At 55.5% G+C, this 113,207-nt stretch overlaps 45 protein-coding genes across 45 annotated transcripts; 24 read left to right on the top strand and 21 right to left on the bottom strand.

The window, feature by feature from the left end:
• Positions 1 to 974: 974 nt before the first annotated feature.
• On the top strand, positions 975 to 2,015 carry B0H18DRAFT_1099921 (uncharacterized protein; the record flags this gene model as incomplete). The annotated part of the gene is made up of 1 exon (XM_048032490.1): positions 975 to 2,015. The coding sequence occupies one exon, from the start codon at positions 975 to 977 to the stop codon at positions 2,013 to 2,015; it is 1,041 nt and encodes a 346-aa protein (XP_047900854.1).
• Positions 2,016 to 9,007: 6,992 nt separating this feature from the next.
• Positions 9,008 to 10,913, bottom strand: B0H18DRAFT_1080835 (uncharacterized protein; the record flags this gene model as incomplete). The annotated part of the gene is made up of 6 exons (XM_048031289.1): positions 9,008 to 9,147; positions 9,180 to 9,351; positions 9,405 to 9,528; positions 9,588 to 9,808; positions 9,874 to 10,056; positions 10,110 to 10,913. 6 exons carry the CDS (start codon positions 10,911 to 10,913, stop codon positions 9,008 to 9,010), a joined length of 1,644 nt encoding a protein of 547 aa, XP_047900853.1.
• Positions 10,896 to 11,417, bottom strand: B0H18DRAFT_822588 (uncharacterized protein; the record flags this gene model as incomplete). Its single annotated transcript, XM_048039311.1, has 1 exon — positions 10,896 to 11,417. A coding segment is annotated over one exon (522 nt), but the record flags the coding sequence as incomplete, so codon positions are not given.
• Positions 11,418 to 12,391: 974 nt separating this feature from the next.
• B0H18DRAFT_1020 (uncharacterized protein) lies at positions 12,392 to 13,979 on the bottom strand. Its single transcript, XM_048029467.1, has 4 exons — positions 13,924 to 13,979; positions 13,777 to 13,868; positions 12,472 to 13,701; positions 12,392 to 12,417 (listed from the first exon to the last, which is right to left on the bottom strand). Exon 3 carries the CDS (start codon positions 13,644 to 13,646, stop codon positions 12,489 to 12,491), a length of 1,158 nt encoding a protein of 385 aa, XP_047900851.1. The 5' UTR covers positions 13,647 to 13,701; positions 13,777 to 13,868; positions 13,924 to 13,979; the 3' UTR covers positions 12,392 to 12,417; positions 12,472 to 12,488.
• A 605-nt stretch (positions 13,980 to 14,584) lies between these two features.
• On the bottom strand, positions 14,585 to 15,852 carry B0H18DRAFT_949503 (uncharacterized protein; the record flags this gene model as incomplete). The annotated part of the gene is made up of 2 exons (XM_048041904.1): positions 14,585 to 14,623; positions 14,686 to 15,852. The coding sequence occupies 2 exons, from the start codon at positions 15,850 to 15,852 to the stop codon at positions 14,585 to 14,587; spliced, it is 1,206 nt and encodes a 401-aa protein (XP_047900850.1).
• Positions 15,853 to 16,393: 541 nt separating this feature from the next.
• Positions 16,394 to 17,848, top strand: B0H18DRAFT_965162 (ribosome biogenesis regulatory protein-domain-containing protein). Its single transcript, XM_048043238.1, has 5 exons — positions 16,394 to 16,650; positions 16,713 to 16,808; positions 16,856 to 17,190; positions 17,252 to 17,508; positions 17,570 to 17,848. Exons 1-5 carry the CDS (start codon positions 16,610 to 16,612, stop codon positions 17,786 to 17,788), a joined length of 948 nt encoding a protein of 315 aa, XP_047900849.1. The 5' UTR covers positions 16,394 to 16,609; the 3' UTR covers positions 17,789 to 17,848.
• B0H18DRAFT_965159 (transcription initiation factor IIB) lies at positions 17,849 to 19,318 on the bottom strand. Its single transcript, XM_048043237.1, has 3 exons — positions 19,246 to 19,318; positions 18,891 to 19,176; positions 17,849 to 18,820 (listed from the first exon to the last, which is right to left on the bottom strand). Exons 2-3 carry the CDS (start codon positions 19,107 to 19,109, stop codon positions 17,975 to 17,977), a joined length of 1,065 nt encoding a protein of 354 aa, XP_047900848.1. The 5' UTR covers positions 19,110 to 19,176; positions 19,246 to 19,318; the 3' UTR covers positions 17,849 to 17,974.
• Positions 19,319 to 19,430: 112 nt separating this feature from the next.
• On the top strand, positions 19,431 to 21,608 carry B0H18DRAFT_934 (uncharacterized protein). The gene is made up of 5 exons (XM_048041768.1): positions 19,431 to 19,519; positions 19,572 to 19,622; positions 19,683 to 19,806; positions 20,093 to 21,126; positions 21,250 to 21,608. The coding sequence occupies exons 1-5, from the start codon at positions 19,509 to 19,511 to the stop codon at positions 21,401 to 21,403; spliced, it is 1,374 nt and encodes a 457-aa protein (XP_047900847.1). The 5' UTR covers positions 19,431 to 19,508; the 3' UTR covers positions 21,404 to 21,608.
• B0H18DRAFT_965148 (hepatocellular carcinoma-associated antigen 59-domain-containing protein) lies at positions 21,588 to 23,177 on the top strand. The gene is made up of 7 exons (XM_048043236.1): positions 21,588 to 21,770; positions 21,845 to 22,012; positions 22,068 to 22,160; positions 22,215 to 22,412; positions 22,466 to 22,581; positions 22,632 to 22,771; positions 22,821 to 23,177. The coding sequence occupies exons 1-7, from the start codon at positions 21,670 to 21,672 to the stop codon at positions 22,854 to 22,856; spliced, it is 852 nt and encodes a 283-aa protein (XP_047900846.1). The 5' UTR covers positions 21,588 to 21,669; the 3' UTR covers positions 22,857 to 23,177.
• A 328-nt stretch (positions 23,178 to 23,505) lies between these two features.
• Positions 23,506 to 25,742, top strand: B0H18DRAFT_1080830 (uncharacterized protein; the record flags this gene model as incomplete). Its single annotated transcript, XM_048031288.1, has 8 exons — positions 23,506 to 23,687; positions 23,714 to 23,954; positions 24,016 to 24,403; positions 24,424 to 24,467; positions 24,529 to 25,018; positions 25,075 to 25,302; positions 25,363 to 25,656; positions 25,714 to 25,742. 8 exons carry the CDS (start codon positions 23,506 to 23,508, stop codon positions 25,740 to 25,742), a joined length of 1,896 nt encoding a protein of 631 aa, XP_047900845.1.
• A 247-nt stretch (positions 25,743 to 25,989) lies between these two features.
• Positions 25,990 to 27,641, bottom strand: B0H18DRAFT_1090911 (PCI-domain-containing protein; the record flags this gene model as incomplete). Its single annotated transcript, XM_048032273.1, has 7 exons — positions 27,555 to 27,641; positions 27,306 to 27,498; positions 27,109 to 27,250; positions 26,839 to 27,057; positions 26,511 to 26,773; positions 26,305 to 26,454; positions 25,990 to 26,252 (listed from the first exon to the last, which is right to left on the bottom strand). The coding sequence occupies exons 1-7, from the start codon at positions 27,606 to 27,608 to the stop codon at positions 25,990 to 25,992; spliced, it is 1,284 nt and encodes a 427-aa protein (XP_047900844.1). The 5' UTR covers positions 27,609 to 27,641.
• Positions 27,642 to 27,757: 116 nt separating this feature from the next.
• Positions 27,758 to 30,854, top strand: B0H18DRAFT_853 (vesicular-fusion protein SEC18). Its single transcript, XM_048039620.1, has 9 exons — positions 27,758 to 28,071; positions 28,124 to 28,246; positions 28,325 to 28,780; positions 28,834 to 28,991; positions 29,044 to 29,216; positions 29,273 to 29,407; positions 29,460 to 29,926; positions 29,978 to 30,258; positions 30,312 to 30,854. The coding sequence occupies exons 1-9, from the start codon at positions 27,881 to 27,883 to the stop codon at positions 30,740 to 30,742; spliced, it is 2,415 nt and encodes an 804-aa protein (XP_047900843.1). The 5' UTR covers positions 27,758 to 27,880; the 3' UTR covers positions 30,743 to 30,854.
• A 300-nt stretch (positions 30,855 to 31,154) lies between these two features.
• B0H18DRAFT_866522 (uncharacterized protein) lies at positions 31,155 to 33,412 on the top strand (the record flags this gene model as incomplete). Its single annotated transcript, XM_048039787.1, has 3 exons — positions 31,155 to 31,301; positions 31,375 to 31,488; positions 31,541 to 33,412. 3 exons carry the CDS (start codon positions 31,155 to 31,157, stop codon positions 33,410 to 33,412), a joined length of 2,133 nt encoding a protein of 710 aa, XP_047900842.1.
• Positions 33,413 to 33,723: 311 nt separating this feature from the next.
• Positions 33,724 to 37,684, bottom strand: B0H18DRAFT_1080825 (uncharacterized protein; the record flags this gene model as incomplete). Its single annotated transcript, XM_048031287.1, has 10 exons — positions 33,724 to 34,111; positions 34,133 to 34,437; positions 34,459 to 34,670; positions 34,699 to 34,753; positions 34,780 to 35,757; positions 35,811 to 36,395; positions 36,444 to 36,498; positions 36,523 to 37,025; positions 37,328 to 37,490; positions 37,542 to 37,684. 10 exons carry the CDS (start codon positions 37,682 to 37,684, stop codon positions 33,724 to 33,726), a joined length of 3,387 nt encoding a protein of 1,128 aa, XP_047900841.1.
• Positions 37,685 to 37,824: 140 nt separating this feature from the next.
• Positions 37,825 to 39,225, top strand: B0H18DRAFT_781 (Orm1 type endoplasmic reticulum protein). The gene is made up of 5 exons (XM_048039246.1): positions 37,825 to 37,902; positions 37,949 to 38,087; positions 38,164 to 38,276; positions 38,330 to 38,644; positions 38,707 to 39,225. The coding sequence occupies exons 1-5, from the start codon at positions 37,900 to 37,902 to the stop codon at positions 38,878 to 38,880; spliced, it is 744 nt and encodes a 247-aa protein (XP_047900840.1). The 5' UTR covers positions 37,825 to 37,899; the 3' UTR covers positions 38,881 to 39,225.
• Positions 39,196 to 40,627, bottom strand: B0H18DRAFT_1080824 (uncharacterized protein; the record flags this gene model as incomplete). Its single annotated transcript, XM_048031286.1, has 7 exons — positions 39,196 to 39,288; positions 39,350 to 39,580; positions 39,653 to 39,716; positions 39,803 to 40,003; positions 40,056 to 40,119; positions 40,388 to 40,493; positions 40,526 to 40,627. The coding sequence occupies 7 exons, from the start codon at positions 40,625 to 40,627 to the stop codon at positions 39,196 to 39,198; spliced, it is 861 nt and encodes a 286-aa protein (XP_047900839.1).
• A 199-nt stretch (positions 40,628 to 40,826) lies between these two features.
• B0H18DRAFT_965121 (uncharacterized protein) lies at positions 40,827 to 42,181 on the bottom strand. Its single transcript, XM_048043235.1, has 5 exons — positions 41,911 to 42,181; positions 41,729 to 41,850; positions 41,383 to 41,676; positions 41,257 to 41,315; positions 40,827 to 41,197 (listed from the first exon to the last, which is right to left on the bottom strand). Exons 1-5 carry the CDS (start codon positions 42,033 to 42,035, stop codon positions 41,063 to 41,065), a joined length of 735 nt encoding a protein of 244 aa, XP_047900838.1. The 5' UTR covers positions 42,036 to 42,181; the 3' UTR covers positions 40,827 to 41,062.
• Positions 42,182 to 42,735: 554 nt separating this feature from the next.
• On the bottom strand, positions 42,736 to 43,809 carry B0H18DRAFT_1080822 (type 2A phosphatase activator TIP41; the record flags this gene model as incomplete). The annotated part of the gene is made up of 4 exons (XM_048031285.1): positions 42,736 to 42,891; positions 42,943 to 43,116; positions 43,168 to 43,432; positions 43,484 to 43,809. 4 exons carry the CDS (start codon positions 43,807 to 43,809, stop codon positions 42,736 to 42,738), a joined length of 921 nt encoding a protein of 306 aa, XP_047900837.1.
• A 158-nt stretch (positions 43,810 to 43,967) lies between these two features.
• On the top strand, positions 43,968 to 46,070 carry B0H18DRAFT_965113 (dynein light intermediate chain). The gene is made up of 6 exons (XM_048043234.1): positions 43,968 to 44,247; positions 44,538 to 44,600; positions 44,649 to 44,933; positions 44,986 to 45,344; positions 45,402 to 45,754; positions 45,784 to 46,070. Exons 1-6 carry the CDS (start codon positions 44,040 to 44,042, stop codon positions 45,941 to 45,943), a joined length of 1,428 nt encoding a protein of 475 aa, XP_047900836.1. The 5' UTR covers positions 43,968 to 44,039; the 3' UTR covers positions 45,944 to 46,070.
• Positions 46,071 to 46,731: 661 nt separating this feature from the next.
• B0H18DRAFT_1080820 (MFS general substrate transporter) lies at positions 46,732 to 48,295 on the top strand (the record flags this gene model as incomplete). The annotated part of the gene is made up of 7 exons (XM_048031284.1): positions 46,732 to 46,772; positions 46,835 to 47,024; positions 47,092 to 47,175; positions 47,229 to 47,363; positions 47,415 to 47,626; positions 47,743 to 47,828; positions 47,886 to 48,295. 7 exons carry the CDS (start codon positions 46,732 to 46,734, stop codon positions 48,293 to 48,295), a joined length of 1,158 nt encoding a protein of 385 aa, XP_047900835.1.
• A 135-nt stretch (positions 48,296 to 48,430) lies between these two features.
• Positions 48,431 to 50,092, bottom strand: B0H18DRAFT_1080819 (glycoside hydrolase; the record flags this gene model as incomplete). The annotated part of the gene is made up of 9 exons (XM_048031283.1): positions 48,431 to 48,778; positions 48,837 to 48,923; positions 48,975 to 49,053; positions 49,113 to 49,245; positions 49,297 to 49,388; positions 49,438 to 49,733; positions 49,760 to 49,814; positions 49,859 to 49,944; positions 50,045 to 50,092. 9 exons carry the CDS (start codon positions 50,090 to 50,092, stop codon positions 48,431 to 48,433), a joined length of 1,224 nt encoding a protein of 407 aa, XP_047900834.1.
• Positions 50,093 to 51,821: 1,729 nt separating this feature from the next.
• On the top strand, positions 51,822 to 55,086 carry B0H18DRAFT_965099 (uncharacterized protein). The gene is made up of 11 exons (XM_048043233.1): positions 51,822 to 51,932; positions 51,992 to 52,521; positions 52,644 to 52,866; positions 52,929 to 53,065; positions 53,086 to 53,359; positions 53,383 to 53,488; positions 53,521 to 53,664; positions 53,685 to 53,775; positions 53,805 to 53,930; positions 53,992 to 54,248; positions 54,277 to 55,086. Exons 2-11 carry the CDS (start codon positions 52,002 to 52,004, stop codon positions 54,643 to 54,645), a joined length of 2,247 nt encoding a protein of 748 aa, XP_047900833.1. The 5' UTR covers positions 51,822 to 51,932; positions 51,992 to 52,001; the 3' UTR covers positions 54,646 to 55,086.
• A 506-nt stretch (positions 55,087 to 55,592) lies between these two features.
• Positions 55,593 to 57,047, top strand: B0H18DRAFT_1112209 (WD40-repeat-containing domain protein; the record flags this gene model as incomplete). The annotated part of the gene is made up of 8 exons (XM_048032784.1): positions 55,593 to 55,688; positions 55,755 to 55,901; positions 55,962 to 56,100; positions 56,152 to 56,324; positions 56,378 to 56,544; positions 56,601 to 56,687; positions 56,747 to 56,825; positions 56,877 to 57,047. 8 exons carry the CDS (start codon positions 55,593 to 55,595, stop codon positions 57,045 to 57,047), a joined length of 1,059 nt encoding a protein of 352 aa, XP_047900832.1.
• A 268-nt stretch (positions 57,048 to 57,315) lies between these two features.
• On the bottom strand, positions 57,316 to 61,428 carry B0H18DRAFT_503 (uncharacterized protein). The gene is made up of 4 exons (XM_048038341.1): positions 61,193 to 61,428; positions 59,932 to 61,143; positions 58,624 to 59,876; positions 57,316 to 58,563 (listed from the first exon to the last, which is right to left on the bottom strand). Exons 1-4 carry the CDS (start codon positions 61,313 to 61,315, stop codon positions 57,585 to 57,587), a joined length of 3,567 nt encoding a protein of 1,188 aa, XP_047900831.1. The 5' UTR covers positions 61,316 to 61,428; the 3' UTR covers positions 57,316 to 57,584.
• A 1,398-nt stretch (positions 61,429 to 62,826) lies between these two features.
• On the top strand, positions 62,827 to 67,112 carry B0H18DRAFT_965089 (Lipin/Ned1/Smp2-domain-containing protein). Its single transcript, XM_048043232.1, has 10 exons — positions 62,827 to 63,109; positions 63,162 to 63,765; positions 63,816 to 63,947; positions 64,002 to 64,698; positions 64,756 to 65,098; positions 65,161 to 65,352; positions 65,405 to 65,547; positions 65,603 to 65,842; positions 65,898 to 66,125; positions 66,182 to 67,112. Exons 1-10 carry the CDS (start codon positions 62,876 to 62,878, stop codon positions 66,843 to 66,845), a joined length of 3,477 nt encoding a protein of 1,158 aa, XP_047900830.1. The 5' UTR covers positions 62,827 to 62,875; the 3' UTR covers positions 66,846 to 67,112.
• A 1,550-nt stretch (positions 67,113 to 68,662) lies between these two features.
• On the bottom strand, positions 68,663 to 69,566 carry B0H18DRAFT_1205322 (uncharacterized protein; the record flags this gene model as incomplete). Its single annotated transcript, XM_048036124.1, has 1 exon — positions 68,663 to 69,566. The coding sequence occupies exon 1, from the start codon at positions 69,428 to 69,430 to the stop codon at positions 68,663 to 68,665; it is 768 nt and encodes a 255-aa protein (XP_047900829.1). The 5' UTR covers positions 69,431 to 69,566.
• Positions 69,567 to 70,974: 1,408 nt separating this feature from the next.
• On the top strand, positions 70,975 to 73,404 carry B0H18DRAFT_1132400 (glycosyl hydrolase; the record flags this gene model as incomplete). Its single annotated transcript, XM_048035562.1, has 4 exons — positions 70,975 to 71,013; positions 71,126 to 71,247; positions 71,300 to 72,406; positions 72,487 to 73,404. The coding sequence occupies 4 exons, from the start codon at positions 70,975 to 70,977 to the stop codon at positions 73,160 to 73,162; spliced, it is 1,944 nt and encodes a 647-aa protein (XP_047900828.1). The 3' UTR covers positions 73,163 to 73,404.
• Positions 73,405 to 73,429: 25 nt separating this feature from the next.
• B0H18DRAFT_866735 (uncharacterized protein) lies at positions 73,430 to 76,104 on the bottom strand (the record flags this gene model as incomplete). The annotated part of the gene is made up of 6 exons (XM_048039805.1): positions 73,430 to 73,533; positions 73,586 to 74,666; positions 74,721 to 75,559; positions 75,611 to 75,647; positions 75,702 to 75,739; positions 75,789 to 76,104. The coding sequence occupies 6 exons, from the start codon at positions 76,102 to 76,104 to the stop codon at positions 73,430 to 73,432; spliced, it is 2,415 nt and encodes an 804-aa protein (XP_047900827.1).
• A 212-nt stretch (positions 76,105 to 76,316) lies between these two features.
• On the bottom strand, positions 76,317 to 77,149 carry B0H18DRAFT_965079 (uncharacterized protein). Its single transcript, XM_048043231.1, has 4 exons — positions 76,963 to 77,149; positions 76,814 to 76,902; positions 76,735 to 76,762; positions 76,317 to 76,676 (listed from the first exon to the last, which is right to left on the bottom strand). Exons 1-4 carry the CDS (start codon positions 77,112 to 77,114, stop codon positions 76,583 to 76,585), a joined length of 363 nt encoding a protein of 120 aa, XP_047900826.1. The 5' UTR covers positions 77,115 to 77,149; the 3' UTR covers positions 76,317 to 76,582.
• A 338-nt stretch (positions 77,150 to 77,487) lies between these two features.
• Positions 77,488 to 81,048, bottom strand: B0H18DRAFT_1080812 (MCM-domain-containing protein; the record flags this gene model as incomplete). Its single annotated transcript, XM_048031282.1, has 13 exons — positions 77,488 to 77,652; positions 77,766 to 77,828; positions 77,866 to 77,998; positions 78,058 to 78,236; positions 78,284 to 78,391; positions 78,417 to 78,443; positions 78,500 to 78,604; positions 78,649 to 79,033; positions 79,083 to 79,384; positions 79,434 to 79,853; positions 79,905 to 80,421; positions 80,742 to 80,824; positions 80,845 to 81,048. 13 exons carry the CDS (start codon positions 81,046 to 81,048, stop codon positions 77,488 to 77,490), a joined length of 2,691 nt encoding a protein of 896 aa, XP_047900825.1.
• Positions 81,049 to 81,189: 141 nt separating this feature from the next.
• B0H18DRAFT_328 (protein-tyrosine phosphatase-like protein) lies at positions 81,190 to 82,600 on the top strand. The gene is made up of 7 exons (XM_048037604.1): positions 81,190 to 81,442; positions 81,507 to 81,669; positions 81,731 to 81,764; positions 81,814 to 81,925; positions 81,981 to 82,024; positions 82,090 to 82,241; positions 82,301 to 82,600. Exons 1-7 carry the CDS (start codon positions 81,256 to 81,258, stop codon positions 82,461 to 82,463), a joined length of 855 nt encoding a protein of 284 aa, XP_047900824.1. The 5' UTR covers positions 81,190 to 81,255; the 3' UTR covers positions 82,464 to 82,600.
• Positions 82,601 to 82,737: 137 nt separating this feature from the next.
• B0H18DRAFT_1080810 (ARM repeat-containing protein) lies at positions 82,738 to 86,406 on the bottom strand (the record flags this gene model as incomplete). Its single annotated transcript, XM_048031281.1, has 17 exons — positions 82,738 to 83,152; positions 83,202 to 83,347; positions 83,427 to 83,496; positions 83,557 to 83,582; positions 83,606 to 83,676; positions 83,722 to 83,813; positions 83,881 to 84,092; positions 84,147 to 84,212; positions 84,261 to 84,634; positions 84,721 to 84,790; positions 84,829 to 84,953; positions 85,001 to 85,078; positions 85,126 to 85,427; positions 85,478 to 85,851; positions 85,901 to 86,222; positions 86,276 to 86,348; positions 86,403 to 86,406. 17 exons carry the CDS (start codon positions 86,404 to 86,406, stop codon positions 82,738 to 82,740), a joined length of 2,820 nt encoding a protein of 939 aa, XP_047900823.1.
• A 184-nt stretch (positions 86,407 to 86,590) lies between these two features.
• On the top strand, positions 86,591 to 87,869 carry B0H18DRAFT_965065 (UreF-domain-containing protein). The gene is made up of 4 exons (XM_048043230.1): positions 86,591 to 87,237; positions 87,291 to 87,623; positions 87,688 to 87,770; positions 87,849 to 87,869. Exons 1-2 carry the CDS (start codon positions 86,634 to 86,636, stop codon positions 87,578 to 87,580), a joined length of 894 nt encoding a protein of 297 aa, XP_047900822.1. The 5' UTR covers positions 86,591 to 86,633; the 3' UTR covers positions 87,581 to 87,623; positions 87,688 to 87,770; positions 87,849 to 87,869.
• Positions 87,480 to 88,860, bottom strand: B0H18DRAFT_307 (Mov34-domain-containing protein). Its single transcript, XM_048037488.1, has 6 exons — positions 88,777 to 88,860; positions 88,461 to 88,721; positions 88,265 to 88,411; positions 88,111 to 88,202; positions 87,816 to 88,060; positions 87,480 to 87,756 (listed from the first exon to the last, which is right to left on the bottom strand). Exons 1-6 carry the CDS (start codon positions 88,845 to 88,847, stop codon positions 87,670 to 87,672), a joined length of 903 nt encoding a protein of 300 aa, XP_047900821.1. The 5' UTR covers positions 88,848 to 88,860; the 3' UTR covers positions 87,480 to 87,669.
• A 70-nt stretch (positions 88,861 to 88,930) lies between these two features.
• On the top strand, positions 88,931 to 89,698 carry B0H18DRAFT_264 (TOM7 family-domain-containing protein). The gene is made up of 4 exons (XM_048037329.1): positions 88,931 to 88,980; positions 89,036 to 89,068; positions 89,125 to 89,393; positions 89,630 to 89,698. The coding sequence occupies exons 1-3, from the start codon at positions 88,960 to 88,962 to the stop codon at positions 89,263 to 89,265; spliced, it is 195 nt and encodes a 64-aa protein (XP_047900820.1). The 5' UTR covers positions 88,931 to 88,959; the 3' UTR covers positions 89,266 to 89,393; positions 89,630 to 89,698.
• Positions 89,699 to 89,700: 2 nt separating this feature from the next.
• On the bottom strand, positions 89,701 to 91,106 carry B0H18DRAFT_1132361 (uncharacterized protein; the record flags this gene model as incomplete). Its single annotated transcript, XM_048035560.1, has 4 exons — positions 89,701 to 89,913; positions 89,971 to 90,377; positions 90,433 to 90,878; positions 90,934 to 91,106. Coding segments are annotated over 4 exons (1,224 nt in total), but the record flags the coding sequence as incomplete, so codon positions are not given.
• B0H18DRAFT_244 (uncharacterized protein) lies at positions 91,077 to 91,547 on the top strand. The gene is made up of 2 exons (XM_048037258.1): positions 91,077 to 91,094; positions 91,163 to 91,547. The coding sequence occupies exon 2, from the start codon at positions 91,290 to 91,292 to the stop codon at positions 91,509 to 91,511; it is 222 nt and encodes a 73-aa protein (XP_047900818.1). The 5' UTR covers positions 91,077 to 91,094; positions 91,163 to 91,289; the 3' UTR covers positions 91,512 to 91,547.
• Positions 91,548 to 91,821: 274 nt separating this feature from the next.
• Positions 91,822 to 93,131, top strand: B0H18DRAFT_866434 (arabinogalactan endo-1,4-beta-galactosidase; the record flags this gene model as incomplete). Its single annotated transcript, XM_048039783.1, has 6 exons — positions 91,822 to 92,113; positions 92,163 to 92,238; positions 92,300 to 92,360; positions 92,423 to 92,903; positions 92,955 to 93,007; positions 93,063 to 93,131. The coding sequence occupies 6 exons, from the start codon at positions 91,822 to 91,824 to the stop codon at positions 93,129 to 93,131; spliced, it is 1,032 nt and encodes a 343-aa protein (XP_047900817.1).
• Positions 93,132 to 93,217: 86 nt separating this feature from the next.
• B0H18DRAFT_1112193 (nucleoside hydrolase) lies at positions 93,218 to 94,616 on the bottom strand (the record flags this gene model as incomplete). The annotated part of the gene is made up of 7 exons (XM_048032783.1): positions 93,218 to 93,289; positions 93,336 to 93,769; positions 93,832 to 93,852; positions 93,911 to 93,967; positions 94,022 to 94,421; positions 94,457 to 94,528; positions 94,581 to 94,616. The coding sequence occupies 7 exons, from the start codon at positions 94,614 to 94,616 to the stop codon at positions 93,218 to 93,220; spliced, it is 1,092 nt and encodes a 363-aa protein (XP_047900816.1).
• Positions 94,617 to 95,230: 614 nt separating this feature from the next.
• B0H18DRAFT_1112192 (uncharacterized protein) lies at positions 95,231 to 96,824 on the bottom strand (the record flags this gene model as incomplete). The annotated part of the gene is made up of 3 exons (XM_048032782.1): positions 95,231 to 95,655; positions 95,715 to 96,285; positions 96,345 to 96,824. The coding sequence occupies 3 exons, from the start codon at positions 96,822 to 96,824 to the stop codon at positions 95,231 to 95,233; spliced, it is 1,476 nt and encodes a 491-aa protein (XP_047900815.1).
• A 196-nt stretch (positions 96,825 to 97,020) lies between these two features.
• Positions 97,021 to 99,736, top strand: B0H18DRAFT_965024 (RNA polymerase I-specific transcription initiation factor RRN3-domain-containing protein). Its single transcript, XM_048043229.1, has 12 exons — positions 97,021 to 97,247; positions 97,298 to 97,362; positions 97,408 to 97,464; positions 97,539 to 97,701; positions 97,848 to 97,881; positions 97,905 to 97,965; positions 97,995 to 98,036; positions 98,196 to 98,269; positions 98,380 to 98,468; positions 98,498 to 98,891; positions 98,918 to 99,047; positions 99,099 to 99,736. Exons 1-12 carry the CDS (start codon positions 97,037 to 97,039, stop codon positions 99,603 to 99,605), a joined length of 1,827 nt encoding a protein of 608 aa, XP_047900814.1. The 5' UTR covers positions 97,021 to 97,036; the 3' UTR covers positions 99,606 to 99,736.
• A 427-nt stretch (positions 99,737 to 100,163) lies between these two features.
• Positions 100,164 to 106,443, top strand: B0H18DRAFT_1080803 (uncharacterized protein; the record flags this gene model as incomplete). Its single annotated transcript, XM_048031280.1, has 24 exons — positions 100,164 to 100,398; positions 100,452 to 100,678; positions 100,711 to 100,798; positions 100,851 to 100,920; positions 100,950 to 101,385; positions 101,441 to 101,708; positions 101,768 to 102,183; positions 102,234 to 102,650; positions 102,702 to 102,809; positions 102,842 to 102,951; positions 103,206 to 103,272; positions 103,353 to 103,436; positions 103,484 to 103,603; positions 103,662 to 103,739; positions 103,792 to 104,212; positions 104,233 to 104,775; positions 104,834 to 104,961; positions 105,016 to 105,081; positions 105,138 to 105,293; positions 105,347 to 105,430; positions 105,480 to 105,618; positions 105,678 to 105,786; positions 105,879 to 106,035; positions 106,087 to 106,443. 24 exons carry the CDS (start codon positions 100,164 to 100,166, stop codon positions 106,441 to 106,443), a joined length of 4,884 nt encoding a protein of 1,627 aa, XP_047900813.1.
• Positions 106,444 to 106,765: 322 nt separating this feature from the next.
• On the top strand, positions 106,766 to 107,993 carry B0H18DRAFT_35 (AFG1-like ATPase-domain-containing protein). Its single transcript, XM_048037691.1, has 4 exons — positions 106,766 to 107,096; positions 107,148 to 107,310; positions 107,360 to 107,666; positions 107,718 to 107,993. Exons 1-4 carry the CDS (start codon positions 106,865 to 106,867, stop codon positions 107,865 to 107,867), a joined length of 852 nt encoding a protein of 283 aa, XP_047900812.1. The 5' UTR covers positions 106,766 to 106,864; the 3' UTR covers positions 107,868 to 107,993.
• B0H18DRAFT_965011 (Isochorismatase-like protein) lies at positions 107,983 to 109,988 on the top strand (the record flags this gene model as incomplete). The annotated part of the gene is made up of 5 exons (XM_048043228.1): positions 107,983 to 108,355; positions 108,817 to 108,834; positions 108,862 to 108,883; positions 108,909 to 108,999; positions 109,059 to 109,988. 5 exons carry the CDS (start codon positions 107,983 to 107,985, stop codon positions 109,701 to 109,703), a joined length of 1,149 nt encoding a protein of 382 aa, XP_047900811.1. The 3' UTR covers positions 109,704 to 109,988.
• Positions 109,989 to 110,007: 19 nt separating this feature from the next.
• Positions 110,008 to 113,040, top strand: B0H18DRAFT_965005 (uncharacterized protein). The gene is made up of 7 exons (XM_048043227.1): positions 110,008 to 110,573; positions 110,623 to 110,660; positions 110,714 to 110,750; positions 110,800 to 111,642; positions 111,733 to 112,556; positions 112,619 to 112,778; positions 112,838 to 113,040. Exons 1-7 carry the CDS (start codon positions 110,069 to 110,071, stop codon positions 112,939 to 112,941), a joined length of 2,511 nt encoding a protein of 836 aa, XP_047900810.1. The 5' UTR covers positions 110,008 to 110,068; the 3' UTR covers positions 112,942 to 113,040.
• Positions 113,041 to 113,207: the final 167 nt, after the last annotated feature.

Below are 113,207 nucleotides of genomic sequence, written 5' to 3'. Positions count from 1 at the left end.
CTGTATTCGTGGCTGCGACAGGTGAGTGATAGCATACCCTTGTCTCGGAGTCATACTGTGCCACAGGCCTTCGTGTACAGTGACAAAACTGAAATATATATTGTGTCTCGAATCGTACGCGTGCATCACCCCATCACTACCAAGAATAGCGTGTACACTGAATACTGAGTACTGGATGCCTACACCGAGAGCCTCAGAAAGGTTATAGTACCACTTCACTGGGCCTGCAGGACGCACACTGCGGTATCGCTACCGAGGGTCATACCGTCCTATGATGATCTGCATACCTATTCGACATTCCCACATACTTACCTGTATCGAATGCCCATGCACCATAGTTGTGTCCTCCACACTTGTGCATTCGAGTCCGAGCGAGTCGCGGCGTTGTCGGGCGCTTACCACTTCCCGAGGTCGTCATGCCTTCTTGTGGACTTTGGAGGTCGATGTGAGCCTCCTGGGACATCTATCTTGCTGTTCCCGGTGCTTGTAGTGCAGCGGGAGCACTTCTATGACCGTAGCGTGGGGATTGAGTGAGTTGTTGAGGGTATGGAGCAGGCGGCAGACCAGCGATGCGCTGTGGCTGAGGCGCGTCGTGCAAAATGCCCGGCCCCGGACTATCGGGCAACCGTACACGCTACACATAGTCTCCGTCAGTAAGCGCGAGTGTCAATAATCGAACGTATATGATCCACTATCCTAGAAAGGGCTCACATTCACGAACATACATCAACTGGTGCGTCGTATCCCTGTGGCGCGCCTACTTCGTTGACATAGCATTATGCAGATACACAGTACCAAACCCGACGGCGCCTCTCCTGGAAGCGCGACCCCGTCGCGTCATGGTCCTTTATTGCGCGAAGTGCCCGAGATACGCTACGAAAAGGTGTAAAGGGTGCTCATTGTCGAGTGCCAACTACTGCAGCAAAGTTTGCCAGGGGCAAGATTGGCCAGAACACAAGTTCGAATGCGCCTCCATGTCTTCATTCCAGCTAGATACAGCGGACCATTTGGTGCGCGCCGCGCACCGCCGCTACATCCCTCATGATATCGACACCTGCATGGAATACGGCTTCGTATACGCTGCGAAAATAGGCGGCGTGCACGCACTCCTCGATTTCTGGGTTGAATTCATCGTCGAATTGGAGATTCCCGCAAAGGCACTTCGTTATTGGCGGCAAGCTCGAATCTTGTGCCAAGTAATCGAGTTGGGTTACGCAAAGTCCGGTCGTGCCAGCAGAAGTCAAGCCTTCAGGTGGTTCCAGGGGCACCGATGGATAATTGAACCGTCACTGGGGGTTCCCCAGGCTGTCGAAGAGGGTGAAAAGGCCACTATTGCGCGCTTCAGTCATTGGACTGGAGTTCCGGACGCTTCTCGCCCCGACATGGACGAAATCATGGAGACGTGGCCAGCGGCGAAGGCACTCTGCTTCAACCTGTGTGAACACATCTTCTGCCATATCGCAGTCATACCTCCAACAGATATCTGGGTCCATTTTGGGTTCTGCGTCTGCAGAAATAACGACGAGGAGAAGCAGCTCAAGGCCATCTACGAGCACCTCTTCCAACTGTACACATTCGAAGAATTCTGGCTCGCCTACGACGACGGCAAGCTTTGGTTCCTCGTCGATTCCTCACTGCCGGTTCATGGGTGGCACAGACGCACGGAGCTGCTGGGCATCTTGCAAGCCCCTCCGTTTTGCGGCTGCTCACAGATAGCCTGGCTCCTCAAGGGCATTGTCCTGGTTGACTCCGACACGTTTATCGTCCATGAGAAGCATCACCCGTTAACGGTGATGTATGGATTCTCCAACGCGCGGTCGATTGCTGACGTCAAGGAGCTCAAGAGGTTGTACAGACGACTGCTCTTAGATGCCAACGTCTGTCCGCTGCAACTACACGAAGTGGCTGCGGCAGACGAACTCTACGGTTTTGCCAATTCCACCCTCGGATTCGGGAGCGCCGAAAAGGTGCTGTTCAGGTGGCTGCTACATCAGGAAAGTGGCACTCGTGCCTAATCTGCCTCATTGAGGCATTTAGGCACTTAGGCGGGTTTAGACACAGTGCCTAATTTGAGTAGATTCATTTCTCATTGAGACAGCTATTAGGCCGTTAGGCAGTAAGACGACGAGGCAGCGAGGCAACTGTTAGACCGATGGGACTATGCACACGCAATCGCAATTCATACAAAACTCATTGCAAAGATATATTGAACCACCATAACTACTGTACTTATGTACATGTTTTCCGACAGCGTACTTCCCAAGCACCCTTCCATCGTCTCGAATAGGAGTGTAGCCTGATACAGAACCACCACACTACGAGTACATATTTTGCACAGGTAAAGGCAGGTTTGCAGGCGAGCGGGGGTGAGGCAGACAGGTGGCAGAATGGGCAAGAAGGAGCATGGGCGGGAGCGAGGGAAAGCACGAGCTGGTGGGCAAGATAGAACATTGGCAAGAGGGAGCATTGACGGGGCAAGCGAGTGAGCGAGAGCGCAGATGGGCGAGCCGGCAGACGGGCAAAAGCGGGTAAGCGAGAGCAGGCAGGCAGGCGAGGACTTGCGGCTAGCAGGCGAGCAGGCATACAAGTGAGCGGGCAAGTTGACAGACGAGCAGGGTGGCAAGGGGCTGAGTTTGCGGGTGGGCAAGACAACGCAGACAGGGGCCAAGGGGCAAGAGCGAGTAACAAGCGCACTCGTGAGGATGCGAGCGTGGGCGGACAAGAACAGGCAAGCGAGCGGACGAATGAGGACGGGCAAGCGAGCGGGCGAACAAGTAGGCGGGTGCGTGAGCTAGCAGGCAAGTGCGAGGAGGCAGCAACAGGTATTGAGCTAGCAAAAGCTGGGCGGCAGCAAGAAGGCGATGGCGGGCGGCCGGGCCAATGAGAGGGAGAGGGTGGGCAGGCGAACAAGCTAGCGAGAGGGGAGTTGGCAAGAGAGCGGACAGGAGAGCGGACGGGCAAGTAGGCGGACAAGCTAGTGAGAAAGAGCGCAAGAGTGAGCGAGCACCCGCCCGCTTCACGACGAAGCATCCAGTACTGGCCTACGTATCGTCCAGGCGGTTGCATGGGCTCTACACCAAGCCCGCGCGCAATCCTGAAATTGTCGACGCTGATGCGATGTACAGCTTCCTGTCTCGAAGCCTGCGTGATCCGTGCGCGCCGCCTCGTCACGGGCACTCGGTGTCCCCGCCTCATCTGCGTGCACCCTGACGACATCCCCGCTTACGTTCTCTTCACCTACCTGTGCGCACAACCATATGCGCATGCCCTCGCCGCTGACAAGCATGCCCGGCGCGCTCTTCTCCGAGCCCGAGCCCAACGCGCAGGAGATGGCCGAGCTGGAGTGGCCGACGTGTGTGCGTGCATATCGCACCCCGATGCCGGAGCTCAACATCGCATTCACGCTGCGGCTTCGACCCGACCCGGGCTCGGCTTGGGAGGGGAGGGCGCATCGCTTGTCAGGTTCTTGATGGCGAGATTTGGATGGCTTGCGTGATTGTTGTTGATGGTAGGAACACGGGGTAGAGGGCACCTCGCTCTCGGATATCTCCCGGCTGATAAGCTCTTGATACGGGTATCGTATCGCGTAGCTAACGAGATCAGTTAGCCCTGTCCCCGCATACCACGCATTTACCATTGCTACCACCGTCCCCTTTCCTCGTTAAGGTAATCATCCCCTCCACCTCTCCCTTGCCCAAGTCCGGTATCCCTCGAGCAGCGCACGTGCTACGTGGCTGAGGGCGCTTCCCTCAAGATCACGGATCTCTCCCGATCCCCGGGCGTCGCGCCCGACGTTCGGTAAGCCGACGCCACGCCCGCTGAGCTCGCCGCCACCGCGCACGGGCCCATCGCATCGCGCTCACCGTCGACGACCATGGCGGGCCCGTGCGGAGATCGGGTCCGCGTTGACTCTGACGCGCGGCTGGGTGGCGCGTGCCCGAGCCTCGCGGGCACTCCCACGGTCTTGATCGGGTGATTCCCACGCGCGCTCGCCACCGCGTCCGGCGCTGTGCTCGCTGTCGGCGACGACGAGCACGAATATCTCGCTCCCCTCTCCGTTTCTCGTCGCGATTTTTGGATCATACATTTAGTAGTGATACTTACACTGTATATATGCTTACCAAGTGTATACAATGTTTGTTACCTCGGAATAGTATGACTATCTCCCCAGTGATACCTACCCAGTACCCATCAATAGAACGGCCAGAAGTGAGATAATATGTCTGATAAGCTCTAGAGAACTGCTATGATTATCCACAAGCAATAAATAGTGTTTGATGAAGGATTACTGGCCCCAAAATGCGAAACTTGCCACAAGGGGGCATGCATAACATCACAACCACTCCATTGTAGCTCATGAAAGCTCTACCAGTATGTTGCAAGCACATTCATGTACGTTTTTGTGTATACTCACAGTATCAGGACTAGTATATGTGCCTCAATGTTATGAGAATGTTCACATGTACAAAAAGCATATTCATTCATTTGGAGCCTCTACATGCATCCAGGCATTATGAATACTTCTCAGAATGTACATTTGCATCATATCTGTATGTGCTTACACCTACAATACTTTCTGAGACGAGATGACAAGGGCATGCATTCAATTGGCTATAGGGGGCTACAGGAAGGAGAAGAACATATCACATCATCTCCTGTGGTTGGATTGTCTCCAAACATGGATGCAATATGTGTTGTATATCTAAATGCTATATGTGAAGTCTCTTGGGGATTGGACAAGCAGGAGGTCGTGTAGAGCGAGACGAACATCGTCTCGGGCAGTTCGGGGACATGCCCGAAGCGGTGCCCGAGTGAACATCGCTCGAGTGCATTGCACACTTAACGAGCATACGGGCGCTTTCACGCCACTACGACCACTTCTGCATACAGACCCCCTGGCTGTCACCTCATTGACTCCAAACAGCTTCGGACAAATACTAACATTATTGTACCATTAGTGGGTCCTATTTCCGTTTTATCCGATGCCAATAAGGACGAGGTGCACGATTCCGACTCACTCCTTTTCTCAGCCACTAGGTCAGCCACCAGTGGAACATCATCGCATCGCAAGGTATGCATATAATCCTGTTATGATTTAGTACCCTAGCATTGTTGGTTAGCACTAATAGATGCTAAAACATCGAAGATCTGTGTATAGACATGCATTAGCTGCTGTGCAACAGAGCCAGCCATATGTGTAGCATCCCACCTACATTTGACCTCTATCACCCCCAGTTGCTGCAGATACCGTACAACAAGTAGTGAGTAGGCATAGATGCATTCCATGAGTATATTAGTACTATTTGTCTGAGTACCAGTACATTGGTTGAGGTGTTATACATGGCCACTTATGGCGGAGTTTTCACTTACAGGGCAGGACAACTTGCTCATAGTATTGAAAGACTAGTTGTGTATCATGATAGCAGTAGTAATAAGTATAAAAGAGCACATTTTGCTCGCTTTTGACCGCTCTATCCGTGCATAATGCCGAGGCATGATTGGATGTAAAATCATACAATTCCGAGGTAACTACTGATTATATATACAGTAGAAGCCTATATACGGTGTTCAATTTGATACTATATGTATGTAGCACGAAATCACGACGAGAAACGGAGAGGGGAGCGAGATATTCGTGCTCGTCGTCGCCGACAGCGAGCACAGCGCCGGACGCGGTGGCGAGCGCGCGTGGGAATCACCCGATCAACGACCGTGGGAGTGCCCGCGAGGCTCGGGCACGCGCCACCCAGCCGCGCGTCAGAGTCAACGCGGACCCGATCTCCGCACGGGCTCGCCATGGTCGTCGACGGTGAGCGCGATGCGATGGGCCCGTGCGCGGTGGCGGCGAGCTCAGCGGGCGTGGCGTCGGCTTACCGAACGTCGGGCGCGACGCCCGGGGATCGGGAGAGATCCGTGATCTTGAGGGAAGCGCCCTCAGCCACGTAGCACGTGCGCTGCTCGAGGGATACCGGACTTGGGCAAGGGAGAGGTGGAGGGGATGATTACCTTAACGAGGAAAGGGGACGGTGGTAGCAATGGTAAATTGCGTGGTATGCGGGGACAGGGCTAACTGATCTCGTTAGCTACGCGATACGATACCCGTATCAAGAGCTTATCAGCCGGGAGATATCCGAGAGCGAGGTGGTAGAGGGAGGGGCTGAGGGTGTTGATGGCGCGAAGGGTGAGAGCATACAGATGCGAGAGACTTTCTGGCGAGGAAGTAAATGAGGAGTAAAAACTGAGGATATACAGATTCATCGTACTCACCTGGTGGCCGATGAGGCGTCCTCGCATAGAGGCAGCCACATGCAATGCTGAGCGAAGCACAGAACATGATGTTGACGGTGAGGCGCACGACGGCAAGACGTGAGACGAGAGTGCCAGCGAGGCAGCTCAAAGCGCTCAATTTCGGAGTTTGGAATGTGTTTAGGGCAGACGTCAGCAGTCTTGGGCAAAGTCCCCGTTGTCTTCCTTCCTGTTGAATGACTTGCTACGGCACGGCCGACAACACACTCAAGAACGCAACTACTTGACACCACAGGGCTCCGAGAAGCGCTTGAACGGTATCCCCAAGGACCAAGCATGACTCGAGGAAAACGAGCGCGGACGAAGGAGATACAAGGACGAGGGGCAGGAGCGATGGACGAAAGCCAAGCAAGGGTCAGAAAATGACGGTAAGCAAACTACAATGTACCTACTTCCGTTACTAGTCACCCTGCCCGACTAGGTGCATCGTCGAGCAATGGGCTCGCAGTAACTAGTGACCACGCGTCCGTCCGCGCATACGGCTTGTCCGCTCGCTTGCCCTCTTGCGCCCACACGTCCGCCCTCTCGTGCTCGCCCGTCCTCATCCACCCGCGTGTTCTTGCAGGCCCGCGCTCGTACGCGAGCCGTCCGTCGCACCCCGCTTGACACGCGATGACCCTGTACGCACTGTGCTACCCCCCGCTACTACACTACCTCCTTCTCGATATGTATGCGGGGCGGAGCTGTGCGCCGCGCCGACGCCCCGCCTCTGCTTCCTGCTGGCATCTCACGCCTGTCCACCCTCGTAGCCTTGCTCTGCCTGCACACAGCCGACGGCCTCTGCCCATGCCTCGTTGACCATCCTTCAATCAAGCACGACACCCGGTTCAGCACCACCGTCCCTGCTTGCGCCATCATCACGCGTGTCTCACGCATACTCGCGATATGAGTGCGACCCCGGCCTCGTCACTTCTCGCCTGCCACTGCCGTCCCAGCACCCCGTGTTTCGTCCGCGACAAGGACTCTCGGACGCCCCGGGTCGTCATCCACCCCTCAGCACCACTCCGCCGCACAACCTCGACAAGCCCCCGGTCAGCCAGTCCAGCTCGTCCTCCCTCGCCTACCGTGCTCCTTGCCCGACACTCGCATGCCCACTCGCCCGCCCGCTCACACACCCGCCCTTGGCTTCTCGCGCGCCCCCGCGCGGTTCATCTCTCCGCCCGACTTGCCCACTCGTTCGCTCGTGCCTACTTATCCACCTGCCTGCGCTCGCCCTCCTGCTGGCTCGCATGTGCCCGCCCGCTCGCCCGTGGCTTCTCGCACGCGCGCCTGCTCTCGCCTGCCTGCTCTCACCCACCTACTCTCGCCCGCCCGCTCTCGTCCACCCGTTGCAGACCACCGAGAACGCGGCGCACGGGACGCAGAAGGAAGAGGAGGAGAAGGGGAGGAAGCGAGAGGAGGGAGAAGGGCATGTGACGAGCAGAAAGAACGAGCACGAAGGCTCAACAAACGCAGGTACGCCCTCGCTGGCCGTCCTCGCCTCGCCGTCTCCATTCCCAGTGTCTGCACCAGTAGGTGTATCGACGAACGCAAAGCTCGCCGTCTTGCTGGCCACAAAGACGGCACTTCCGCTTTCCGGGTGGACCTCACCGTCGTACCCGCTGCTACACACGGTAGCACGTCTGGCGCGCAAGGCTGCACGTCAGACGTGCCCGTTCTTTTGCTACTGCCGCGCCAGCAGGTGTACCAATGAGCGAGAAGCTCGTTGTGCGTTCTGCTGGCCATAAGAGCGGTGTTTCCGCCTTCCGGGACGACCTCACTGTCGTACCCGATGCTCACTATCGACGCCGCTGGCAAGCGGGCTCGGGACGCATTGACGGCGGATGCAATCACCGATACGTGGCTAGGTCGACTCGTGGCTTCGCGAGTGCTGTACTCACTGATCACTGCTTGCAGACGCGTCGGCGGTCTTGTCGGGACGCAACTGGTATTCAATGTAGTATTCATAGTTGGTACTGTACAGTTATCATAATATACATATGCCACTAGCGACTCTACCGAGGCTGCTCGACCAACTGTGAAGCTCAGAAATCGTTAGACAATGAGGTAAATTAGACACCCGTGAGACACTTTAGGCGTGTTTAGGCGCATTAGGCACGGTGACGCTTTCCTGATGACTACGGGGAGAAATTGTGGAGTATGGGCCCCGAGTACGTTTATGCTGCCCTTCATTCCGAACAGGAGCTCATGACAGCACTTGCTATAGGCAGGCTTATAGCTATAATCGATGTCGTTGAATGTACGTCGCATGATCTATACCCAACCCCATGGACCCCTTCGCAAGACTGTTGACTGGGTAGCTCACTCGCTCAGTGCAGGACCTTGGACGGGAATGCCGACTGTTGTCGCGTTGTATTGTCAGCGGTCGACCTCTTGATACGACATTGACTACTGTATCTCTCGTCGTCGGCTACTTATTTGGATAATGAGTGATCAGACCCAGGCAGATCGCTCGAGACCGTGACGTTCATCGAAGTGTCGAAAAATTTCACCAAGAGCAGTGTCAACACATAAATGCTGTCGTCTATTGCGTGGGATGCCGAATACTACTGAGAATAAGTATACGGTATGTTATGCCAGTGCCGCGGAAAGGGCGTGATTGCAATGCAGTGAAGAAACGATGAGCGACCATGCCTGAGACCACAAAACCTCCTAGGAAAGATAAACCTGCAAACGCGCCGGGGCGCGCGCCCGTCGACTGTCAACGATGTACCATCAGTTTGTACGTCGACCAGCCCGCGATGAGCGCAAAGGCAGCGAGCACCCCGATGATAGACCCGAACCACACGTAGCCGTTTTGCACATCCTGCCCAGGCACGTGGACGTTCATGCCCCACAGACCTGTGACGAGGTTCATGGGATGAGTACCGTACCGAGCGCAGTGAGCTTCGAGAGAACGTCGTTGATTTGGTTGTTCGCCTCCGTCATCTCGATCGAGATCTGCGCGAGGTAGTTGGAGTGCGAGCGAGACAGGATCTTCTCGTAGTGATTCAAATTCTGCGTCATCGTAATCAAGTGGTCTTGGATATCGGAGAGATAGAGACCCTAGAAAGAGATGAGTCGGGCGAGCGATCGGCCACGACGAAAGAACAACTCACGATGTCCGATGTTGGTGCAACACGCCAGTTCTCGTTGCATCGTTTGGCGAGACCCTTCACGACGTCGGCCTTGTTGCCCATCAACCTCAGCAGACCCATGACCTTCTTACGGCAGGTACCAATCCTATCGGATGAGGTACGATGAGGGCCACGCTCCCAATGCTAATATCACGCATGACATACCTCCTCAGCATGTCGCTCTGCTCCGCCTCCTTGAGGATAAGTACGAGTTCATCAATGCTGTCGACTTCATACTCGATGCTCTGGATGAGGGGTCCGAAGGCGTCGGTGATGTCGTCGATGAGAGCGTATGAGATCCAGTCTGACGTAACGCTGATGTAGTCCTTCAGCTGCTTGATCCGCCGGCGAACATTCTGAGGATGAGGGGTCGGGCGGAAGTGGAACTGCATCATGGCGACGGTATGATGAGATCGAGGTTCCTAGGTAGTCTCGTGCGCGAGGGACGTACCGACAGTATGCCTTCACGGAAGACGATAATGTACATGTTGAGTGGTTCGAGATACGTCGGGCTGTATGGGTCCTGGTCGAAGCCACGGAAACACACAAGGTAGTAGTTTCGGAACAACTCGATCTTCTCTCGAGTTTCCTCCATCTGGATATCCTCGGTCGTCAATGGATGGATGGAGAAGACCTGGAATCCTCGTGCGTTAGACTGTTGACAACGTAGAACAATCAAGGACGTACCTTGCTGAGTAGCTTCATCTCCTCGTCAGTGGGCGACAACACGTCCAGCCACCATGTACAACCATCTGCCGTCGCGTCTCCCGGTAGTCTCCGCTCGCCGCCGCTAAATATCTTCGAGGTCCCAGGACCGATGGCGTTCAACCTCGGCGAGGTGAGCAGCGAGCCAGGATTCGACCCGACATTGGTCGGTGCGTATGACCCTGGTTTACCGTTCATACCTAGCCTCGGTCCCGCAGCATTTGGCGGGGCCGGCTCTCGTCCAAAGAACATGTCCTCAAAGCTCTGTCCCTCTGCTGGGAGCTCACTGAGGCTTCGCGAATGGATAGTCGCACTCAAGGCGTTCGAGTAGAAAGAGAAACGGTATGGTCGGTCGTGTCCCGTTCCCGGCCCACCGAGCCCATGAGCACCCCCACCCGCCGACGGTGTGCCGTTCATGATGTCGTTGACATTGTCATACGACGGTACGGCACTGAGGGTCGTGCCAGACGTTGGTGGTGCAGCCCCCGCCCCAGGCTGTTCGAAGAGCGCAAGCTTCCCTCGTCGCGGAGTGGGTGCGCTATGCGAGAGTTTGCGATGTCGCACGCGCGGGATCGTGAAGTGACTTCCGCTCGGGCTTGGGTCTGCCTCGCTCTGGCCCTGGCTATGAGGCGCAGGCATTGGTGGGCGCCCAATGTGCGGGCCCGTAGGGCTTGCAGGAGTCTGAATGCCGAGCCGCGCCTTCTCCTCTCGAGCGAACGTCTCCAACGGGCCAAAGTCATACTGCTGCTGTTCAGGAGATGGCCCGCCAACGCTTGCCTGGTACATGGGAAGCCCAGCCTCCATGTCGGCCGTCTCCATAGATACAAGCAAGGACGGGTCATGAGCCGCACTGAGGTGGTTGAGGTGCGCATCTGGCGCTGGGCCCGGATGATAGTGCTCTGCGTGGTCGGGATCAGAGTTAACGTGCGGACGACCCCGTGCATCGTTCACGTCCTGCTCCTCCTGAAGAGAGAGAACGGGGAAGTTGACGGGGCTGTCTAACGACTGGGACAAGGGGCGCGGAACCGGAGCGACAGGCGATGTAGTAGGTGAGGTGACGGTGTTGCTCCGGGCACGGGAGAGATGCATGGCCATGTCAGCGTCCATGGCACGCTGGCGTTCGCGCACCTCAGGGTCATTAGGGTTGTATCCTCTGGTCAACGTCGGTGACAGGCGGGGGCGAGAGTGGGGGACGGTAGGATCAACGTCCGCAATGTCACTGTTGCTTCTCCGCAGGCGCACAGGAGAATGAGAGTGAGACCGTTCTGGAGAGGGGCCGATAGGGATGGGAGAGCTCGCGATGGAGTTCGTGAGCACCGAGGGTGCGTCCGGGGAAGTCATTTTGACACTGTCTAAGGGTCAACGGGAGCAATATCCTCAGAGTCACAGAAGATGCTCACCAACCAGCCTATGCAAGCAATGAAATGTCACTGTATCACACTTCGGTCAGAGCCAAAGTCCGCTTGAAGTCGAACCTGGCTTGTTCGCTGCCCTCGAACGGAATCTAGAGAGATCTTCTCGAGCGCGTTGTCTGGCAAGGAGATGAGGGCAACAGAAGGCGACACCAGCGATTACGAGCGTGGCCAAGGGGATGGGCCGACTGCCCTTAGCCTGAAGTCGCTGAGGTCGCGAGAGGGGGCGTGGTCACCGTGGCGGCAGCCTGGCAAGGGAACATGACGTCCAGGCAACTCGAATCCGGCGGCTCCAACGGCTTAACTGACCGCCAATAACTGTTTCACGTCCCACACTAATCGGCATTAGAATGGCTCTACAAACGACTACAACCCCGTTGTAGTACCTTGTTAACACCGTTACATTCATGAGCGGCTAACATTGGATTGTCACTCAGACGCATCTCACTCATCTCGCGACTCACTTCTTTTGAGGAGAACAGGCAGATGACCGCGACCATGCTGGCGATGCCACATGGCAGCAGAATAGGACGCTCGAGTGGGGCGACTCAGCTGGGCAGAGTTGATCATCCGTGACAATATTTTCTCAAGTTCGCATTTCACGGTTACTCAGGTTCTTACGGTTTGTCATACCAACAAGACACCCACGCTGTGAACAGTCATCGCGATACTGATTCAATGGGTGCAATATTGTGGACGTTTGAAAGATCGGGAAGAAATTCCGAATATTACTCGCCCCCAGCCTTCATTCAGAAATTCTACATTGGAATGAGGTACGACTCCGCGACCCCGGCAGACATCCATGCGTAAGACGAAATTGATGAACCGGGTGTGGAACATGCATTCGAACGATATTAGCTTGCACCCCCGCCCGCAGTCTGAGCATGCATGTGAGTTCATATTGATGAGGTCAAGTGCTACGGCGCACTCACTGCGGAAGTTCAGCGACTCATCTCCCTAGCAGCCTCCCGAACACCTCTTTCTCCTCCTTCCCAAAACCAAGAACGTTGTTGGCGAAACCGTACAAGCCGTCCGCGACGGCGACCTCGTGCAGTTTCAGCGGACGGACATTGACGTCAAGGAACAACCGCATGTACAGCCGCTTGAGCTCCTTGACGTCGTCGACGGACCGTGCGTTGCAGAAGCCATACTCCACCGACACCGGGTGAGACGGTTCCCTCATGATGGAACCAGTCCCGTCGGCAAGAATGGCTCCCTTCAGAACCCATACTGACTTCGAGTCGCTAGACGGCGTAGGGTTCTGGAAAACGTCTAGCAGCTCCGCGCGTTTTCGCCACTCGAACGCTGACAGCAACGGATCCATGAGGGATATGAGGGTGCCATTGCCGTAGGCGGTCCAGAACTCCTCGAATGTGTGCAGCTCAAGAAGACGCCTGTAGATATCCTCCAGCTTCTTCTCCTCGCGGTCGTTTCTGCAGACGCAGAACCCGAAATCGATCCAGAGCGTCGTAGGCGGGAGTATCGCGAAATGATTGAACACTAGTTCACTCATATCGTAGCAGGTTCTCTTGCTCTCGGGCCACGTCGACCTGACGGCATCTATGTTCTGAAAAGCAGCGGCTGGGAGGCCGATCCACCGCTGGAAACGTGTAGAAGCGTCCGCTGGCCCCTGTCTGATGTTCGGGGGAGCACCCAGGGAGGGATCGATGATCCATCGATGCTCCTTAAACCACTTGAAAGCCTGGCTCTTGCTGGCGCGGCCCGATTTCTGGTATCCCAACTCTATGATCTGGCATAAGACTTGGTCCCGCCGCCAGTTACGAAGTGACCTCGAGGGGATCTCCAGCGAGACGATGAATTCGACCCAGAAGTCGAGGAGTTCGTGGATGCTGTTGTCCATCGCAGCACGTACGAAGCCCCACTCCGAGAGTGTAGCCATGTCATGGGGCAGACGGCGACGGTGGGCGGCGCGCACCAGCCGATCAGCTGTGCCAATCTCAATCGAAGCTTTCGACTCGCATTCGAATTTGTGTTCCGGCCAGTCTTGCTCCTGGCAGTCTTTGCTGCAGTAGTTGGCACTCGACACTTGACACCCTTTGCACCTCTTTGTGGCGTACTTCGGGCACTTGGCGCAGAACAAGCCCATTGGTCGACTGCGAAGATCCTTTCAAGCCTTCAGGGCCTTAGGCTTATGTGTGCGTCTATACATATGTTCGTAGCAAATCATCATAGTGAGTTCCTATTCAATAGACCTTGGAGAGTCAGAATCAACATACCGGCGGTATCTCTGATATTGACGGACTCCGGTGGTCCGAAGCTCAATGTTCTCGACACTCGAGCCTACCGGTGGGTATATAACCACGCAAAGCTGTGCGCAACGTCAGATGATGCAGGTAGAAGATAAATACCAAGTTCCGTCTCACCTTGTCTTCCCAGCGTGGCAGTTGTGGTGGCGTAATTCAGGCAGGGCGCCGGTCACCGGCAGAGATCAATATCATCGTGCCTTACAGTTGATCGACTTGCCGCCACAATGGAGTGTCTCCCCCTTTTTGGCAGGTCGCGAAGTTGATCCAACATTTGCCTTGCCGAACTGCTGAACACTGAGCTACCCTCTTGGGATGTGTCGTTTGACACGGTCAGTAAAATCCAGGAGTGCTGAATGTAACTATGAGCACGATCAAGCCTGGGACAGCCACTAGTACGTGCGGTTTAAATCAATGGGTCCGTCATCGGAGTCGTTGCGTCGAATACGGCTGGCATCGCGGGTTTGTCAACATAAAACATACCGATGACCAATGGATGGGCACGTATGCTAGACGAGCATACGTAGGGGTCGGTCGCTTCGCATTCGTTCAAGAGATCCTGAAGCGAAGCATAGTCCGACTTACATCGTCACCGAAGTCCGGCGAGCGTCAGATGTGTAATCATTCGGGTACGCCCAACAGTCAATATTTCAATGATAGCCTGAGGGCGTAGGAAACGACGATAAATAATCGGCATTGAACATACATAGATCTCACGACCATTTCGGGGACAGTCGGCGAGCGAGGACTCATCACCAAGGGGACGGAGCGGCAGCGTGAATCATTTGGCCTCGGGCGTTGTGCATGCGTCTGAACACCCCTGCGGCAAGATAGTAAAGTGAGATGTTTATAAAACAACGCTGCAACCGGAGACTTCCTTACCGCGTAGCGGACACTAAGACAATCGTCGGGAACAGAACTAGGACACCCCTCCTTCAGCGCCCTGTGATACAGTTCGAAGTTGTCGGCATCGCTGGAACCAAGTGATCCGACGACCACCTCGAAGAGCATGCCTTGGGTAGCTGCTTCGTGCAGGATCAACGGATCGACGCGCATCTCGACGAACACTCGCTTGTACGCGTCTTTGAGCGTAGCAATCTCCTCGTCGTTATGACAAGAATTGAAGCCGAAGCTGGCAGCCATGACCGGAAACAGCTCGACGTTCTCGCAGAGCACGTATTGCTTGAGGAAGTAGACGAGGCGAATATTGAAGGGGGATGAACTGAGCATGTCAACTAGGTTCGGGAACTCCCGCAGCGAGGCTCCTAGACCCTTGGCATCGAACAACATCACCATGGATGCAGTCCTGTGTGCGGCGTACAATTCGTCGAATGTGCAGCTGTCCAAAAGTTGCCCGTACGTCTCGCGCAGTCGCACCTCCTCCTGGGCATCGTAGCAAGTGCAGAAGCCGAACACAACCCATTCGCTATGATTCTTGTAGACGGTGTCGATGTCGGGCAACAGCTCGACGCAGAGGCTGAAACACTGCGACCAGAACAATGGCATGCGGTCGTTTATGATATGCTCGTCGGTATACCACGCGGGGAGCCCTGCGTAGAGCATGGCGGGAAGTTTGAGCGCATGGATGATCTCTGGGGGAACGGCGAGGTTTCTGTCGAGAATCCAAGGGTTCTGCGAAAGCCAGGATCGGAGGTAGCGTTGATGTGCACCGGGGTGGCGCTCTAGCACGCTTGTAAGCTCGTCGAGGAGTCGGCCAGACACTCTCCACTGATGGAGTTTCCTCGCGGAGACGCCAAGATCTGCGATCACGCTGATGTACAGCTCGAAAAGGTCTTTTCCCTGTCGCCTCCATAAGCGCGAGAACCCGTATTGTGCCAAAGTGTCGTCGTCCTCCGGAGCACGTCTGCGATATATGGCTCGCACAAGATGGTCGGCGGTCGTTAGTTCGCGCGACGAAGCACATTGAAAGCGGTGCTCTGGCCAGTGGACCTTCTGACATTTCGTTGAGCAGTACCAAGTGGGGGAAGCGGTACAGCCCTTGCATAGTCTTGTCGCTGGCCCCTGACAGTGGGCGCATACGTTGGGCATGTTGGCAAAAGGGTCACTGGGGGAGGTATTGTAGTTCAGTACGTGGCTGTCAAGTACTGTATGATTATTTCCGCGGTACTAACCTGGCCGCTGGCGTGTGGCTGAAACGACGACAGTGTAAATCGTCCCTGTAGACGGCGCTCTGCTAAGTGGAGAAATAGACGGTTGGATTCAAAGCGAAACAATCGAGAACGACGTCCATACCTCCGTAAAGCCTCCTTTGTGCGCAGGACTATCGGTGAGCGGGGACTCGGGGGAGGGATAGCGACTCGGAGGCAGAGAGAAAAAAGTCGCAGGCCCCATAGATTTATACGTCGGGTGCGACTGTAGAGATGCGCATGGCACTGTCAAATTAACCTATTTATGGTAGCCTCGTAGATAATTCCCTTCGCTGGTAGCACCGTTAGCTACTTCGCTGTCAGGCAGGATTTTGTTGAGTTAGCGTAGCCTCTATTTCTCGGCCGAGACGCAAACCACGTGCTTTCTGAAGGAAGCAATCGTAGGCACAGTTTTTGTCGTTTATAACTTATGTATGTTTGACACAATTTCAGGCGATGGGGGCAAGGAAGTGGGAGCAGCTAGGAGTGGCAACGTGAGTTTCCACTGGCAGGAAGACGCACTCGCAGTTGTCGGGTATCGCCGACATTCTCAGATCTGAGATTTCGCCCGATCAGTCTGCACACTTTTCGCCACACCTCCACTGCTGCCTCAGTGCCTGCGCCCACGCTACCTCTTCGTCTTCCTACAAAAGTCTGTCATGGACGTCTCAGACATTTTGGCCGCACAGGCGGCGAAACAGTATGTACTTGCTGACTCAGTCAAAACTTTCCACTGAGCAGTCACTTCCTCCATTCCTCCAGAAAGGCCGTCACTGTCGAGAAAGAAATCCCCCTTGAAGTGGACGCGGGTTTCCTTACCGTGACAGATTTAAACCCTATTGACACGGAGAGCTATGAGTAAGTGCACGCTATCACTATAATCCTTACGTCTCATGGTGCCACAGCGAGGATGTTGAGGGTTACCTTAAGGCGACCGCTCGGGATGGCGTCCAAGCACTCGTCTCCTCTCTGTTCTCCCTCCCTATCACCTCTTCCCCTGACGGTCCCCTCGCAAAACTTCCTTCCCCGACAACGCAACTTCCACGCGCCAAGCCCTTACCGAAGCCCAAGCCCCCAACAAAATGGGAGCAATTCGCGAAGGCGAAGGGCATCCAGAAGAAGCGGAGAGAGAAGAAGGAATGGGATGAGGAGAAGCAGGAGTGGGTTGACCGCTGGGGATGGAAGGGTGCGAACAAGAAGGAAGAACGGCAGTGGATCACGGAGGTCCCCGCAAACGCAGGTGCGTCTCACTAAATCAATACTCAGCCAGGAAGGTCGACGCTCATGATGTCGGAACGTAGACGCAGACCACGATCCTGCAAAAGCCTCACGCGATGCACGAAAAGCAAAGGTTGCTAAGAACGAGCGGCAGCACCAGCAGAATTTAGCTCGTGCGCAAGGACCACGCGCGAGTGGCACCGGCACCGCTCCTGCCAACAGCGAGCGAAAAACACAGATCGACAGAACACTCGCAACCACGCGGTCAAGTACAGCAAGTATGGGCAAGTTCGACAAATCGCTGCAAGGCGAGAAAAAGCTCAAGGGTGTTAAGCGGAAGGTGCGCCGTGAAGGGCAGAGGGAGTCGTGCCCCGCTGACCATTTGTTTCACTCTGCACCAGTTCGACCCAACCGAGGTCTCTGCAACGGCGGAGAAGTCACACAACCTTGCCATCCTGCAAAAGCTCGATCGGGAGCCAGCAGCGAAGAAAGTCAAGTTCTCCGGTGGAGATCAAGTACTCAACGTACGTAAGGCGATCCGATCCGTCAGCAAAGGCAAGGGTAGCGCAGCGCTGGCCAGAGAGGGTGGTGGTGGTAAGGCGAAGAAGGGCAGAAGATGATGATACTCTTGTATTTCCCAGTTCTCTTCCCTTCCTTTATCATTCGCAGTGCATAGGAGCATTTGGGTCATAACGAGTGACATAGCATTGTCATATCATAAGGCTATATGTACAACACTGGATTACGGGTGCATATGGTATACGGTGGCGGCCATGTCCATACGAAGTTTTCTCCCTCTCTCTCCTTCATTTGGTCTGGTCCATGGGAAGCCGGCTTAGGTCGGCCTTCCCATCCTTTATCCACTCCTCCTTGATCAGCTTCTCTCTCTCTGCATAGTACAGCCTGTACACAAGCTTGATCGTGCCCTCGCTGACACCAGCGACCGTGCTGATGTCTCGTGCGCTCTTCACTTTACCAAGCAAATGGCAAGTGAAGTAGATGGCGCCACCTGCGATGGACACAGGCGAGCGACCATCTGCAATACCCAGCTCGCGTGCTTTGATGATGATGTCGGAGCAAATGGGCTGGACGTTAGGGGGCAGGTCGAGGTGGTTGCAGTATCGTACGAGGAGGTCCTCTGGACCGCGCGCCGCAGCGGGCGTGGTGAGATGGCGATCACCCTGCGCAGACGCGCCGGGCGTGAGGTTAAACGCCTGCTCCATCGCCTTGTAGCACTGTCCAAGCGTCTTCTTGCTCACACCGGTGAGACTGCAGATCTCGCGGAAAGTACGTGGGACATGAGCCTGTCGACACGCAATGAAGATACAGGCAGCGATGATTGCTTCGGAGGGCTTCCCGCGGAGGAGCTTCTCCTCGTCAGTCCGCTTGTACAGCTGTTTTGCGATGTCCGATATCGTTTTAGGAAGGGAGAACTGGTCGCACCACGAGGAGATGTCGCGGAACGCTTGTAGGAGGTTACGCTCCGCGCGCGAAGCGGAGGAGCGGGAGGCTGCGCGCTGGAGCTCGCGCGCGATGCCTGAACCGCCATCTCGGAAGGATATGGTGGTATCCAATTGCTCCATACCATCCATGAGCGGGTCTGATGCAGCACCAACACGCGACGGGTCATCACCCTCGTCGTTGGCGAACGTCTACAGGAGGTGAGCGAGAGAAGCAAACAGTTCATGGCAGAATGGGGACGGCGCGCAGCGCAGTACTTACCCTCCATTCGCTACGGGTGTCTACAACACGATCTCCCAGCACCAGCCCACACGTACCGCACACGAGATCGCCGCTGCTAAATTGCTCAACGATATTGGGGTTTGGGTCCCTGCATTCGGGGCAGATGAGCCGCACAGCGAGGTCGGGTCCGAAGGTCGGTTTCTCGATTTTATGCACCGGATTGGCGAGCGGAAATGGCTGAGCGTACGCCGTAGCCATGGTACGTGTGGGTCGGTCAAGAAGATTCAGAAGTGGACAAGAAGTCGCAGCAGAGCGGTCGGGCTCGCTAACACTTCAGCTTCAGCAGACTGCTCAGAATGCTGTGGAATCGCTCTGCAAGCTGTGGATGACGTACCAAAGGCAGATTTCGTATGGTTTATTCAGACAATGGCACACCTGTCCCTTCGATGATGGAGGAAGAGGGAGAAAGGAGATGACACAGCGTGTGGCTCTCTGCCCTCTGAGGCCTCGATCCGGTGGCCATTACAAACAGGGATAAACAAATCTTGTCTCGCGGGCGCTTGCATCATCACGCTTCTCGTCTCTTGGACTGGTCCCACCACCGCCCGCCGTCTACATAACCACCGCCTTCTCTGCAGTCGCCCGCGACGTCCAGCTATGGGCAAATGGTTCGTCTTTCTCTATAAAAACATAAAATAATATGTAACCATCCTCGTGCAGGACACTAGGTCACCATGACGAGGTACTGCAAACCAAAATGAAGAATCTGGTGTAAGTAACCGGGCCGTGCACCTCGGGCCCTACCAGTGGTGCTTATGTATCACCTCGCAGAACTGGGGCCGTCAAGCGAATCAATCGGGAAAGCGGCGAACCTCCAATCAGCTATGAGACCTTCGTGGAAGAACTGGATGAGGGCGATTCTTTCACAGCAACGCTGGTCGATGTCCTTGTCAAGGTTCGTACATTTTTCACTTGGATACGATCGGAACTTCTTGTTCGAGGATAAGATGCGTTGGGAACGTATTTTGGACGGTCTCGGCGGGCTTCGTGGTGATCACTAGGTCCCTCTGTTCCATCACCTCGTCGACGCGTGAGGCCAGAGTTCGAGGTGGGGCTACCCGTGAGTTGCGGTCCTGTAGTACAATGGATGCAGCTGTCAGCCTATACGTGCCCCCAATTACGCGTCTTCGTTTTCTGTTGTTCTATTTCTTGAACTACTCACAACTTGTGCATTCCCACAGGAAATGGCCGACCGACGTACTCGGACTAGCTTTCTCGACCGCCGACTTATCTCTGAGCATACGGCAAAGTCGCTTCGAATGCAAGCGGCTCCACTACACGTTTACTCCAGTCGTCGACACAATGGTCGCTTCAGGTCTGGGTATACTGTCACCGATATAGTGGCCGAGATCACAGACGAGGAAGACGAACCTGCGGATGCTCGTGACTCGCAGCATGCTGACGCACTCTGGGACGGCGAGGGCGCCCGTCTCAACACCGAGTTGTATGAGGCGTACGTACCTACTTCGTATGTTGCGCCTTCGTATGGCCGGTCCCCTCAACTTCTGGACAGACTGAGGCCTTCCAATGCGACACCACTAGCTACGGGGGACTCCGACGTAGGGGAACCAATTGTCCTGCCCATCAGTCCTCGATCTATCTCCCCGCCTTTACGGTCTTTGTCCCACCGCTCAGGATCGCGTTCACATGGCACGGGTATCGGCGCAAGTTTGTCCAGGAGCGATTCAATACGTCGCCCAGCGCGTTCGCGCACTGTTGACTTCAACGAGTTCACGTCGCGTCGTCGGTCGTCTATGCGACAAACCTCGCAAGACCAGCCGCAAGTAAGAGCTGAACCGGAAGAATCTACCGATGGGACTTGGCGGTTTAGGCTCAGCAGAGGTGGCTCACTGCGGGACGGGCAGCCCCCTCTGGCATCGACCTCTAGTGTTCACACTCGAGCCGTCGTGCCTGCTCATTACCTCTCTCGGCCAGAAGTCGCAGGGAGCCTTCCTTGGGCTGCAGACACCTCTGAGGAACCCTCAGACAGCAATGCAGATCTGCCCAGTGCTGCCTCTCCGTCGTCCAGTGGACCAAGCTCGTCGCAGACCTGGTTTGCACTGACGGCTGGTCAGTCGACTGCACCTGCAGACGAGGCCAACTCTCACACGACTCGCCGGTCGAGTATATCGGACATCAACGAGGCAAGACGTCAGGTCATTGCTCCTCGTCTCCGGCGTGGGGGTGTACGCCCACCTGAAACCCTTCTCTCTCGGTACGCCTCTCCGGCGCCTCTCGATGTACCTGAGAGGCATGAATACAGGCTATCCTCGCCTCCTCGTTCCGATCTGCGCCTTCCGTCGACTACTTCCATGGTCAATATGCTACGGGATACCAGACCTGATGTGGGCGACGTCGCTCGAGAAATGTTTGTAAGCCTTATGGGCGTGCAGGGGGAGCCGGAGGAAGGGAGTACCTCGCAGCTACCCACCCCTCGGTCGGCGACACCCATACCTGATCCAGTGGAAGCGCGCGAAAATCTTTGGCAATAGGCGCAAGGTCCCGTCTTCATAGGTTGCCGGTTCCATGGACTAATCGTATATGTCTCCGAGTCTTCATGTATACATTGCATTGCCGCCTATTGCTCCCGCTTGTGTATGTAAAACGCTTGTGCATTTGCGTACTGCCTCCAATGCGTACGTCTTATGAAAATCTACTCTTAATTGTTGCTATGATCCATCTTTGGTATCGCTGATAACTGTGTGCGATGCAATGGGCGCTTCCGCGTCATTGAGCCTTTGTGACCTACCAGAACACCATGATCAGGAAACGCGCTGCACCCAGACCTCATCTCCGCCAGAAGCCTATTGAAGTTGAAGACACGCAAGAACCCGAGGAAGAAGCGCAAGACAAGCTAGAGTAGGTCCTCTGGGTGGTCTTCCATGTTTACTCAGTCCTGGGGGATTGACCAATGTCTGTATTCTCCTCCGCAGGCTAGCAGACCTCATCGAGCTTCGGAAGCTCAGGCGAGCGAGAGAGGGCATCGATACCCAGACACTTGTTAAGGGTGATGCGAAGAAAAAAAAGAAGAGACCACGGGAGGGCGAGGAGGAGGTCGGGGGCTTGAAGAAGGGCAGTTCGAGTAAGGAGGACGAGGAGGAGTACGTGCTATCTCTGGTGCAGCAGTCTCGATAGGCACTGACTGTATTCATTTAGCGAAGAAGCAGACGCAGAGGCGAAAGCGAGGAGGGTCGTACGAACGAACAACTTCACGCAGCAGACCAATGTGCTCGACGTGGATAAGCATATGTACGTCGAATCGCTGTTTGACACACTCCTGTGCTACCCGCTAACACTCTGCAGGATGGCTTACATCGAGGAGAACATGAAGGCTCGGCGAGGTACCTCGAACGAACCACAGAAAGACGAGGGGCCACGGGATCCATATGCGGAACTGTTCGACATATACAAGTTGAAGCAGGAGAAGGAGCAGGATGAGGGGAGCGTCACAAACAGCTTAGCGATGCTAACGGCTATACCGGAAGTGGACCTTGGGATGGAGTAAGCGATGCTCTTTGTCAGGTTACTACCGTATCTTACTACGTTCATAACAGTACTCGGTTGAAGAACATCGAAGACACCGAGAAGGCAAAGCGAATACTGACGGAGGAACGCAAAGACCGACCAAAAAAGGCGGGCAACGACGAAGAACATCTTGCCGCCTCTCGCTGTACGTGTCTGCCAATCGTGTCGCTGAGCAGTGCTGACATATCACGATAGTCTACCGACCTAACCTCAAAGCGAAGTCTGATGCGGACATCATTCGGGACGCAAAGCTTGAAGCTATGGGCTTGCTGCCGGAAGACCATGAACCACGTCCACCAAGAAATGACCGGCCGCAGATGGCCACGGACGAAATGGTACATAATGATGCCTATTTATGAGTCAATTCTTATGCGTTCCGTACAGGTTATGGAACGCTTCAAAAAGAGGATGCGGAAGTGAGCCTGTGCGATTGCTCGGACATCCGCATCATACACTGCACCTTCTGTGGTCACAGGAGTGTGTCGTTGGCTGCACAACCGATCAGTCGACGCGAGGTATGCAACACAGGCTGCCAACGCTTCACATATCACGACTGGAAGCGATATCAGATGTAGCTTCAGAGCTGCAAACAGCGGATATATAGCATTGGTCACAGCTTCATTGAACTTCCTGCGCCGAGGTTGTGCACATGTACATCATTTGATAACATCGTTGCCGCTGCGGTATTGTGAGACCGTCTCGTCGTTGCACTCCTGCGAATACGATCCAATTGGAGTGGTACCTAGGTGTAAGTTGTATGTTTTCAACGTCGCGTTGCCTTGGCTGGCATCGTGAGCGTGAGCAGTACGCCGACTGGCGTGAACTTGTGCAAGACGCTCTGTGCTCATCGCGCGACTACCTGGGCCTGCGTCTCGTTTTACTATTGTCAGGACCAGAGTGGCCGTCTCTGCAGCATCATCTTCAATGACAAACACTTGACAAAGACATCCATCCCCAGAGCGCTGTTATGTGGCAGGCGGAGGCACACGTGTACCCGCCACTTCCTTCTTAGACCCTGCATCACCATCGAGCCGGAGAGCAGACTAGATAGGTGCTGCTCCAGACCAAAATGGCAGAAGACGAGACCATGGGGCAGGACCAGTCGCACTCAAAGACCAATGGCCACGGCCTCTCTCTCGACGGCATCCTGAACGGAGAACACGACAACCTAGAGCACTCGGTGTCCAAGGACGAAGCTCCGACGGAGGAGGGCCTTACGGAGAGTGTGGTTGCCCAGGGCTTCTGCATCGAGTGCGAGGGTGAGTAGTCGGCTGCAGTCGAACGAACGGGATGTGCAAATGTCCTTTAGACCAGCCTGCACAGCTTTTCTGCGAGACATGCAACGACGAATTTTGTGAAGTCTGTTTCGCTGCGCAACATCGCAAAGGGTCACGCAAACGCCATGCGACAAAGCCTCTACAGAGTGTGCGGAGCGAGAAGAAGGCGAAGCTGCAAGAAGGTGAACCAGGCGAGACTGCCGTCCCAGCCCCGGGTACGCAGGGTTCGAACGGAGATGCAGTAAGTAGTACATGTTCATGAGCACGCCACCTTCAACGAAACATAATAACGCGCTACATAGATGCATGTTGATGACGACTCCGATGACGAACTGGAGGATATCGCGGCAGCAGCCGCGGAGAAGAGTACTCTCGCAGATGAAGCTACGGTTGGCGAGTGGTTCGTCGACAGGGCGAAGTTCATTCCCGTGCGTTTAACCCTGGGCGAGCGCAAGTACCTCCGGCTGCTGGAAGCCGCACTCAACGTGTCAGAGTACACGGACAAAATTGATACCCTTGGTTTCGGCCTCTCGAAGGCGAAGCGGATCGTGCACCAAATTCGCGAGCTATGCGCCATCATGTCTGGACTGGTTCTGTCGGCGGACTACAAACAGGGCCAGGAGCTCTTCCAGGACCGCGACTTTGCCGCCAATGAAGAGTTCTACCAGCAGATCTTTGAGTTGGGCCGCCGTCATAAATCATGAGCCCAGACAAGATGAGGGCCACATACGGAAAGCTGATGTATCTCCTGCAGGTTAGCTTGTCTCTGTCTTCTGAATCTTGGTCTGTGTAAAACCCGCCCGTCATGTGTGTAGGACAGCCAAACGCCCGATGTCAAGGACCTCCTTGGCTTCACATGTGTCAAGCCCATCAAGACCGTCTATGCTATCCTAGAGGAGCACGATGCAGTCGATCTCCTGCGCGACGACCTCGTCGCGACCGCAACCAAAGAGATATACTCCGAGGGCCGTACAAGACGAGAGATCCAGAAGGACATCAAGTCCAAAGAACGCGCCATCGAGTCGCTCTCGGCGAAGTACGTTCGGGAAGGGCTCAGCCAGGAGCAGATCCGCCAGTGCTTGTACAGTATCGGTGACAACCACGCGTTCTTGCGTACCAACCGCGATCCATGCGACAAGATGATCACGTACCTCAAGAAGTACTTCAGCCCGAACAACGCGAAGGACCCGAAGAGCAGCCTGGCGATCAGGAGCGGAAAGGGCGGGGCGCGCCTCACGCACGATCACTCGAAGCAGTATGCCTATGTAATTCAAAGCCTGACGCTCTGGCGCGAGGTTCTGCATGGTCCGTATCCTATCAAGGCCATTCAGCGGTACTTTCCGGGACTAAGCTGTGTGTAGACATGTTCCGCCTCTGGTCGCTCGCCGAGCAGGACCTGCTATCAGAAAATGCGCCATACCGCCTGCGCGACACGGGTCAAGGCCTGAACCGTGTACAAGCTGCACCCAAAACCTCGCGCATGATGCACGTCATCCTCAATCGTGCACAGAAGAGCATCGGGTCGTGGGTCGGCTCGTCGGTTATCCACATGGGTGACCACAACGTGCCGAATGCGCTCATGTTCATTGGTGAGCATTCAATTCATTCTCTTTAGCGATAAGGGACGCATTGTTGACCTTTATGCGAAGACAAGTACTCCCAAATCTATCGCATCCTTCTCCCTATCTGCAACACCCTCCAGCAAATCCCCAAGCTCGCAGAGAGCAGCCCTGCGCTCCGGTCCTACTTCGACGACGAGTTCGGTAGCGTGGACAACTGCTGCAGAGAGATCCTTGGCGACTTCTTCCGCCATGGCTTCGACGGCTCGGGCGCGGGCAACTACTTCGATGCGGGCTCTTGCATCGACGGTCGGCTCACGAGTGCGTGGAACTGGTGCTCGGAGCTGGAGAAGAAGCGCTTCTTCCCTGTGTTCTTGCTTAGCGGTGAGTCCTTCGCGATTGGTCCGCCAGGCGACTAACGACTGACGACTTGTCACGCAGGATTCATTGGCTTTGACGGAGAGTGGTGACCGGCTTGGGCATGCTCTCAACCTATCTACCGTTGCACTATGGACTTTGCTTTGCGCCATCACAACCAAAATATAGACCGCATCGTGCGGAGCATTGACCGCGCATCTGTATCGTCGAGCCCCAGATTGCATATGTACCACAATACAGCATAGCACCTATAGCACTTACACATCATCTAGAGTAACATGATACAGCTACTTGGGAAGCATTTCCCTTTTTCCATACCTAGCACTACAACAGTCAGCTTCAAGCCGCAGCTGCAGCCGTTTGTGGTGCTGCGGCGGGTGCCTCGGTGGCCGGGTTCGCGTTTGTCACGGCTTCCGCGCCGCCTCGTCGCTGGGCTACCGCGACGACGTCGAGGACGCTTGCGATGCCGGCTTTCCATGCGTGCAGGCGCTGCTCGAGCAATTCCCATTGTGGGCGCTCGAAGGAGCGTGCGGTTGCGCGTGTTACGTAGAGGATTTGTGTCTTTTGCGAGAGGCGACCAGAGACAAGGCCAGCACGGATGACTGTGAACGATGTGGATAAATAGGTGGGTTGCAAGAGTAGAGTAATACTCACCGTCGATAACCCACCGCTCGACTGCCGAGGGTTCAATCTGAACTGTGGAGGCGATGGTGGAGTAGGGTAGCTCGCGCCCAATGTTTTGGAAGGCAAGGCTGGTCAGGGCAAGTAGACGAATCTTGTGCTCAAGCAGAGCCTTGTCGAGATCTACCTCGTTATTAGCACCTTCCGAATGGACACGCTCTACGACCAATCACACTCACTGTATTTAGCGAAAGCATCTGCGTGACCATCCGCCCAAGCCTGGAACTCGGATAGCCCCTCGTTGATGAATATCCTCAGCAATGAGAACAGCTCATGATTCTGGGCTGCGACGACGGCGTCTAGCCGGAAGAGCGCATCGAAGTCGAAGAGGGAGGGAAGGCGGAGGGCAGAAGCAATGGCGTCGACTGCAGCAGCTTGTGCTGCAGGTGAGTCGGAGGGGAGAGAACGGACGTAAGAAAGCGTGTAATCGTATGCGGTTGCACTGCGTATGCCAATGCGGGTTGAGGTCAGGGGACTGATGGACGGAAACAAATTGGGCAGACGCACAGTTGGCCGCACTTGGCAAAGGACGCAGAGACGAGCTGCAGGAAGCTGCTCTTGTCTTCTGAGGGTACATCCCATTCCGATACCCACTTCTCCACGTCTGAGCGAGTGAGATTGAGAAGTTCGATCTCGTCCTGGTCTCCGGCAAGTTGAAGGAGGGTGTTGTGAACAGGTAACCGTAGACTCGATCGGCGAGGAAGTGCGTTGACAATATTGGAGAGTCTGCGCGCGATATAGTGAGAGTGGTACATATTTGAGGAAGACGGGACGTACATTCGGTACTTCACAAATGTTTGGTGGTCAGCAGCAGCGACGGTCTCAAGCAGGGCCGCTAGGTGGTCTTTGGTCTCGGGAGTATCGAGAGGAAGCAGAGTGACAAAATGTGAGAAGAGGAGGTTGAAGAATCCTTCAATCTCTGCATGCCCGCTGTTCAGGATATGCTGAAGTGATTCATGTAATTGACCGCGCACCCTTGTCTGAGCCATCTCCCAAGCCCTTCACCTCTCCCAACACTGCAGTGAACACTTTCGCCCGTCGAGGCTCATCTTCCTCGATCGGCTTCTGTCCTTCAGCGGTTTCGAGAAGATCGGCGAAAGGCTGCACAAAAAGCGGGCGTTCCTCCTCGGGACGAGTGCGCGCAATGTAGTCCACAAGCTCGCGAACCTAACCAGTCCCCTGGTGAGTACAAAGCAGACATATAAGCTGGAGCGTTTGCTTGCCTGCTCCTGGAATGTGCCCTCCGCGAACACGGACACTGCGTCTGTTGGTGGCATTTTGTCGAGTCGATGTATGGGTGAAGCAGCCGTGGGAGATCTCGAATCTGCAAATTCCGTACCAACCCTAACCTGGCCAACTCGAGATACTGAACCACGTGCGCAGTAGGATTCCGATCTGAGATGCGTCGCGGTGCACTGCGCGCCCACAGCCGCCCATCCCCAGCCACGACCACGGCTTGACGACCACCTCGCACGCCGGCACACCTCGTCGCACCGCCATATAGAGCTCGAGATATAGCGAGGATACCCCGCAACATTGGCTAGCAACGATGAGCTTCTTCCGCTCAGGCAGCAACACCCCGCAACCAGGGCAGGCCCCATACTCTCGTGTCCCTCCGGGAGGGAGCTACCGCGATCAGGAGCCTGCAGCACGGCCGCACAGAGTACCACCTAGATATGACGAACCTGCAGAGAAGCGAGGATATGACTCCCGCAGACCTGGGGCGCAAACCCGGGGAAGGTGCGCAGTGACCGTCTCATCCGGTGCGATGTATGCTTGACCGGTTTGTCAGCTTCGGTGTAGCATCGGCACCAAGCGATATATTGGCACTTTCAAATTGCCTCATCGTACACCCGTCTGACTTCTCCCAGGGACAGCATGTCCTGGTCAAGCAGCAATTCCCGCTCACGACTCGGTAAGCACTCGCTTCGCCAAGCATTCTATCCTGTAGTGCGACCTGCAAGTCCAACAAGCTGATTGTCCGGTAAACTAGGCACGACAACACAGGCAAGCTCGCTCCGGGCACGATTGGTGCCTCCGCCACCCAACGGCAATGGATCGGGCTCTCGCTCACCGGCGACGAAGTGACCGTCGAGTCCATGAGCGTGCCGCCCTACCTCCAGTCTGTCGATATGGAAGTCAGCTTCCTCCGCCGCGGGCACGAGGGAGCCGAGCAGTTCTCTGCGGATGAGATGGCGCGCAACTTCATCAAGGCGTTCAGCGGGATCGTCCTCGCCGTTGGCGAGATCCTCGTGTTCGAGTTCCACGGCCAGAACTTGAAGGCGGTCGTGAAGGGCCTACATGCGGTGGACCTTCCTTCGAAGGGTGGAGCGACGGAGGGACAGCATGCCCATACGCACCATCCGCACGGAGTGGTGATGGAGAAGACAGACATAACTTTCATCAAGGCCAGCGACAGCTCGATTAAGATCAAGTCGAGTGCAAAGAAGTACGGTCAATTGCACATCTGTTATCTAGCAAGCTCACATGCATGGGATACAGGGCTCCCCCGAATGCCATTCTCGCTCCTAACTTCAAGTTCGAGGACATGGGTATTGGTGGTCTCGACTCCGAGTTTAGCGCGATCTTCCGTCGTGCCTTCGCCTCGCGCGTGTTCCCGCCTGCCCTCGTAGACAAGCTTGGCATCACGCACGTCAAGGGTGCGTCAGTTTGAAACTTTGCAAGAAGCAATGAGTATTGAAAGACCATTAGGCATCCTCCTTCACGGCCCACCTGGAACGGGTAAGACCCTAATGGCCAGGCAAATCGGCAAGATGCTCAATGCCCGCGAGCCGAAGATCGTCAATGGTCCTGAGATTCTCAACAAGTTCGTCGGTGCCTCGGAAGAGAACATCCGAAAGCTTTTCGCGGATGCCGAGAAAGAGGTTTGTGATCTCTGTGCGAGGCCCACTGGCTGGTACTGACGTGCGTATATCACCAGTACAAGGCGAAGGGCGACGAGAGTGGCCTCCATATCATCATCTTTGATGAATTGGATGCTATCTGCAAGCAGCGTGGGTCGACAGGTGGCGGCACCGGCGTTGGCGACAGTGTCGTCAACCAGCTGCTCTCGAAGGTATGTCACCTACTCGACCGGTTATATATGCGACTGACATGCCTGCTCCCAGATGGACGGTGTTGACCAATTGAACAACATCCTCCTCATCGGCATGACGAACCGTCTCGACATGATCGACGAGGCGCTCCTCCGTCCGGGCCGTCTCGAAGTGCACATGGAGATCTCGCTGCCCGACGAGAGGGGCCGGCTGCAGATCCTGAGCATCCACACCTCGAAGATGCGCCAGAACGGCGTGATGGCGCCGGACGTGAGCCTCGACGAGCTCGCCGCGCTGACGAAGAACTTCTCGGGTGCGGAGATTAACGGCCTGGTGAAGAGCGCAACCAGTTTCGCGTTCAGCAGGCATGTGAAAGTCGGCACGCTCGCGGGCATCTCGGATGATATCGAGGACTTGCTGGTGAACCGAGATGACTTCATGAATGCGTTGGATGAGGTGCAACCGGCGTTTGGTGCGTCGAAGGAGGAGCTCGAGCAGGTTGTCGAGAACGGGATCATCCACTTCTCGTCTGTCATGATGTGGTGTTCATCTGCCTGTATACAACTCGGAAGCTGATGACGTCTGCACAGGACATCTGCGCTCTGGCAAGCTCTTCGTCGACCAAGTACGGGTATCTACACGTACGCCGCTTGTCAGCGTGCTCCTGCACGGCCTCCGGGCTCCGGCAAGACGGCGTTGGCAGCGACGATCGCCCAGGCCTCGCAATATCCGTTCATGAAGCTGCTGACGCCCGACAGCATGGTCGGCTTCTCGGAGTCGCAAAAGGTCGCGGCGATCCACAAGGTGTTCGCCGATAGCTACAAGAGCCCGCTCAGTGTCATTGTTGTCGACAACATCGAGCGACTGCTAGGTGAGCACCAGCTGACTTGCGAATGAGATTCGTCTGGCTAATATCGCTGCCAGACTTCACCGCGATTGGGCCGCGGTTCTCCAACACGGTCCTGCAGACCCTGCTCGTGCTCCTCGCGCGGAGGCCGCCCAAGGGCCGCCGCTTGCTGATCCTTGCTACGTCATCTCTCCGGCCGGTCCTTACGGACCTGGGCATCTCTGAAGTCTTCGACTCCGAGCTGCGCGTCCCGCCGATTTCCAGCCTTCGCGCGGTGGTCCGTGTGCTCGACGAACTCGAGATATTCCCGAACGACACCGAGCGCCGCCAGACGATCGGTATGCTGCAGCAAGCAGGCTTTGGTAGCATGGACGCGCCGGACGACGACGCATCGTCGAGGCTGAACATCGGTGTGAAGAAATTGTTGAGTATCGCGGAGATGTCGCGCCAGGAGCCGGAGGAGACTGCAGAGAGACTGACTCAGTCGCTGATGGGCCTGGGGATGTAGAATATAGTGTACATGTACTTGCAACGGAACCGGACGATCAATAAGTATTGTAGTAACGGTATCAGTTGTGCGGTCGGCCTGTTGAATCTTGGACGTTCAATATGCACGAGGCAGCCTCGAACCCGCGGCATGGGCTGGACGCGGCGCCGCGGCGAGACAAGTGGTGCACGTGGATAGCACGCAGGCTACGCAAGAGCGCGGCAGCGGAGGCGAGCGCGCCGGATTTCGAGCGGTCGCACAACGGTCGCAAACGGTCGCAACTTTCTCTTCGCTTTCGTCCGTGCGCTATGTTTCTTCGCCGTGCCTCGCTTTAATTCTCACTCAAGGCCTTCTGCGAGTCAGCAAGCTCCCACCACCCTGCGCCCATGCTCTGCACACCATTTCTCCTCTCTCCTCGCCAGAGTCGCCGCCGATGTCCTTTACCTTCAAGTGGCCCCGTTTCTCCGACCAGTTTCACGCCGATGCCATCCAGATGCTCACCGCCGCCCTCAACAAGGGCAACAAGCCACCTGTCATAGCCGACAAGATAGAGGTCGTCGAGCTTGAGATGGGTACCCAAGTCCGTCTACACCGCACTCCGTTCCCCGCCCCGAGCGCTGATTTGCGGCGCCGTCGCGTGCACCTCCCCTTAGCCACCAGAACTCGAGATTAGAGACATCGGCGAGCTTACTGTGGACCAGTTCCGAGGTATCTTCCGCCTCACTTACTCCGGCGATGCACACATAGTCCTCCGGACAAAGGTCCAGGTGCGCATCCCGTGCCCTACTAACGCGACCCGTCCGGTTGACTGCTACCCAGGCGAATCCACTCAACCACAAACAACCCGATATCCACCTCATGGGCGGCTCGAGAGGCATGCTCGCAGCCAAGCAGCCGCTCGTCGTCCCCATGCTCCTCCGCCTCTCCGGCTTCAAGCTCAACTCCTACGTCGTCCTCGTCGTCTCCCGCCAGAAGGGCATCACCCTCGTCTTCAAGACGGACCCGCTCCAGAACGTCGACATCAACAGCACGTTCGACTCCATCGCCGTCATCCAGAAGTTCATCCAGCGCGAGATCGAGGGGCAGCTCCGCCAGATGTTCAGGGAGGATCTGCCGGGCATCATACATCGCCTCAGCCAGCAGTGGGTCAAGGCCAAGGTCGAGGCGCCGTACCTCGCCAAGCGTCCGAGCCCGAGTGTCCGCCAGCGGCAGCGCGAGCGCGAGCGCGACCTCGACTCGATGTCGACGATGTCCAATGCGCCGTCGTACTACTCCTCGTACACCCCGTCCTTCCCGCCCGTAGGTCTGCAGCCGAGTCTGCTGCCGCGGTCATCGCCCGCGACACTCCACTTTTCTGCGCGTCCTCGTACGGCGTCGGTGGTGTCTAGTTTCAGTGCGAATCGCAGACAAACACCATCTGTTGTCTCTTCGCCTGCCTCTACGACACCGATGCCGACCGTGACCCCCGATAGCGCGACGTCTTCGTTCCCGGACATTGAAAACTTCGACCCAACATACGGCCTACGTCCCGAGGGGCTACCGAAGAAAAGTGTGTTCAGCGGATTTCGGAGTCTCTTCGCACCAAGCAAGGGTTTGGCAGACCTCGCCGAGGAACCGAGCGACATCGACGATTCCGTGGACGAGACGGGATCGCTCGGGACTGGCCAGTGGGACGACTTTCTTTCAGACTACGATCCCCCGCCATCTGTGGCAGAGCCAGAACTTGAGGACGAGGACGAGATGGAGTACGAGACTGTCCCTGCCGTTGGAGGTGGCACGATCACCCGTCCGCGGGTGTACCATTCACAGTCGCAGATCCTCTCCCAAATGGGGGACTCTCCGCCAGGAGGGCCGTCAAGACCTGCGCCAAGCGTGCGCTCGAGCACGAGTCGTCCTGCCGTGCGACCTCCACCCTTGAGCATCCCTTCGTCGTCTCGCCATGGACCCAACTACAATCCGTACTTTGCTGGTACGACGCCCTTCACCAGCAGGACACCGTCAAGACTGGGTATGGAGTCTTGGCGCGAAGACACCATGAACGCGAGCCAGTCATTCTCCAGCCTACCTCCGGTTCCACCACTCTATCGCTCTCCCCCGCTACGCCCGGGAAGCCCCTCGAGCCGTCTCTCTAGCGACATGACGCACTCTGTCCCGACGCCGCCCCCATCCGAGGGCGAAGCAGGCATCCGCGCCCCACGCCCGCGGCGGCTATCAGCCACCTCGTCCACTCTAGATAGATTTCAGCCTAGTTCTCCTATGGATTCCGACTTTACAGACCACGACCCGAAAATCGTCCTTCGCCCCACGGTCAACAACTCTATTTCGAAGCTCTCCACACTCTCCAACTCGAACCACACCCTCTCGCCGTACACCCGCACGCTCGAGCACTTTACCGTCCGCAGCGTCCCGCCCCGTGATGCGTCGTCCATTGGGCCCGTGTCGAGCGTCGAGAAACAGCCTGTCAGGGCCAAGCGGAAGCGCATGTATCGTCTTGGCGGCAGGCCCGCGCAGCCGCCGGGCGCTGGCGACGCTGGTGCTGCAGGCCCGCCGTCGTCGTCGCCGCGGCCGGTGTCCGAATTTGATGCGTCCGAGATGGACCGCTACTTCCGCTCGAACGATGATCTTCTGCCCCGCTACCCCGATCACATCGCGCTACCAAACGCGCGCCGCCGCGTCCCGTATCAATCGTAATCTGGCCCTGTATCTCGCGTACCTTACCTGCCCTGTCCATGTATGTCAGCTGCTCTAGTCTTTACCGTAGCCACTCAGTCGTGTAGATCTGCATCTTCTCCTGCTTGTGTATCCTCTCTTTCGTTCCGCATTGTTCACATCGGGTTAAACGGCGGCGGGAGGACCTGGAAGCCGTCCGCGGCAAACGGCATGTTCATCGACACGGGCACTGGCATTGCTGGCACTGCTACTAATGTAGGCGACGTCGACGCCGCATTCTCGAATTCCTAAACGCGCCCCCCGAACGCGCCATCAGCGTGAAGGGTTAAAGGTCAAACGACCATCGCTACACCTACGTCTACGTGCATACTCGGCAACCGGCTTGTGTTCTGCCTCGCCGAGGGCGTCTGCCGTAGCTGCCTGAAATCGTTGTTACTGTATGTTTTTGTCAGCCCTGTTGACGCGGGCGAGCGTATCAGGGCGGGTGGTGAGATCGTCACGAGCCCTAGTACATCCTGGTTGAGTGCCCTACGTGGCGGGGTAGACGGTACGGGTATATTGGGTTGCAGGAGGTCTTCGACATCTTGGAGGGGAAGTTCGATGGACTCCGGCAGAGGTATCGGTGGATTAGGGAGGATTATGTCTTGTACGTGTACTTTCTCTTTCAAAGAATCCCAACGTTCGCTCTGCTCATGTGAGATGACCTCGCGGACGCGGTCGCTGAAGTCCGCCCAGGCTGACGGTGTGATGCTCAACGTCGTCACCCCAGAAGCGGATTTCGATGTATTGATGCGCCAATCTAGCAATGGGAGGCATCTGGACTGACATGATGTTGTGTCCCAGCCGGTCGTGTTCTTCCCATAGCGATCGAGAACAGCATCGAGTTCTTGGTGAAGCATGTCCAAGAATTTGTCGGGTATTGTCGTGGATGTTAGGATGGCAACGGCGTCGTCAAGGGAGTCTTTATCCAGTTCGTCATCGGGTCCTACGAAACGCAACAATGCAATAGCGAGGGCTGCACGAAGATCTGTGTCCAACCTTGACCACTGTGTCGCAACAGTCTGTACTAGTTCAGTAAGAACAGGTATAGATAATCGTTGGTCAAGGAGTGACAGTAGGCAGGTCGTCAAGATCGAACTCGCATCTTGGCCCGTAGCAAGGCAGTCGACCAAAATTCTGGTCGAGGTCGAAGAGGGTTGTGCGAGGTCAAGCAGGAATCTCAGCGCCATCGTGATTTGGTATTGCCGCACCACGCGTTCATGCAGCTGCACGGTAGGGTCTTCCAGCAGCCTCAGAGTGTGCAAAACTCTTCAGCTCCTCGTTGATCAACCACTCCGCGACGCCCACGGTACCACGATCCAGCTGCACAGTCGTTTCACAAAATGCACCTTGTTCTCCGTGTCGAGCACCCTGCAGAACCGCCAGAGGTCCGGCATCATAAGCGGTACAACGCGCTGCGTCCACCCCGCCTCATTCTCATCGCCGACGTCGGACATCGGCAGGAGGTAGTCGATGAGGCACAGGACCTGGAGGAGATGATGGACTGGGTCCCGGTTGTCGACGTGTAAGCCATGCCGGAGGAGGGTCTTCAGGACGACTTCCGCGCCAACCTTGACGCCTTCCTGTGAGGAGGTAGCAGAGAGCATGCGCACGACGTCAATGGACGACTGGCGCGCCTCCTCGGCGGCGACGCAAGTGGGGCTCGACTGGGAATAGAGCATGTCCGCTGCGTCGGTGCAGACGAAGAGATCGGCTACGCTTGCGGTAAGGACGCGCACGACGCGGCTGGGCAGGGGATAGGCCGGGAAGAGCCGCAACAATAGCTTGAGCAACTCGTCTGCCACGCGGAACAGGCCGCTCATGAGCTCCTGCGACTTCCGCGCTGGGGGACTCAGGGTGAAATGGCTTTTGATCTCGTTCACGAGGGGCCCAAAGATGTCCACGAGGTGGCCGACGAGCCCACGGGAGCCTTCGTGCCAGAAGTCTTGGAGGACGTCGTACTCGCGGTCCTTGCGCAACTCCTCGTCGATTACAGCGAACGCTACCCGCATAGCACGAAGATGCTTCAGCGTGGGCGGGCGGTCTATGGGGCGGAGGAGCTCATCGACAGCGCCAGGCAGGCCATCGTCGGCGACGATGGCAGCTCGTCTCATCGACATCCGCTCTTCTTCTGTGATGAACGCGAGAGGAGGTTTGAGGCCTAGGATACAGTCAATGAAGTCAGGCTGCAGAATAGCCTGCGGGTCCTTGGCGAGGTTGACCAGAATATGCTCGGCGTCGACACCCGCTCGTCTTGGAGGATCATTGTCCATCATGCAGTCGAGACGGAAAACCATCTGCTTCAAGAGTAATAGATGGTTTACGATCTAGAAGCAAGTGAGTAACAACACACGAATGGCGCACGAGCCGCCCGACGCACCTCCCGATAGCCATCTACCCCCTGCCACAATCGGATGATCGCAAGGGCACGCTCCCGACAAAGCGTATGTGGCCATGCATCCGCAAATGCATACACCGCCAGCACTGCGGCAACACCAATAACGGCCCTCAGAAAAGCCACAAACTCATCATGCGATATTGATGACTTCAAGCTGCCGAACAGATATGGCGGGTGCGGTAGTGGGATAGGCATAGGTGGGTTCTCGCGCAGTGTCGCGGCAACGTCTTCATGCGTGACCATAGACTCAAGCCAGACGCCAAGTGCTGCTTCCTCCGTGCCTATCTCTTTGAGCAGCGTGGCCGCGGTGACGAAGTCACCCTGGGTGTTGGAAAGTGTGTCCTCTAGAATAACCCAGCCTTGTACGCGCGCCATCAGCTTGGTGGCTGCAGACCTGGTCTCGGCGTCGGCACTTGGGTCTTTACTGATTGTCAACAATGTTTGTAAGAAGTAGTCATTATTGAGGTGTCGAGCAATGTCGGAGTTAGTTGCGGCGTCGCGCAACCGAATCAGTGTGCCTTCATCCATGTTAGCCGAGTCGAAGACGGCAGAGACATCCAGCTTGTCCTGCATATCGCTGAGTTCATTTGACTGTTCGTAAAGCGAAGCGCTCACCACAAGAAACTTGGCCATGTTTGGATGTTGTGATGCGGCATTGCTCAAATAGTAGCTACGCGGAAGGCCTGAGTATCACTCTGGACGAGGGTAAGTTACTAAGTATGCATACAGCATGAAAGGACAATCGACATCTACCTTCTCACCCACTGATTGCGCCATGTTCTCTGCAAACCGAAGGAGAACCTCATCCTCGACATCGTCGGAGACAGGTCGTGTGGTCAGAACGGAGGCTTTCTCGAAGTCAATTTCTCCCGCATCGGCGTCAAGTTCGGCGAAGATGTACGGAAACTCGGGCAGATCCCAGTCGTCACTTGGAGGCTTGAGGCAGAAGACTAGCCGAATGGCGAGTGGAAGGGGCGGAGCGTCCGGAATGAGATTCAGCAGCTCCCGCGCGAGTGCAGATGGATCTAGCGAGTTAGACGGGTCTAGCGCTCGTGAGATCTGAACGGGCTCGAAGGTTGGCAAAGGCTTCGGTTCGTATGTTGTGGGTGGGGGCGGAAGCTCTGACATAACGTCGCCATAAATAGCCATGGAGACGCGTTCGAAGTTTCCCCTCACTATGATCAAGCGCGTGGCATACTGTGATATCGCTCGTTAGACATTCAGTTATATATATCACCCGGGTGCGAGGAGTGCGCACGCAGTGCTTGAATGAACTTATGCGCGGTAGCGAGAGGCATAAAGCAACAACAGACATGGCAATTGCGCTATTATGCGCGTCGAGTCCACCAATGCTGGAGCACTACCGCAAGAGCTTTGTTGCATCGACTTACACGATAGCACAATGCCGTCTAGTGTCACCAAATGTCTATCTCTATGGCGCACCACTCCGATGCCTGTATGCGCACTCCCGCCATCACAAAATACAACAGAAAACGCACCTCATTGCCCATGGGGACGGCAAAGTCCATCTCCCCACCTGCATAGGCGAGCGTTGTCGGGACCAGTGCATTGGTCGGCTTTGGCTTCTCCTTGCTATCTGGCCTGGCAACACGATATGCACTGAAGTATAGGTGAAGAAGAAAAGCCTGCGGCTCTGTTTCACTGTGTAGCAGGTAAGCGGCGTAGCCGTTATGCCTTGCAGCATGGACTGACCTGACTGTGGCATGGTGCTGCGCGAATGGACGCGCGTCCTTTGGGAAAATGCGAATGGACTGAACGCGTACGGGCGAGGAGAAGCGGATGGCGGCGAGGCTGCCGTCGCCAGAAGGCTCAAGGGTGCACCAGTGGAGGAGCATGCGCGGGCGCATTGGCCGGCGTGGGTTCTCGTTCTTGGGCGTGGCGGAAACAAAGCGTAGCGTAGCCACTCTAACGATTAGCGCGCATGGCCCCCATATAGTGGGCGCCTATTCTGCTCGGAGCCGCCACGACTTGCTCTGCAACTGCAAGACTCCTCCGCAGAACTTCACGGTGTACCGCGCTCGCTCTCTTCGCACGTACCCGCTCGCTCGCCATGGCAAGCAGTATGCCTCGCCCACCTCTCCATCCCTCAGCCCGTGCAGGGCCTTTCCGTCCGCATCCCCACCCGCACCCGCAGCAGTAGTCTCGTCAAAGTGGAACAGGTCGGTGATAACTCGCAGGAGGATGCGCTCGACTCCGCAGTGTACGAAAATGTCAACGTGGAATGGGTCAATCGCAAAGGTGAGCACTTTGCAGACGATCTGCCGTACGGGCGCACCGCCACCGCTCTCCGTAACGACTGACACAATCTACACAGGTGCATGGCTGATCCACCCCGCCCTCATTTTTGCGGGCAAAATGGTCATCGACACTTTCCCGGGCATGAGACAGGATATTAGCTGGTTCCTGGTCAACCTCTCGTATCTGAGCGTACGTCGTCCGACCAGTGTCCGGCCGCAGCACACCCACTAACAGGCGCGCAGTTGACATACCTGATGTTCCACTGGGTCACAGGGATACCCTTCCAGTCCGATCTGCATGGTGGCGTGTATGACGAGCTGACTCTGTGGGAGCAAATTGACCAGGGTGCCCAGTACACCCCAGCGAAGAAGTGGCTCATGGTGGTGCCCATCCTCCTGTGCGTTATCACCTTCGTAGTGCTCCTTACCAAAAAAAATGCCACTGCTGACATCCTGACTAGCTTCCTCGCCTCCACGCATTACTCCGAGTACAACCCATGGATGTTCGCTATTAACCTCACCGCCCTCATCTTTGTGCTCATTCCGAAGTTGCCACAGGTGAGCGCCGGATCGAGTGCGCAGCCCGTGATAGCATCGCTGATCGTACGACTTCACACCAGCTGCACCGCCGTCGCGTGCGCTTCATGGTCGAGGATGAAGATCCGTCGCATGCAGGCACGCCCTCTGCTCCCAACACGCCGCGCTCTGGTTCGTGCACGCCGACGAGTGAGACACAGTTCAACATTCCGCAGATCAGGACTCCCGATGCGAATCAGTTCAGGACGGAGAAGTAACAGTGTTTCTGCATTCCTGCTGCTTTCTCTGGTTTCCTTTCGCACTTGGTCGTACATACATGCTAATTATCTATCGATCATCGCAATGCCCCTGGCGGTTTAACCTAAACTGTCGTCTCTATAATGCGCAACTCTTCCCGTCGTCTACTTACTTGGTGTAATACAAGGCCTCGCATAACGTGTGAGCGGCCGCATAGGTACTTCCTAGATCTAGGATCTTTGACCGCGTTTGCTCGCACCACTCGTGCACGTTATGCCTTTGTCAACTCGCCGTATTGCTGGAGACGCAACCTGCAAATGTGTAGCATCAATTTCTCATCTCAACATGTACGACAGTGAGCACACGCACAGATTTCTGAGGAGCATCATGATCGTGACCTTGCCAATCGTCGGCATATACATCGATGCCTGAGCGAGCACAACCCATCAGCAACCCGCGCACACGCGGCGCACCGCCACGCCGACGCACCTTCTCGCGCACGTCCGCCTCGAAGTTCTTGTCTGCGGCGACGTTCACGCAGACACAGCCATCCTTGAGCCATGCAGTCTTAACCTTATACTCTGCGCTGGGCACGGCAGAGACGACGACGTCGGAGAGCGCGAGGCACTCTTGGAGGGAAAGCGTACAGGGGTGCACAACGTGCCTCGGGTGGAAGCGGCGCTGTGCGTCTGAGCTTTGTTGTGGGCGTTTGGTGTACTCCTGTGAAGGTTTTTATAAATTGGGTGAATGCGAGTGCGAGTGGAGTACACACCTGGATTAGTCGATGTCGACGGAGTAGACACGCGCACCATCATTTGCGAGAAGTGCTGCTAGAGGGCGACCAACGACCTCAGACCTACGTGCGTCTCGTCAGTCCCTTTGCATTGCTGGCGGTATGAGAGGCCCCATTGGTAGGAAGACCTACCGGTTGATGACCGTAACGGTTTGCCGTATGCGCGGTCGCCATATGGAAGGATCTTGTTATACACGCCGATGTGTTCCAGACATTTGACGACAGCTAGGGGTGTGCAAGGTAGAATGGATTTGACCGTGCCCGCCGGGGGCTGATCCTCGACTGCGGGCTCAGGCGCGGAAGTGGGAGGCACTGAGGAGATCAAGGACTTCGGGTCCAGGTAACGGATGCTGCGGAGCATATGACATGTAGCTCTGTTCGTAAAATGTTAACGACACGCACTTGTGGTACAGGTTATAATGGAACTTGAAGTGCAGTCCCTCGACGTCTTTAAAGGTGACACAACCTTGCAAGTCGTTCAAGCAGGCCGAATCCACGCCTTCGATGTCTCGCTTACCTGCTGAAGATATGATCCTACAGACGATACCCTCTCAATTCATCGTTCCTTCTCAGTATAGCTCAGACAAACCTGCTGCACACCAAAGATGGGTATAGACCTTCATTCCGAACCAATCTACATGAACTCGCGTACAGATATGAAGGACAGGTACGCAGCCTACCATGATCCCATCCACGCTCTCGTCCTCGTTCGCCTCAATAATCGCCTCCTCCACCCATCTCCTCCGCCCAGCGCCGGGTCCGCCGCGGCCCGATCCGCTTCAGCACGAACTCGACGCCGAGGGCGATGCATTGCTTCTGCGTGAACTCGGCATAGAATTGCTCGGTGCCGCGGACGTCGCGAGGATGCCGACGAGCTTGGCACGCGCGGACGCGCAGCGAGCGTTGCCTTGATCTCGTCGCGGAAGACATTGCGATAGTGTCGCCTTGAGGAGGACGCCCTTGCCGGCCGACATTGCAGTGGGTGAGAGAAGGGTACGGGTGAAGAGATAGATGCGGGCGGGCGAGTGAGCGTGCGGGGCAAGAAAGCGGAAAACAAATTGCTGAACGCGATCGAGTCAATCCGACGCGTCAATTAATGAGACACGGATCACATGACACGCGTCTTGCTTCGGCCCTTGGGAACAGGCACGCGAAGTCGAACTCGAAGCCTGGAGAACTTCCCGAACCGCCCCGAAGCCCCACCCTAACAAACGGAGCACACTGCAGGAACACCGCAAAATATGGGAGAATAATTACACGACATAGAAACTTTAGTCTGATGGAACACAAAGCAGATACAAGGCCAGCGGGAGCGTCCGATGAGTATTCGAAGTCATAACCTACAACGCAAGCTACAGAAAGTTTCCATTCAGCATTAGCTACAAAAGGCGTGGTATCTCTGTTCAATCTTAGCCGTGGACAACCCCGTTGACCTTCGCCGGGCCTTCCTCATCAACGGACATCAGGCTGTCTTCGTCGACGCTATGGTCGACAGAGGCCTCCTCGTCTTCCTCATCCTCCTGCTCCATGAGCTTCGCAGCCATCTGTTGAAATCGACCGGAACATGAGGTACATGTAGCGATGATCGAGCGGCGGCACGAACCTTCATCGCTTCCGCCTCATTCGAATAGTGCCTACCACGGCCCTGACGAACGCAGCGTGCTTCGCGGCGGCTGACATATGGATCCAATGAGATTCAGTGTAATTGTGGATGGGCGTGGTGACGTACTCTCTTCGTCCATCTCCTCAAACTCGATCTCATCCCCAGGCTGTCGGCCATCCAGTCTGATCGTCTCACGGGCGTCATCGGGAAGGTTGAAGCTGGTGCTCCGGCTGGATCGCCCGCTGTCGGGGCGTCCTGATGGCGTCGAGGTGCGACCAGCGCTGGAGAAGGATGTGCGGCGGGAGGAAGGCGCAGAGCCACCGCCTGTTGCCCCGGTGCTGCTCGTTGGTGAGGCGGCGCGCTCGGGGGATAGCACGGTGGGACTCGTGGTTCTGCCATTGAGATCAAGAGCCGGGATGTCTGCGCCAGATATGAGGTTTACTGCGCATGCAGTATTGTAATGAGTGCTCACCGCTCTCGACTGTATCTGTCTCCGCGTTGTACCTTACATACGGGGTCTTTGGCTCCGTGATCTTCATCTGGCTGTCCTTCTGCGCCTCCGTAAGCGCGAGATTTTCCTCATCCCATTGCAGGCTAAGCAACATGTAGAGCGATCAGCACGTACACAGACGGCGATGCTACATAGACACTCACTGCTGAGGGGTGTGATTCACTGGAGGAGCGTTCTTTAGGATACCCTTGGGTTTGAAGTTCGAGCGTGACATGGGGGGCTGGTGAGGGGGAGGAGTAGCAGACCCGGACATGACTTCAGTAGACATGGTGGCTCCGGTATATCGAGTCCGATCAACAGATGTATGATGCGCGCCGTGTAATATGTGTAAGGGAGGGAGTTGCGCTGGAAGGTGGTTGGTAGTCAGGCAGGGTGAGCGTTCGAGGTCAAGTGGAGGTGGAGGGTCTTCATCCGGCTCGAAGTCGGCGACTCGCCAAACCGCGAGGCGCCCGCACCTCATTGCATTACGTCACGTGAAGGCTTCTTACAGTAAATAGACTGGACTGAATACCAGCAACTGACTGCCTTACATCGATGGCAATCACGGAGCTAGCTGACAACTACAAGAGCTACTTCCACGACAGGCCTCTATCACTCCCATGCTCGTGTGGGTTTTCGTGGGTTGTCCCATAGATATATGACCGCCGTACGGGTAAACAAGTTCACATCAGGCTCCCGAACGTTCCTGAATTTTGAATCCTTGCGCTGACCGCCATACTACTGCATGTAGGGCACTGTGCGAAGAAAGGAAGACCTTGACTACAGGCTTTCGTGTTCTCCGATCATGGAGTCGTCTTCGAAGCTCGATCACGGAGTGCTTCTTCATAATACATAGGCAGTGAGCAGGGAAGCTGATGTGGAGTACAATACATATTTGTTCGTACAATAGGCACTGCCAACGCCAATTGATTCGTCGGACAGTAGTCAGAAGACAAGGCGTGTCACTCACCTGCTTCAGTTACGCTGTACTATTTTAATACGGCAACCTCGGTTCTGGTACCAAGCCCTTTCCACTTCGTGCCGGCCCCAGCTTGCTGTGAAACCTCTGCGGGCATCTCGCTGAGGATCTTTGCGATCCACATTGGGTCGGTCAATGGCGTCAAGTCGTCGCGCTTCGGCAGCCGCTGTGACACCCCTATGTAAGCAATGGGGCGAGATGAGGAGTCGACACTCACCTTCTTGACCCAATCATATGGTGCCTCCCACCCACTCGTCTCTCGGACCACCAGAGGCGGTGAAGACGAGAAGGAGTGATATATTCGAGTATCGTGTGCCCGAAAGAGGACGTTATCCACTCGGAGAGTAAACGCGACAGGATGAAAACACATGTCGGCATCACACGCTTTAGACTTGGATGTTGAGGACATTGAAATACCATGCCCAAATGAGGACGTACTCACTATTCGGACAAGCAGGTGAGATGAACCGTTATCGTGCAGCTCATCTTCATACAACGGGATTTCGGCGTAGAAGAGGATAGGGTCATGGCGAGTAAGCTCAGCCAGCGGGATGGTGTGCGTCGCGTTCTCGGGGTCTGCAGGTACCCATTTGGCCGTGATGGACGAAGAGGGCAGTACGTGACCACTGTAGATCGTCGTGTACGTCCAGTCATACGGCTTAGTAGGAACTGTCTCGGGCATTGGAAGCTGAGAGGACGGCCCTGTTCTGCCGACCATTGAGCGAATCCTTTCAACATCGCGATGTTGATTTACGCACCTGCTCTTCAGCCACGCATCCGCGTAGCCGACTTTGACACCTCCATCTCCGCTCTCCAGCTCACCGTTCTTCACACCCTTCAGGGCCTCTTCCGTGCCAAAGGCATACGTCCATCCGCTGGCTTTGTGCACAAGCTCTAGTGCATTGTTCCCGAAAGTCATTTCGGGAAGCGGTATGCCACCGACCGCCGCCTGCAAGGCATCGAGCTCATTTGCGTTAGAGATGGGGTTCGTGCGCGCAGTGATCTCCCAGTCTCCCATCTTGACGGTCCGCGAATTGGGTGATTCCTCGAGGGTATGGCGTGGAACAGGCACTGCAGCCGCCATGATGACCTCGAAGTACGTCGGAGGTCGGACGACTGAGGATGAGGCAGATCGCTGTAGGTACGCCGTCGCGGATGGTGTGCGCGTCGAAAGAGACGCGTTGCGGGGTTTGAAAGAGAGAGCTGCCACTTCGGTTGTAACGCGAATTTGGCTCTGCGCTCGTACATCACGCTCCCTGAACCATTTCCGCTTGTTCTGCGAGGATAGTTCCTTCGGACAAGGTGCGCAACGATATGGACGGTTCGCGTCCATCTTCTCCAGATGCGCCTATCCAAGACCTATGGTCGTCGATCCTCGATTCGGTCTCGCAGTCGCGTTCACTCCCAACGAAACAGGTATTAGTGCTCGGACAACCTTCCACCGGAAAGTCCACCTTGGTTTCTGCTCTGCTTAAGAAGCCACCTGTGGATGCAGATAAAGGAGACCACCGTTCGGACTTGCGTTAGGCTATGAGTGGGCTGATGTGAAGGACGATGCGGATGAAGGTGAGTCCAGCGAGATCTGTGGTCCTTCTCGAGTTCTCGAGCTCACTGACGCATCGTTGAGCTCAGACACCTGGCGCGACTATCAGTATACACTGTCTCATCGTCATCACTCTCCCATACCGCGCTACTACCTCATTTCCTCCCTCCCCGACATCGCTACCACATACAGTGGTGCTCGTCGTGCTTGACTGGACACGGCCGTGGACCTTTGTGGAGGAGCTGGAGACATGGCTGGAGTGGCTCGAGAATGGGCCAAAGGAGATGGTGCACGAGAGCTTGAGATAGTGCGTGAGGAGAACCATGAACGATGTGAGCCCATCTACCCCAACCTACTAACAGTCTGACCGTGTGGTCCAGTACAGGCATATTTGCAGCACTACACGGAGCCCTCTGCAGACACAATACCTGCGACGTCAAGCATGTCCGGAACCGTGCTGCCACTAGGGCCTGGCACATTAACACATAACTCGGCGGGTGTGCCGATTATTGTAGCGTGCACAAAGGCCGACCTCATCGACGAGAATAACGATGTGCTCGGGCCTGGAACCTCAGGGATGGGTGGTATGGTGAAGGGAAAGGGTGGAGAGTGGGAGGAGCGGACAGACAGCATCATGCAGGTTTTGCGGACGATCTGCCTGAAATGTAGGTGCATCTTCAAGGTACTCCAGCCTCTGATGACTGACATAATGCTCAGATGGGGCGGGCTTGTTCTATACAACACCCCTCCCAGACACGCTACAGGTCTTGCGCCAGTATGCCCTTCATCTTCTCTTCATGCCTCCAGCGCCGTCACCCACGATGGCAGGCTCTGAAGCCCCAGCACCCGTCCGGAATCCTTTCCCCTTCCCACACAAACCGAACCCCCTCGACCGAGACCGTATCGTCGTTCCTGCAGGATGGGACAGTTGGGGGAAGATCGGCGTACTCAGAGACGGTTTCGATGCGAAGACCTGGGGAGAAGCTTGGGAACGTGATCTCGATCGCGATGAGGGTGAGACTGAGCCGGGAGCGAAGAAGACGTATGCTACCCTTGTGCCCGATCAGGGTGCCAAGGTGTGTGCATTCGTCCGCGATGGATTTCCAGCTACTGACGCAGTTTTGGCGCTTTAGCCTCCGCCGCTACCTCCTTTCAACAACCCTACACCGGAGCAGGCATTCTTGGCGAAGAACTACGATGAGAATTCGAAGAAGCCAGATCGGGATCCTCGAGGAGCGTTCCGGAACCCCACCGACAATGTCGCTGCAGGTATTGTTGGCCCCATGGGCAGCAGCAGCTTCAATTTGCCGAACGTCGAGCGTGCTCTTACAGAGATGGAGGGCGTAGCAGGTGGCGGATCGAGCTCTCTTGGCACGAACACGGGTCCGGACGCTGGTCGGAAACTCTCGAGTCGAACGTCCGGTCGGCCTCCGCCATCGACACTTGCCGTACCTCTTTCCGCTTCAAACTCTCGGTCAACCGCACCGTCACCCACCTTACTGCTGGCTCGCCAAGCCCAACAGGTGGTCAGACGCAGCACGAGGTTCTGCAGAACTTCTTCCAGAGCTTGTTGTCCAATAAGGACAGGGCGTCTGGTGCCGCGGTTACGGGTCGGACGACTTCGCCCAACTCCAAGACAAACGGCAATGCCAGCGGGACGGACGAAGGAACTTAAAGGCAGTGAAGTATGTTCTGTGCTCTCTCTTGGTTGGGATAATACGATACCATTCTATGCATTATTGGAAACACCTTCTCACTGGTGGATGTGCGGTGCTCAGGTGCGTTCTACAGGACCTTCCTAATCTGGACCTCACACTTCCTGTTGGTGGGATCTGAGCGGATCAATGGCCATTACACTCTCGCCAACTCGGTGGATCAATGATGGATGAGCTGGGGATCGCGCTAGCGATTTATCGATGACCCTACAGAGAGGGTGACCAACTAAAGAACGACCTGGACCACTTATGTCTTGGCCGGGGGCCCTTCGGTCATGACGGTCCTACTTACAAAGATGATCAGTCAGACTCATATGTTGTCTGGCTGGCAGTTCCGCCCCTCTTGTCCTCTCACCCCAACTCTGACGCTGCCCCTCTGCAAGACATGGAATCCCACGAACTGCCCGAGGCGGGGATCCATGGCCATCAACCCGCTTTGTCCGATCCTAGGGCTGAGCTACCTGACGACTTGAACCAGACGACTGTGTCAACAGGGGCCGAACCGTACTTGTCTGTGCGCCCCGCGTTCAGAAGAGGGCCTTCCGACGAGACCATCGCTGCCTGTGACGTTCATAACAAAGAAGACGTGAAGTCAGGGGCGTATGCTGCCGCGGAATACGATCGTCCAGCAGATTCTGGCGCGGCGGGAAACGTGAATGAGGCTTATGCGTATCCGCCTATTCTTCATGAAGCTGTAGTTCCAACTCTCGAACCTCTCATTGAGAGTAAGAGGATGCGCATCTTGCGTATGGGTGCTTCGTTCTTCACACTGTTCCTTGCCGGATGGAAGTCAGTCCATCCCCTTTAAATTCATCCAGGCCAGGCTGATTGAGACGTTTTATCTGTTCTAGTGGAGGCTCCACTGGTGCTCTCATCCCCTACATCGAGAAGGCCTTCGCTATAACCTACGCACATGTCGCCATCTTGTTTGTCTGCACGTTCGTAGGTTACCTGGTTGCAGCCGCTGGAGCTGGAGCTATGGCGCGGAGAATTGGTTTCGGTTATGCGTTCTGTGTTTCCGCGATCGTTGAGTTGGCCGGGGTATGCTGTTGCGTCACGCTGCATCGTGGTCATGATGTAAGGGGCTAAGATTAATTCATTTGTTTAGAACATCATCAACAGCTCGCAGCAGAAGAGTTTTTCCGTGATGTGTTTTGGCTTCTTCGTCGTAGGAACTGCTTTTGCGACCCAGGTCCTTTTAATTTGCCATGATCGCGACGAACCCGAGCTCATAGCATGCGACAGCTTGGACTGTGTAACGCGTACTTCGCTACCCTGCCCAAACCACTTATGTGGACCGGCCTCTTGCACGGCATCTACGGCTTGGGCGCGTTTGCAAGTCCATTAGTTGCGACCGCTATGGCGAGTCGTGGTATCCCGGTAAGTTTCCTTCTCATTCATGTTTCTCGACTGACACCCGGCTGATTTCAGTACCACTTCTTCTACCTGACCAACGTTGGGATGAACATCCCCGTCCTGGCCTTAGCATGGCTTGCTTTCCACGACTTGCATTCCCTTCCACAGCATCCCGCTGAAAATGGGTCAGAAAACGGCGAGAACATGACCAACTCTGCGATCAGTGGCGCTATTCTGAAGAGCCGTGCCGTATGGACGTTATCCATGTTTCTTCTGTTCTACGTCGGGTACGTGTTGAGCAGTCCCTCAGTGTCTTACCATGTTGATCGTGATCGCAGGGCCGAGGAGTCTATGTACGTTGCTGTTTTCTTGCGGTGTGCTCGTGAAATGACGTATTGGGTAGCGGTGGTTGGATTGTATCATACACGCTGGAAGTGAGAAAAGGCAGCCCGGAAGGAGCGTCCTGGGTGGCTTCGGCTTTCTATCTCGGTGAGACGGTTCTCGACTTTCGACTGTTGTAATCTGACTCGCGTTTTTATTGCACAGGTGTCGCGGTCGGCAGGATCGCGCTTCCCGCCCTTAACATACTCATGGGGGAGCGACTCGCGGTCTTCGTCTATCTACTGTGCGCCATCGGTTTGGAGTTCATGGCATGGTGGATTCCCTCCTTCGCATCCACAGCCGTGTGCACGGCTTTCGTTGGCCTTGCTATCTCCACGTTCTACACGGCTGCGATCATAGCTGGCGGGAAGCTGATCCCTCGCAGCATGCATGCGGACGCTTTTGCGCTTATAAGCTCCATCGGGCAGAGCGGCAGCGCGTTGTGGCCGCTGGTGGTCGGTGTCATGAGCACGAGGAGTGGTATTTGGGTCGTGGAGCCGACTGTGGTAGCGCTTCTGGGAGCGCAAGGTATTTGCTGGGCGTTGGTGCCTCGCGTAGCCAGGAGGACGGAATGAGCGATCATTTCCTGCGTAACGAAAGCCCAAAGCAGATATACAATAGACGGATCAGCACTCAACAACTCATAGATGCCCCATAAATGTGCGTTCGGTAGCTGTGCTTTCCAATAGATCCCCAACGACCTGATCTACTCAGTCAATAATGCCCACCCAGGGATTGAAGTTGTAGTAAGAACATCCAGTCTGGTTCACTTGGAGACTACCGTAACCGCTCTTGATCGTGGTATTATCGCGCACGATCTCAATATACGGTATCTGAGAATCTTCGGTCGGAAAGGGCACGCTGCCTATGCTAGCACCAGCGGGAGCGTCCCAAGAGAATGAGTTCGACCCGATGTACAGCTGTACGCTGGCCTCGGAGCTCAGCAGTGCCAGCGCGAAGACCGCATCAACTGGGAATCCGTAATTGCGGGGTGGCGAACCAGTGCTGCATGTTGTGTCCTTTGGCCAGCCACGGTACCAGAAGATGACTTGATCATCCTGTTCATCATGATGTCTCAGACCATTGAGCGAAGATCAAGATTTTAACCCTACATACCGTCACCGTTGGTGCGCCACCGGACTTGTACCAGCTGATGAAGTACTGCGATACGTTCCTCCAGTAGGTATGGGGGAAACCGTCGACCTAATGAATAGATCATCATAACGTCAGTGAGACGGATGCACAAATGCGCACGTAGTTCGGGGCCAGGTCACCAAGATCGACGTTTGAGTTGATTTCTCCGATGTAGTGAGATTCGGCGTAGTCGTTCCAGCTACACCCAAGGTTGGTTTGAGGCTTATTTCCGATAAAAGGCAGAACTGGTGTGCTCACGTCACGATCTCAACGATATCCGGGTTGACATCCTGGATCGCTTGCAGCCACCGGTAGTACCATAATGTATCGCTCAGCTCGACCCAGTCGGTATCGTTCGTTCCAAGATTCTTGAACTGCCAAGGAGACACAGCTTCACAAAGTTCAAGCCGATATATCATGTCAACAAGTGAAGTTTCCTTACACATGATGTAGGGGCCTGTACGGTCGGACTTCACTACCGCCTGATATGCGAGGTCCGTGGCAGTGGTGAGGTTGGCATCGACATCAGCGGGCCTTTCCACGCTGTCAATACGAACGATAGGGAGGGGTTAGCGAGGCTTACCAGGACCACCAATTGAAGAAGCCATCAATGGACGAGAACGTGGACATTAAGGAATTCGCATCGCTCGGGTCGCGGTAGGTCGTGAACGCCGGTGCAAGAATAATTGTGATGCCGTCAGCAGCCAGAGTGGACTTGAAGTCGGACCAGAACGAGTCGCCATACGATTCACCGGAGTAGGTAGACACTAGAACGGCGTCGTTCCATGTATACATGGCTGAGCTGTTAGCATACTTCTGGACGATGCTAACCATGTCGCTGCTCGCCCAAGAGTAGGACATGTCGAACGAAAAGAACAGCTTGAAGCCCATCGGGCCTCAGCGACGCTAAAGGCGTCCACGAGACGGTCGACTTCATAGTCATTCTGAGCATGTTGAGGGCTATAGGGCATCAGCATCTATAGGAGGTATGCGAATACAATCACTTACCGAAGCCGTCAATCCCAATACCAGCGGCGGTGGTTATGTCACTCTGCCAATCGGATGCTGCATAGGAGTACGAGTTTTGTACCTAATGCATTCCATGCTAGCCTTGAGTCTGAGTCTCGTAGAAATTGGCACAGTATACCGCCTTACCATGAAGTGAGCGAAAACACTGCGGCTTCCGTCACCTGAACCATGGCAGCACCCGCCAATAGCAGAGCGAAATGTATCGCCATGGTGTAGGAGATCTGGGCTCACTCAGGACGGGGTGGTACGTACGGTCGCGAGGCCCCGACGAGGGTCTATACAGGCTTCACGAGAAGCGCTTCCTGGAATCTGGAAGACGTTGCATAAGCAACGTGAACAGGTGCTATGTATGGGATTAGAGCCCGTGGGCAGCTGGCAGACCCTCGGCAGTGAAAGTGGACATGCGGCCTGTACACCCATGGCAGATCATGGGCATGTCGCCCTGATGTTCATCGCGGTTCCAAGACGTCAATCACGATTCAACATTTAGATCTAGCCTCGGGCCCCGTACAACAATGTGACTTTGCCGCTGCTCAACGTGCTCAACCACGGTCATTCGGCCAACCTTATGTCGCGGCACAGGATACTGCGGCCGAGCGGTTATTGCACAAGTTACGTATACTCACCGGTATAACGCTTGCAATCACGGCCAGCGTATAGGCTATACGCTGCCCCAGTAAAGTCCGAATATTTCTAGGCAACATAGCCTGTGTACTGTGTGAAGGTGAAACGTGCGTCGATACATGGGCCGAGCTGTGACATCAGACAGCGTGGACGTACATCGCTGGTGAGCATGCGTCGACATCAGCAGTTGCTGCAATGTTACATACATGATAGAAGTTCGCAATAATGACAATGTGGATCGCGCCGCTGCGACTCACGGGAGTGCGAACCTGGTAACTGGTTGATGCAGACTCCAGAGAGTAAGAACAATAATGACAAACCGTACATGGTTGGTATTACAATGAGACTTGCCTGACATTGCGAGCTCGCATCCCGATACCATCTTGTCCTCCTGCATGAAGAGCTGCTGTTATCTTCGTCTTGACACCGAGATTGATGAATGTCGCATCCGAGAGCTCGAACCATTGCATGATGTTCCACCCCAATTGAGGCTGGAGCGACCGGACCCACTCCTGCTCCAGAAGTCAGTGATAACGACGCTTTCCTGCAGATCTCTCAGTCTGGCAAGACCTGCAATGCACTGTGGATGTTACGATACACGGGAACACTTTTCCTTGACACGTCCACCATCGCTATGATACGGACGTCCGGCGTGAGGAAGCGCGTCGTGACAAACCAATAGTGGGACCGCCCGGACGTTCAGAACACCAAGCAAACGGGCGGCGGTTCTCGGGCTTCCGTGATACTCATACTGAGTGTCGCGCAGCAATATCAGAATTTGACTGGCCTCAGATTGACGTTCCTGGAGGACACTGTGTTGGGGGGATGAACGGCCGCCTAGTACTATCGCTTACTCACCAGATGCACAGCAGAAATGTGACAACCCGATATGCGTTTGTTGGATAAACAGAGATGTCGATGACAACTGAGGCATTCGGTTGCACAACTGTCGCAGACTATTCACAGAAAGAATTGTACGGACGCACCAGATGATGTATAGGTGAAAGGACAAAGGTAGATCTCCTCGTTGTATAGCCAAAAGGTCTGTGCACGGGCTTGCCCACGCGAGGGCAAGTCTCACTCTTAGCTTCAGACAACAGACTCCAAGGAACCCATCTGAAGCCAGATTACAAGCACGCCCGCAACAAGTGTGAGCTTGCGATTCGAGCAAAACAAGACATCAAGCAGGTCCCGCCAGCTGGCTGGGTGGCTGAGACGAGCCAGGGATGAGTTAGAGTCAGTCGCGCAGCCGACGGGCGTCTTTGGAAGCCAACTGCCTGCTGACAAAGCGTGCCACTTGTGCCTTCACACCGCGCTCTCCTTGTCTACGTCTCCCTCGTTCTGCCACCGTCCTTTGTCGACGCCCGCAACGATCTTCCCGCTCCCCTGGCTTTCTTTCCATCTTCTCTACATTCCGATTCCAACGTTAGTTTGCTGCTCTTCTCTCCGGCGCAGAACGTGAAGTCTGATCTCGTGTCTCGCAGTCTTTCAGTCATGTCCGCACCCGCACCCATCACGTCCATTCCTGAGCAGTCCGGCAACTCTCTCACCAACCCATCACGTCTGCGGTCCAGGAAGACTCGCATTGTTAGGCGGCGGGGCCGTGCCAAGTTCGATGAGAGCGACGAGGAGATCGAGCGGGAGGTGACTTCAGACGATGAATCCGATGACGACCACTCTTCTCTGGCATCGGCTTCAGAGTCTGAATCCCTATCAGAGGACGGCCATTTGAACGGACGCTCAGAGGTCGTCACTCCCAGTACGACCCAGAGCCCTCCTCCGCTCGATATTGACGGTCGTACGCCTCTTGCTGGGTCCAAGCGTACGTCCATAGCGGCCGATTCTGGCCCTTTTGTTGCGGCCACCGACTGGGCGGACATGGTCACCGCCGAGCATGCCAATGGCGCAGAGGAACTGCCTGTCATTGACTTCGCTGACCTCGACCGTCAGCGCATCGACCAGCACCTCATCTCGCCTCATCCCGCGCCGAAGAAACCTCGCAAACAAGCCAAGCGTGCGCAGGCCAATCGCGCTTTCTGCTCCACCAACATCGCCTCCTATACGAGAGGTCCAGCCAGAAGAAGACAGGCGCTGCCCAGCTCGGAGCATCCGCACAGGAATCTGCTCCGCCTCGAGCTCGAGGACAAACTGCGCGTCAAGCATATCAACAGCGGCTTGAGACTGATCCATCGTTCGTGCCAAAGGTTGGCGAGTTCTGGGGGCACGATGACCGACTGCTGGACAAGGATCTTCGGAGCTTGAGTGGATGGTGGAGGGGGCGCTGGCAGTCACGAGGCCGCGGCCGAGGTGCGCCTCCAATGCGTGGCGGGAGAGGGCGGGGTGTCTTCTTCGGGGGCAGGTTTGATGCCGGAAGGATCGAGAGACTGAGCCTGCCCTTGCAGAGGAGGTCCTCCAGTCGAGAAACGTGGACCACGACGGCTTCGAGGAGATGAAGCGTCGAGACGAGAAGCGCCTGGAGGTGCAGCGCTCGCAGGAACAGGAACAAACCAAGCAGCAGCAGCAGCAGTCTCCACAGGTGCGCTTTGGCCGCAACGTGGGTTCGCCATCCGCGGGAGAGGTGGTTTCTTCGGTGGCCGTGGTCGCGGAAGTTTCGCGCGTGGCGGCAGCGGTAGCACTTCACCAGTGCACGCGGTGTCTAATATGCCTGCCGCAGATCGTATCTGGTTTGCAATGAAACCCGAGCGCATGTGGACCAAGCAGCACGAAGCTTTCCTTTACTTTGACACGGCTCTGAAGCCGCGTCCAGGTATGGGACCGGGCTATCGTGTCAAGCTGCCAGGTAGCAAGGATCACGTCGTCAGGGCGCCGCCGAGGCATACTATCGCAGTCAGGTTGGGTTCACCAGTCCCGTCAGTGTTTCACCGGAGGATGAGAGAAGTGACATTTGTCATTCGCCTACCACGCCGTCCAGGCAAGGAGAAGGCTATCGAGGACCTGCACCTGCACCAACACCGGAGATCGTTGCGAAGAACCAACGACTACTATGGCAGAGCTCAGCATAGAGGAGGTATTCACAGTACGACCAAATCTAGTGCCCAACAGGAGGATCAACCTGTCAACATCGCAACCTCAGCCTTCTGCGAACCATATCGACTCGGTGACAGCCGTATCGTCTACGACTATGGCGCCGCCTCCGGTATTCCAGTCCCAATGCAGAGGTCATTGTCGAGTCCGAGAGTCACTTCATTACCATCCGCGTCAAGCGCCCCTCGCTCTGACCTGTTCGCCCTGCAGCCGCCGGTGGTGCGTCCGAGCAGCACGACTCGAGTCCGCAAGTCAAGGAAACAGTGCTTCGCCGTGCATCGATATCAACGCAGTCGTCCTCCGTGCCCGCTGCACCTGTTCTCCAGGCCGACGACCCGCGCCGCCTGTTCTCCCGCCTTTGCAAACCAACTTCTCTCCGTGCCTCAGGCCTCCCTCCCCCTATGGTTCGCCTTACGCATACGCACCTGCTCTCCCCCAGGCGTCGGCCTCAACCAACACGGCATGCCATACGAGCTCGCGACTGGTCGTCCTGTCTACCTCCATCAGCCCACGCCTCCGCCGCCGCCGCCGCCGATGTTCACACCACGGCCGGTGATGTATACGCACACCCCGCATCCTTCCATGAGCGCCCCCTTCGTCCCCGGCCACATGCACCACCCTTCCCACTCCGTCGCATCGCCAGATCCGTACGCGCAGTCACACACACCGCCCGTCCAGTTATTGACCCTTCGTCTGGTGTGCCATCTTCACACCTGCGCGCCAGAGCAGCCGCATCGAGATCCGTGCGCCTGTGGACACGGCGGATGGAAAGAAGCACTCTTCGCGGCCTTCCGGGCTGCGTGTCTCGAGCTCTGAGTCAGTGGGGGCATCTCGGTTTGAACGAGAGGCAGCCTCTGACTCGCGGCCAGAGTTCGCAGCGCCTAACGGCGACGCGCAGTCTGCGAACCCGTCTGTCTTGCCCCAGGGAGACCCTGCGCTAGCGATGGGCTACTACCCGCAGCAGTACTACTACCCCGACCCTTATGCCTATCCTGCGTACATGGACGTGTCTCCGCAGGTCATGCCCTATGAGATGTTCCCCTCGGACCACCGCGCTCACCATCAGCCCCAGCCCCCTATGATCTACTACTAGTCGCTCTACCTTGCACGCTCTACACGTCGCGTTCTCCTTTTCTCGTGTCCCTGTTCTTGTTCCCGGTTCTGCAAAGTGCTCTATCATGCTCGTGTCGTGCAAACTCCGCTCCGTACTCATCCATCCATCGTCAGAGGTCTCTGTTTCTCATGCCCGTAAATACTATTATACGGTCCAGGTAGTTGCTGCCATACCCTCTAGTACTCTCTACATGTTTGTTGCAGGCCATGGCCGGCAAGCCCCCTCATGACTTGACATTTATATTTTTGCCTTCTGATTGTTTCTGAACTTCTGCACCTGCTCTCTGCTACTGTTGGCTTTACATTCTTGTCGCATCCATGGCCAAAGGGTTCAATAGATGTCATTGACCGCTGAGAAGTCTAATAGGTAGGACGCAGGCACTGTTTGAGAATTCGATGGGGCCGCGAATTATGTAGTGGCAAATCGCGATGCAACTGAGAGTTTGACTGCAACAATAATGCGTTGCATACAGTCACGCACTGACAGCAAGCATCTCTTTCGCTAGCGGTGTCAATATTGTCGTAAATCTACTCGATTCGAGTACAACGGGCGTACAAGGCAGTACAAGACGTTCAATATTTGGTGAGCGCTTGTACCACCAACATCGCTCGTGGGCGCCTCCTTGAGCGACTCCCAGTCGTTCATCGACATCTTAAAGCTTGAAGTTCCGAACACACGTCGAACATCGCGTCTACGGTGACCAGCCTAACAAGGCCTCATCGTCTATTACTGTATGTCCTATCATCTGGCTCTGTTTGTCTTTGATTCACTCGAGGCAGTCGTCTTGCATCAGAATCAACTTGGTCCCGCCGTTCAACGTTCACCTCTGGTGCGACCTGACAGACCTACAGCAAGAAACTAACGAAGTTTCCGACGGCATAGAGCAGCCCTTCGATCTTTAAGGAGCGGTACACTCAGTGCCATCAATGTCTAACCAACCAACCGCGAGTAAAGAGGAGGATGAGATTGCACCTCCACAGCGACCGCCCTCTCCCCTCCACACACCACCTTCGCTGCGAGAGGTCTCCATGTGAGCTACTACCAATCCTTTATATTTGAGACTCTGAAAGGCCCATTCACTTGCTTAGGCCCCCACATTCTCTGCATTTCGGCCTCGCGACATACGGATACAATCACCCCAGTCCATGAACCATGTCGCTTGGAGCTGTGATGGCAAGCGGCTAGGAGCAGTGGGGATAGACAAGGCCGTCCGCCTTTGGAACCCAGAGAAAAGCGTACGTCCGCAAGTTTGGGCATCTTGGTATCCAGGCGTTTGACGCGTCCTTGAAGGTCAGATGGAGCTTCGAGCGGCAACTATGTTCTCAGGAGGGTACCAAGACGAAGTCGATTACATAGCATGGAATCCCACACATCCCGACCTCTTCTGCGCTTCCGGGCAGAAAGACCGCAAAATCGTGTTCTTTGATACACGGCGTAGGTCACCTTTCGATCGGCTGTCACTTGCTGGCCTAATATCTTCTGTAGAGAGTCGTTCCGTACAGTCTCTTCAATTGAGAGCCTTCCCGGTTCAGCTCAACTACTCTCCCGATGGAAAGACCGTGCTCTATACAACATCAGGGAAGCAGCTGTACGGGATGACTTGCAGCAAACAAGGTGAAGAAACGAAAGAGCAATGGCATCTGTGGGACAAGGATCCGGTATGTGACAAATGTTTTGAGGACTAGCTTTCCGGATCTCACCATATCTGCAGATTCCCGCTTCTACCGTGACATTCAACCACGCTGGAGATGGACTCATTCTGACCCATCAGTCAGAGGCAACGATCCGGATTCTGGATTATCCTTCCCTGTCAATCGTGCACGCGACGCCTGCTCACGTAGGAGGATGCGTCGCGGCTGCTCTGGATCCACGAGGCAGGTATGTGTCTTGACGTACTGGCTACCCAGGAACCACACAGCTCATCCACGTTGCAGATACCTTGCATCGGGTGGTCACGACTCCATCGTGAACCTCTTCGACCTGTCAGAGTGGATCTGCACGCGTACAATCACCGCATGCGAGTGAGTCGTTCTCCTCTGAGATAGCAATGTCGTACACTCACCGGGGCACCCCCTCGCAGTAACGCTATCAACGCACTCAGCTTCTCCCACGACGGAGAGTTCCTGGCAATCGCGAATGCAGGCTCGTACATTGACATCGTGAGTTCTCTCGGATGCACCGTCGAGTTTTCTCTGGCTGACCGCTCCCAGTGCGCTACGGAGACGGGTATACCGTTGCATCGAGTCCCCGCACTAGGATCCTCTCCCACTGTTGCTTGGCATCCGTCCAAGTACGTGATTGCATATTGCGGGCAAACCAAGATCAGGGAAGGTGGTCCTCCTCCATCCGCTTGGATCAGTCTTTTCGGCCCTGGAATGTAAAGAGCATCATCTCAGGCAGCTATATGCAAAGCCTTGTGGTGCTGGGAGTCCGACTACTTATACAATTGAACGGGCTACGTGCACTTGTGGAGGCATTTGGGAGGCATATTTACAGATGTATAACTCGTGCTTTAGCACGTAAACGAGCGACGGGCGTCCAGGCGCTCAACAATCGCGAGGCTATTGTACAGTAGGTTTTCTAAGGACTCGAGCGGACACTGTTCGCCCTGTCTACCTGGAACAAAATTCCATCGTCGAGATTGAGAGCTCTGGCACAGCAGGGCAAAAGAAAGCAAGCAGAGAGGAAAACATCGACAGCAGAGACAAAACTAGAGAGGGAGAGCATAGGGATAGTACTTCACAGTATAGCTATACTGATTTACACAATAACCGATGAGGAGAGAGGAGAGCATAGCATAGACACGTCACCGTAGAGAGCAAGCGTGGAAAGCGACGAAAGCGTATCGAACAAACATAACTCACAACATAATGGTATCAACAAGAAACAGAGTTCAGCGAATCGAGAGCGTTCATTCGTCACAGGGCGAATGTGTAACCGAATCCGTTGTGCTGGCTTTGCGAGGGAGGGCGGACGACCACATCGGGGAGCGTCTCAGACTTCCGCAGCGCAGCGCGTTCTTTCGTGGTGTCTTTTCTTGCGAGCCTCAGGGGCTTCAAGCCCTTGCCTTTCGGGTTTGGGTCGGCGTTTTCGTCGTTGACGTGCTTGGATTTCTTCCCGATGCTCAGCGCGCGTATCTCTTTGATAGGTGAATTCACGTCCCTGTCCTGCAGGAGCGAGAGCGGGCGCAGGCCTGGGGGCGACCCTTGTTTACCATCGACAAATTCCTTAGCGATCTTGTGTGCCCTGCTCTTCGGCATGAGCGGTTTCACTGCGCGAGACGGCCATTGAGAGATAGACTTGGACGCAACTGCGGCGGGCTTCGGCGCTGGCGGCGAGTTCTCGTCTGACTTGATGTAGACGATACTCGAGCGGCGGCTAGATTTCGTGCCGTTAGGGAGCTGAGGGACGGGCGGGGGAGGCTGGTAGGACGAGGGCCTCGAGCGTGTCTTGGACTCGTGCGGCGTACTCTCAGCCACGGGACCGGTCGTGGTATCGAAGTCGAACAGCGTAACGTCCGACGCCGCAGACGACGGCGGCGGTAGGCGCAGTTCCTGGTCTAGCGCAGTGATCAACGTCGCGAGGGAGTTACGAGCCGGGTTGACGTTGGCGGGGACATCCTCTGGAGAGGGAGGCGGCTGGCCGAATGTGCCAGTCGACACCGGGCGAGCCTCAGCCTTCACTACAACAACAGGGGAAGTAGGCCGCAGGAGCTCCTCGCGTTCGTCGACCATGTTCAGGCCGGAAATCGCGTTTGTAAACATCTCACCGCCGTAAACGGTGTTCCTCCTACTGTCACTCCCCGTCGCAGCTGTGTAATGACGAACGGCACCCTCGATGGCCTGGTTCAATTCGTTGCGCCACATCGATAGGGTGTGCAGACCATCCTTGCCAAGGCTAAGGCTACAATTAAGTCAACCTTCTCAAGCATGAGCACATCACCCTATGGAAACGCACCTAGGAAGACTGAAGTGGTTCCTCTTATGCGCAGAGATCTTCCGATCACGCTGCATAGTCTTCGCACGACGCGCGGGCGGAGTCGAGTGCAGTTCCGGCGAGGGGAATTCAGACGACAAGCCCCCAAGCTCAGAGGGTACAGCCTTGTGGCCCTTAGACGTCTTACCCAACTTCGTGTACTTGCTGCTTGTCCTGCTCGCGATCGACGCAGGTGAGTCCCACGTCCACTCACGCACCCTCACATCAGAACCGACCATCAGGCCAGGCACGAGGATCGGCAGGAGGCCAGCGGAGAGCGCGTCGATCTCGGCGACGTTGTCATCGTCCACAGGTCGGAATGAGTAGTTGATCACGGACGACGAGTGCGACTGGGTCTTGCGGTGGGTCAACAGCTTCGCCTGGCGCTCCCTGAGCTCCCGCATGGACGGGGGAGTTGGCGGCAGAGGCAAAGACGGCGGCGGGCTCATCGGGAAGTGAGTCTCGCGGGGGTCCTTGATCGAGGACACCGAGCGCGTTCGTAGGTGCTGAGACCCACGGGAGGCTTCCTTGGGCTCGGCCTCGACACCAGTAGCTGCACCGACGGGAGCGTCATCGAACGAGGCACGTCGATCCGGCGACGGGGGCAGAACCATTTTCGTTGCGAGAGTCGAGTAGTGCTTCTGCGCGATGAAGATCTGCGACTGCAAGTGCGCCTCAGCGGAAGCACCGGAGTAGTAAGACGATGCCTTCGATTCCTTGCGCGTGCGGTGCTGTCCGAACTCTGCATAGTTCTCCGACTGCGGCGTGGGCGGGATCGTAGGAGCATCCTCCTCATTCTGGATGGGGAGCGGCGGCGTGAGCATCGGCTCGGGCACGTCGTTGATCGGGAGCACAGACAGCTTGGGGACAGGCTGGAGGAGACCAACTGCACGCTGCAGTTTGTTCTTCCCGTCAGTTGCGTCGCCATTGGACACCCAGACGTCACCGCTGCGACGGCCTTCGACGACGGTCACGCTACCACTGCGCTTGTACTCGTGAGAGAACTTGAACGACGGCGCCAGGCTTGTGGGGGAAGGCGCACGGTTGGCAGCAGAAGGTGGCTCGCTGTATGTCTCGAAAAGACCGGACGGAATAGGCAGCGGCGATTTGCACAGAACATGCAGAGCGAGGAGAGGAGAAGACATCGTAACCGACAGAACAAACAAGATAGACACAGCGGAGGACGCAATTGGAGAGGAGAAGTTAGTGATCAGCAGGTACGGGGTCGAAAACACCTGTCAGACAACGAGTTAGCAAGGTGATATCCAGAGATATATAACTTTGACTCACGAATGGCAACCAAATGGACGCCAGCCACGCGACAGTCCGGGGCACGTCGACGTCGACATCACCAGAAGAAGTAGAAGACATGCTTACTTGCATCTTCTCAGCATCGTACCCATATCCACCCAGAACAGGGGTCTCAGTCATGATAGGCGTGGAGCGAGCAGTCGTAGACGGGAGCAAGCCCACATCAGGGCCAGGTGTGCTGGGGGACGTGATCGGCGAGCTCGGACGGGTCGCAGGGAACGACCACGCCGAGAGAGTAGGCTGGTAAATCGACGGCTCTGTGAGCCAGGACGTCTGGGAGCCCATACGATCGCGTGGCTGGGAGCCCAGCTCGTGCGGGGTCTCAGCGCGCCTGAACGGGTCTGGGTCGTTGACGAGACTGTCAAGAGAGTCGGGCGCATTGCGGTAAGGCGACGGGAGCGGGGGAACCGGGGGCACAGGCGAGTCGCGGCCGGTAAAAGGCGTGGCGGGGTTGAACCAGAAGGACGACTTCGGCGGGATGGAGGGATGAGACGCCGCACCCGCTGGGTTCTGCATGATACGCACGCTACCGTTCGACGGCCTCGCGGAGTGGTGAGTCGAGAATGAGAACGCGGAAACGGACTCGCGGTGGGAGCTCGCCCGGGACGTGATCCAGGAGCTACCGTCCTTCAGAGCGTCGATGTCTTCGGTCGCAAAGGATGGGCGGGGCTTCACCTCAACCTCCTGAGCCGGGGGCCAAGGGTCCCGGATATCGTTGAGCGTGGCGAGGTTGTGCCTGATCATGACGAAGGTGCCCATTAAACATCCGAAGGCAACTGTGCTGGCAACCGAGATAGTGGTTGAATATGCGAACAGTCCGATGAAGAAGCTCGGGACGTTCGTTGCAGCCAGCACTGCTGAGATCGCGGTGCCAGTAATGACGAGGAGGGCGGTCGGTGCCCAGATCATCCAGTGGCCCTTGCCAAGGGCCACAGAGCGACCCATACGGACGTGGACGAGCGTGAGCATGGCAACGATGAAGAGGCATGTCTGCCTGAGAGTCAAGGCTAGCCAAAGCCTGACAGCGGAGGCAGGGTCCGAAGCGGCATCGTAATCCTTAGACGCGTTGAGGTACTCGTTCACAACTTGCCATGTGAAGAGGATGAGGGATATGACGTCGCATGCTGCGAGCCAGACGTGGCTCTTGTCTGCCGGGGAAAGAGAACGGAAGTCAGGAAGGCCAAATTCAGACTGTGTGTGCTGTCAGCGTGAATCAGATAGAGGAGGGAACAGGACGTACAGGACGGACTCGACGGCTGAGAGGGTGAGGTGGCAAAATGGGAATGACGATGCGGAGAATGACGAAGGCGGAAGAGAGGAAGGACAAGAAGGCGAGGACAAGAGCGGGGATGAGAGGGATCATACTGTTCGTATTCGTAGATTGTCCTAGGGTCTTGAGTGAGCGTCGTTTGCGGTGAGCGTGAGGGGCGTAAGGCCTTCGTGAACCGTCGAGCAGAACCGAAGTCGAGGTTGAGGAGGACGAAGAGGACAAGGAGCACGTCGCACCCGCCGCCTTTCTTCTCTCCCTCTCGAACCGTGGTAAACTGCCGCATTTGCCTCCAGCCGTGGACCCACACAGGCATACACTCCCACAACATCGCGCGACACGCCCAAGGTCATGTGAGCGCGTGCATCTTGTCCCCGTCCCAGTACTTGCTCGGCCCTCTCCCTTTGACGACGCCTCCAAATGACGTTGGACTGCATTATAAGTACCTGATTATCGTCCAGCTATGAGTACGTCGAAGCTTTGTAAATTGGTGTTGGCAAGTGAACTATCGTCGGAATATTCAAACTCGGATGGGTGCACATCAGGTTCGAGTAAGATACTAGTAGTATGCCAATGTGCTCACTGCCAAGGCCTTGCCGTCACTCCTGGTTGAGAGGCTGCCCAATTATTGGGGCCTCTGAATATTGATGCATGATATCCGAGGGCGGGTCCTCGCAGTCTCGCACAGCCGATCACCCTCTCGGCCTACACGGGCAACATCAACACTACCTGAGTGGCACTTCCTCCTCAAACTAGACAATGTGTCCGCAGAATTGAGGTCATTGACTTCGGGTGAGCAATGCGGTTCACTTGCTAAAAACCAACGGACTTCGTATCAATGAGAGGACTCGCTCCTGTGCATTGCTTGCGATCACAGTGCCTCCAGAATGCAATTCACGACGACTAAAGGTGAGGCCTTGAGCTTGAGGTCCGATACCGTGAGTGGACAGCCTATGTAAGTACTCCTCAGCTTGCTTACGTACCAATACTAAACCCATTCGGCCAGCGCGTACTCTTTCTGATCGAGAGCTCGAGGAGTTCAGCTGGACTCTATTGGAAGCACGCCCGCACTGACTTCTGTCGTGGATTCGGTCATGCGCCTGTAGAGTGCGGTGGGTGAGTCAAAGATTACATTGCATAAGTACATACTACCTGGTGATCGCAGAGTTCCTGTGTCTGGTGACTGTCACCGTATGTGAGCGATCCTGTCTGGGGTACAGAACTTGGGTGGTGTGACTCGAAGCCTCCTAGCCGTGCATTACCCGCAAAATCCACACTTGCGACCAGTTGACCACGAAGACATGACTGTTAGAGACGTAAAATCTGCGATTTCGTGCTCAGTATGAGACCCGTTACAGGTGACCTGTCGGTATCATATTTTCCGTCGCCATTTCGACCCGACGAATGTGCCGGATGATGCTGAGGAGTGGGCTAGCGTGGATGTGTTTGCTGGGATGATCCCAAGAGTGGCGTAAAGGACGTCGATCGAACGGAGGCAGGCTCAGCGCCTCCAGCTGAGAATCATATGCTTTTGGCCCACGTGGGTCGCGAGCCCCCAGGCTGGACGGAGAGTTCTGGGGGCGAACAAGGTTCCGGGGATGCACGCAGCGCTCTCCAGCGTACCACCACCTTCGCTCGACGACCCCCGCCTGCTCGATGAACTACCTGCGGGGTGCAGTCAGCGCCATCAGTGCACCGTACCAGTACTACAAGGATCTCAACCCCGCCACCCTCACGGGCGCTATAGACGTCATCGTAGTGAAACGACCGAAACCGCAGGATGGTCAGGCAGACATCGCGCGGCCAGGAGAAGACGACCATGAGCTGGTTTGCTCGCCTTTCCACGTCAGGTTCGGAAAATGGCAGGTCCTCAGGCCAGGCGACAAGAAGGTGCGTTGGACCATCACTCTGGCGTGTCTGCGATTCGATCTATGCCGAATAGGTCAAGATGTTTGTCAATGGAAACCAAGTTCCATTTCCCATGAAGATTGGTGAGGCTGGCGAGGCCTTCTTTATCTTCGAGACAGACGAGGACGTCCCGGATAACCTTGTAACGAGTCCCCTTCTGGAGGCGACCCAACCTGGGCAAACCAATGCGGACGTGCAGCGCGCCGGTAGATTCGGCGCCAAGGAAGGCACTGAGAAGCAACCAAGGGATGCTGGATTGGATACACAAGAACCCGAGTTCCTCGACCTCAACGCTTCCGAATCGCAACAAGACCTATCATTACACGAGCCGGAGGATCGACAGGGTGAAGACAGTGAAGGCCAAGTGCCACTTCTCGTCCGCACTGCCCAGCTCGGGAAAGCACTTGTGGGTGCAGGCGTAGAGGCTGGCAAGTCAGAAAGGGACAAACTCAAGGATCACACGCTGACAGAAGCTGTATCCGAGGTCGAGAAGGACGAGGAGACGTTCGTGAGGGAGAAAGCCCTTGCCACTCGTAACGCAGCAAGACACTCTGCCAGTAGCTTCAGGAGCAATAAAGGAGACGAGATCTTGCCAGAAGCAGACGATGTGGAGGGTCCTGAGGTCGTATACACTGACGGTAAGCAGAATATGCCATTTGGCGGAAGTAGACTCCAGCAGTATTCGCAGACATGGTATTCGATATGGAGGGTTATCACTCGCACAAACGAAGTCACTCAGGTGGAACTATTACTCCTCGAGGTTCGTCAACTTCCACGAGCTCCCAGGTTCCCAGCCCGCCAAGTACACCAGGACCATCTCGTAAGATCCTGCATTCTGTATCCGGTCTACCTCCGGACTTAAACATGTATGTAGGCACGCCATCACCCCCTACGAATGTACCTGTCCCCTTCCCTACCATGCGAGCCACCTCCGAACCTCCCTTCGACTACCCAACCGGCATGACACCTCCGCAAGGCGCGCTTACCCCGCCGACAACTCCCCCTTCGCGCTCGCCATCTATGTCACGGATGCACGCCAGGAAGGCCAAGGTCGGTCCGCACACAACCATCCCCGTGGGGCACATCCAAACCGAGACAGAGGAGTACATGTGGGAGTGGGGCAGCTTCCCGCAGCGGACGCCAGTGCGCACTACGTTTCCGTCTATGGACGGCATAGGCCCGAGCCGGAAGGGCAAGGAACGGATGGCGGACTTGTCATTAGACACGGATGTCAGTGAGAAGGACCGCGAGGAGATGGTTTCATCGCCCGTGCCTATGGAGGAGGGTGAGGACGAATTGAAGTTCGGGAAGGGAGGGCGCTTGGCCCTTGATCGGCGGAACCCGACAAGGTTCAGGGTGTCTATCGAGAGGCGAGTGGTAGATTTTGAGCTCAGCGTCGTCCCTGGGGCGGGTAGCAGGGGGAGGCCAGGCGGTAAAGGGCCTCTAGGTGGTGAAGACGAGGTGGTGGACATGCAGCGTTTCGAGCAAGGGAAGATAGACTTTGAGAAATTTATTAATGACGACCAGGTCATCGACGACGAAGACCTGGTATTGAAGTGGGCGGGGGATATGTGAGCTGAACAATACGTGATAACATCTGAAGACATGAACTCACATCGGATGTGTAGGTGCATCACTCGGCAGGACGGGTCTCCATTGATGGACGCGCTCGTCTTGTGGCGAGATGCCGCGCTTCGTGGCAAGCTCGCCCGCTCTCCATCCCGATCGCGCTCACGAGAATGGGACGGCCATCGGTCACGGCTGAAGGACATTGATGAAGAGGCCCCCTATGCTTCTGATGATGAGTCTCGACATATGAACCATACACCATCCGACATGTCGGGTTCAACAGCCATGGAGAAGACACCGCCTTCGTCATCATCGTGGGTGCGCTGGTGGAGCCGGAGTCGCAATGCAGAGCCTGCGCAGCGACCGAACCTCAAGTCGATGAACACTGCGCCGCCCAATGTAGTAAGTCACCTCATCCGCGCTGTGGCTTGGATGACAGTCCAAGTTCTGAGTGTTCTGTGCAGCAAAGGAGCAATACGCAAGTACCACAGCCAGGACCGTCGCCCACGAAGCGGTCCTCATCTGTTACGCCGCTCTCACCCTCCCATAGCGCGTCTGAACTGGGGACGCCCGCGTCACCCTTGTCCGATACGTCCTCTGAGGACGACAAACCCAAACGGTACGCGAAGACACTCCGACTCACTTCAGAGCAACTTGTGAGTACAGTTCATGCAGTCCTTATCTCCACTTCTCGCTGACATCGCGCAGAAAACCCTCGATTTGAAGCCAGGCGCGAACAGTATTACATTCTCTTTATCAGCAACGGGGGTTGCTGCATGCACTGCACGTCTCTTTGTCTGGGACCATACCGATCAAGTCGTCATCTCGGACATTGACGGAACGATTACGAAGTATGTGCATGTTTGAACCGAATTTAACGTGTCAGACTCTGACTATATGCGATAGGTCAGATGCGCTAGGCCATGTCTTCACGATGATCGGCCGTGACTGGACGCACCTCGGCGTGGCGAAGCTGTATACAGATATCTGTCGCAACGGCTACAAGATCCTGTACCTCACCTCGCGCGCCATCGGCCAAGCGGACTCGACGCGCGACTACCTCAAGGGTGTCAAGCAGAATGACTACCAATTGCCGGAGGGCCCCGTCATCATGAGCCCCGATCGTTTATTGACGTCCTTGCATCGGTATGGTGGACATCAGGCTTGAGTGAACAGTACAACTGACTGAGGGCATGGGTAGTGAGGTCATCATGCGCAAACCCGAGGTGTTCAAGATGGCTGCTCTACGCGACATCCAAAAGCTGTTTGGGACAACCGCGACAAACCCATTCTATGCTGGGTTCGGGAACCGCATCACCGACGCACTCTCATATCGTAGTGTCGGCGTGCCGAGCTCGCGGATCTTCACCATTGACTCGAATAGTGAGGTGCGGATGGAGTTGCTCGAGCTAGCGGGTTACAAGTCCTCGTATGTCCTCCCTTACCTTGCTTAATGTTATCCTGTACTTACGCATAATTTTGAAGGTACATCCACATGACAGACCTCGTCGATCAGATGTTCCCTCCTATCAATCGGACATGGGCAGCGGAGTACACCGACTTCAATTACTGGAAACAACCCATGCAAGACTTCCCGCTTCCAGACCTGACACCACCCTCTCCCGCACTGAGCGCGCGCTCCGACACGTCCAACCAGAGTACCCTAGCCCGGCTCAGGCATTTCAGCCTCATGGGAAGCAGACAGGCGAACAACATGGACAGGTTTGCCCTACCGCCACCGGCGACGAAGTCGGAGGAAGACAGAGCACAGCAGCGGCGGAACGAGTCCCACTTGCGCCAGATGTCGTCCTTTGAACGACTGAGCAGCACGTTGTCTGCTTTCACCCAGTCTGCGTCCCCGATCAGTAGCCCGCGATCGAGCACGCCCACGTTCATCGACTCGGGCTCGGAGGACGAAGGCGACGAGACTGATCTCGAGAAGCAGAAGCGACGGAGGAAAAGGCGGGAGAGCATGCCTGGCTCGCTGCCCGGGTCGGATGGCTCGGTGTCAGATGAAGACATGCACTTTGGGGCGGATGAGGCAGGAGACGATGGTTACGACGGAGAGAGAGAGGAGGAAGCAGCTGAGGAAGCGTTTGACGAAGACTTTCTGGCCACTGGAGAGATGGAGAAAGTACCGTTCTTGTGATCATATATTGTCGCTGCGTAATTGGCGCCACAAAGCATAATCTGACACAGCTTGGAACTTGCAGCCGAGACAGGCTCCCAACATTACGGTGGTTTGGTACTACATTATACTATCAGTAGTGCCGGATTTCCGGCCACCCGCTATGCGGCTGCGAAAAGTTTGTTATCACTTACTGCTCGCCTCCCCTTCAACATTTCGGCAAATAGCAACATAACTAAGTAGCAGCTTCCTGCTGCGAGAGGGGAGACACGAGCCTATTGTGTAGGGGTGTAGGGATTAAGCGCGCGACGCGATCTCTCGTCGCGCGCCCACGTCCGAACTCTCACCGGAGATACGGACCAGATCGAGGTCGCCCTAAATTCGCCTCAAACTCATTCCTACATCGAGCCAATGGGACGTAGTTTGAGGTCGCCGCATATGCGAAACTAAATCCAACATATACGATGCGCTCTCGGGACGGCCGAAATTCTTTGCCCCAAATTCAGGATCTTTGATGCCCCTAAAGCGGAAAGTCAATTCAGTTGACCAATTTCAGACCGGCGCATAAGCTTCATTTGGGCCATTGATAATAAGACAAGCCCATATTTAAACATAACTTTTGAATTTATGTTCGGGTTTCCGGCCATACAAAATCACGTCCCATTGGCTCGATATAGGCACGTGTTTGGGCCAAATTTGAGATGACCTCATCCTGGCCCTTGTCTCCGGTGTCTAGCGAAAGCAAGCTAGAGGTTATGTCTACTGGCCTTTGGTCCTTTTCCACATCCTCAAAGACTTCAGAGTTCATAGGACATAACTGTGATTCCACTGTAACGCCCAAATCGAAATCATGCAACCTTTCGACCACTACCAATGAAACCCTCGATGTTTTGTGCTCGAATAATTCTTATACTTACATACCTTCCATACATCTACCAATTTCTACCCTCAAAATCCCCACCCGGACATCACTGATAACACTCCTTGTTAGAGCGCCATTCTGACCACGTGTGGTGCGTAGCCATGATTTCCTCCTTGTAAGGGCGCCACACGTGGTCAGAATGGCGCTCTAACAAGGAGTGTTATCAGTGATGTCCAGGTGAATATCCCAGCGACGAGTTCTCTGCAGCCCGAGAATGGATGTTACAGTGGATGATCAAGGTGTCACTCTCATAGGCGCCCAAGAACAATCAATCTATTGTGCGCCGAACTCATGGTTTCTCAGCCTGGAAAGCATACCAGTAGTAGCTAGATAGACCACATATTCCATTGAGGTTGAGAAAACAGTAGTAGCAAGTGAGAAAAGCAGTAAGGTGGAGTGTGAAAGGGTGTTGCAGTGACTGATCGTGTTACAGTGACCTGTCCTTGACTGTAGTCACGTCCAGAAATTGTCTTGACCAATTATAGTACACACTTGTTTAATATATCTATGGGCCTGCTAGCTCAGTTGGTTAGAGCGTGGTGCTAATACTATCATCCAAGTATTGTGACGCCGCACACGCATCGCCGCAAGCACCGACGGGGCGCACGACAGGACGGGGACAGAGGGCGGGCGACACGCCGGGAAGTGCGCGGGCAGGCGGGCGCAAGATTCCCAAGGACCTCTTGGGAGTCTTTACGGATTGGCACGGGATATATATATATTTGGCGTGTGCGGCGCACACGCATAACTTGGCAGCAAGAGGAGGAGGGCAGAGTCTAGGCATAAGGATTTCGTACACGTACACATGGACACTGAGCAAGAGCGGAAGATACACCCTAGCAATGGCTGCAGCCGCGCTGGAGGCGCCACGAGGGTTGCCAGGGCGGCGGCACCGCCGCGAGCATGGCAAGCAGATCTAGCTCTTCGTCGCTGTCGTCGTCTGCGTCGCTGTTGTCTCCGTGGTCGTCGTCTGCGTCGCTGTAGCCGCCATCTGCGTCACTTTAGCCGCTGTCTTCGGAGCCGCCGCCATCTTCGGAGCCGCCGCTACAGGACTCGTCGTCGCGCATGTCGTCGTCGTCGGTAGTGGGCGGTTCGGTGTCGTCAAATTCATCCGGCAGCCAGCATCGGGTCGACATGGTGCAAAAGCACTGCTCCCAGCGGACGGCGCTGACGGATGCGAGGACCTGGGGCCAAGCTGGACCGGCGGGAGTAGGGCTGAATCGGGTGCGAGTGAGCTGGAGGTTGAGGGGGGACGAAGGTGGGTTGCGACGCGCGTGGAGAGGGCGTCGACGAGGGCGTGGAGATCATAGTCGGAATGGGAGAGGACGAGGAGGTCGAGGGCGGGGAGGGCGCCGGCGCGGAGGAGGGAGAGCCAGGCGGATGTGTGGCTGCATCCGACAAAGGCGAGGCGGCTGAGGTGAGACCAGCCGGAGAGGATGTGGAATGAGAGGAGCGAAGGGACGCGAATTGACGCGTCGACGTTGGTGAGCGTGAGGTTGTTGAGGGGGCAGAGGGTGAGTTGGAGGAGGGCGTGGTCGATGACGAACAGAGGGTGAGGGCTGTCGATGTTTCCCGCGGTCCAGAGCTCGGCGTGAGTGGAGTCTTCTGCGACGGTCGCGAGGACGTCGCAGTAGTCGTACGTGTCGGCAGAGAGGTGGGCGCGGGCAATGGTGGGGATTGTCATTGGGTCCACCGTGGAGGTATGCGCGGGCGGGGGGCCTTTTATAGCGGCGGGCGCACGCCCAGCGACGGGGCGGGGCGGGCGCACACCTGCCGACGGGGCGCGAGGGCGCACACGCGGGGCGCATGAGAGCAGGAGCAGAGAGAGGGACGACGCGATGCGACGCGACGCGACTCGCGTGACGCGACTCGGACGCGCCTCGGCCAGAGGCAGGCTGGAACGCGGGCGGGTACGCGCACAGGCGGGATGGAACGCGGCCGCTTCCAGCCACCGACAGGATGGAACGGCGTTCACGGATAAATGTCCGCAGATCGGTCCTTGTGAGAAGAGCTTCAGACATGCAATATATCATACTACATCCACCTTAGAAGACTTTGCATATTAATCGCAGAAGACGATGTCTAAGTTACAAGAAATCGGACTACAAAGCAGCGGTACCACTCCTTCCTCCATCGTAAAAGGGTCGAATGCTGTTGCGACGGCCATACTCGTAGATGAAACGATCATACGCCGAAGTGTGATCATAGGCAATGCTGTGCATAGCAAGGAGATTCAGCGAGCAAAGTTGATGCTACGTTGTGCAGAGAATTGCTCACGATCAAGGTCATGCGAAGTGTGAGGTATACTTACCGGGCAACCGAGGGAGAGGGCGGGGGTGGACGGAGGTGAGCACGAAGCAATCGTACTTTGGAGGACACAGCGTAGGTGCGCATTGGAGCGCTACACGGAAGGTGACGTCCAATGGTAGGAGGTACTAGGAGCGCACCGCATATAGGGCGCTGGCTGCCAGGCTGAGGCAACTTTATTGGTTGGGTTCAGCGCCGTCGTTCACGATAGTTCACTGGCCGCTATGTAACACTCACTGGCAGATGCTTGAATAACGGGCGCGGCCCGCGTGGCAGTGCCATCGATGCGGCGGTGTGTGCGCAGTTGTGGGCGGGAGAATATGTATTCGACGCGCCAAGATGGTGGATGTGCATGGTGGATGTCTGGCATTGAGTGATGAGGATGTTCATTGTGTGCTAGAAACAGCAACGGGGAGGAATGACTAGGAAGATTCCGCCGCGAAAGACGACTTTATTATCAATGGGGGAAGCTTAAGGTAGATTGTATTTGCGTCTCACCGCACGTCAGGAAGCGGGCGCGTTGCAGAGCCAAGGGGTTGGCAGTTGGATGGCAGGCAAAGATGCTGATGTTTCCGGGCGCCGACTCGGAGCAAAGAACTGATTCAATGGAGCAACCGTGGTTGCGTGAAGACTGACTGCGCGCGGGGAATGGGCCCACCAGGAGACACGAGGACTCGGAACGTCGTGCGCGGTCGTCCGCCATGACTGACTGTAACGTTCTGAGAATTGCTGCAATATGGCATTGGCTGCAACAAAGTCGCGCGGTGCGGTGGCGAGGGTGGCTGAGCCGACTGATCGATGGTATTACTTACTATTTGTCCCAAGTATCATCATACTGTTCAACTCGGCGCAAGTAGGTTATGATTGACAGTTGCGCACAGCCTACCACTGGACCACTTCATAAGTCCCAAACTGCACAGTATGGCCGTATCTTCATCTGTTCAACTAGCCATCTTCGAGGTACGCATCTCTATACCCGAGTCTTGGGACTGGCACGCCGGACTGGCCTGTCGGAGGTCATACGCAGTGCGCAGAACAGTTCGTTGAACTGACGACTCTTCGTAGGCTGCAGAGCGCGATGCGGTCCTTCACTGTAATATCTGCCTTGGCAGCTATTTTCCCAAATCTTGTGCCGGTGACAGCGTCGCAGCCGGATTATTCCACGATAGACCTGACCGGCCTGGACCTGACTTCGTAAGTTATTGCTGTAGCTGGATGGACACCACTTATTGATGATTTTCACAAGCTTCCCGAATAACTCTCTCTTCACGCGATGGCGTCCGAGGTCTCATTTCATGGCGCCACATTCATGGATGAATGACCCGTGTGCACCGTCCTATGATCCCTCGTCCGGGCTCTACCACCTGTTTTACCAATTCCATCCTGCACACATTGCCTGGGGTAACATATCCTGGGGCCATGCTACGTCGCAGGACCTTGTTACATGGACAGATGTCATCGCATGGGAGGCATACAGCGCAGTCGCCCTCTCCCCAGGTCCAAATGGAACAATGGATCACCTTGGAGTATACACAGGGTCTGCGCAGTTCCTGAACGTGACGGAAAACCAGACCTGGGGCTTGCCTGTACAGTATGCAACCTCCGGAGGACAGACAGTCATGCTCGCCTTCTACACCGCCGTATCGAGTACGGAGGCACAGGCCCTCGCCATTTCCGATGACGGAGGGCATACATGGTCGAAGTTCGAGGGTATGGGCATCAACCCTGTGATCCCTAACGCGCCTCCTAACCTCGACGTCACTGGATTCCGTGATCCCTCCTATGAGCTATGGCCTGAGATGGATTCGATCCTCCAGGTGGACGAGCCGCATTTTTACTCTGTCTTCGGCTCCGGAATCGTCAACGTTGGGTCGCGCCTGCAGTTCTACACTGCGCCGGCATCCAATGTGACTCATTGGTCGTATCTCGGTCCACTCCTCTCCGTCGCAGGCAACGCATCGTGGTCCGAGACCTACTCTGGCTCTTTCGGATTCTTTTTCGAGGTTCCAGGTACCTTCTCCCTTCCCGAGCTTGCAGAGAACGGAGGCGATGGAGTGACGAGCCACCACTTCGTCATGATGGGCTCGGGCGGCGGGAACACCGTCTTGCACCCACTCAGCAACTGGCCGCTCTGGTCCGAAGTCGACATCGTGCGTTCAGCGAACGGCTCCGCGGAAGGCACCATACGGTCGTCGGGCGTCATCGATTGGGGACATTCCTACGCGTGGAATTCCTTCTACGACAAGCCTCACGACCGCCGTATCACATTTGGCTGGATACCAGAGGACCTCGGCCCACTGCTCCCACAGGGCTGGACCGGAGCTCATTCCCTCCCCGAGAGCTGTACGTCCAGGTCTATCGAAACCTCGCGGACCCGAAGGGCGTCCTATCGCAACCGGGCTCTTGGACAGCGACTCAGAACCCCAATGGTAGCTGGACAATGACCACCCTTTCCATGCGCCCCGCTCCAGAGGTTGTGGCTGCATTGTGCGAGAACGCGACGACGACTCGCCTGGACGATGTCGTCGTGTCCGCAGGCGACACTGCCCCCGGACAGTTCCACGATCTGAATGTTACCAGCGACTCTGTCGTCATCCATGCGGAGATCGACATCCCGGTTGACACTACATCGGACGTCAGCTTTGTTCTCCGTCGCAGCCCAGACGGCGAGGAGCAGACGCTGGTCACCTACGATCCCGTCCTCGAGATGCTCACCATGAACTTGACTTCGTCGACCCTCCTCAAGCCATCATTCGTCGGCACCGCAAACCATGTCGCCCCGCTCTTCCTTCTCGATACATACAACGGCTCCCAGGTCGAGACAGTTCGCGAGCCGCTAGTGCTCGATATCTTCCTCGACAACTCGGTCATCGAGGTGTTCGCGAACTCTCGTGTCGCGATAATCGGCCGCACCTATCCAGCGAGGAACGACTCACTGGGAGTGGGATACGTTGTCGGTGCGGGCAACGGGTCGGTCACGTTCAAGCAGGTCACGATCTGGGAAGGATTGGAGAGAGCTTGGCCAGAAAGACCGGACAACACGAGCACGCAGCTGGTCTACGACACGCCGGAGGAAACGGATAACTATGTGTGGTGGGTAGGGTACTGAGTGCAAGACAATTCCGTGATCACTATCTCAGAAGACACTCTTGCTGGCTGAGCACCTGTGACGAAGAGATGCGGATGGTACGAGTTGGTACACGAGTGGACTGGTACAAATACAGCTTTCAAAAACACATATGAAGCTCCTTGCCGTTCACGCCTACATTATCGCCTTGAGAATAGCTTGGGGCCTGTACATGGAATGTTAGCAATCCATCAAAGCCTACTTACGGTTCGCGAGGCCTACACATGCCTTTAACTCTCCAGAATTGATTCAAAGAACTGCAGCTGCAACATCAAGCAGTTCGAACTGTTCAAGGGTTCGACGCTCGATCGTCATGAACAGTTCCTTTCCACCGCCTATGGAGGTTTCGAATACTGGACCACGAATGAGTACTATGTCCGTACTGAACGCGAGCTTTCTACTTACCCCATTGTGCCGTCTTAATCCATTTTGCCACCTTCGTCATGTCATTGCATCCCAGATATGTCTGAGCGATTCGGAGCATATGAGAGATCGACTGCGGGGGATGCTCGAGGGGACAGAGATGACTAGTATCCACGGCAAGTTCTTCCTTTCGAGGCTTGGTTCCATATGATGCGCGTCGACCTGGTTTGCCGTCCGTAACAGTCCAGCCATAGCATTCGAGAGACTTTATGTCTTCCTCGATTGCTTGCTTTATGTCGGATGTCTTGTACGAAGATCGTAGGTTCTCTGCAACGCTGTGATGGACGTCGGCTAGGGCTGGACGACATGGTCCCCTGGTCAGGGCGTACGTGGCAGAAAGTTGTTTCTCGAGAGAACGGATTTCGGTCAATGGTCTCATGAACAGTTGCCTGGGCAATGCAGTAACGATAGCATGCCTACGGCGAAGGTTGTCTTCACCGTCCGCGCGATCGTCCCGACATTGACGGCAGCCACACGTCATTAACCAATTCCTCTGTAGGGTCTCGCGACGTTCGGAGTACGTATCGCGCGGTGATGTATACGTCAAAGTGATCTCCTCACCGCATTTGATCATCTGCGACGCTCGTATTATCATGACGTTGCCGATGAAGATACGAAGCGTGTTAGGTGCGCAGGAGTGGTTGAAGAGAGAAGGCAATAGGAAGAGACCAGTCGGTGTGTCATTCAGGTCTCTGAGATCCGAGGACTCTGGCCTGAGAGCTGCCGGTTGCAGAGGCGCGACTCCGAAATTGTTATGAGTACAGATCGACTCCAGTTGGGCGAGATCTATACGGTGCCTCGGTGCCAAAACATCAAGTTCGACAAGCTCGGTGGCCGGGGGCGGCGGATATGTTGGGGGCGGGGGTGGGTAGTTGGGGCCCGCGTATAGGTGGAAAACGTGATCGTGTAGATCTGGGTTCCCGTAGACAACTTTCGCGGCATCCGCGACATTGGCACTCTGCGTTTGCCTGTCCCATCTTGACGTCAGCATGTTCAGAGTCATCTGGAGGCCGTGAGACTGTAGATCGCCGTTGCAGGCAATTGAGAAAGGTCTGGCAACAACCTGTGAAAGCACGGCTCGACGAAGATGCAATGCCAAGATGTGTTTGTCACTCACCAGCAATTCCCCTCCGTGGATCTCCTTCGTTGCTACGACTCCTCGACCTCCTCCGCAGTTGGGCAGTTGTTTGACCTCGATCGGCCCTTTGTAATCGGCGATGTCCAGATGAGAGTCAGTCTGCGACCACTTGTATAGCTGCATCCAGTCGTAGTTTCCAGTACGGCTCTCCTGAAGTCGTTGCTCGCAGCGGGAGGTCCAGCCCACGACGTCGCTATCCTTGGGGCGTGACAAACGCAACTGCTTGAATAGCGACATCGCGATCTGGTACCTCCCTCTTCCATATTCCGCTCTCGCCTCTCTGTACGACGCTTTATCGCGTAGTTGTGGCGTCACTCCTGCAGCGCAGCGGACATCATGCGCGTCAGCCGAGGCAGCCGAGTAGAATTTGAGCCGAAGATACGACTCCGATCGGTTCGAGCGAAGGACAAGGGACTCTGGGTCGCACTGTAAGCCACGCGAGAAAGAAAGCGCTGCAGGCAGCCAATGACCAGCTTTGAAGTGCATGTTGCCGTGTGCCTTCCAGTGATCTGCGTCTGATGGCCATGAAGCGAAAGTGGGCACTGCTTGCCCCGTCTTCCACCGCACGTCACGCAACATGGCACTCCTAGGATCCAGGAACACGATATCGGTGGGAGAGTCCACGCGAATGATAGGATGCTCGCCCTGCGTCGCAGCTTTGAAAGTTGGCTCGAGTATGGCCATGGTCACGCCTACGGGAAAGATGAGATCGAGGTACTTGAGCGAGGCCTCGACAGTTGTCGGAAAGTTGTATATAGAAAGGATTTGTGCGTCTCCGTTGACGTCTTCGACCACCGTCTGGATAGCGACAATTTTCGCTGCATGGAGTAATTATTGATGTCTCCGCGACAGAGTGTGAGCAGGCTTACTGCACGGTGCAATGGATCGGCATATTAAATAAGACCCCTAATACGAAGTTTGAGCGTGTACGTGCGGACATAACAGGTGCTGTAAACACACGAGATGTGTCTTGCGCATGAGCATCCTTGAGCGAGTTACTACACCACATTAGTATTCAAAGGGAAGACGAATGTGACCGGTACGCACTCGGTTTCAATTGATCGAGTTGCTTTGTGCTTGAGTGTTTCGGAAAACCTATCACGGTGAGGCGAGTTTGCATTTCGCCATCTGCAGCACCGTTTTCATCTTCCTGTGCCCGTCGCTGACGCTCCTGATCCCATACAAGTAGGTTTGGTGACACAAGCGGTGCTGTGGTCGGCGGTTTCTTGCTATCTTTCTCAAACCATGCTTTATATTTCTCGATAGTTTCAGGCGTTGCGCCGAGCGTTAACCGTGGTGGACCTTCGCGCGGCAAACCGGATAGAACGCTGCTCTCCAAGGCATCAGGACCAAATCGAGACATGAGGCCAGCGAGTATCGCTGGACTCATGCCCATCTGCGATGCCATGCCCATCTGCGCCATCATACGAGCGAGGATTTCAGGATTCATCGTGGAGGATATACAGAAGGAACAGGGATCCAACACGTCCCGGAGGCCCACTGCCTATATATCGATCATCGCCTCGTGTCATTAAGGTTGTATGAACCACGAACAAGCACGAGGTCTGCTAACAATCGCTATTCTCCCGAAGGTGAGTCAAAGAAGGTATAACGCTCACCGAAGCAAACTTAGGGCGACGTTTCTCGGTCCCTTCGCGAGGAACACTCGCAAAAGGCAAGCTGGTAGATAAGCCTAGGTCATGCGCGAAACGCCGGGATTGATTTGGGCTTTGTCGCCAGGCATGACACCCAATCTGAAACCACTGACATAGTGATGCAGAACAGCACAGCTCTGTATGAATTATTGAGCATTGCAGGTGGATACACTGGTACGACCGCAATCAATGGGGACCATCACCATGCCCACGAGCATGGTCGGAATTGTACTTCTCATGGTCAAAGATAGGACCGATGGGTGGGGGCAGGTTACGTTCCCTAGTTGATTGTGTCAGTGGGAACCAGGTGTTAAACCAAGATAGATCAGAGCATTTACCATTTCGTCCCGTCGACAGCCTCAGGTGCTGTATACATGGTCAGACGAGGATTACATCTCGTGGAATGCCAGCACTCACGTCGGTAAGGATCGGGGTGCAACCGTTCAGCCAAGTCAGCCTCAGCTTTCTGCAGGATCGCGGATAGCTCTCGTGGATCGTGTACATTCCTGTCAATCACGATACGCATTGTCAAGGAAATCCACACTCGCATGAGTCCGGCAACGCACCGGTTTCGCTCGAATTCAGCACGAACGGCGATGGCCCTCCCCCTCCAAGCATTACGGTTGATAGTCCAATTCAGCTCATTGTTGAGATACCGCCTGTAGAGACCTTGCACGTATTTCCGATGGACGGCGGTGAATGGCGAAGGCGCAGACATGGTGACAGTCGAGGACTTCAAGTGGCTGAGATCGCGGCGCGCGGGGCCTGGTCGGGACTCGGTTGAGAGCGCTGTCGAGCGCCTGCCGAAGTGGTAGCACGTGCTCAGCTCGACGAGCCTGAGATCTGAGAACCGGCTTGACTGGAAGGTGAAAGATTCACTGAACATACAAATATACAAGTACAGGACACTCTCCAAGTAGCTATCACTGGTTTCGACCGCTACTGGTCTACACTACAGTACATATCGAGCATCAACACGAGAGCAAGGCGGACAGTCGGACAGTCGGACAGTCGGACAGTCGGACAGTCGGACAGTCAGACATTCAATAGGCAACACAACAGCAAAACAAAAGACAGAACGCCGAGCATGTCTATGGAACAGATGAAGAACTCTCCGTGTCCACAGATGGGTGCACCATGTAATAGACACGGACGTCGCCTCCTTGTACATCAAATGAGGGCTGAGTGCTGCTCTCTTCCATCGACTCCGGTAGCGATTCCTGGACGTCGCCTTTGATCTCGATGAGATAGTTATCCTAGCAATACAGATCAATCTTTCGGTTCTGCATCACGATTCAGGATATCCTCACCTTGACAAGTTTCTTCAGCATCTTAGTGATAATTCCTTCTCGTACTCAAGTTCATCGACGTCTTGGAGCTCCGCCTCCTTGAGCTCTAGATACCAGTCTATGAGTTCATCGCGATCCACGCCCTTGCCGTTTCTCGCTCCACTTGGGAGAGATGAAGACAATGAGACTCTGCAGGGTCATGTACTTGTCGTGCGTGATGACCATCCTCCTCTTCGGACGCGCTGCCGGGGCAGGTGCCATGCTCGCCGCTCTCGAGGTGGATCTGAGGCTGGCGCCCTGGAGGCCGCCTGAGCTTGGCCCACCAGTCCACTGGTTCGTTTAGCTCTGCTCGGTCTCCTCCATGGCCGCCACCTCCGCCGCGACATCTCGACGTCTTGGCTTTCCTCATCATTCTGGGCATTTCGTGGACGCCGGTCACCCTCTCGCTCGCCTTCGAGCTCTTCCTCGTCGAAGTCAATGTCGTCTTGCTCGACGTGGATGATAGACTGCCGTAGTAGACTGTAGGCTTCTCGCACGAAGGCAGGGGTGATCTGTGGGCATCGTTGGTATAAGCCAGATAAAAGCCGGTTTATGTTACCTCTGCTGTACAATTCGCCCGAGCAATGGCCTCGCTCAAACGGACCATACTCTCCAGCTGACGGACTGTAATGCGATATGAGTTTTTGCCAGTACCAGAAGCATCGTCCTGACGAAGATGCGGTATTTTCCACAAGGACGTCCGCTGCATCGGGCGTAAGCTAGTGTACGAGCGCGTCAGAGGTCGTCGTGGAAGAATCATAATGGTATGACTTGCCTTAGGATTGAAAGTCCTCGCATACCGGATGTACCGCTGCAGAGCCTCTGTGCTGAATTCGGGATGAATCGCATCGTCTTGGAACCGGTGCACGTTCACGATATGCTTGCGATGTTCAAGTCAGACTTTTCGTTGCACTCATCGAGTACTACGAAGAACAGGTCGAAACGACTCATGATGGGCGCCGTCATCGCAACGTTTGCTCTCAGTGACTTCTTCCTGTCGTAGCGGCCTCCTATGGGATTGGCTGCTGCGAGAATAGACGTGCGCGCGTTCAGCGTTGCATGGATGCCTGCCTTCGCGATTGAGATCGTCTGCTGCTCCATAGCTTCGTGGATCGCGACTTGGTCAGAGATATCCATCTTGTCGAACTCGTCAATGGCGCAGATACCGTTGTCCGCCAACATGAGAGCACCCGCCTCGATCGTGAAATCGCCAGTCTCCTCGTCTTTGACAACGGCAGCAGTGAGACCGGCAGCAGATGAGGCCTTGCCAGAGGTATAGACTGCGCGAGGGAGGAAGGAACAGATGTACCTGTAGCGGTTGAGCTTGCATCCGAGTACCCAATAACCGAGAGACTCACTTGAGGAACTGCGACTTCGATGTAGAGGGATCGCCGACGATACAGATATTGATGTCTCCGCGCAGGTGCATCCCCTCGGAGGTCTGCTTGTGCACACCACCCATGAGCTGCAACAGTAGTCCTTTCTTGACGATGTCGTGTCCGTACACCGTCGGCGCTATGCTCTCCACCAACCGCGAATAGATGTGATCCGACTCGATCATGCGCTTCAGTTCCTCAAACTCTGGCTCTGTGAGCGACCGCGCGAAGGCCTGTGCATCATCCTCGCCAGATTCCTCCTCTCCTCGTATGTTGGTACCGGCCTGGTAAGAGTTAACTCCCAGTCAAAGAACCCGAGATTGCTACACTCACCCGGCCATCGGCATCGTGAACCATACAAGCCAAGAAAGCTGTCTTGTACTGCAGGTCACGGACACCCAGGCTCTTAAGCCCGGTTACTCCTGCGCCACCAACAGCCGCGGCAGCCGAGTTCGCCCCAGCCCGCGCTGCTTCACGCATCAGCTCTGCCTTGTTCCCTCCCGGCAACCCGAGCTGGCTCACGTCCGGGACGACAATGAATGTCCCCGTGAACACGCATTTGTCACCTGCCTTGGCGCGTTCTACGAGTTCAGAGCGGAGGATGACATCGAGGGACCGTGGCATTGACCCTGTAGGGATCTCCGACGGGTTCTCCTGGATGCGAACCTTCTGCCAGTCGGTGAACTTTGAGCTGTCGATTTGTAATTGCCATGCGATCCTGTTCCCACATGTTGGATTCGGGCAAAGGCTCGGCTAGACAGACGATGAGTACAAGCTGATATATTCGATACAACACGGGCGTACCTCAGTGTACTTGAACTGCTGCTCGACTTCGTTGACCAGGCCTCCACAGACCTCGCAAATGAAGCTGCCATAGAGCAGTTCGGGCCGCACCTCGCTCGTCCGGGTCACAGTCCCGCTGATGCTCATGAGCGTGCCGATCTTGTCCGTCCTGAGATCTCGGATACCCGAGACCAAAGGCAGATGATAAAACGCGACGTTGAATTCGCGTGACTGCAGATTCACGGAGTCCATGGCCGCAGCGGTAGGGTTTAACTTGAGGTACTCCGGTTCAAATTCGGCAACGAGGTTGTGTAGGGCGCGGCGGATGTACGGAAGGAAACGGTAGTACTGTTTCTGAATGGCGTCGGCGAGTACGTCGTCCCTTTGTAGCAGGTGCCCGTAGTCCACGTACAGGGTGGTCAACTCGTACTCCCGCATGGTGTGAATTTGTTCGACATAAATGAGCTCTCCATCTGGCGCGGCCGGTATGCCACCGTCTGACGCGGGTGTAGGTGCCAATGTGACTTCCTCGGTGAACCTGCGTCACGTTGTTATCAGCATTTGTACAAGGGGCGTGGCCGCTTGTGAAGCGTGAAATGAAACGTGAATAGCTATGCTCGTCATTCTATGGGACAAGCCTGTGTGACAGGATGTCCAGGTTTTGAGACAGGCGAGATGAATATCAATGCTCGTACGACATCCTCAATTCGTCTTTGCCAACGCATAGACATCCAGGTACGTATGTGAGTCCGCTGTCCGCCGGTGGCAAGCCATGAGACAGTAGGCAGCGGTATACTCGCGTAGGAATTGTGTTCGACACTGCACTGTCCGAAAAAAGGGTCGTGACGACGAACTTACGTTCTAAGGAACGACTCGAAACTCTCCTGCACGCTCTCACCAACCGCGTCTTTTACGATCGGCACATCGCCGTCCTGCTGGTTCTTCGGTCTGCGTCGTCTACGTGCCGCGCGTCCCGGGTTTCATCCACGTCCTCGGCCTCGTCGTCCCCTAGGTTCAGCGCGTCGACCGGCGCGCGGTTGCGCTGCGGTGTCCTCCTTTGCGGCGTGAGACGACCATTAGATGATTGTGAGCCAGGCGGAGCACTGCTTGGAGGTAGGGAGGAATGACGCAGAGGTGGTGATGAAGATACGCCGTCGACGTCCATAGTGGCACGAGAGGAGGGGGGAGAGCGCGAAATAAGCTGGGATGTGCAAAGACGCGTCTGGCGAAATGAGACACGAGATGGCCGGCCCTAAAGCGACGCGTGCCCTGTGTGGCTCGAGGCTGCCTCGCGTACGGCCACCGTTGGCAGCGACTTGTCGACCGCGCAACATCCAAGTCTCCAGTTTTCTGACTTGCTCTGCCTACTACAATGGAACTAGATCCGCTGGACCCAACCTATGTCAACGAAAGGCTGTCTCAGCCTCCATTCATCACTGTTCCAGGAGTAGTAAACGTCCGCGACCTCGGCTTGTACCCTAGCGAGACGTTCCCCGACTCTGTGATTCGGCCTGGCTTCGTCTTTCGCTCCGGCGAAATCTCGTCAATCACGGAAGATGGTATGTATTGTATTTTGTTTGTCATATTTTTCAAGAGGTGCATACCAGTCTGATCGCAGTACAGGCAAAGCGACGTTGAGGGAACTGGGTGTAACGACCGTTTACGATCTACGTTCGGACACCGAGATACAGAGATATGAGACGCCGTCTCCTGACATTGACGGTGTCGATATCGTACGCCTCCCTGTCTTCAAGACGGAGGACTACAGCCCGGAGATGATGGCCAAGTGCGTCAGGGCAAGTCCCAACCGAATGTCGATGATTCATCGCAGCCCATACTACTGGCAGACGGTTTGAACTATATGCAAGTGGCAAGACAGAAGTATGTCTCCTTCACATGCGTACCAGCTTTGATTGATAACCCATTGAAGGCTTTCATGGAACTGTACTCGCAAATATTAGACAACGGCGGCCCCGCATTCGGAACTATACTACGTCATGTTCGGGATCGACCAAATGAAGCCATCATATTCCATTGCACAGGTCTGTAGACAGTGTTCATCTCGATCACGTCGCGTGTTGAGTAGTTGCTACGCAGCCGGCAAAGATCGGACTGGCGTTGCGGCTGCACTTCTGTTGAAAGTAAGCATTGATCAAGGAATTCCCTATACTACGTCGTCAGCGATGATGCTGATTGCTACATGCAGATAGCAGGCGTCAGTGACGATTCTATTGCTGAAGACTACGCTTTGACGCGTGTTGGGCGAGAGCCTGCCCGTCAAATGGTCATGGCGCGCCTCGCGCAAATGCCAATGTTCGCCTCGAACACCGAAGCGGCACTCAATATGTTTACCTGTCGGTATGTGCCGTTCATGATGGCGCACTGACCTGATGGCGACTCAAACTATTCACTGGAAGACACGAAACAATGCTAGCGTTCCTCTCGCTGTTACGAGACCGTTACGGGGGTGTTGAGGAATACATCAGTACCTTCGCCGGGCTCTCTCCACATGACATTCAGCAAATCCGCACAAATCTCCTCATCTCTAATGAGAACAGCCATATAGACGTATCCTCATGACATCTGCTCTCCAATCGCTCCCGCAAATACCATATAATCCCCGAATCATGATAATTTAATGCATCATAATCTGTCCTGACTGAGAAACGTAAATGTAGATTGATGATTCTGACGAGAAGTGGGGTATATGAATGATGCAACTAGTGGTAGAGCCTTGCGAAGTATGAGTCGGGTAAGCCAAAGATGTGAACGGTGTGCGTGCGAGACGGAGATTGAACGCGAGGCTGAGTTCACTACCAACCCGCTACGTATAATCATGACTTCTTATTCAAAGTCAACGTCCGCGGTGGCTGCTTGGCTGTGTCTGTGCGGGGAAGGTCGGGCTCGTAGGCGGATGTGCAAGATTCGAGGCAAGTAAGCCGCTCTGCGCGCGAGCCTTCGGGTTGAGTGGAGACAGGACGGCGCTCGATCGCGAAGGTGGTCTTGCAGGGCCCTCGCCTCCCGTAACCTTCCGACGAATCTGCGGGCGCAAGGAGGATGGTGCCGCGGGTGTGGAGGTCGTCGGTCCATTCGTGGTGGGCTTGTCATTTACGGTGAAGCCCGCGAAGGGTGTCGTGTCCGTCCCAAGGGCTTGTCTCCGCGCCTTCTCGTGCCGGCCTTGTACCATTCGGAAGTGAGACAGTAGTTCCTGCCATTTGATGTCTTCACGACCAAGCTTTGATCGGGTCGATGAAATGCTGGCAACCGTTCTGTCGGCAGTGATGAGAAGTGAACACAGGTATGACTGTAGGCACTCACGATTTTGGGGCGATGTGAAGGAATCCTGCCGAGTTCACTGCGCTTAGTCGATTTCGTAACGAGACGAACGCGGAGCTTTGCGGCAATAGCATGAGCAATCCGTACAGGCACTTGAATAGGTGCGGATGTTTCTCTGGCTCCAGGAGCTGCAGTCGAAGATCTATGGTAATGTCGCGTTAGCCAGGTTCTGAGGCAAACATGATGGAGGAACGTGCATGTGAATACAGGTGATTCAATCAGCTGCACTAGCTTGTCTATCTGAACGAGCAATGGTACTGTGATCTCGAGGTCCGCACTGCGTTCGGAAATGGTGTCAATCAGACGGGGTCCACCGTCGAGACTCGATGTGACGTACAAGATGTAGAGGAGATTCGATGCGTGCTCATATGCTTGTGCGAGCAGACAAGAGAGAATGCTGCCACGGCGTTGTGACACCATGATCGATACAAGGTGGTAAACAGGCTTGACCGTCTTGCTACTGCTGGTCAGGACATTCGTAGGCCAAGGTGAAGCGGTCGACATACACGGGTTTCGAGGCTCTTCAATCGTCTGCGGAATTCCGCCAACTCAGGCGATGTGATGAGGATCATATTGAGCTTTTGAACCATGCCGCTCGCAAATTCGAGATCCTGAGAGACTACTCAGCAGGTGAAGCGCGCAAAGGGCTGATCGTTCGAACCTCTTCTTTTCAAGGATTTCCGCGAAAGTCCGGTAGATCCTCTCGGTGTTAAGGTTCAAACAGAGCTGGCGGATGATTAGACTGCCCCGAGCTTCCAACAATCCTCTGTCCGTGCTGAATAGGTCCAAGAGGTTGACCATGAAGGCTTTGAAGTAACTCTCATCAGAGCTTGACGATATCTGAGCGATCAGTTGAAGATCGCTCTTGACGACCTACGTACAAGACTCGTCATTTTCGACATGCAGTCTTAGAAGACAACGACAAACCTCTTCTGACGGATCTGAGAGCGTCTTCAGCAATGCCGGGAACGTGCCGTCGTCAATAGCGAGGATCTACAAAATACGTCAATACCACGACGCATACCACAACTCAAACCATACCTTCTTCGGTGCCTTCTGGTGCAGCATTATGAGCCACTTCAGAGCTGCCACTCGCGTATCCTCGTGCTCGCTGAGGAACTGAATGGTGAGCGCGTTCACGGTAGCCTGGTAGTCGAATCGGTCCGACTTCTCCTGCAGCAAGGACGCTTCCGGAGATGTCTGTACTTGAGGCACACTGATAGCCGAGATGGGAGAGGCAGGTCGGCTAGTCTGCACAGCGGGCTGTGCTGCCTCCGCGGCTAGAGCGACGCCGCTCTGCAAAGCATTCGTCCGAGTTCGTTGAGACGAGGCCGTAGGCGGCCTCTCGCCTACTGTGGCCGCTTCTGGTGGCGACGCTGTTTCTGGAGAAGTCAAGTCGCGGCTACGGTCGCGTCCTTGCCTGCAGTGGATTGGCGTGAAGGGCTAGAGTAGCGCAGTGGGAGTGGGTGAGCCGGGGGCTACTTGAGACGCAGAAGAGGACGATTTGTCTGTCCCTTGGCGAATTGGAGCGTCAATGGAGGAGGCAAGGACTGTATTACATTCAGTAGTGCCTTGTTTGTGCGAGAGCAGCGGATTGAATCATGGGTACGTGGTGAGATAGATTAGGCAAGACGACAGAGATGAGATGTGGAGTGAAGGGGACCATAACGTCTTGCACGATAGTAAGGAATTCGGTGAGCCACCTGAGTGCGGTGGACTGTTGGATTACATCATCTGATTGGTCATGAGCGTTGGACCAGGGGAGAAAGTTGAGGGCTTACGTTGGTCATCTAGCTGCTGCAATAGGATTTCGACTATTGCAGGGTAGTCAATCTTGACACCCTGACCAGGTACCCAATCTACTGCGATATTAGCGTAACCCATTATGGTGGTCATCGCAACTCACGGCCGACGTCCCGCCCCGCATGGTCAGGCTGCTTCTCATCTGGTGAGGCTAGAGAACTATCATCGAAAATTCCATCGTCGCCATCGAGGAATGGACCACCACGATCGGAACCGGATATTGTTATCTCTTGTGGCTTCTCAGTGTCGGTCCGACGAGCTTGTTCAGCGGCTTCGCGCTTTGTTTTGAACTGCTCTTCGTACTGTCGTTGCACGGTGGTCACATCCCGAATTTCCCGGAGGAAGTCAGCGAGCAAGTTCTCCGTCGCTATACGTACGTCCTCAGTGGGATCTGACAAGTACTTCCTACAGGGAAATGTGAGCATAGTCATCAGAGCAAGAGCAATGAGACATACAGTAGACCATCAAGGAACTCTGGTAGGTACGTGATCAATTCCAGTTCTGGGACTGAGTCGAGCACAGTGATCCAGGAAACCAGGTAGCTCCGTGTGAAGGGGCTCAAGACGTAAATCCGCTCCGACAGTAGCGGTATGAAGCGCGCAAGAGAGAACGCTTTACGTGCCCCATTGATATCCGCCCCGCTTGCAACATCGTCTGGGTGTGGCACCAAAATGTTCATGTCATTCCCTTCGTCGAGTGCTTTCCGCGCCTTCTCTGTCTCCGGGTAGTGGGGTATATAAACGGATGCTGTCTCGGCCACGATATCTTTGAGCAAGCGATCCAGCAATTCCGCACCATTCTTGACGGACAGTTCGGAATCTGCAGCAAGCTACATCGTGTTTCATATACATGATCTTTCTACGAACGGACAGACGAACCTTACTCAGAGCGTCAAATATGGGGTTGAAGTACACCAGTATCTCCCCCTTCGACACCTTGGCGATATTATAGAGACATTCCGCAGAGAAATATCGTACTCTGTTCTCGGGGTCCGCGAAGCACACGAGTAGAGGTTCGGTGAACTTCTCCATGTAGGGTGCAATATCCACGCCTAGGGCGATTGCAGTTCCAGCAAGGCCAATGAGTCCACCGTTCCGGACATGCAATGGATTGGTTGGGTTGTTGAACATGTCCACAAGCTGGTCGATGATTTGACCAATACGCCGATGGTCGCCCTGCTGATGACATTCTCGAATCTGCCTGCACAGTGATCAATTGGGAGGGACATTGTCACGGTTATCAGGACCACTCACTTCTCAAGCTCAAGTGCGGCAGCCTTCCGCTTCTCGTACATCTTGTCCACCAATTGCTTCGAAATACCGGACTCTGTCATGCACAGTAAGTAGGGCACGTCCCCTTGGTCAGATTAGTTACCCATACCCATGGCGGCCAGAAAGATGTCTTTGAGTGCCTTCTGGACGATGTCTGCCTTTCCCGGGCAGAATGAAGTGCATGAAGTAGCAGAGCAGAGCGCGACGCACACGGACTGCGAGCAGCGCGAGCCTGAGCGCGTCCCTCGAGTCCGCGACTGGCCACGTGAGCCAACTCTGCGTCACTCACCGGCGCATCCCTTCGCCTCTAGGCTCCCGAACCCATCCTTGTGTCAGTAGAATGGACGGCGACACTGAGGCGTATATTCTACTCCTGCTATCCGACAGCAATCTGCCGACAGGATCTTTTGTGGCATCGGCGGGTTTGGAATCCTATATAACCCACGGGTTCTTCTCGTCTCTCACCCAGTCACTGCACCCACGCGACAAGACGGATGCGACCATGGATTTCCTGCACGACAGCCTCAAGTCGTACGCAAGGAGTGCGCTCCCGTTCGTTTCCGATGCACACACTGTCATCCAAAGGCTGTTGGCCGATTCTCAAGACCCGTCGGAACAGTCGTTGGATACTGGCCTCAAGGCAATCATGGCTTTGGATGAGCTCTACGAGTCAATGACCCTCAATCATGTCGCCCGCCGCGCATCTAAATCACAAGGTGTCGCGCTCCTCACACTGTATTCGAAGGGGTTCTCAAGACCATCCACCCGGAGACAGCGTCATGTCCAAGCAGCCATGCCTCATTCCGCTGATAGCGAAACGTGTTGGGAGGCCCAGGCTGGAGTCTTTGTCGAGAGACTCAAGTTGCTCATAAGGCAGGAGAAGACTCATGGGCATCTCCCTATATGCTGGGGTGTCCTTACTGCTTGCCTGGGATTATCCCTTGGTATGTCCAGCCTTCTGTCCATAAGGCGCACGTCGAATTGATTGTACGCTCAGAACGGAGCCAATATCTTCACTTGTTCCTACATGCCCGCAGTCTACTGTCCGCTTCAGTGCGTCTCAACACCATAGGACCGTACGCCGCCCAGCAGCTCTTGCTACACGCTGTCAAACCCCTAGTCGAGGCAGAAGCCATGAAGAACAGAGATATACGGACGGGAATCGACCTGGATAGTGACGCTGGTCTCGGTGGGCAGACCACGCATGGGCCCGCAGTAACCTGGCCATTGGGCGAGATCCTGGCTGCGCGGCATGATCTCCAACATTCGCGGATTTTCAACAGCTGATGCAGCTACGAACGACGTACAACACGATTTCGCGTACACCTTGGTGGGCAAGAGATCACTGCAAGAGATAAATACACATATCTAAAGGACTATGTTGATGCGACTAGTGCAAGCCGTGCCGACACTTCCGCCTGCGAACGTACGAGACTGGCAAGGTACGACACCATGAGTGTATCCTATGGAGGGTGAGGTGAGTTCGATCAAGTGTAGATCTACAGGCATAGCTCCTTCGTACCTGCAAGCTTGAGTTGAACCCTCCTTTCTCCAGATCCTCCGTGCTCGTGCCTAGTGTATCCATGAGGTACCGCCCGACGGCAGCATCTCCCTTGACCTCGCCCGCGAGGACCGAGTGCACATACGAGAGGACCCGGTCAAGCATGTCCGCGACGGACTTGAGAGACTGTTCAAGGACCGCAAGGTCAGTTACGGGATGCGGGGTGGTGGAGTTGGGAGCGGTGGATGTTGTGGTCAACAGGTCGACTATCGGCCACATCAGCGTCACGCAAAGAACGCCTCAGTGTATGACTCACGGCCACTGCGCTCGGTATCGTGGAACCGTAGCTCGCATGGAATGGGAACGAAGACACAATTTTCGGGCTTAGGGTATACACCAACGGGTGACCTATGATTCGTCGCCGTTAATCGAGGGGTCCTGATTCGCCGTCACGGCGGGAGGATACGCACCCAATGTATGCTTTTATACCCGCCTTCTCTCCTTCCACTATACCCGTGTTTACTGCCAAGTGCACTACCTGGTGGGGTGCCGCCTCTTGCGCGTAGAAGTTATGGATGAGGGCAGAATATGTGTTGAGGTTCGACCCGGTGGAGTACCTGAAGCCAGAACTAAGTAACTATACCGACGACGCAATTGTATACGCACCATCCTACGATGACCTCTTTAGGGTTCACCTTGTGGTGCAGATCGTACATCGTTTTGAGGTAGTCCATGTCTACCGCGACTTGCTCCTCCGTTTCGCTGTGTAGGACGGCGAAAGAAGAGCGCACTTCGATTTCTCCATTGTCGGAGCGTTTTCCAAGGAGGGTGCCAATCACTCTCTCCTGTGACTCTGTACGGCGCAGGTAATGGTCGAGTATAGAGAACAGAGCCACCGGGTGGACCGTGACTGCAGTCGGTGACCGCCTAGCGAGACGCGATGAGGGAAGTTTTCGCGAAAGGCATGACTTTAAATCCTTACCCTGGTGTGGAGATAAAGCCAGGCGCGGTGTTTTGGATGTAGACTGCTGAGGAATCTGCAGCGAGAGGCATTTTGGTACCGTAGATCGCAAGCGAGGACAAGATCAGCCACAGCGCTTGACCTCCGTGAAAAGTCGTCGGCTATTCCCGACACGCCCTTTCCTCCGTGACACGCACACCCAAAATGCCCTCGGAAGAGACAAAGGTCTGCAGCTCCCTGCTTTGTGACACTGAAATGGTGCTGACGACAGAATGCTTAGGAAAGGATCATTAAGGCGGTAGAGCTTGGACGCGTAGGTTTTCCTTGGGTCAACGTTTGGTCTGGAGACAGTGTTAACGTCACATTCAGACCGTCGTCCACTATGGCTGGATTCCTTTCATCATCTACATTGGCTACACGAGGAGTAACCCGCAGCCATCACTGATCAAGTATGTGGTTCTGCTACCATTTCTTCCAGCGGTAGAGCTGACTCTCGCGCAGGTTGATTAGTCCCCTTGCATGATCCTGAGCCTACGTCTGTACACCTAATTCATTGTTTGTCCTCGCTATCTTTGCAAGCCGGATCATACGTCTGAGTGAAAACAAGCTCTTGGGAATGGTCGGCTACGATGCAAACGGTGAGCAATCTTTCTCTGCCGGCTGCGTTGATTATATGTTGTGGTGGCACCTCTGGTGCTCTGAACAACTCATGCACTCCATGAGGACCACGCGTCGTTGTAACCGTTCATTCGTGGACTGGTTTATATGACTGTGGTGTGTGAGGAATTCAACAAGGCCAGATATGAGCTCTTCCATCTGTGTCGTCACACTTCAAAGATGCACTTTCGACTCATGTCAATTGACCATCACGCAGGAAAACGTCGCACTATGGCAATGCGAAGGATAGCAGAGCAACGCACTGAGCGATAGCAAATTATGGACAGCAATAAAGTACGGTTGTCACAGGTATACTCTCCGGAGTTCCCCTGCCGTCGTAATACGTTTGCAGATAGGACAAAGTTTGGTCGCCCCAAGACACCGTAACCAGCACTCACGACAGCATGTATGCCAGCAACCCGTTGACACTGTAGGCTCCGTGTACGGATCAAGGCATATACGACATAGCAGGGAGGTTGACGATGAAACCCGCGTTGAGACCTGTACAATCCGATATTCAATTACTCGAGATTCAACGGTGAGTACGAGTCTACTCACCATCAGCTGGACTTTACTCTCCAGAGCCTTGATCAACGCAGCGTCATTCCTATCTCGTTTTGCGCGTTTAATGGCCTTCTCCACCTCTTCAGTTTCGCCGACCCCCATGACCTCGTCCATCGTTTGTTTCAAGTCGCCCACCGCCTGTACTTTCCGACGCACGAGCTTGCCGCTCGCGAGCAGATCTTGAAACGCCGCTTTGTTATCTCCTTCCCGCCTCGCGGGTGTATTCCCAGTATCGTCTTCAACATCGGACCCGGGACCTTCGTCATGATGTCCATTGGCAAGTGGGATGATATCGCTGTGTGTAAACTGTGCTGCGCCGAACAGGACATCGTCCTCTCCGTCGATATCGATGTCATCGTCGACATCTTGCTGGTTGCGGTCTCGAGTGTCGAAGCCCGTGCCTAGTGGAATAGACCGTTGGTCACGACCACGAGAGACAGATGAATGGCGACATACCTCGGAAACTCACACCGGCAGTCACGCTCTCAAGAACTCCTTCCCCGTCAATATCAACATCTATGTCACCATCGTCGTCTGGTGTACTCCTATGTGCCGCGTCTACTTCAAGGGCACTGGCATGTGCCAAGCAGGAGTCGACATGCGCTTCCACCACGTCCGTATCGCCCGTGATTACCCTCCCGCAGACAGGACAGACAGTCCCCTCTTCGTTGTCACCTCTCCTGCCAGTGTGGCGACCGCCCCACCATCGCGTCTCGTCCTCCTCGCGTGTCAGCTCTCGCAACTTCGCATGCCGTTGCTTGCGATGATTGCGAATGGTACGGACCGTCTTGTTGATCTGGTCAAGAGTCAATTCGGAGGTTGAGGCGAAGTTTGAGCTCGACGGTAGGCTGCTGAGGCTCTTGCGGGCCTTGACTGCCGAACGACGAGACCGACTGGTCATGCTATCTAGATGTCGGCAACCTGGACTTGCATCGCACCGCAAAATGGCAGACGCACCCATCGTCCGGCTCTGCATCCGCGAGAACATCGGTGGACCCTATCTGGTGTATGATCTCACTCACGCGCGCCATCTCGAGTTCGCAGTGTTTTCCAAGGAGTCGGATGGGAATGAGATCATGGCATATTGGGCAAGGTCTTGTCTCCGCACGTTTGGCTAGGCGAGTTGTCGGTCACAGTCTGAAGCTAACATGGGGATACTCACATCTCTTCGCCGGCATCTCTCCAGTAACCGCAGACTCTTTGTCGCTCCCTCCCTCACTCTCCCCTTTCACAGACAGTTCCCTCGCTCTTTTCTTTCCTTTGCTATGAGGATGTCTACTTAGCGCCCGGTTTCGAGCATACAGACTGGCATCATGGTGAACACTACGCACTTTGTGCTTCTAGCGGTCGGCACAATGACGAGCTTAGGCATTACTGATGCGTGTGCTGTGGTATGCGATCTCCGCCCACTGCTTGCCGAGGTGTTCAGTATACCGGCCAGGATGGATTCGTTCCAAGGTCGTTGGATGCAAGGGGTCGGCGCGCGCGAGCGCCCATCGTCGAGCGCGTCTGGCGACATCACGTGGGTGACGTGATACACCTTTCTCCGAGGTTCTCGGAACGACCTTCGAGATTGTCTCTCAGCGCAAGGTCTGTAGACTGTCTGTACTTAGCTCTTTCCCGTGAGTCCTCGTGGCACCTCCCAGCATCTGACTTTCCCCCGCATTGTCTGGGTCATGTCCATGGTTGCTGACAGAGTCATACCCCGGAATTAAGGATGCTGGTCCTCTGCGACGGCCCGCCCAGCTACAACAGCTGACCGATAGTCACAACTTCCAGTCTTGTGGAGGTAATCACACAACGGTATAAATCCTGCACGAACACAATGGCCCTTTAAACAGCGAAATGCGTGCGGCCGCTTCCTTGTTCGCAGCCCTCGTCGCTGTCGCATCGGCTTTGACCTATCGAGCGGCCGACATCTCTTCGCTCATCGTTGTCGAGGATTCTGGCGTCGAGTACTCTCAGAATGGTGTCGTCATACCCTTTGAGGACATTCTCGTCGCAAACGGGATGAACACAGCGCGCGTGCGGATCTGGACCGCCGGGCAGTACAACTTGACCTACGCGCTTGCAATGGGCAAACGTGTCAAGGATGCGGGATTGACACTTCACGTCGATCTTCACTACAGCGACACATGTAGGGTATCTTTCAAGCGAATGACGCCATGACTCACTACTACTCTCAGGGGCGGATCCTGGCCATCAAGCTATTCCATCCGCATGGCCAACAACACTGTCACGACTGAACACTCAGATATACGAGTAAGCCCTGGCACCGGCAGTCGTTCCCAGTCAGTGCAGCAGTGTTCTGACTGTATGGCAGCTATACGCAAAGCGTCGTACAAGCCTTCACGGATCAAGGGACGCCTGTTGACATACTCCAGGTCAGTCGTACACAGACCTCGAGCATCCGAGTCAGCCGCCTGACCTGTTGGTGCGTCCGTAGGTCGGAAATGAGATTAACAACGGGCTGCTATGGCCCGTCGGGGAGATTTCGGTTAATGGCTTCGATGGCCTTTCCCAGCTCCTGAACTCAGCCATCCACGGGGGTCTCTCAGCCGGTTCGCCCAAAATACTCGTCCATCTCGCGAATGGCTGGGATTGGTCCGACCTGAAATACTTCTGGGAAGGTGTCTTTGGTATCCAAGGCGCGCTGACACAGTCGGAGGTTGACATCATGGGTGTGTCGTTCTATCCGTTCTACGGCACGAATGCAACACTGGCGAACCTCTCGTCCTCGCTGACGAACCTGGTCAACGAGTTCGATAAGCCTGTCGTTGTCGCCGAGACCAACTGGCCGGCCGTTTGCTCCGGTGTGACGCTCAGCGAGCCCGAGATCCCCATCTCGGCTCAGGGACAAGAGGAATGGACCGGTGACATCAAGAGTGTCTTGAATGGCCTCCCCGACGGTCTGGGGCAGGGCATCTGTGAGGATCAGATCATGCTATTAAAGTGCTGAGTCTCATGCAACAACATAGATTATTGGGAGCCTGGATGGATTGGAAACGCTGCCCTTGGCTCGTCCTGTTCAGTAAGTGATCGCGTCAAGCTAAATACATAGCACGGCCACTTAGCTTGTTCATTAGGACAATCTGCTAGTGGATAGCTCTGGTGCAGTCAGGCAATCTATCGATATATTCGGTGACGACATGTAGACAACTTGGTCAGAACCCAGTGGCCGCGTCCTACAATGTTCTCAAGCGGTGATCCATATCTATGCTCGTCTTATACGGAAGGACAATCATTCGTTCAGTGGAGAGACCGCATCACACCGAGAAACGCATTCGAGGAAGAGCTGGAAGAAACCAGCCACCTGCTCTCTGTCAGCCTTGAACGTCAACAGAATTCATCGTACTCACATCTAGAGACTCCGCCACCATACAATTCTTCCCGTCACGCCCCCATGAATCGTCGCATGCCTGATAACTCCATATGTCCACTACTGTCTCGCCCGCAGTGTGCGTCCCGCTTAGTTCGACATCGACCCGGTACCTCTTGCACTTGAACATCTCTGGATTAGAGACATATGCGATGGTGAGTGCGTCATGCAGGGGTGGGCCGTGCATGAAGCCGAACGTGGACTTGTATGACTCTGCGAAGTACCAGATGAGCGTCCATAGCATGTGGCGTAGCTTCGTGGATGCTTTAGCTGGCGCGACATTGGGGGAGTATGGGGCATCGGGTGAGAGCAGTTTGTGAAGGGTTTCCTGTGTCACAATCGCTGTGTGGGTGACATTGAGAGGTATCATCGTCTTCTTCACTGGGACGTCGAGCACAATCTGAGCTGCTTCAGCTGTAGATGGATAACATGGGTCATCCATAGTTCACGCCCGCGGTGCATGCGCAGGGACTCACGATCGCACAATATGTTGAATTCTGACATCCGATAAGCACGATGACTCCTCGAACGGCTAGAGAACGTATGGACACGTACCAGCCGACGCAGAGCGATTACCGATGCCAACACCGCCACCCATGAAGACAAACTCCTCTAGTGCTCTTAACTATCGTTCCACGTATGTGCAGTGTGGATGAGGTTCCTCACCTATGCCGTTCAACAGCTCGGGAAATACGCTCACGAAGAGAGCTATGTTGGTCATCGGACCAGACGAGATAATCGTGACCTTGTCACCCGAGCCGTCCTTCCAGGTGTCCTCGACCGCCCTAGCAATGGCATCGATGGCCTTTGGTGGACGTCCTGGGTGCTTCAGCCGTTCTTGAACGGCCTTGTATGTGCCTGGTGGAAGTCCCTCCACACCTCCCAGTCCATCAATGCCGTGAATCTCGGGGTCATGTCTCGTCGGCCGAATCAAAGGCTTAGAAGCCCCTGGGTAGATCTTGATGTCCTGCGGAGCAGCAAAGGCGTAGAGACACCGCGCGGCGTTGTTGTTTGTATTTTCTGCGCTTGCATTGCCATGCACCTGTTGGTTTTTCAGCACCGCGGACTACCACGTCTGTGAGATACGAAAGCGAAATTCACCGTAGAAATGCCTAACAGTTTCACTCCTGGAGCATGGACTGCCAGCAGTATCGCGGTGGCGTCATCGTGCCCCTGTATACGCTCTGGTGAGTGAATGCATCATCTATGTCACATCACGCCTCACTGGATCACAGTCCAGCCAGACATTTCGGTATGCCATGATGGTAGCCAGAGCCCAGTGAGCGCGACGAATTCACCCCTCGTTGCACAACGTGGGCAAAAGATAAGACAATCACAGTAAGTTCGCGAGAACCGCTGTGGGGCGTCTGAGTCTATATCCAGCCAATGGCCGAGCTAACGAAGTACTGTACCCACACAACTTACTACTACCAACCACCACCGTGACGTCGGACCTATACTGCGCAATCAACGCACACCCAGAGGCTCCCTGCTCGGGCAGCTGTTTACTTGAAGATTTAGCTCGTGCTCTCTCTCGTCCGATTAACCTGGTAAATACATATGTAAGTTCTTACCAAACGCGACTCGCCACTTCGTCCAATAGCTATTAACCCGATCATTGTTACAGACCCTAGATAAACTGGAGCCAGACAACCGATTGCGAACGACCGATTTCCTCGCATCGATGCACGCTCCGTACGGACGGTGACGATGCCTCGTTGTCGCCACCTTCGTCTGTACCGATCGAACGACGTATCACACCCTCAGCATGGTGATTCCTGTGCATCGTTCAATGGCTGAACGGGAGACAAAACTGAGACCTGAGACGCGTGTGTGCAAACGGGCTCACTCACGCGTGCAATGTTGAGAGTTCACTCAGTACCTCCCGAAGGTGACTATGCCACGGGCAGACCATGGCTGTAATATGTCACGGAACTCGTCCACATTCGAGTTGGCCTGAGGGGTACGTATACCGAAAACGTTCATCTTCACCTCGACATCCTTCAATGCGTCGAAGTATGGCTGGCTCATGACCTTGTGCAGGTCCCGCAGGTCGAGCTTCTCGTGGACGTCGCTAGACTGCCCAGACCCGAGAGTGCTGCCATCGAGGCGAACGTCAACGTGGACCTCGATGTGCTCGAGCTGACGGCTTCGAATGGTGGAGAAGATGCCATGTAGCTCGTCCGCTGCTTTGATCCATACCGCGCGACGCCCTTGGTCTTCGGCCTTGTGTCTGCTGATTATCAGCTGGAATTGCAAGGATCGCAAGGCGGTGTTTTGCAACAGATTTCCGTGACGACCTAAATTGTGCATGTACATCAAAGACAAAGTCTATTAAGCAAGGCAAAGGGACTCTTACGGTCATGACCATTGCCACGGTATCCCTCACAGTAACGGGTCAACGATGCCCCTGCCACTTCGAGAAGTTTGCTAGGGAGAGTCCGCGATATGGGACGATCATTGAACAGGATTTCCAGATCCGCAAGTGAGGCGCAGAAGCCTGAGCGCGTCATCCAGTCAAGGAACGTCGCCATGAGCTCATTGTCCACGTTGACGGCAAGATGTCGAAGACGCGTGTGAGATGGTGGCTGAAATAGTGAGGCTCCCGCGTCACCGACCGAACCTTGTTGAGTGAACGCAACGTTATCCATCGTGAGGTCTGTAAGCTGGGGGAAGGCAGACACAATCCGCCGTAGCTGCGAGATGTTGTTAAGTTGACAAAATCCGAGCGTCAATGACTTGACAGACTCGAACTTCGACAGGGCGAGGAAAAAGTCTGTGCGAATGAAACGAAGACTTCCGTATCGGATGTGAAGGGTTTGTACACGAGGCATCAGACTAGCGAGCCCGGACGGTAGTGCGTGAAGGAAGCGATTGTCATTTTTGTTCTTCTTTCGACGCTGCGTGGATGCCATCATCCCCCATTTGCTCTAATGTTTGTCCTGGTGCTCAGGGATGTCCTTTTACACACGTCGGAGTAAGCACCCACCTCATCTACCACCAGTTTGCATGTACCTGCGAGCCACTGCTTGACGCGTGGTGACGCGCGACACTGCTTGAACAGCATGTTGAATGTCTTCCGGCCGCGAATCTCGAGATTGTAGTAGAGGTTGCGCATCGCTCGAGGGTACCATGCCGCGCAGACCAGCGCGACGGCGACCAACGTGGGCTGATGCTCGATCGCATCCATGACGAGTTCGAAGACCTCGAGCGGGACGCGAGCAGAGAGGGCCAGCGGCAAGGTGCCTTGGAAACGTGCACTCCGCCACTTACGGGAGCTCTGTTCATCGTCGCTGATCTCCTCGTCGCCGAATTCCTCGTCGCTCTGTTCATCGGCAATCTGTCCACAGGCAGTCAATTCGTCGTCACCCAATACGTCGTCATTCTGTTCGTCGGCACCGGTGAGCGGAGGAGTGATGCGGATGGGGGCGCAAGCAGCGAGGGGGCCTGGAGCAGCCACTGAGGCCATGTACTTATGCAGGAGGTAGTGAATGGGCGCTTTCAAGTTGTTGTCGAGCAGGAGTCGATCGGTGCCGGGTGCCCACCAATCGCGATCTGGATCTGGTGAGCGTGAGATGCCATCTGAAACGGCGCTTCTGACTGCTTAGTCAGCCAATTTTGCATCCTTGCTCTCCGGTGCGTCTTCCCAGTTGCTCATCTCGCTCGGGCTGTCTGCCGACAATGGAACCTCACTCCCGTTTGTCCCAGTTCAACGTCAGGCAGCCAAGGGCCGGGCCAGTTACCTCGAACCTCCGCTACATGGAGTCGCAGCAAAAGCCCGTTGACCCTCTGGAGAACTTCAAGAAGCGTCCAGACGCACCGTCCCGGAGGTCGTCCTCATCGTCCCTATACGTCTCGAGGCCTATCGCAACAAACTCTCGGGTAAAACAGGGTACGTTTTTATACTTATGCTTGCGACATAGGAAATTCATTGCCGTGCAGATGAACAGTATAGGCAGCGTGGTTACCTCGTGTTCGTGAACAACGCCCTACAGCAGAAGAAGAATGTGAGCCACATAGCCTGTTTGTGCGCATTTCTGACATAGAAGCAGGGCACTAGTGAATCATTTGATGAACTGGTCGACCAGTTCAACCCAAAGAAGAGTACGGTGGACGCATCCTCGCCCCTGCCTCAACTCCGGACTGGATCCTTGCACTGTCACACGCTGTCTCTCGACTTGAGCGTTGCCACTCTGCCCTTGTGGAAGCAATCGTAAATATGCCATGGACGGTCATGGACACTACGTTTGTGAAGTCGTACACCGCCTTCATCGGCATGCTTGTCAGTGCACGCCCCGAGTATCTGTCCCTCGTGCTTGGAAAAACTGCGCACGGTTTCACCTACCGTGCGTACTTCCTTCCAGGATCCCAGGCATTTGTTTGACGGCCTCATAGAGTCTGGCCTACAAGCCCTGGATTCAAGGTTGCCCTCGACGTCTACACGCCCACTCACACGCGAGTCGTATATGATCGAATACATTATCTGCTGCAGCACATTACTCTCTCATCCCCACACTCCCGTCAACGTTGCATCCTTGTTGGTGCGCAGCTTCCCGCATAAGCGGCAGAGCCAAGCTGCTCAGATCACATACATCCGCAATATGCTCAAAGTAACGGATTATTGCCCGGAGCTGCGGAGGGTGTCTTGGGGACGATAGTTGACCGGGCTATACAAATCGATGTGCGTCTCTCTTGTCAAACATGTAGTGCTAGCGTCTCAACTGAGCACCGCAGGTTGAGATCCAAGTGGAACTCGAAGAGCTCGAGGAGAGGCTGCAGAGGAGGATCAGCAAGGCGTCTTCGAGCTAGACCCATTCGATACCGTAATGGTCAAGGAGAGGAGTCTGACGATGAAGACGACGAGGATGGCGATGGTGACAATCTGAGCGACCTGTCATCTGATGCAGGGGGGATGTCGACGACGACGCGAATCAAGTCGAGGACGTCCCGACCGACTTCAACATGTTCAAGGATGGTCGACAAGCTAGATGCATCTTGAAGAACTTATTGACCACTTCAGCCAGTACACGCCGAACTCCTGCCCTTCACCTGTCAACGCCTGGCACACCATCGTCTCGCTCCGACTCACCATTGACTCCTCTGGAACCCTTCCGTCCGCCATCACCTACTGTTTTCGAAGAGGGCGAATATTGCGCCGTCAGCAGTTCCATATGCTCCTCTCTATTTTCGATCGCACCATCCTTCGCACCTTCAAGTCTCGTTACACGCAGTTCCTGGTCTTTTGGTACTCTTCGCTCGATCCCGAGTTCAGCGACCTTTTCCAAGGCATGCTGGTCTCAAAATCGCTTCTGGAAGAGGACCAGCCAGCAGTCACCCGCGCTGCAGCGGCAAGCTACATCGCAAGCTTTGTCAGCCGCGCGCAGTTCGTTGACCGGGAAAGTGCTCGAAGGGTAGTCGCGTGCCTATGCAACTTCTTGCGGAGTAGGCTCGACATCTTCGACGCGGTCAATACTGCAGGCGCAGCGCCACCGAGTATGGCACATCATAGCATATTCTACGCTGTGGCACAGGCTGTGTTCTGATCTTCTGTTTCCGGTGGAGAGATCTCCTTGAGGATCACGAAGACATGGACGAATTCACATCGGCAGCGAGCGGACCCGCGAAGAAGTGGATGGCGGAGCTGAGAATCCTGCAGCGAGTCATACAATCAGAGCTGAACCCTCTCAAGTATGTGTGGGCGTGTTATTAAATGCAGAGGGCTGAGGCTGAACGTGCTTTGCAGGTCTGTTCTTCAAACGTCGTGATGCAGTTCGCTCGTGTCGCACACGCCACGGACTTCCTCTACTGCTACACCATCATGGAGTCGAATCGTCGATCTGATTATGCGCCTCAGCCTCCCACCCCAGGAGTTCACGGTGCACCGAGCTCCAAGCGCTCTACTATGCATCCAGCCATGCTCGGCCACTCGATGACGACGGAGCTCAACACATTCTTCCCGTTCGACCCATACAAGCTACCCCGGTCCAGATCTTATATACAGGGTGTTTACCGGGAGTGGTCTGCCGTGGCTATCGACGATGGTGAAGATGAAGACGACGAGGATGGAGATGACGAAGAGGAAGACGAACATGCAGCCGAGGATCGTAGATTTGACGGGGTCTCCATGGTAGGAGGGAAGGCTGCTGCTGGTGAGGTGGACGAAGCAGACGGTTTGGGAGAGTCATTTGGGGGAATGAGCATCAGCCCGTATAGACCAGGGAGTATGGCCATGAGCATATCGGTATCGTAGACAGTCTCGGCCTGTGTCGCCTCTGCATTGTCCTGTTGTCATTGTCAGCATTGCTTTCTGGATCACACTATTGCACCGGGTTATATGTAGGAGGAGAGCGAGTGGGACTCGGATTCTGCATTTCATGAGGCTCATTCATGGTTACGCTGCGGTACAGTCGATCCAAAGGCGGACAGAGATGAAACGAAACTGGATCGGCTTTGGTCAACAGCATCACGAGACCCGTTTCGTTGCGGGGAAGATCAGCTCCGGATCAGCTGCAGCCTGAGCATTGCGCGCAACGCGACCCAAACGCGACCACTTCGAGGCCGTGGATAGCTTCACTGCGGTCGAGCTACTCAGCCTCTGTTTTTCCCCTCGACCTCCGTTATTAACATCTGAGCGACACCTTGATCAATCCCTACACAGGCACTCGTTCTTCTACACATCCTCGTTTAATCCACGCTTCGGCGCACCCTGGGAGCCAGAAGCATACATTCACAGCCCAGCCCAGAACCTTGGTCCTCATTCCGCGCGTATGCACTCTTGCGGTCTCAGCAGAGGCCTTTACCAAGCAACATGCCTGATGATGCGCTGATCGTTCCTGCTGTTTTGCCCTCTGGATCACTACACTTTGCGACTGTCGGAGCGTCTGCAACTGTCCAGGAAGTAACGGGCGTTCTCCTTCAAGACCCACAAGTCGGCCGCGAAGTGCTCGGAGACCTGGAGGATTTTGGCTGGGCGTTGCAGAAGATACGTAGCGAGCGCAATGGTCGGCAGTGGACAGAGGAAGAGTTGGAGGAGCTAGGAAACGGTGAGGTCAGTTCAATGTTATGGTGTGGCTTCGGCTGAGCCTGGCTGTTCCAGGGATTGTGCCTCCTTCGGACCTTGTGGCTCCTTTGCTTGATGCGCCTTCCCCTCACCCGCGCTCCGAACGGCACTTCTCAGCGTTCCCGCTAACATCGCATTTACACACTCCGGTGCTACGGCTGGTATCCCTTCATCCCTTCCTCGCACTCATATGCACTTTCCTACGCGTCCCTGAGATACATGACGGCTTCCAGTGGAAGCTATTCCTCTCGAGAACCATGACGGTTCGAGAGGCGTTGACCAAGTGGTCGAACAGCTAGGGCTCATGAAAGCACTTCCGATTCCGGGAGGTGGTACCCTGGACTATGTACTGGAGGAGGTATGGGCTCAAGAGGACGCGGAAAGTGAGCACTATTCCCAATGCTCTACTAGTCGCTGAATGGACACATGTCATAGAATCATCCAGGCTGCCATTTACGAGTACATTATCGAGCATCCTAGAATCACCCTCTAGCCCAACCCTTTCGTCTCATCTCCGTCTACCGCGTCTCGCAGTTTCCGTTTCTGTGTCCCAGACGAGTGGTATCGCAGGTCGAAGAGCAGACAAGTATCTACCACATCAACCGAACCCTCAGAGGATACTATCAGACGGCTCGCTGACCTCGAGGAAGCCGAAGAGAGCGATGAAGCAGAAGGAACAGCGAAACAGAAAGAACTTGCACAACCGGAGGCACCGGCAAGCCCGAATTCTAGTATGACCGCTGACTGGCGTGCGTCGATCTCGCAAAACAGGTTTTCTAGCATATTTGATGGCTGGATGCGACCGACTAGTCCCGAGGCTCATATCGGGACAATAGCCGCGAAAGAGAAGACTGTCAGCGAACCCAAGCTGGTCGAACAACATACTGGCGGGACTATAGTAGGCAATGCCTTCGAGATGGAAGACCAGGAAACGAATGGTTTTGATGAACGCGAGTTTGAACATGTACTCGTAAGTTGACGTAGGTTGCGAGTACTGGACCGCAAGAACTGATTTTGTGGTATAGGACGAACTAGGGTTCAAGGGGGCTAAGCGGGAGCCCATGTACCAACTTCCGCTGGAGAAGAAGCAGATTCTACTTCGCAATCAAGCTGTATCTCGCAGTTCGACCATGTCACGAGCTGCTGGTGCAAGGCAGACCGCTATGCATACCGCACTGCCATCCACATACGGACCCGCCAGTGCAGCAGCATTTCTACCACGCCTAGTCCCTCAACTGACAGGCGATTCGGGCTTCATGAAGCGCCTCTCCATTGCTACTGGGGAAGTGCCGGGTCCCCTACGTCGAGTCCTGATCTGCGTGCAAGCGGCGACTTCAGTCACAGACGGCGAGACTCAGCTGGTTCCGCGAAGTCGCAAGCCGATAGTATAACGACGGCGACACTACAGCCGCAGTCCACAGGCGGTCTCTGGAGTAGTTGGTGGACGTCATCGGGCGGGGAGAAGGGAGCTGTCTCCGGAGCAAAGGAGATAGAGAAGACTCCGAAGTGGTATGCTGACGGCATTCGCAGCGGGAGGGCTACGGACATGAAGCTCGTGAAGCACCTCATCTCCCTCCGCGTGCACCTCTCCACTGCGAGTCTGGTTTGGGTAGAGGAGTTTGTTGGTGAGGAAAATGGTATGGACGCTATTGGAAAGCTGCTGGGTGGGCTTGTGAGCAAGGGCGGGAAGCGGAAGAAGCTGACCGAGATCGAGGAGACTGTACTGTTGGAAATCATCAAGTGCCTGCGGGTCTTGCTGAATACTGAGGTAAATCCAATTTGTCACTATGAACCAGCGTTGCTCATTATGGTTCACAGCCCGGTTTCAGCGAAGTGCTCAGATCACCGACGCTTATAACCCATATCGCCTACTCACTCCACGGCTCCTCTATTCGACTTCGAACGCTGACTTCCGAGGTCCTGGCGGCAATATGCGTTCTCTCGCTGACCGAAGGCCACAAGGCAGTCTTGGCTGCCATGTCGGATTACAGAGTGGAGTTTGAGGAGGCGTTCCGCTTCCAGGAGCTCATTGCTTCGCTTCGTTTGCCAGAGATCACAGACGACGGGACGATCACGAACGAGTTCGGCTACACCAACGAGGAGGATGGTGTATGGGAAGCTCGGACCGCATCCATGGCCCTGATCAATGCTCTGACCAACTGTCCTGACGCTCTGGAGGATCGTATACTCCTTAGAGAAGAGTTTGGTCGACGCGGGTTGAATGAAGTGATTGTGGTATGTGTTTCAGGATAATGCACTCGACGCCTTGTATAACTTGCTCGTTAGACACTACGGTACATTAAACCTCCAGATTCCTTGGTCACCCAGCTCGACGTATATACCGAGGAGAAGTTCGAAGACGAGGAGGACATGCGGGAGCGCGCACGTAATCTCGTAGGCGATGACCATCCACATTCACTTCTGAGCCAGTGGTCGAACACTTGCTACACGCGGCACGGGATGATCAGACACTCTATGCGACTGTCCTGCAGATCTTGAGTGCTTTGAGTTCGCTCGTGGAGAGGGATCTCGATAGGTGAGCTCTTCGCTTAGTTGTTTGTGTGTATGACAGCTGACATCCCAGTCAACTGAAGGGCGATTTGCTCATCACTGTTGACAAGTTGCTGAGGAGTAGCGACTCTGAGTGACCTGTATGCACATATTGCGCTCACCGTGACTTCATACTGATTCCGTTCCTAGCGAAGGTAGCTGGATACCATGTTTAAACAGTTCATTGCATCTGTTCAGCACGTAACCGGTCAATTCTGGAGGTCAGAGCACCTCTTGAAGGACACGAATCCATCCTGTCGAGGAGCTGGAGTCGCTTCGTGCTGGAGTCGATTCGTTGAGTCAAGAGGTAATACTCTCGTCCTCGGCGGACTAATGGCTGGCTGAGATTAACCCTCAGAGGAGCGAGCTGCGGAACCAGATGCTGAGCATGCTGCTGAGATCAAGACCCTAAGAGCTCTCAGTTCAGGTCCAGCGGCTGGCGTGCGTGGCGGTAGTAGCCTGGCTACCGAGGTATGGCATCCTGAAACCGTCTCATTCCTCCAGCTCATCCCTTGTAGTCGAAGCAGAGCTTCCATGGCGTCGTACAACGTCTTGTCCAGAAGGAGAAAGAAGCCTCGCAACTCCAGGCCGAATTGGAGAGGTTGAAAGCCCAGAATCCTAGTGAAGGTCGAGACGCAGTGGGTGTTCACTCGTTCCAATCAGGTTCATGGTCTAATGGTCTAAACGAATGAGCAGGACGAGCGCGCCAAACGTGAGCGTGACCGAGTCAAATGGAACGCTCTAATGGAGGAAATCGCGAAACTCAAGATACAGGTGCGTCGTAAAGCATCCAAACCATGCTAGCAATATCACTGATTCCTCGCAGAACGGCGAGCTTGAAGTCTCGTTAGGTATGAAGGGCAAGGAGATCGTTTATTTGAAGCGTGCCCTCGAATCCGTATACTCTCGTTTTCGCTCACGAGAAGAGACGAGAGAGGAGTCAAAGGAAGCTGAAATCGACGCGGAGATGATGGCTACGCGTGCGATTGCCAGCCTGACGGAAAAGGATGAGGAGATTTTCACTTTACGGACCAAGATACAAGAATTGGAAACCCTGCTTGCGGCCAAACCGAAGTACATCACGGAATCGACCTTCAAGCGACAGGTCGCTCCGCCGCCACCGCCCCCTGGGCCACCCAAGACTTGGTCGGTTGCTGCCACTTCGAATGGCATCCCAGGTCTACCTGCTGTTGCTGCGCCTCCTCCCCCACCTCCTCCCCCGCCCCCTCCACGTTCTGATCCCCAGCGTTAACTTCTTCCGTCGCAGAGACGATGCCGACAACCTTCGCGTCGACGCCACCGCCGCCGCCGCCGCCACCACCACCACCACCACCACCGGCTAGCCCACCAGGACTCGTCAATGGGCACGAATCCACTGTCCTGCAGCCACCACCACCACCGCCACCACCGCCGCCACCACCAACCTCTCCTGCATCTGGTGCTCCTGCATCGTTCTCGCCGCCTGCCCCTCCGCCGCCGCCGCCACCTCCACCAAGTGCTGCACCACCACCTCCCGGTCCTCCACCACCGCCCGGTCCCCCGCCGCCACCATCAGCCTACAGGCGTCCGCTCCAAGTGAACAAACCGGCGAAGCGTCTCAAACCGTTCTTCTGGAACAAGCTCTCCGCTCCCGTACTGGGGTCTACGGTATGGACACAGATACAGTCGGATGCGCCATTCGACCTCGCGGATCTGGAGGCGACTTTCGCTATTGACAATTCGCCTGCGAGCCCGTCGCAGATGTCAGTGACGTCGCCGCGGAAGCAGTCGGTGACGACGCTGTTGGATATTACTCGGGCGAACAATGTCGGTGAGCGACTATTTTGCTGGGATTGACCACTGACTATTGTCTGACGTGTCGTGTATAGCCATCATGTTGTCTGGCATCAAGAGGGAGCTGCCTGATATTCGTCTTGCCCTCCTCACGCTTGATGATAGCAAGTTGTCGATTGATGACCTGAGGGCCATCGGTCGACAATTGCCAACGACTGAAGAGGTATTTGTAAACATCTGGCGTACGACATCAGGTCTGACGACACGATCACGGTAGGTCGCCAGGCTGAGAGATTTCGGCGATGTCACCAAGCTGGCTAAGGCGGATCAGTACTTCTACCAGGTCAGATTATACTGAACCCGACGGATCGCCTCTGTTGATTGACTGGCACCTCTTAGATCATGTCGATACCGAGGTTGTCGCAGCGATTGGATTGTATGCTCTACCGACAGAAGTTGGAACTGGAGATCGAAGAGATCCGGCCCGAGCTCAACATCGTTCGGAATGCATCCCACGAACTACGCTCGTCCTCTAGGTTCAAGACCGTCCTCCAGGTAAAGGAGATATAGGTGCCCGCGATTCTTCACTAAAGCATTGATCTTCTAAGGCTGTTCTCGCTGTCGGTAATGCCTTGAATGGGTCGACATTCCGAGGTGGCGCGAGAGGCTTCCAACTAGAGGCGTTGTCAAAGGTGGGCTTGAAATCTTACGTAGATGTTGCACCCGACTAATTGAGAGTAGATGAAAGAGACGAGGACAGCTAAGGGCGGCTCTGACTGTCCGACGCTCTTACATTATTTGGCGAAGGTGCTACTGAGGAGCGATGCGAATCTTGTTCTCTTCGTTGAAGACATGCCCCATCTGGAAGCCGCGGCGCGAGGTAACAACATGCGTCGTCCTCAGTTCCGACGATTACTTACGCTCGTCGGCTCTTCTCAGTGTCGGTGCAGACGCTCAGCGCTTCCGTGCAATCCCTGGTAGAAGGCATGAAGCGTGTCACTGAAGAGATACGCGCGATGCAGGGCACGCCTCAGGCACCTGGCGACAGGTTTGTTGCAGTAATGCAGGTGCGCAACTCTTCCTCTGCTCTGCTCTCATCGGCGAAATTAACCCCGGTATTTTAGCCTTTCGTGAAGACAGGTGCCCTAGTGTGAACGCGTTGAAGAACATGGCTGTGGCCTTGGACAACGAACTCCGCTCGCTTCTTGCGTTCTATGGGGAGAATCCTGATGCCCAAGACACGCCGAAGCCGGAAGAGTTCTTTGGTCTCATTCTATCATTCTCATCTTCATTGCAGGTGATGTGCCCTTATTGTCGTCAAGTGTTCTCCTTCTCACTTGCATTGTAGAAAGCGGCTCTGGACGTGCACGATGCAGATGAGAAGACCAGGGAAGCTGCGCCGAAGGTCTCGCCCCAGGAACATCCTCGTAGTGAATCTGAGTCGGTAAGACGAGCTCTCTTCACCGATCGTCACAACGCTGAATGGATGTACAGACCATCAAGCAGGATATCACTCCGTCCGCTTCACCTGCATTGCTGGCACCTCCGAGCTCTCAAGGCCGTGCAGGAGGTCGATCTATCGGTCGCGGCGATTTCGATCAGGCATCTTACCGTGCGGACAGGCCGGCTGCGCCCACGGACACAGAAACAGCCGGTCAGCAAGATATTTTTCGATGGTGCACGGACAAGCCGCGTTTTTGACTGAAGTTGTGATCTCATTTTGTGCTTTATTTCACTAATATTTGCTTGTATCAGCAAGTACTGTACTTCTATGTATGTTGTGACAGTTGTTCGAACAGTAGTTACAATCACACGGAACTGGACTCTCGGGATGTTCGGAATGAAGTACACAGCGTTCATTATGTGCGGATCTCCTGGTGCGACTCGGCCAGCCAGTGCCTCGACTCGGACTGCGGGTGAGAGTGGCGGCGTTCCGCGCCAACCCGATCGACAAGCCCGATCTTCACGGAGTGCATTTCACGTGTTCCTGGACCGCCTGTCACGCAGCGTCGGCCGACCCTTCGCGACATCTTGATCCTCGTAGGGAGCTGGTCCTCGCAGGGGCTCCGTAAACACTCCAGGCTCATCCTATAATTGGGCTGACCGCGAACTAGGCTCGTAGCAAGATGCGGCTCGTGTTCAGTCTACGGCCATACATCGCCTCCTCCCAACACCGACTGACTGCTCTGCCGTACCGCCGCCTCGCTGTTCGTTCTATCGTTCACCGGTCGATCGCTCACAGAAGACGGCTCAATTCCTCATTAGCAGCCGATCGGACAGCCGAGAGGCAGGGCCTCGACGGGCGCGAAGCCTCCATTCTACAGGCGAAGTACGCACCGCAGTCGCAATCGGAGCAAGGTGGTGTCCATATCGGGTGGCAGGAGTGAGAGGGACATCTCACGCTTACAGCAACATCATCACCCCTAGCGAGATACCACAAGCTCGTCGACTCCGGTGTCCTGCGATACGACGCACATCAGGAGAGGATCATCGGGAAGTTGCAGAAGCTCCATGACGAGGTCGCGACCTACCAACCACCACCGTCCCTCATGAGCAGCCGCGTCCATCTTTGGTCAGTCGCAGTCCTCGCCGTGCAATCCAATATCACTTACAGTCTCCAGTTTGCTCGCTTCCTCCGCCGGTCAGAGCACGAGCACAGCGCAGCGTCAACCGAGAACAGACCAAAGGGCCTGTACCTCTATGGCGATGTCGGGACTGGCAAGACCATGCTCATGGACCTCTTCTACGAGGCATCCCGCCACATATCAAGCGCAAGCGGCGAGTGCACTTCCACGCCTTCATGATCGACGTGCACAAGCGGTGCACGCAACGAAGGCGAAGCTCGGGTACCAGGGAGGCGACATTATTGGCCCTGTTGCACGGGAGCTTGCGAGCGAGGCATACATCCTCTGCTTTGATGAGTTCCAGGTACGCAATGTCACAGATGTCGGGGGACAGGGAACTCAAACGGCTCCTTAGGTGACCGATATCGCGGACGCGATGATCTTAAGGCAGCTGTTCGAGCGCCTGCTGAACCATGGTGTCATCTGCGTCATTACCTCCAAGTGGGTTATGCCGGTTCGTATGTACCATGACGCTGATTTGGTTGTTCAGTCGACATCCAGATGAGCTATATAAGAATGGGATCCAACGATCAAGCTTCGTTCCTTGTATTGAGCTTCTGAAGACCCAGTTCGACGTCACGGACCTCGACTCCGGCACAGGTGAACCTCGAAATACTCCCATGCGCCCGGCGATCACTGACGAACTCACAGACTACCGGCGGATACCCCGCACGCTCTCCCATGTGTACTACGACCCGCTCACGCCCGAGAACGAAGCCGAAGTCGAGAAGATCTTCAAGGCACTCACCTCCGACCCGTCCGACCCCGTGCAGCACAACCGCAAGCTCACGACGTGGGGCCGCACTATCACCGTGCCGGAGAGCTCGAGCACGGTGGCGAAGTTTCGCTTCGACGAGCTGTGCGGGATGCCGTTGAGCGCGGCGGACTATCTGGAGATCGTGAAGAACTTCAAGACGATATTCATTCTGGACGTGCCAAAGATGGGTATGAGCCAGAAGGACAAGGCGAGGAGGTTCATCACCTTCATTGATGGTATGCGGTCCCCTGCCCCTGCCCGTCAAGTGACAGCGTTGATGAAGGGTACATTGTAGCTTGTTACGAGAGCAAGGCCAAGATTTTCGTTACTTCCGAGGTACCAATCGCTCAAATATTCACGGAAGACGCGAACGATGCTAGCGGAGCTGTGTCGGACCAGATGCGGCAGATGATGGATGATCTCGTGAGTGCATAGCTAGGAAACGTCAGCGGAGCCTCGGGCTGAACACGCACTTATCGCAGGGTTGCCAGGCGACATGGTCATCTCAAGCTCGATCTTCAGCGGAGACGAGGAGCTGTTTGCCTTTGCGCGGTGTTGCTCTCGGCTTGTGCAGATGGGCAGCAAGGAGTGGGCGGAGACGGCGGGTGCATCATAGCGAGACGCGGCTCGCATCCTGTATACTGACACGCAGGCCATCTTGTTTAGTGCTTATACTTGCTGTATCTTAGAACTCTAGCTATGTATAGCTACTCGCGTCTCATATAATCTGACACTGACAGAGGAGCGTCTGTGCTCACCGCTCCGTACCTTGACTGCGCATTTTTCAAGATCTCATCCTTATCTCCCGTCTGCCATGTCCGCAACTGCCTTTCGTCCTGCGCTCCTCATCGTGGATGTCCAAGAGGACTTTTGCCCACGCGTACAAACATTCTCTATGACTCCAGCAATCTGACGTACTGACGCCGAGTCTGCGCTCAGAACGGTGCTCTCGCTGTTCCCGATGGGCGGGCGGTCGTCCCCGTTATCAACGACCTCCTCGCCCTCCCCTTCGTCCTCAAAATCGCGACGAAGGACCACCACCCGCCGAACCACGTCAGCTTCGCGTCGAACCACGGGCCCGACGCGGAGCCGTACACGTCCGTCACCACGATCACGAACCCCGCGAACGCGCGCGAGACGTACGAGACGCAGCTGTGGCCGGACCACTGTGTCGCGGGCACGCCGGGGAACGCGCTCGTGCGCGAGCTCGCCGCGGACAGGCTCGACCGCGTCGTGCTGAAGGGCACGGATCCGCGCGTGGAGATGTACTCTGCGTTCCGGAGCCCGCTGCGCGACCCGCCGCTCGCGTCGGCGGTGAGCGAGCTGGCGGATCTGCTGAGGGGGCATGAGGTGACGGAGGTGTTTGTGACGGGGCTGGCGGGGGACTACTGCGTGTTCCATAGTGCGGTGGATTGTGCGGAGGAGGGGTGGAAGACGTATGTGGTTGAGGAGGCGACGAGGAGCGTTGGCGGGCAGGAGGGCTGGGAGAAGGCTGCTGCGCAGTTGAAGGAGAAGGGGGTGGGCATCGTGCGGGCGGATGGAGAGGAGGTCGGTCGCGTGCGTGAGCTGTCGGGCAGCGCGTGAGGCTTGCTGTGAACTTGAAGGTGCGTCGTCGAATTTGTGAAAGCACCGAGAGACTCAAGTACTTGAAGCTCTCAGGTCAGCTCACACGTGAAGGTCGCTGTGGGAGCACCGAGGCATCCTGTACTGTATGTGTACTATAGGGCATGAGGCCCATATAAGAGACAAACTCTGGCTCTATTGTTCGTTGTGCGGGGTACTGTGGAGAACAATACTCTCCTCGCTCGGTGGCTGCCGCGATCGAACTAGGCGATGGGTGCATACCGTGATAAGCGTCTTCTTCTGCGCGTGCAGGCATGCATATATAGCAGCGTGCAGGGCTTGACCGCCACCGACCTCGCCCATCGACTTGACACCGCACTCTCGCAATGGCGCTGGCTATGCACCTGATGCACCTGGTGCAAATGGGCCTCGTTCCCGAGGACTATGGTATCGACTCGCAGTCGGTAAACTTCGAAGACATGATCAACCTCGCCGCCGACCTAGGCGCCACCCCGGAGACCATCGGCGACGTTCTGGCTGAAATGAGCACCAAATTCAACCCGCCCACTGATGGCACGACCGACGAAGAGGACAGCAAGTACGTGGAAGGCAACGGCGGGCTGCTCCGGCTGAAGATGGCGATGTCGCCGGAGGAACAAGAGGTGGCGGCGGTCGGATACAAGGCGTGGTTTGAAGGCGGTGGCGGTCCACAGTACATAATACCTAAGGCATCGCCGCGAACCTATCTTATAGCGACTCAGGTTGCTGCGCGCAGGGACCAAGACAAACAATTCGCTACGCAGCTGGAGAAGGGCCAATCTCGTTCCATTGTGAAGGTGACTGGCTTTTCGAAGCACTCGAGTAAGGCACCATGGGATCAGCTGGAACCAAGTGCGCACGCTACCGATATTGTTCCTAGAATGCTCTGACCTCGCTCCAGTACTGCTGTCGGACATGTTTTTGCGTCGGCCCGCCACTGTGCGCAAACGTCGATCAGTCCACGTAATCCTCGTTTGACATACTCTGTATAGGGCCGTTCTCTGCGATGCCGTATCATCGCGCCCTGCAGTGTGTAATCCTTCTGTTTAGATCCTGCACTCCGCTGACTCTGGTGTAGCATCGTTCTACGCTATGCAGACAGTCGTGGAAGACGAGGAAGGAAACGCCTTCGATTTTTCCTTCTACAACTACCCGACCACCTTCGATGCCTCTCCGCAAGACATCGACCTTCTATTCCCCAAAGGTACCGTGCTCCTCGTCCGAGAACCGGTCATAATGCCATCACAACAGAGCGACAAGCCGCTCGTCCGCGTAGAATCGCCCACTGATATCGTGCCACTCGCACCGTACAGGCAGATGCTTCCCGGTACGCGTTTCGAGACAACAACGTATACGAGTCTCCCGGAACCTCTAGAGACACTGCAAACCGACGACTACTGGCGACTGCAGGGGAACGAGCACTTCAAGGCCTCTCGCTGGTTCCCTGCTGCTCTGGCTTACTCTCGTGGGCTCAAGATCAACCCGGGCTCTCTGGTACTCCGGCTGAACCGCGCAGAAGCGTATATGCGCCTCGACTTCTTCTCTGGTGCCCTACATGATGCTCGCTCTGTCTTGGTCGCGTCTGAACTGCCCCCTGCGCTCCGGAACAAAGCTCTCCTCCGCGCGGCGCGTGCGGAGTACGGTAGGCGCAACTATGCAATCGCTAGGCAGCTCTTCCAGCAACATCGGGGGTCTAGTACCAACAACGCTGAAGACGCGAATTGGATCCGCCGGTGCGAAGATCGGTTACGTGAGAGCTCGACGGGAAAGTACGACTGGGCGAAATTGTTTGAGGAGTCCCAGCGAACTAGCAGATTGGATGCTGCAGACTATACTGGACCTGTGGAAGTCAAGGACGTGCCCGGCCACGGGCGAGGTATTGTGGCAACGAAGGATATCGCGGCTGGGGAGCTCTTGGTACGTGTCACCCTAACTCAGGAAGTCTTGTACGGAAGCAGTGCTCAACCAATGCTACAAGATGGTCTCCAAGGCAATCTCAATGGTGGCAGAGGGGACCTCCGCGCTGACATGTGGCGGACCGCCCTCAACTGCAAGACCTCCAGCTTCATGACGCGCTCCCAATGCGCCAACATCGCCAAGGCGGCGCAGACGATCTACGGAAACCCGGACGTCTACGCGCAGGTCTTGCACCTCTACGCAGGCCCGGACTATCCGCTGCCTCCAGTGACCTCTCCCCCTTCGCGTCTCGATCTGCGACCCGTGGAGCCCCTCGAGCCAACAATCAACCTCGACGTCGGCCGTCTCGAGGCGATCTGCTTGTACAACTCCTTTGATCAGTGCTCCCTCCATCTGGCCGGCTACGAATATGCCGAGGACGGCGACATGTGGCACTCGCCCAACGCGCTGCACCTGCTGCCGTCGCTCCTGAACCACTCCTGCGCGGGGAACGCGCGGGTGGTGGTGTTCGGGGACATCCTCGCCGTGCGCGCCGTCGCGCCGATCCGGGCGGGCGAGGAGGTGACGGTGCCGTACGTCTCCCCAGACAAGGGGTACCATGAGCGCGCGAAGGCGCTGCAGCGGTACTTCCCGGCGGGCTGGGAATGTGAGTGCGCGCTCTGTGTGCTGGACAGGGCGGACGGCGCGGACGCGCTGAGGCGGCGGGAGGCGGTGGTCCGTGGGTTGACGGCGGGGCCGCTGTTCCAGGAGCCGATGGACCGCCTGCGCGGGTTCGAGGCGGCGCTACGGGCGACGTACGCGGAGGCGAGGGGGACGTACCGCCCGGCGCTCGCGCGGGTGGTCCACTCGATCGGGGAGAAGCTCCGCGCGGACGTCGCGACGCAGACGGAGGCGTTGGAGACGACCGTCCGGGCGCTCGTGTCCCAGGGTTCGTCATGACGGACGCGACGCGGCGCGACACCACGGCGGCGGCCCTGAAGCGGAGGCAGAAGGACACGCTGCCGGTGGACGTGACTGACCTCTCGAGGTGTATGGATGTGGAGAGGGGCGTGCTCGCGATGCTAAGGATAGCGGTGTGGTATAGGGCGGAGGTGAAAAATGTGGTGCAGGCGAAGAGGTGGCTGAAGGCGGCGCAGAGCGGTGAGTGGACTGGTTGTGTCTTGACTCACGACGGGATGTGGTGCTGATGCGCGCGGTAGTGGTCAACGTCGAGTATGGCGGAGGCAGGGAGCTGTTCCTGTCGCACGGAGCAAAGGTGCTGGAAAGTTTTGGCCTGACGCAGTATGCCGAGACCGTCCTTTGAGATGGTCGCCTGTCGGGCTAGAGGGTGTCACACACCTGTGGTACACCGTTAGTGGTGGTTTGTTTCTCTTGCAATTGTACGATAGATCCGCACATGTAGGTGTACAGTAAATTACACGCGTCTCGTCTGCACGTGACCGTGTTCTGGCCGCGATGAACACATACTGTAGCGAACCCCACAACCCGGTGTCGATTTGTTGCACCTGCTGATGCATAATTCCATGGAAGACGTGCATGAGAGAATTGGCAGCAGCCCTAGAACTAAGA

This window comes from Fomitopsis serialis (assembly GCF_022376445.1).
Source record: "Fomitopsis serialis strain Sig1Antser10 chromosome Unknown B0H18scaffold_1, whole genome shotgun sequence".
NCBI lineage: Eukaryota > Fungi > Basidiomycota > Agaricomycetes > Polyporales > Fomitopsidaceae > Fomitopsis > Fomitopsis serialis.
The sequence above is the reverse complement of the archived record's forward strand: the minus strand, read 5'-3'. Positions and strand labels throughout refer to the sequence as shown.

Excerpts from the sequence above, each read along its gene's own strand:
- B0H18DRAFT_1020 (XM_048029467.1), bottom strand. The coding sequence starts at position 13,646 with ATGGGCTTGTTCTGCGCCAAGTGCCCGAAGTACGCCACAAAGAGGTGC.
- B0H18DRAFT_965162 (XM_048043238.1), top strand. The coding sequence starts at position 16,610 with ATGGACGTCTCAGACATTTTGGCCGCACAGGCGGCGAAACA. Across the intron at positions 16,651-16,712 it reads GCCGCACAGGCGGCGAAACA|AAAGGCCGTCACTGTCGAGA; the intron begins GTATGTACTTGC and ends CCATTCCTCCAG. Across the intron at positions 17,191-17,251 it reads GGAGGTCCCCGCAAACGCAG|ACGCAGACCACGATCCTGCA; the intron begins GTGCGTCTCACT and ends GTCGGAACGTAG.
- B0H18DRAFT_965159 (XM_048043237.1), bottom strand. The coding sequence starts at position 19,109 with ATGGCTACGGCGTACGCTCAGCCATTTCCGCTCGCCAATCCGGTGCAT. Across the intron at positions 18,821-18,890 it reads ACACCCGTAGCGAATGGAGG|ACGTTCGCCAACGACGAGGG; the intron begins GTAAGTACTGCG and ends CACCTCCTGTAG.
- B0H18DRAFT_934 (XM_048041768.1), top strand. Across the intron at positions 19,623-19,682 it reads ACCAAAATGAAGAATCTGGT|AACTGGGGCCGTCAAGCGAA; the intron begins GTAAGTAACCGG and ends ATCACCTCGCAG. Across the intron at positions 21,127-21,249 it reads CCTGAAACCCTTCTCTCTCG|ACCTGATGTGGGCGACGTCG; the intron begins GTACGCCTCTCC and ends ACGGGATACCAG.
- B0H18DRAFT_965148 (XM_048043236.1), top strand. The coding sequence starts at position 21,670 with ATGATCAGGAAACGCGCTGCACCCAGACCTCATCTCCGCCAGAAGCCT. Across the intron at positions 22,413-22,465 it reads GAAGTGGACCTTGGGATGGA|TACTCGGTTGAAGAACATCG; the intron begins GTAAGCGATGCT and ends CGTTCATAACAG. Across the intron at positions 22,772-22,820 it reads AGATGGCCACGGACGAAATG|GTTATGGAACGCTTCAAAAA; the intron begins GTACATAATGAT and ends CGTTCCGTACAG.
- B0H18DRAFT_853 (XM_048039620.1), top strand. The coding sequence starts at position 27,881 with ATGAGCTTCTTCCGCTCAGGCAGCAACACCCCGCAACCAGGGCAGGCC. Across the intron at positions 28,992-29,043 it reads TGGCATCACGCACGTCAAGG|GCATCCTCCTTCACGGCCCA; the intron begins GTGCGTCAGTTT and ends AAAGACCATTAG. Across the intron at positions 30,259-30,311 it reads CAACATCGAGCGACTGCTAG|ACTTCACCGCGATTGGGCCG; the intron begins GTGAGCACCAGC and ends TATCGCTGCCAG.
- B0H18DRAFT_781 (XM_048039246.1), top strand. Across the intron at positions 38,277-38,329 it reads TCAACCTCTCGTATCTGAGC|TTGACATACCTGATGTTCCA; the intron begins GTACGTCGTCCG and ends ACAGGCGCGCAG. Across the intron at positions 38,645-38,706 it reads TCATTCCGAAGTTGCCACAG|CTGCACCGCCGTCGCGTGCG; the intron begins GTGAGCGCCGGA and ends ACTTCACACCAG.
- B0H18DRAFT_965121 (XM_048043235.1), bottom strand. The coding sequence starts at position 42,035 with ATGTCTACTGAAGTCATGTCCGGGTCTGCTACTCCTCCCCCTCACCAG. Across the intron at positions 41,677-41,728 it reads GACAGATACAGTCGAGAGCG|ACATCCCGGCTCTTGATCTC; the intron begins GTGAGCACTCAT and ends TATCTGGCGCAG. Across the intron at positions 41,316-41,382 it reads TGAGGAGATGGACGAAGAGA|CACGCTGCGTTCGTCAGGGC; the intron begins GTACGTCACCAC and ends GCCGCCGCGAAG.
- B0H18DRAFT_965113 (XM_048043234.1), top strand. The coding sequence starts at position 44,040 with ATGGACGGTTCGCGTCCATCTTCTCCAGATGCGCCTATCCAAGACCTA. Across the intron at positions 45,345-45,401 it reads TGCCCGATCAGGGTGCCAAG|CCTCCGCCGCTACCTCCTTT; the intron begins GTGTGTGCATTC and ends TTGGCGCTTTAG. Across the intron at positions 45,755-45,783 it reads AACTCTCGGTCAACCGCACC|CCCAACAGGTGGTCAGACGC; the intron begins GTCACCCACCTT and ends TGGCTCGCCAAG.
- B0H18DRAFT_965099 (XM_048043233.1), top strand. The coding sequence starts at position 52,002 with ATGTCCGCACCCGCACCCATCACGTCCATTCCTGAGCAGTCCGGCAAC. Across the intron at positions 53,776-53,804 it reads CCTGCAGCCGCCGGTGGTGC|TCAAGGAAACAGTGCTTCGC; the intron begins GTCCGAGCAGCA and ends CGAGTCCGCAAG. Across the intron at positions 53,931-53,991 it reads TTGCAAACCAACTTCTCTCC|GCGTCGGCCTCAACCAACAC; the intron begins GTGCCTCAGGCC and ends GCTCTCCCCCAG.
- B0H18DRAFT_503 (XM_048038341.1), bottom strand. The coding sequence starts at position 61,315 with ATGATCCCTCTCATCCCCGCTCTTGTCCTCGCCTTCTTGTCCTTCCTC. Across the intron at positions 61,144-61,192 it reads TCAGCCGTCGAGTCCGTCCT|TCTGAATTTGGCCTTCCTGA; the intron begins GTACGTCCTGTT and ends CAGCACACACAG. Across the intron at positions 59,877-59,931 it reads CGTCCATTTGGTTGCCATTC|GTGTTTTCGACCCCGTACCT; the intron begins GTGAGTCAAAGT and ends GTTGTCTGACAG.
- B0H18DRAFT_965089 (XM_048043232.1), top strand. The coding sequence starts at position 62,876 with ATGAACTACCTGCGGGGTGCAGTCAGCGCCATCAGTGCACCGTACCAG. Across the intron at positions 65,548-65,602 it reads ATTGACGGAACGATTACGAA|GTCAGATGCGCTAGGCCATG; the intron begins GTATGTGCATGT and ends TATATGCGATAG. Across the intron at positions 65,843-65,897 it reads TTATTGACGTCCTTGCATCG|TGAGGTCATCATGCGCAAAC; the intron begins GTATGGTGGACA and ends GGGCATGGGTAG.
- B0H18DRAFT_965079 (XM_048043231.1), bottom strand. The coding sequence starts at position 77,114 with ATGTCTGCGCCTTCGCCATTCACCGCCGTCCATCGGAAATACGTGCAA. Across the intron at positions 76,903-76,962 it reads GCTGAATTCGAGCGAAACCG|GAATGTACACGATCCACGAG; the intron begins GTGCGTTGCCGG and ends CGTGATTGACAG. Across the intron at positions 76,677-76,734 it reads GCTGTCGACGGGACGAAATG|GGAACGTAACCTGCCCCCAC; the intron begins GTAAATGCTCTG and ends ACAATCAACTAG.
- B0H18DRAFT_328 (XM_048037604.1), top strand. The coding sequence starts at position 81,256 with ATGGAACTAGATCCGCTGGACCCAACCTATGTCAACGAAAGGCTGTCT. Across the intron at positions 81,443-81,506 it reads CTCGTCAATCACGGAAGATG|GCAAAGCGACGTTGAGGGAA; the intron begins GTATGTATTGTA and ends ATCGCAGTACAG. Across the intron at positions 81,765-81,813 it reads ATGCAAGTGGCAAGACAGAA|GCTTTCATGGAACTGTACTC; the intron begins GTATGTCTCCTT and ends AACCCATTGAAG.
- B0H18DRAFT_965065 (XM_048043230.1), top strand. The coding sequence starts at position 86,634 with ATGGACGGCGACACTGAGGCGTATATTCTACTCCTGCTATCCGACAGC. Across the intron at positions 87,238-87,290 it reads TTGCCTGGGATTATCCCTTG|AACGGAGCCAATATCTTCAC; the intron begins GTATGTCCAGCC and ends TTGTACGCTCAG.
- B0H18DRAFT_307 (XM_048037488.1), bottom strand. The coding sequence starts at position 88,847 with ATGCCTCTCGCTGCAGATTCCTCAGCAGTCTACATCCAAAACACCGCG. Across the intron at positions 88,412-88,460 it reads AAAGAGGTCATCGTAGGATG|GTACTCCACCGGGTCGAACC; the intron begins GTGCGTATACAA and ends TTCTGGCTTCAG. Across the intron at positions 88,061-88,110 it reads CGATACCGAGCGCAGTGGCC|TCGACCTGTTGACCACAACA; the intron begins GTGAGTCATACA and ends TGTGGCCGATAG.
- B0H18DRAFT_264 (XM_048037329.1), top strand. The coding sequence starts at position 88,960 with ATGCCCTCGGAAGAGACAAAG. Across the intron at positions 88,981-89,035 it reads TGCCCTCGGAAGAGACAAAG|GAAAGGATCATTAAGGCGGT; the intron begins GTCTGCAGCTCC and ends CAGAATGCTTAG. Across the intron at positions 89,069-89,124 it reads AGGCGGTAGAGCTTGGACGC|ACCGTCGTCCACTATGGCTG; the intron begins GTAGGTTTTCCT and ends CGTCACATTCAG.
- B0H18DRAFT_244 (XM_048037258.1), top strand. The coding sequence starts at position 91,290 with ATGGTGAACACTACGCACTTTGTGCTTCTAGCGGTCGGCACAATGACG.
- B0H18DRAFT_965024 (XM_048043229.1), top strand. The coding sequence starts at position 97,037 with ATGGAACCTCACTCCCGTTTGTCCCAGTTCAACGTCAGGCAGCCAAGG. Across the intron at positions 98,270-98,379 it reads TCATCTGATGCAGGGGGGAT|TACACGCCGAACTCCTGCCC; the intron begins GTCGACGACGAC and ends CACTTCAGCCAG. Across the intron at positions 99,048-99,098 it reads AGCTGAACCCTCTCAAGTAT|GTCTGTTCTTCAAACGTCGT; the intron begins GTGTGGGCGTGT and ends CGTGCTTTGCAG.
- B0H18DRAFT_35 (XM_048037691.1), top strand. The coding sequence starts at position 106,865 with ATGCGGCTCGTGTTCAGTCTACGGCCATACATCGCCTCCTCCCAACAC. Across the intron at positions 107,097-107,147 it reads GCAGTCGCAATCGGAGCAAG|CAACATCATCACCCCTAGCG; the intron begins GTGGTGTCCATA and ends TCACGCTTACAG. Across the intron at positions 107,667-107,717 it reads TCTGCTTTGATGAGTTCCAG|GTGACCGATATCGCGGACGC; the intron begins GTACGCAATGTC and ends ACGGCTCCTTAG.
- B0H18DRAFT_965005 (XM_048043227.1), top strand. The coding sequence starts at position 110,069 with ATGGCGCTGGCTATGCACCTGATGCACCTGGTGCAAATGGGCCTCGTT. Across the intron at positions 110,661-110,713 it reads TTTTGCGTCGGCCCGCCACT|GGCCGTTCTCTGCGATGCCG; the intron begins GTGCGCAAACGT and ends TACTCTGTATAG. Across the intron at positions 111,643-111,732 it reads GGCTGGGGAGCTCTTGGTAC|GGGACCTCCGCGCTGACATG; the intron begins GTGTCACCCTAA and ends ATGGTGGCAGAG.